The 144,179-nt window shown below is 38.0% G+C and overlaps 2 protein-coding genes and 1 long non-coding RNA gene across 4 annotated transcripts; 2 read left to right on the top strand and 1 right to left on the bottom strand.

Moving 5' to 3' along the window:
- Window positions 1–38,712: 38,712 nt before the first annotated feature.
- On the top strand, window positions 38,713–69,638 carry FANCL (FA complementation group L). The gene is made up of 14 exons (XM_055815940.1): window positions 38,713–38,864; window positions 41,969–42,027; window positions 42,953–43,013; window positions 44,053–44,109; window positions 45,789–45,886; window positions 51,742–51,838; window positions 56,597–56,665; window positions 64,398–64,548; window positions 66,318–66,401; window positions 67,014–67,059; window positions 67,142–67,223; window positions 68,019–68,135; window positions 68,441–68,512; window positions 68,931–69,638. Exons 1-14 carry the CDS (start codon window positions 38,772–38,774, stop codon window positions 68,964–68,966), a joined length of 1,122 nt encoding a protein of 373 aa, XP_055671915.1. The 5' UTR covers window positions 38,713–38,771; the 3' UTR covers window positions 68,967–69,638.
- On the bottom strand, window positions 68,576–114,954 carry VRK2 (VRK serine/threonine kinase 2). 2 transcript variants are annotated; one of them, XM_027788451.2, is made up of 14 exons: window positions 114,715–114,954; window positions 114,328–114,468; window positions 103,828–103,883; window positions 103,260–103,329; window positions 102,191–102,278; window positions 101,945–102,053; window positions 100,384–100,476; window positions 91,809–91,941; window positions 81,604–81,724; window positions 79,006–79,064; window positions 76,997–77,178; window positions 72,776–72,949; window positions 72,290–72,466; window positions 68,576–69,270 (listed from the first exon to the last, which is right to left on the bottom strand). In XM_027788451.2, exons 2-14 carry the CDS (start codon window positions 114,461–114,463, stop codon window positions 69,028–69,030), a joined length of 1,641 nt encoding a protein of 546 aa, XP_027644252.1. In that variant the 5' UTR covers window positions 114,464–114,468; window positions 114,715–114,954; the 3' UTR covers window positions 68,576–69,027. The 2 variants fall into 2 exon arrangements, with proteins under 2 accessions (XP_027644252.1, XP_055671914.1); XM_055815939.1 differs by lacking the exon at window positions 114,328–114,468 and having other exon boundaries at window positions 114,715–114,948.
- LOC114012519 (uncharacterized) lies at window positions 72,415–79,121 on the top strand. The gene is made up of 4 exons (XR_008749120.1): window positions 72,415–72,532; window positions 73,244–73,336; window positions 78,348–78,624; window positions 78,967–79,121. It is a non-coding gene; the product is annotated as an uncharacterized LOC114012519 (long non-coding RNA).
- Window positions 114,955–144,179: the final 29,225 nt, after the last annotated feature.

Raw genomic sequence — 144,179 nt, 5'->3', positions numbered from 1 at the left:
GTAATACAGGTTAGATTCTCCAACAGAGGTACACCAATTTACCTGCCTTGGAAAATCAGTGAGATATTCTAAGTTACTTTCTGGGGATGCTTTGACCATAGCAAAATCAAGTAAAATCTGCCGATTTTTCCTACTGTATAATATATTAAAAATTAGATGCCACTGAGATGCTTCTGCATCTATTTTCATTTTATGACTTCTCTGTCATCCATTTACCCTGTTTTTAATTCATTCACTGCATCTTATGATCCAGTTTTACTATTACTATCTAGTTTTACTATTTTACTATTACCATCTAGGGTTTTTTACTATTACTTTTTTTTTCTACTACTACTATCTACTATTTTACTATTACTATATAGTTTTACTATTACTGTTATTTACTATCATGTTTTACTATACCATTTTACTACAAAAAATGCTGCCACAAAGAAGTGTTGGATGAAAATATAATTTCTGCTTTAAACCAATCAGAAGAGCATGCAGATAGATAAAGCAGGACTGGCACAGTTATTCTGGAATATCCCTTTCGCCTGTTTGTGACTTACCAACCAACCTCTGTGGCTGGAACTCTCTTCTCCACACTTGTTTACCAACGGATAGGGCTGATAAGATCAAATAGAGTCAAACAGTCATCACATGCAACCTAAAGTGCCTTGTTTAGTGTATTTAATTGTCAGGACACATGACTTCATTATAAGTTCTTACAATACTGTGACCTGACAATGTCAAAAGCAAAAGGATTACAATGCTTCAAAGACAAACTGTTTGTGGGGAAAGGAGCCAACTTTGCAGAAAATAAAACAAGGTAGATTAATTTGAGGGAGTAAATTCTTAAACTCAATGGAAAAACAACTTTAAAACATGTAAATGTTTCACTATGATGCAAAAAAATCATCCTTAAACCACACAGTTATAATACTGTTTTCCATACAAGAACTATGTAAATGTATTTACATCCAGCTTATGGGAAACAGACACAATGACTACTTATAATGGTGGAATAGCTTTTATGTTTTAAAACCAATGGAATGTTTAAGAGTTTTGTAAGCTTGCTTAGAGTTTTGAAAATTTGGAATAAGGTTTTCATACCAAAAAAAAAAAAAAATTTTCTTCATATATAACTTCTTAATCTGCAGTATTTATGTGTGTGTATTTTAATGATACATTTTCCTTAAATAATAACAGCAACCAATCCCATTTTGAAACTTTTGGAGCCTTCGGCCCTTAGGAGATATATCCAGTATTTATCAATCAATAAGCAACAGATACAATTTCAGATGGGATATAATGGACAAAATGAATGATGAAGTTAAATGCATGGATCAGCACTTCCAGAAAGCCTCACAAATAATGACAACCAAGTTGGAAGGATAGTTTTTGAAAACTATATTCAAGAAGACCAGCCGGACCGTGTTAACAAGTAGTTTACAAGATTAATGCTAGAAACTTGTAAGTCTTTAGTTTGAATTCAGCCCCTTAGAAGAGACCAACAGCAGTTACTATGTAACAACTCTGTCAGCGGCCTACATGAAGGAAGTTTTCTGGTTTTGGTCCAATTCCTATCGCCCAAGTGTTCACACCACAGAAATTACCATTCTGAGTGATAATGATTAGCATCCTTGTTGGCAAGTCTCAAATAGCTATGGATTGACTGGGCATGGAGAACGAACAACGCTGTCAGCCCCATGTGGGGTTACTCTGGGTCAGGCTGGAGGCTCTGTTTATCCTTTATCAATTTACAGGTAAATGGAGGTCATCAGCCTCCAGGGATGTCAATCAGTGCCTTTTCTGAGTGTGGATTTCACATTTACAGCTGGTTTTCCTGACCTCTAAGAGCCCTAAACTTAAGGTATTCATATGAGCAAAATATTGCAGAGAGTAATACAGGTCCTTAAAGGGGTTTCTGTTGTAAAAGTCTTAAGTCTCTGGCTGTCATAGGGCGCAAATGATGCTGGTATTGAGACTGCTTTTACAACAAGGATGCCCTAAAGTGAACGTCATTTCAACTATAGTTTCAGAACAGCGTTTTTAACACTTCCACTTGGGAATTCATCCTTCAGACGAGTCCTTGTGCAAGTTCAGGCCCTTTAATGCATACTTGCCCCAGCCTAAGCTACTGATTTTGTTGGCATTGGTGTTGACCAAGATTCTTCTTGAAAGACACTCCACCCCCTGATCACCACTCATGCAGCCCTGAGAGTTCTCCAGTGACAGCTGAGAATCAGGGCTATTGTCTCATGGTGTTTTTTAAATTCTTTCCCAACAGCTTTCATATCAAATTAAAATGTACAATTAAAGCTATTATAATATATAGGCAGAGAATCGCATATAAGGGACCTGAAAAATGCACTGTACAAGACTATATTTAAAAAGTAGTTACATAAAGACTCATTGCTACAGCATATTTTCTTCATTATTTCTGCCTCATTGTATGTGAAACTATATTAGTATAATGAAGTGAGAAATAGTAGGATATTGGATATTATATTTCCTGCCTAGCAGTTTTAGAGAATTTAGCTCAAGGCAAGAGAAAATGCAGCCTTTCTGCCCTGAAGAATAAACAAGAACCTGTTACAGAAATAAAGGTGTCAGTAAGAAATCAGGTGGTCTCTCCACATGTATCGGTGCATATTACCACAGCTTTATAGAGAATGGCTTAGGGTTTAGTTTGGTTTGGTTTGGTTTGGTTTGGTTTGGTTTGGTTTAGAAACACTCATGCTTCTTATACCAGGGTATGTACTTTTGTATATCTTTCCTCTTTATAAAGAATGGAGACTTTTGGGATGTTGAATAATCAATCTGCCATTTATCAAACTTGAATGTCAGAGGAGTGGGGCACTGTAAAGCTCCCTGCTTCAAGACTTCAGGTCCCCTAGATCCCAATTGAGAAAAAAAAATGTTTTCCTCCCTTTTTATCCCTGATGCTTTATTTTTCTTATTCTATATGTAAGATATCTGAAGTTTCAAAATTTGATGTTACTCTTCCTCTTATCTATGTTCTCTTTGGAGTGCCATCAGTCAGTCTTCAAAGAAATAATTCTTACTCCATGTAAATAGTAAGTTCTTCACAGTCTTGCCTGTCAGCTATTTTGCTTGCTGAAGTATATGCTATCAGGAAGAGGAGAATCCCAAATCTATAGATACCAACATTTGCATTCAACAATAGAAAGATACAGGTATCCAACCTTAAACTGTTGACCATTTTACGGTAACAGAGCTAGATGTCAGTTATAGAGGTTTCTGGATTTCCTGATCATTAAAGTATTCTGGTTTTACAGGAACACAATAGCAAATTTATTTAAAAGGACTTCATAATTGTTAGACAACAGGCTTATTCAAGAGCTGCTGATTTGTGATTTAGGAAATAGTCAAAGCTATCTCTATGAAGTAAACGGAACTCTTCAGGAAGACAGAGCATACAAAATAACAGAATATACATATATACACTTATATAACATATATATGGCATGAGATACAGCATCACAGACACCATAGTAGACATTCACCTGTATCATAACCAATAGGAACCAAATGGCTACATTCCCGATAATTGCACAATTCTAGAAAATTGCATACTAAGAAAAATGAAAGCCACAGAATAGCAGAGAAGCCAGTGTTTCTGGGATGAATCTTGGTGGACAGAAGTCCTGCTTCTAACAAAGACATCTTGCATTCTTTTTACATAAGCAATTTTTAATGTATAGCACTGGTGTGTACAGCAGACTTACTCACTTAATAGGTTCAGGTCAGAGAGTTACTGTATTCCAGCAGCTGGTGTTCAGAGATTTTGTAATTTATGAAGCTTATTAATTTACCAGGTATTTGTTTAAAATGGCACTTTTCCCTTTACCAGGCCTTAGCAATTAAACTGTCTTCTCAAAACAGTGGACCTTCAAAGAACTTTCCACATTATTATGCAAGAGTCCATAAAAATAGACAAAATATCTAAAAATAAAGTTATCAAAAATGTAGGACTTAAAGGTAAAAGAATGTGAAAAAATAAAAAGAGAAGCATAAGTGGAAGACTGGTGAAAAAAAGAACGACAAAAAACCACAGAAATTTTAAGACTGGATGACACTGTGTAAAACAGCAAGATGTAGTAGCAATTAGGTACCCAGCCAGCACCTCATGAGAGTGAAGCACAATATAAAGTTGCATTGCAATTTGCCTACTTGAACTTTTGGAACCAGTTGCTCCTGGTCTTACGCAAAAAGAATTGTAAAGGACTGATACTGAAATAGCCTTTGAGGACATTATATCCTAGAGGAGGCAGGAAGAGGTAACAGTTTCAACAAGGATTCTGCATCTCATGCATTGGCTTTAGAGACAAGCCTGCTGCCCTCCTTAAAAAGGTGTGACTGCCATTAGCTTAGCAAGCACAATGCTTTTCATTATAAGGATACTCACCTCCCACTTCACCCCTCAAGGCAAAGCAGCTCTGGCTGTTCCGGAGGACAGGGCTGTACCTCCCCGGAAGGATCTAACACCTCTGCTGTAGCCTTGTAAAGAAGCATTATGTTGATCTGAACCTGAATGCTCTTTGTTTTAACCTTTCTTCAGGTGAGATTACTCTAATATTCTTAAATGTGCATTGCTTCCAAATCTGATTTTGGACTTTGCCAAACACACTTACTTTCTAGTAGGTCTTGGGCTTGGGTATGTCAAGGAAGTGTACCTATAGAGGTACACAGGTGTAAGTCTAGCCTTTTAATTGAAAAGTCACAGCTATAAATAAGTATACAGTACTCAGAAGTCAGTAAGGCAAGTAGCCCATGTCAGAGGTTGTAGCAAGGCAACTTCATTCCACTTCCATTGAAGGTACTGTAATCCCAGTGTGGCCTGCAAAGAGGTGTCCCTGTAGCAGCAGTGATGAAGAGCTGCTCTACAAGATCAAGTGCAATCCTTTTGCTACAACCACACATACAAAAAAACCCCACCCAAAACAGAGGAGCTACTGAGTATTGTCACAGTACTGTGACCCCCAATAGCTGGCACTGCTCAGACGGCAGAGGGCTCGATACTGTTACTCAGTGTTGCTCTGAAGTAACAGAGCCCCTCTGCTTCACCATTCCTAGCAGCCCTGCTTTCTCCAAGTGGAAAGGAACATAAAATGCTTGCAGCTTAGACAGCTTAGAGGTAGCACCATTCTTTTTTTTGTCTCTGGAAGATGATGTCCACCCAAGCTGCTTTGTGAACCTGGACTTCTTCAACATTGCCTAGTGATCTCTGGAAGTTCCTCCTTCTTTCCTCCCAGCCCTCTCTGCCCTTCAAAAAGGGAGATTCAATAGCTGCTGGAATTGGATCTCCTCTGCTTCACCTCCCTACTGCTAGGTACTTGCACCCCCCTTATTCCCATTCGGACTGCTACAGTGAGACAGGGGGGCTGACAAGAGCTCCCATTGCATGGAATTGACTACTGCTATCACTGGCATAACTTTGGGCAACTTAAGATGAAAAAGGGGCTGTTCTTGCAGCTGGAAACCACAAAGAATTAGAAGTGCTTCTGTAATGTTGCTTTCCCCCTGGCATTTCTTCTCCAGAAGCAATACCAAGATATACTCATCCAAAGACTTACCACTTATTGCTGATTGAGGACATGTTTGTGCTATTAGAGAAAAGGAAAATTACCCTAATGAAGGCCAGGTTCCAGCCCTGCATGTCTAACTTCATTAATTCACATTAAAGCAGTTGCATATCTTTCATATCAACTACCATTTGCTCTCATTTCACCCTGTTACAAACAGTTGCCTCTGTATTACACCAGAGCTAGTAGTTACTTCACTGGTTGGATCTGTCACTTGCAGTTCCTTGGTGAATTTACAACGTACCTTGTACCAAAATCACTTTATTTTACCTTAAAGCCCAAACTAAATTACTTTTAGTGAAATTTCCCAGTCTACTCCATTTTTTAATTCTGTCCAAAGGAGGATAGCACTTCAGCAGTTGTCAGCAAACTCCATGCTTTGCATACATCTCAGAAAGCAAGCTTATCCTAGGGGTCAGATGATCAGTTGCACTGGAAAAAGCGATTTAGCCTTCAGCTAAGGCTTTCTTTTCTATCGAGCTCTACTGTGAATTGTGTTTTCTTTCTGATAACTTTTCAAATTGTTTTATATGACATTTCTGTATTTTCTTCATAACACAATAATTCTATCTTTGTTTCAGGGATAAGGGCTGTAATATATTCTCATGTTTGCTACAGAGCAAGCACAGATTCATCTAAGATATGACAACCAGCATGCTTTCTTATCTACAAAGAGGGTCATCTGTTCTGCTTAAGAATATGGTGCAAATGATTGTACCAGTATATTGCTAATGCTTAAATCTACATTTCTATGTAAAATTAATTTTCTCTTTTGTCTGTAGTTGCAACTTGGAATGCTTTCCTTATATGCACTATAAAATGTTAATAGCAAAATTTACTGTGACTTTATGACTGTGGTGTCATTTTTCTCAGCTTGATCAGCTCTTTCAAATGGCATCATTATGATCAAAGTTGTTTACAGTAATAAAGCAAGAACAGTTCCAATAAAATAGTAGGTGCCTTTACAGTTAAAGAGTAGCTGGCATTTAAGAACACAGCAGCTACTCATTCTGTGGGTGCCAAATCACAGAAGTCCACAATATAATAGAGTTAATGCATGTAATTACAAGATTGCCCCCCTCAGGATTTGAGGGCATTGAAAGAGACAACAGGAAATACATTATGAATCTGAAAGGGGGGAAAGTAGCAAAATTGCATATATTGACGAGATAAGGAAAAACAACTATGCATTGAAGCTTTGAAGTCTCCAAAATTGTGGATTATTCTAATACATCACTCCTCACGAGTAATTTGTCAACAGTTATGGATTTTTGAGAATAAAATGGTGACACTTTAAATTAAAGTACATTTATAAATATTTTACTAATGTTACACGATTAATAGAAATTACTTTAAAACTAAATCATTGTAGGTATGCTTTAACATGTGGGAACACATATGGGTGATGTTTCAAAAGATGTTTAATAAATGACGTTCTAACTACCAGCTATAAACATTAATACTCTGGGACATATGAAATCATTTATAAACATGGGTCTCTATAAAATCTTTAAAGAAACTTTGTAGCAGTAAGAAAATAATCAGTGATGATGATTTACACCTACTTTACCCTGCATAAAGCTGAAGCCTGGGAAAGCAGGACTCAAGGAATGTAATGTGAACGAGATCTTACAGGATCAATCGCAAACTGGCAATATCATGGTTACAGTAATAGTTAGGTGAAATTTCAGGTCAACAGTTGCAGTGAATAAGATAATAAAGAAAATAACAAAAATTTGTTTCAATGGAGCAAAGAAAAAAGATCAATGATTCTTTACTGAAGCACTACCTGGTACTTCAGAAGACACAAGATTAACGCTCACCTCTGCCACATACAATTTCTGTGACCTCAGGTGAATTACCTGTACCTCGATTGCAGAAAATGTGTGATACCATCCCTATTCACAGCAGTTTTATGCGCTGACTTCTCACAGATTTAAGCACGGGCTTAAAAGGTGAGCTAGAGCTATTTTTCTAAATCAAGACCTTCAACTCTAGGATTCAGTGTCCAGTCTGTAAAATGAGATTAATAATACTTTCTCTTCTGCCTCTTTTGTTTACCTGTAGAGTATCTTAAGGCCCTGCGTGTACCAACAGTGTCTGCAACCTCTTTCCTCCATGTCCAAAGTCAGCTTTGATGCGGTGCAGCTGTGTAACCTTGTATTTGGCTGCTGGGAAAACAGCTAAGTTGTGAGAAAAACCTACAAGAAACCTCACAGGGGGCCCTGCCCTTTGGCTTGTAAGCTGCATTTAAGCTTTGACCATTTCACTTGGCCCTTCTCCAGTCTGAAAGCTCCATCAGGACAATAATAATAAGTGATATTTGCTTGGTTAACAGCGATAACTGGCAAAGTTTGGATCAAGGTTAAACAAGTGAAAACTCCCTTCAAATGTTCATACCCTGGTAATAATTTATTAGCAAAGCTTTTACCTGGGACAGTAACAAGTAAATCCTAGACTGATCATTGCTCTCCTACAATGAAATTTAGTAACAGTACTGATTCCATTTGAAGGCTGTACTTTCAAGATTGCAGGTCCCTGACAGAGAACTGAGTATGTGATTGATTTACATGACACTGTTTTAACTGAGAACACCACAAAATAATTCAAAACCCGTTTGACATCTTGGAAGACAACCTTATATTAAGAAACGTCAAGATTGTAGAGCACAGAAAGAGAAGCCCATGATATATTTTTTCAATGAATAGCAGAAGTGGTAGGGATGCATACCTATAAAACTCCTGAACAATGTGTTGCAGCACATTGTATCCTTGGAAAGGCCAATCAAGTAGCACATTATATGGTACTTGTGAAATGTTGCAAGTCTTGGAATGAGGAACAGAAATTTGAAACAGGCATATAAATCTGAGTCACACTGTTAGGGTTGAAGAATTTTCTTTTATCTGGATTACCCTGCTGCTCTTATTTGATGTTGAAAGGTGTTTATAACTGTTAAACTGGGAATGAAAAATATAGGCCAAGATAATGCAGTGCCACATTCACCCAGAAAGAAGGCTCGCTGAGGAAACCAAAGTTATCTTTGACTCACGGGATAAGAAAAAGAGACCTATGCCTGGATAAGGGCAGGTTCTTGTGTTTTCACAGGAAGAACAGCCTTTAAAAAATGATTGCCTCATGCTTTCTGTTGGTAAACTACATCCTTATTACATAATTGATTTTTTTTTTTTTTAATCTACAGGACCACGTTCTCCTCGTTTAATCTTACTGAAGTTGAATGACTTTCCCTGCCTTTTAAAGCAATTTTAATTACTAGAGACTCATGTCTACAGGGTACATAACACTGGTTATAGCACACTATGCCTAGACAAACACTGCGTTATTTCTGCTTCATCTTTCCTATGCAAAGAGAATGAATTCAGTTCTGATCCTTTAGATGCTCATTATCAGAGAGATTTATACAAATGGTTGTCTGTACACACATTGTCGGCAGTCCCAGTGAAATCAAGAGAGTTGCAATGCAGAAAGTTAAATATATGCGTGAAGCTTTGCAAGATTTGGGACATAATAACAAATGGGCTCAGTCTCTATGCATTCACTGCGGTGTTTTCTCATTTACCCTCATCTCAAAGTGACAGTGCATTTATATTGTGTGCTGCATTTTAGGAACTCTTTCCAGTATAATTTATTATACTTAAGACCAAAAATTATTTTAATTAGAATTATTTCTTTTCCATCTTCTGCTACTTTGTCAATTTAATCTGTCCAAAACATGAACATAGGATAATGTCCACTTTACAGATCAGATAGTAAAAGAAATTTTTTTGGCCCTAGGGTACACTAGGGTGTCTAAAATAGCACCAAATAAGTATGTTTATATAACTGGTCCCAAGGTTGAAGACAATTAGGGTCCCAACCATGCATCTGCTTGTGAAGCAGATGTCTTATTCCCATCCAAAGCCTTACTGAAGTCAGCGAGGAGACTCACGTTTAATTTCTGTTTTAAAATAAATCTCATTTAATTAGAAGAATTTTCTCCACAGAAAAGAACATCCATTTCATCCAGTTGTTGTCTGAGAACATTTGTTTACATCTCTTTTCCCTCATTCAGCATTATTTGGAATTGTGTTGGGGTACATTAGAGCTGCAGATGCATTCAATCCCTTCACCTTTGCCCCTAAAAAAAGCAGGTAAATTTTTTTTTTTTCTACACAGCGTCCTGATGCCCTTCTGCATCAGTCTGAAACATCAGCTGAAAGGTTTGGCAGCGGAATGATTTTTCCCTTGTCACAGAACATGCAGGACGAGTTGAAACATTATCCACCAGCAGACACGGTTAAGTGCACAAGAAAGTGTGCTTACAGCAACTGTTTGCCTATTTGTTGCTGTCACGCTCCATGGCTATACTCTTTTTACCTTTGGTTGGGTGGACTTCCCAGTTGGGACCTGATGGAGTTGAGAAACATACAGAACCAAGAGCCAGTTTTCCTTTCTCTTTGCCCTGCTGTGTTCTCTCTTTTTCTTCTCCCTCCTTCTTTCTCTTCTGGCTTGCACAAGGGTGGAGCAAAAGGGCATATCTGATTAATCCTTTTCAGACTGGAAGGCTTTGCAATTTTATTACAGGACAAAATTATTATGAACAGCTCAAGCTAGAAATACTCTTTGATACAGAGAAATGTATTTAAAAGTTTGCCTGCAATGCCTGGTAAGACCAGAGCTAGAATATTTGAATAAGCCCTTTGAAGCTTGCAGTTGCCTGAGTTCATTGTCGTCCAGAGCTATAGTCCAAGATGACTGGAGCTGCTCCAGGCTTTGTGAACTTATTACAAGCATAGGTGAGTTGCTGTCATCAAATTGGAGTGTCCATTAAAACTTCAAAGGAGAAGCTTGATCTAAGTTTTCCTTGTCATAATGTGTAATACTTATTACAGAGAGATTTATTAAGCTTCTCTCATTTTATAGGTTGAATCTAGTGTAGGGTCATGGAACATATTAAGGTTTTGACCAACAGTAAAGAGCTGAAATTTTCCTATTTTGCTATTCATGACCTTGGGACTACCTAAAATGGCAGCCACCTTTAATTCAATGCAATTCTGCCTAAGCACATCTGTACTTTCACTCTATTGATGTTTCAAGAGACAAAAAAACCATGAGAAGATGAATGTTGAGTGGGTTTAGGAGGCATTTTAAAAGCCAGGCACTATGCTAGGCCAGAAATGAGGGACCCTGCCATGTAAAATAGTCTTACACTCAGGTAGTAATGCTATAAATTGAGAAAAAAAGATACATAATTTAGTAAATTAAGTTTGAGTGCTGTGTCCTATCCTGAACTAAGTCTGTGTCACTGCTGCACATTAAAGACCTGTACTGTGTGCCTGAAAAATCACTGTTAAAACAGTTAGGTTTCACACATACTATAATATTGCATTCCTCTCTACTGTGAGTGAAATTATCAACTGGCACAGCACAGCTAATCTTATTTTTTCCTAACGGCACCGCGCAGAACTACAATGCAGATGAGAGAAGAGTTTATATTGCTTATGCTGGTGTAAATCTATAGTAGCTTCTGGAGACTGAGGAAATTTGGAAGGGCCACATTTTCCCACTGTTCCTTTATTTCTTTTGACACTGTATTTGCAGACTTGAGGGTGCGCTTCATCTGGCTAAGAACAGCCCTGACATCAACTAGACTCTCTTGGTATAGTTAGTTCAGATCTAGTCAAAGGAGCCTAAGGCTCAGTTTGTTTCACCTTGAAGTAAACTCTAAAATAGTTCAGTTATGATTTTTCTCTGTTGACCTAAAAGGGAGCTTTGTGTGCAATGGGTACCTCATTATAGTTATCTAATGCTTGTGCAACAAATATCTTCATTGCATTTAGTTTTCAGAATTTCCAGTGCTCGCTTTCATCATTTTTGGTCAGCATTTCAGACAAATGTGAAAGTAATAAAAAAAAATAATCTTAAATTGATAGAAACCCTGTAATACTGGATTCCAATTACATCATTTAGTGGATGGTGTTGTTTTCCATGTATTGTATTACTACAACTAAAAGTAAAGTTGTTAGATAACTTTCAAAATTAACTAAAAAACCCTACCCCAAACCAAACCAAACAACTGGATTTCTTTCCTTCTTAGGTTCTTCACGGTACCTAAGAAAAACCCAATAACAAGTTTGTTTCTGCTTTAAAAAACCCAAAACATTTGCAAGGGTGTAAATTCCATCAGGTTAACGGGACAACCACTCTACTTGTCTTGAGCCACTACACACAAAGCAGTTCTCAGCTATGATAACAGAAGATCGTACTTTCACTTCACATACTTTAAGATAATTCTTTTATAAACTAAGTGAAATTATCTTGTCTGGAGTTAGTCTGGAGTTACAATAATACAAGTACAATGTGAGCATGAATTTGTGTCTTATTCCATTGTTATATGCAGTTTTCACAGTTTTGTTTTTACGTAATTTGCCACACTGGGAGGGCCAGTGGTATGAATGTGGCAGGGAACAGGGAAGTATTCATTCCTCCTGATATTTGACAGTAAACTGGGAACACTGTCGTAGTGAGGAGGCTCGTCTCCCACAGCTTCCTGTATAACCCATGCAGAAAGAAAGGCTCCTCCAGAGCGTGTCCTCAGAGCACCTGAATGAGGCTTCTGCTCTGAACTGCTCTGTGGAGGGTCTTTTCACTCTCGTCATATATAGGGAGATTGCCTTCCCCCCAATATACATTGGATGCCTAAACATAAAGGAAGGTGAAGAACCTCCCTGGAGAGTCTGTTTTGTGCATGGATTTTTGTGCACAGACTACATGACTAGTGGGAGAATTATTTTTATTTTGAGGGGTTAATTTGGACTGCTGTACAACTGTATTTAAATCTTTTTGCAAAGAACAACCTTTTGCCTTCTGTCCTAAAGAATTTATTTGTTTTCATGAGTTTGTCTCAACCTTCAAGTTATTGTAACAGTTTTGTGTATTTAATATACAGTGTGTGTTAATATCACAGACAGTTTTATAACAGCATTATAACATACACCATTCCCTCCAGCTTTTATGGACATCTACGCTTCTGCATTAAACTATTGTAGCTTGTGGAATTTACAGTAGAAATCAAGACTGAAGCCTGATGAAAAGCCTTTTAAATTGTGTTGTATACATCCACTGCATCCATCTTGCAAAAGGACTAAAATGAAGAGAACTCTTACGTGATAATTTCTAGCATCATATCTTAGCAAGAGTACAGGATTACCATTCTGCTAGACAAACCATAAAAGAAAAAAAAGATTACAGTACGGTAGGAAGGCTAACTTCATCTTTTTATTTGAAGTCAAGTTTAATTATTTATGTTTTCTGAGGAAAATAAAAACAAAATGGTAATTATGCATTCTTAGTTTAGTAGAGGTCTCATTTTAGATTCTGCAGCATTAAAATACAACTAATATATTCTATCTAGAAAAAGAAAAGCAGAAGAGACCCAGGGGGTGGTGTGGGCGGGTGGAGATAGAGACACAGACAGACAGATAATTCGCTCCATACCTCTGCAAAACAACTGAGCTAAATAATAAGGAATTTTATAATTACAAAGTAGTATATTTACTGTACTCTGAAGATACATTAATTTGAAATTTGAGACTTTCTGTATAATTTTTAATGTAAGCTTTATGTAAGTGACGGAAGTTCTTATTACATAATGAACAAAAAAGAGAAAGACACAACAAAACTGGACTGTTCTTTTTACCTTAGAAATGCTCTGAATTTCTACTGAAAAATGTAATGGATGACACAAGTTATACTTCACATTATCAGTAAATACTACCATAACCTCACCATGAGGCAACACAGGTTGTCATATCTAGTTACTATTTTCTCTAGGAAATAAATGACTTCTGGTTATCACAGGCCGATGTGACATGACAGTGTAAAATCATATTCCAGTCTGTGGTGAGCAAGATGATAACATATGTCACCACTTTACTAAACCTGTGAAAATCCCTTGGAATTTCTATTTATTAAACCTCATGCTCACCACACTGTACAGTATATAGCTTCTTCACTGGTTACAGTAAAGACCTGCTTACTGTTAATTGCTTCTGTGGATTCAATTTCAATAGCAATCAACCTTAAACAACCTAGTGAAAACTCTCCTTAAAGAAATACTATAAGCATTTTTCAAATGTACTTGTATGCTACTAAATTAACTCAAGGACAGCTCTTTAGCAATCTGTGTCACCCATTTGCAGTCTACTAATTCAACTAAATTTAGCTCACAATTAAAGCACAGCTGACCCATACTAGAAGTACATTACCTGCCTTTAGGTTCTATTTACATAGTAGTTCTTACCCTCTTTATCACTCTATTTCTCAATTTTCCCCTTGTTTTTCTCACTACATATTTTATTATTATATGTATTATTATATATATTATATTATATTTACTTATATTATTATTACTATATCTTAATGGGGAATTATCATCCTGAAGAAATACTCTGAGGAAAATTATGATTGAACAGTCTATATATAATAGAAGCAATTCCTGCAATTAGCTGTCATTGCAAAGCAAAGAGCAAACTGAAAAAATAAACCTCAGAGTTTAAGACCTCTGTGTTCATATAAATGTCCAATCCCTCTTTGACTTCTGCCAGACTAACATCCCACAGCAAGAAGATCCACATTGTGTGAGAAGTATGTCTTCTGCTTTAAATTTCACTGAGTGTTCTTATACATGACAAGATCCTAACCATCCTTATCAAGACATTATTTCATAGCTTTTTATCACATCTACCATGTAGCCCTTCTGTGAAGCTGGTGATGCCAATTGTTTCACTCTTTTCTCGTTATCCTCTGTCATTCTTGCCAGATAGAACTGAGCTGCTCCTAATTTTGCAAAACTTCTGTTTGCAGTTGGTGACTAGGATTGTACACAATGTTTGAAATACAGAGGACAAGTGATTTAATGACATGAAAGAGTTTTTTATATTATTCTTCCTTCCTGTACCAAAACTTTCTACTACAGCTGCATGCCAAGTGGCAGACTGCATTGCACTCTTGACAATGCTATCTAGGGCCTTTTCCTTTGGTACAATTAATTTAGAACTCACTAAGGTGTAAAAATAGATGAAAAAGATTCCTTGTAAAGTACATTAATTTGCATATATCAACATTGAATTTAATCTGCCATCAGACTGATCATTCACCTAACTTGTTTATTTTCTTCTGAAGTTTCTTATTACCCTCTCTGGACTTGATTAACCTGAATAATTTTGTGTCACCTGCAAATTTTATCACCTCAGTGCTCATCCCTTTTTCCAGTTCATTAAAAAAATATATTAAACTATGCCACTCCTGCTGCAGAATTGCATACACTTGGATGTCAAATTCTACTATGGTGAAAACAGAATTCACTTCTCCCTCCTTTTGATATCTCCTAGTTGGATTGATCAATGACAAAAACTAAGTGAAATCTTTTTTGACTGATAGCTATGGAAGTTTCTTGGGCATGGAACTTCTACTTCAGTCCCCAGCTTTGTGACTACTTAATTTCTTTAAATTTTGTGAGGGTTTGAAAGGCTAGACTTAAATGATTAAGCAGTTTACCTTTATCCGCATTTTAATGACATATCCAATGAGTTCTAATAGATAAATTGGTATGTGAATGTCCTGTTGTATAAACAAAATCAGAAAAACAGGTTTTGTTAACCAGATCAGGTTCATTTAAAAGTAGTATTTTTACTATACTAATTCTAGGGTTTATTGTTCTGAGAACTTTGGACATTTCAACATGTGTCTTTATTTAGAATATTTGTCTGAAGGGGTTAACTGAATTCCTTCAGAATGTGTGGCTTCCGATATTTGTTATTTATGTTAAGAGGACACTCAGCACACTTGAAGCCTCTTTTAGCCCTGCAAGGTTTCATTTTCAGAAGCAAGCAAGCAACCTGTTTCTCCACCTGACACGTAATTGCTCCCTAGGACAGTCTGGCAAGCAAAATCATTACCAGTATTGAGAGGCTAAGTTTCTCGTTCCTGCAAAGAAGGATTTGCAGTTGTTAGTTCAAACATAAAAATTCTCTGTATTTCTAACTAGCAGATTTCCTTGGTTTTCTGTCCCTTGAGAGTGAGTTATCAGTTCAATGAAGACCAAAGAATGGGCCATGCTACTACTCTGAAAGTAACCAGACTGTAGGCAGGTATGTCAGTGCTACCTGTCTTCCCCTTGAATGATGAAACCTGTTTAGCTGGTGTCCTCTGCCTGATGATGAAAGTGTAATGAATAGCAACACTGGAGCCTTTCACTGTCTGAAACAAGAGGACTTTTCTGAAGCCCGACAATATTTTGGAAGGTGAAAAAGGGAATGAATAACAAAGGAGAGAGGGAATTAACTGCTGACCTCCCTGAGATATCTTGGGAAAAGTTTATTGAGTTTACTAAGGATTTAGTAGAGGTAGGTGACTGGAAGCTACAGAAGTTTCACTGATGCTTCCCTAAAATTGGAAAGTAATCCTCAAAATTATATGAATATTTAATTCCACAGCTTGATGCTCTGTAATTCCTTGAAAAGGAGTCTATAGTATTTTTTTCCCAGGAACATGGTTATATGGGATTAACATATCTTTCTGGTAATTACATAATCTGCATGTAACCCACGTCACAGCATTTTTTTCTATGCATTAAATTTTCCGAGCTTTTTGAACACCTGAGAGCTCAATATGCAGATTAGAAACATTTTTACACAAAGGAGTCCTTTCGCAAGAAGGAGTCCCTACTTATTTGCTGGATTATCTGTTGTATACAAGACCACTGTTAGAAAAATTCTAGTGAAAGGATGGCACACTTCAATATTTTTGGTTCTAAATTCCTTGGAAATGTATAATCCTTTATGCAAACAGTTTCAAGACACGTAAGCTGATATTTTTTGGTGGTCTGATGACTTCAGATCATCTCTTCATATGAGGAGAGACTCAAGAGAACTGGGACTGCAGCCTGGAGAAGAGAAGGCTGATGGGGATCTTATCAATGTGCACAAATACCTGACTAGGGTAAGAGCGAATACAGCATAAGACTCTTCTCGGTAGTGCCCACTGACAGGACAAAAGACAATGGACCAAACTTAAAAAGCACGAAATTCAGTCTGACACAAGAAAACTTTTTTACTGTGAAGATGGTCAAACACTAGAACAGGCTGCCCAGAGAGGTTGTGGAGTCCTTTTTGGAGATTCTCAAAACTTGACTGGAAACAGTCCTTGGCAATCAGCTCCAACTGACCCTGATTGAACCAGAGGGTTGGACTAGATGATCCCAGAGGCCCCTTCCAACCTAAACAATTCTGTGTAAATGTATAGAGAATATTCAATGATTGTTGTTTAAAATTATTTAATATTAGCTATACCTACTAACAGACAGTTTAAACACAGGAGCTAATTAACAAGTCAAACAGAATCCAAACCCAACCAAACCAAACAACAGATGAGACTAGTTCAGGTGAAGCTTGGAATTTCCAAACCACTTAACTTCTGTGATGCTTCGATACATTTACAAAATTTATTCCTACTGTCTCTTCTTTGTGCATAAAATTAGTCTAATGATACAGGTCCAGTAATGAATATAAACTGTTAGAATTTCAAAACATTATCAAATCTATGCACCTCTCTCTTGTGAAGAAGTGAGAGAAGTGAAAAATCCACCCTTTACTGATTCAGCCAGTAACAATTCAGTTTCCTGTTTCAGTGTAGTTAAATCTCCAAGACATGATTTTATGGGTGAGAATGTAAGAAATGCTTTAATAAAAACTAATGCCTCATTATTTTTTCCCCAGTAAATTCATAGAGTACTAATTAAATTATTAAACCCTTATGCTCTTTTGTAGAGACTACCCTTTTTTGATAACACAAATGATGAAAATGTTTCAACAATGGTACTTAAAATATTTTCAAAGGAATCTTTATGCCATTATTGCACATTAGACATGTTTTAGGATACGTTAGTGTTTAGAGTATGAAGAAGAGACTTCTCACTTCTTCCAAAGCAATATAAGGGACATCTTGAAAACAGAACACAACAGAGACAGGAAATGTTTACGAGTTAGAGGAGCATGTGCTACCACAGCCAACTTAAATAAGAGGTATCAGGTGTTTCTGGTGATGAAAATCTTTGTGTAAGGTGAAATGGGCTACATTCGGTTTCTTTTATTCCAAAGATGAGATGGATTTGAAATACCTACCTGGCTCCTTGATGCAAGGACTCGCCACATGAGATAATCTCCAGCACATTACTATTGGCAAGCAGATCTTTCTCCCTTTTTTCTCCATGCATTACAGAAAATATTAAATCAGTTTGGTGTCCATAAAAACTTTTGATCCTAGGAATAGCCTAGGGTACTATCATTATCTTCAGGAGAACCATTTGTAGATCTTCAGTAGGTAGCACTAATTTAATTTCTTTACTAGAGAAAAAGTGGCTGATTTTCTAGATCAATATTTGATTGAATATGTTTGAAATGTCAGCAGATAAAGGCCCCTTTTTCTGGCCCAAAGAGTTTTTGAACCACAGAGGTATACTGTTCTAGCTCCCCTGGGATCTGACTGCAAGGAGGTCTCAAAGATCTGTTAGAAACATTCCTGCTGATCCTTGTGTTCTTCCAGCAAGACTTTCTAAAGGTTGAGATGAGAAGAAAGAAGATCAAGAACCAAAATGTCTTTGTATCAATTTTTTAATCTTTCCTGGTGCTTCTCTTAACTAAAAATAATCGTTTATAACACCAGTTTACAAAAAAACTCCTGTAATAGGATCATGTGAAAGAAAGAAAAAAAAGAAAGTGAGGGCCAGTCCTTCAGATTTGCTTTAAGAAGATGCTCCAACAACTTTTGCAAGCCATTGACATTTGAAGGGCTTTTTCTCTTTCATGACACTAATTAAAGCAGAATATCAATGTATCATCATCTTGAAAGTGATCTATTAAAGAGATATGCTCAAGGCTGAAAAACCAGGGCAATGGACATATGTTTTAGAACTTCAGAAGAAAAGTTGCCCAGTTATGTTAGATAACTATAGAAAAGCATAAAAGTGAAAAGATATTCTTAAACAATGATAAGAGATGCTGTTGAAAAATGTCATGATGTGACACCGTGCGTCAATATGTTCCATATAAATTCATGCGAAATACATGCACACACAGACATCCCCCTCCCTCAGCCCCATACATAACAGTGCTCATGTTCATACTGTTCAAAGGTTTAAATCTTCAGGACCTAGACGTACATTTCTCAGAATGAGACAATGAAATATTATGGATGGAAACTTCTTGTAAAATTGATATAAGAAATGCATCTAAAGAGTAAACCACATTGCCTACTTTGACTACATATATAGCTTGATGTTACATGATTAACAGTATATACTTCTATATAATAAGATCCATTCATCTTAACATTAACAACTAACGTAAATAAGAGAAAACTGATGGTGATTTGCTTCATAATATTCTACACTTTGATTTTATTTTTAAAAGTAAGCATGTTTAACTTGCTAATAATGTCTTTGCATGCTTTTTCAATATACAAATTAGAAAGAAAACTACCAAAGCTAGCGAAAGCATGTGGTACCCTATCAGTGCTGATGACAGCAGTTGTTACTCATCCACTGCAGTGTCTAATATCAGTTTTCTGCCATCTTTATAAATATTATCTTATTTTCAGGGATCCAAAGTCCCCTGCTTTAAAAATGCCTTTTCAATTAACAAGGATTTGAGCAACAGAGTATACTACTTTGATGTATTTAATTGTGAAGTAAAACATATTCCTATAAACCAAAACCATGTAAGATACACCATTGGCTGGTTTCTATGTCATTTCAGTGACCCTGGGAAAGACTTTCAGTCTTTTTGTTTCTTTTAGAAGCATCAAAAATGCATGAATATTTTTGTTAATCTCTTGGGAAATACAAGATAAAAAAAACCCCACTACCACTCTTGCATCTACCACATAATTTAGAAAGACGCTCTAGTAACTCCAGTGCCTTGTATGCAAACAGAATGTTGGTTGCTCATTACTACGTAAAAAAAAATAATAAAAAAATCAGCAGCTTTGCCACCCACTATTTCTGCATCATACCTAAATGACTAGATTATATCAAAAACACCTCATCCAGTTGCTGTACCAGGTTCTGTTAACCGAAACCATAAGCCTCCAGCAGCGAAGTCAGATACCCAATAGTCTCTGCATGGATCAAAGTAAGCCAAACAAAATCTATGTTTTGTACCTGCTTCCAATGTTTGGGAAGCACTGTTAATGAAAAATGAGGTTGATGTACCTATTGCACACTTTTGGATTATTGTTCACTACCATCAATCTGAAACCTAATGAAACAGAGACCACCTACAGTGGAGGGATATTGTGTCCATCTGACAAACTGTATCCAATTTACTAACTGATGGGATGGCATAAGCTGCCACTGGTCATATGATTTTCAGCTTCTGATTGGTCATACATTAAGCATTAGTAATGGGGCAATGCCGTTTCCACTATCATTCTCTGGCAAGAGTAAAAGTATCACACAGTACACTATAATTCTGTGATAATGATAGCATGCAATGTGCTGTTTTCTCCCCACTGCGGACACAAAAATTGTAGGAGACTTGGCTTCTCCAGACTGTCTTTATGGAATTAACAAAGAAATACGCTTGCCATGACATATATTGAACCTTTTCAGTGCATTTCTGGGTAACTTTATGGGCACATGTGTTATGTATGTCACAACCACACTCTGCAGGAAGAGATAAAATAGTGCACATATCACACAATGGGTATAAACAATGGGCAACCTAGGCTCCAACCTGCACAGTACAAAGAGTTTTTTTCGAAGAAAAATGCTGACTCTAAATGGAAGATGCTTTTGTTTCTGCACCTGTTTTGCTCAGTATCTTGTTAGGCTGCTTCTGCTTCTACTATATGTCATACTAATAGGGAGAAGCAAAACAGGGAGAAATTATGATGGATATTAGTTGATCCTCTTGTTATTGCTAGATGTGATTATTGCTTTTTCCTGCTTGGGCTCACTCAGTGTACTTCTAACAGAGTGCAGCTTATTAAAAAGCTCTGCTGTTTAAGTTTTACTAGCATAATAACCAGTTCTCTCTTTATGGTTGTTCTGAAGTCAATTCACTGGCCACCTGTCAGTTTGTGAAATAAATGTTAGGCTTTCCTAATGACTATTAAGGTTTTTCATGAATTTTTCTCCCATCGTATCTCTCTGAACTTGTCCAGTGCTGTGTTCATGCTTGTGATTTATGCTTAGCAGGTGCTTGTTTGCTATGGGTTTCTAAATGTTGGCTTCCTACCGTAAGAAAGGCATGGGAAGGTGGGAATGGGTTTATTGTATTCTGTATATTGTTCCACAACTATGAAATGGATTTCCAGCTGACACTCTATGTGCTGCTACGTATTAAGCCACAAAACCCTATCTATATCAGCAATATACCAGCTAATGCAAGGGAATTCACAGTTAAGACTGAAGCTCCATTATTAACTCACTATGTTTTGCCTAGGTATTGCTGTACATATTGTTTTGAAATATACCATGAACACTGCAATAGGTAAACAAAAGCAGGTGAGCTCACAATACAACTTCAGTCCTCACTATGGGATTCTGTGCTGTTTTAACCAGACCTTTTATATTTCCTGAATTTTATCGTTTGCTATTTCGGGTTTTCAACTTAAAATGGCTGTGTGATCCAATAGAAAAAGATCCTTAGAGCTCTCTTGCATAAAAACATAAAATGTTTAGCTAAATTCTTTTAAAAGACATTATTCACGTAATAGTTTGGAGCTACAATGCTAAAAACAACTGCCATTAGCTAGATTAGAACAACCTGATTTTAAAATGTGTATTACTTACCTGATAAATTGTAAAAGCTCTTGTCAGTGATTACAGGGTTTGTTATCAATACTTGTTTGCCACTAATTCTCACAGACATTATTCACTTTAAAGAGGATAACTGCTGCTGTGAAGTTGTGGATTGTTAAACATTACTAACAGCATTGAGACTGTTTTCAATACTGTACCTATATAAATGGTGGAATACTGCAGAAATCATACCTTTCCTTAGTCTGCAAAAGCTTCTGAGGCTACTTCTGTCACCTGCAGGACCATTATCCAAAGCCTCCCACGTCAGCAGTAAAAAAATATTATTCCCTTCAGTGGGCTTTGGATTAGTCTACATTTTAATATACCTTTCAAAGATGGGGTTTATACATGCACAGCTTCTCTCTTTCCCCAAAGGTAGATCCTACTTAGCCTGTGAGTCATAATTTACTTATGTCCTCAATGGGCTCCACTGCATTTTGGTTAGCTTTTTCCCCCAAGTTGGGTCTTCTTTTTTCCAGTGCTGCTGGCTGAGCATGATTTGGGGCTTCCTTTTATTTTACATTCTCATCTTGTCATTCAAGTCACCCAAGTAGTCACTGACATAATCTGTACTAGATTCTTACAGTTTTATAAAGTTTTGACTTTTTTCCTGGTGACTTATGACACCGGTATGCCATCAAGGGGAAAGAAGATATAGCTCAGCTTTCTCGAAAAAAATATGAACCACCCAGTTCAAGATACTGCAAAAACCCACAACTGGTTATCAAACTCAGTACTGTAGGTAGGCTTTGATTCACCTTAAAATTATTATTATAGAGGTTAATATCAGCATTTCACTTGAAATTAGAGCCTACAATAAATAATGAAATCTTAACAACAAAACCACTATACTTCAGGGTGTTTGTAGGACTCTACAAGAAATCTACATTTCAACTAAACCTGGTATCTATCCTTTGGAGGAATTTAGTTACTGGTCTTTATTCTTCAATCATTCAGTGTGCTTGGGAAGTAGTAATGCATACAATTTTATTTATCGTATAACTTTCCTTCATATCATTGAGATATACACTAGAGCTAAGATTGGCTGTCATTTGCCAACAAAAGGTTGTTATTTTTGTTCTTAAGTGTCTGCATGCTGTTTTGACAATAACTCTTCTGCTTCCTTGTCTCCTCTGCTTAAACTTCATAGCACACACTAGATAATTTAGAAGATCTTCTGAAGACTGCTACTTATCAATACGTTAGCTCCATTTTGTAACTTTCATTTGAGGAAGGTGTCATTTGATTTATTTCTTTATTTGGATCTTTCCTACTCTATAGTAAGAGTACCCAGTCAATGCCCTGGGCTCTACTGACAACCTTTTAAAAATATGCACATAAATAAGCAGAATTTCCATTTGTCACAAGATCCATCAGAGAGTCCAGCAAGAAAATAGATATAACAAAAATAATTCGTCCCTACAAAGTGACTGATAGTTCCAATGACCTCACTGGAACAGAAGCTGTATATCATTACCACAGTACCATAATGACATCACCAATCCTTTCTGCCTGTATTCTTACGGGACAGGGAGAATGAATGGGCCAAAGATGAGAAAACGTAAGTTTTTTTTAAAATGAGGGAAGGCACCTTGTAACAGTTCTAAGAGGAACACTTCTAATACTTGTAAAACAACTTAAGAGAAAGGAATCTGGATGTAAAAGATCCTGATTATATTAATTTAATCATTAGTCTTAATCTGGTACATCAATTTCTGTGGATTTTTCCATAATTTTATTGGCTTAAAAAGAACACAGCCAAGCTTATAATAGGCCTAGTTAGCATTACAAGAATGCTAACACAAACTACCTGCCAAATGGAATCACATATACATGTGTGTTTTTGTAATACCTGAATTCCGGTATTGTACCGCAGTGGAATCCTATTTTTCTCATCAATTCTGCAACAATGCTGTATAGCTTTTGAGAGAGGAACTTTTTTATATAGTGTTTGAATCACCTTCCCTTTAAAATGCTGCTAAGTGTGAAATTAGTGTTGTCCCTCAAAGTGCATGAGAATAATTGTCAGTAATTGAACACAGTTTGGGGGCTAATTATATAAAAATTGATATTAAAAGAATACTACAGGATTGATTGAATTTTGTAGTTCGTATTTAGTTTTCAAATTACTAGAGTTGAAAGGCTGTGGTAAGAAACAATAAAAATCCATTCAAAGCTGCTAAAGCAAATTAAGGTTTACTAGTCCTTTGAAAGACAAATGATCCAAGCGAGGTAATATAGGGAGGGCAGTAAAAATATTCTTGACATTTACCATAGATTTAAAATATCAGGTGTTTGGGGATGCCATATGTTGAACACATTTAATTTTTTCACTGAATTTCTGCTTAAATGGTTGGGATTTCTGTTTTGGTTTGTGTTTAAAAAGGGGAAAACTCACAATGTTGTGGGAGAAATGCCTTCTTTAGGTGTATAAACTCCAGAATTTTGTTGAGGATCCATTAGAATCAGTACACGCTGAGATGTAAGAGGAGCATAGCCTGTCATGACCTTGATCTATACTTTTGAATGGGAGCAGTGAATCAGTTCTGGGGAGAATTTTTAACCACTACTTGTTCTAATTATGTAGTGTCAGAAATAAATGGGATCTTGACAAAAGTAGAGCAAATGAACTTACCAGTGTTCCTCGTGATGAAAGGAATTTGCAATCCCAGAAGGAGCTGAAGCACTCCCAGATTTTCCTGGAAGAACTGTAAAAAAGTAAGACAGAAGGGGGAGAAATCATGTACACTGTTGCATGTCATACACCCAGAGTGTTTCAAGACTTAGTGTATATTTCTTTGCAACCAGCAATAGCTGGAAATCACTGAACAATTAAGAAAAAAATGTCAAATAAACATTGATCTGTACCAAAAAGTTATTGGTACAGAAACATTTCCTTTTTAAACCACTGGAGATATTTTGAACATACTTGTGACAGTGTAGAATGTTTTAGATGTGAATACTACTCATGGAACATTCAAGACTGGATCAAGACGATTTAATTCAGGGGGTTTTCTAATGGAAGTTTGTAAGTATTGTGAGGAAAATGATACCCTTTTCAGATTTGTTTATTTTATTATTAAACTGTCATTCCATTCCCTCTTTATCAAAAAAATCTAGAGGTTTGTAAGAATGATCGCTGATTTTTTCTCTTAATGAAAAATGGTAACATTACAAATAAAAAGTATTACAATAACATTTTAAATAAATACATGCTAGCTAAGTATAATATAAATATATTTGTAAAATATTTTTAAAAAATTGATAAATTTCAGTTTCCATTTAATTGTTTGGATGGTGACTATCTTGCTAGAAGTAGTTATTTTACTGGATTATTTTTTCAAATAATTTGGATACTAAAAAACCCAGTGACTATTTAGATTGATAACAAAACCACCTCTAAATGAAATAGCAAGTTTTAGAAAAATAACTGAAATGTATCTGAGTAAAAAAATCTATTTCTCTCATAAAAGCACAGTTCAGGGCTGAACAATTAAAAAAAAAAAATCCAAAGAAAAGGAATCACACCAGGATGAAGAGATATGAGGAAAGACTTGCAGCCTCTTAAGATCATAAATAAGGAATCAGCCCCTGATGAATCGTAAGATTATCATTAAAGTCATTGCTTTAAGGAAAAAACTTATTTTTTACTGTTAGTCTAGAGAACACAAAATTTGTGCTTCCACAACTCTGCTTACAGCCACAATGCCATCGACTTAAGCTGCTCTAAGCCTTTTAAAAATTGTCATGGTATCTAGAGTGACATCTCAAAAATTCACGGCTTTGGCTGGATACTAGGTATACCATGAGAACATCCATTCTGCAAAACTGTTTTATGTCCAGCAAAAACTTAATATTCACAAAATCAAATTACATACCTGGGCATACACTCAGAGAGCAAATCTTAGAGGGTCATGAAGAAACTTGAATTAATTATTCTGTTTCTATACAAACATTCAGAACCAGACCCTTTCACTAATAGTTTGTCACACTAGAAATAAAGGCAACATGCTGTAGTTCTGGAGGTTGTGTGAAATGTAAAAGTGGAAAACATATGCAGAAAAACTAACAGCCATCCAATACTCAAATACTAAAGTACTAAATATGATTCATTAGCGAGCAATTAAAATGTTAAGGAGATGAAGCCAGACTGTTCCTTCTACAGAGGAGATGCCACTGGCTAAAGTTACAAGCAGTGGAAGAGGAAACATGCTTAGCTGTAACAGCCAACTGCAAATGCATATTATCAAACAAATTTGTCTACTGAAATGGATGTAGAAACTACAGGTAATAAATCTGATGAAGTTTTTAATGGATTGGGATGCATTAAATCTATAATATATCACATTGCTATAGGCCCAAATGTGTTTTCTGAAGTAGATGTGCCACATAAAACCCAATTAACTCTCAGGGACAGAATACAAACTGAACTGCACCAGATGGCTCAATCATTTGGAGTTCATTCAGACAGTACTGACTGGGTTAATAGTATGGTCACTGTACTAAAACAACCAAAAAGTTATGAGAACTTTGGAGATAAGAAAAGACTTGAATAAAGCAATCAACCTGAAGTAGTTTTCTGGAAGAGTAGGTGAAGAGGTCACAACTAGACTTCAAAATGCCAGAGAGCTTTTAGTTTGGGATGTCAGACAAGGAGCCTGGCAAGTCTAACTCTATAAAGAATTTGTTCCTTTGACTCTTTTCAGAAGACGTCTGCAAGAATGAGTATGTTTCACAATTTCTTCAGCACCTGATTTTTAAGAGTATCTTGTCACAGATTTTGAAGGGTGTGGACACCATGGAATCAAGTAATTACTACTGACCTGCTGGGAAGTGAAGATCACCTCCCAAATCAGAATGTTTAATTCTATAAAGGAGAAAGAACATTAGACTGAACAGAAATGCACTTCTTGTTCAGCCAGGAAGAATTTGGTTACGTAGAAGAAAACAGTGACAAAGAACCAGACTTGACCCTGTAAAAATGGATTTAACTGTGTGAATGGAATATCCCAGAGAAGGGGGGCTGACATACATTCATGGGCTTCTTCCTGTACCTGAACTAATTCATCCATAACTTTTTATGGTTAAGTACTTCCTTCAAACAATACATAATGACAGTAGGTTGAATGGCAGAAGTAAAGCCTTTGAAATACATAAGACATTATTCTACAAGTACTGGAACTATTTTGAGATTAAGCAAGGTCCACAATCTCAACTGTGTTATAGACCATTTTAGTATTTACTCACATGTGCTTCTAGCCCTATAAAACATAACAGGGCACTCACACTTCTTTTAGTTCAGAAAAAGTCTCATCTAATGCCTAAGAAATCAGCATCATTTAAAAATAAAAAAATCCCATATACAAAACATTGTTTTCAAAAAGCCTGCTGTCCTTGCTGAAGCCTTATTTTATGCTAACACCTCTGTTTTGAAAAATAGGTGAATTATTTTAATTTTTCTACCTATCACTATCGCTGCCATTTCAAGACATGTTTAATTGAGATTTCAATGTTACATAGCTGGCAGGAATCTTCACTGCTGTGAATATTCCCTTCTTTTTAGCTGCCTTAAAAATGCAAGTCCAAGGTCAATCTCAAAACAGATTTTCCTTAAAAATAATTCTTCCTTACAAACAGCTCACACATATTACTGAGTAATACAACATAAACAAAACATTACCCAGTTTCACCAGAAAAATCATTCAAGCTTTCAATGGCTTCAAGGCTATATAGTTTGAAAAAGGAAACTTCAAAGCTCAGCCTCAAATTCTAGTCCTTCTATATGACTGCAGTCTTAGTAAAGCCCCTCCCTGTACTCTTTGTGATCTTTCATGATTTAATTAGAAACATCTTTAAAAGGCGCTTTTTTTTTTTTTTTTACTATAGTAGTATAACATCTGCATTTTCAGCAGTATGCTATTTAATCACATTGGGTTATAAAGTGAAATTCTTAGTACTTAGTGTAATATCATGTAGAACCCATGCATTTGGTCTTTTAGTGTCCCTGACTCATCATCTTATATTCTTTCATCAACATCTTAATAGCCACTCTTAAAAATGTAATTTGATGGATAATTCTCTAAACCTGTTTCAGTTTTGTTATTTCTTTAAAAAGTTATGTCTCTGCACATGTTGGGGTTTTTTTTTTCTGTGATTACTGCACCTGAAACTAACTCCAAGCATTCAAGCACACAGGCTTAAACCCAGGGCTAGCATAAACTCAGAAGCCGAAAGAGCTGTGCTAGATTGTGTTATGCAAGACTCTGATTCCCAGGTAAGAAAATTTTGTCAGTATTAAGAATTTTACTTTTAGTGTTAATTGAGACATGTTTATCTACTATATATCTAATGTATGGTATGCAGTGTAGTTTGAGTTTAAACACCTGAATTCTGTTTTAAAGCCTGTGTTTAGTCCCCATGATGCTTTATTGGCTCTAGCACTTACTGTCTACAGTTAGTCCTCTGCTCCAGTGTAATTTAGTCAGTGACTCCAAAAGTCAACTATCTGCAGCTATTTTGCAGCAGACTAACTGGGTAGAGCGTTTATTCACTTAACTTCTTCCTTGTTAATTTGATGAAAATAAAACCCCATACAGTAAAGTGGGCTATGAATTTCAGGGAATTTTGGATCAAAGCTTCCCTGAGGATAGTATCTACTTAAAACCATACCTGATCTGCACAGCTCTGAAATAAATATTTATGTTAAATATTTACTTAAATATTTTTTAAATGACCCATCTTTCTTGAATATGGAGGGTGAATAGTCATACTTATTTCCACTGGACTATTTAACTTAAGCAAGTTACCTATGAGAGTATCTGTTCCTTTCTTCCCTAGCAATTCACAAGTAGTTATCACAGAAAACAGGGGACTATGCTGACTGTAAAAGCCCAAAAGAGAGTTCCACTGCCATATTTTTTCTTCGACAGATTTCTGCTGTTCTTTAAAGTACTGGGTAACAGCAAAATTCAAACTACTCCCTGGACTCTCTGAAAAAAGCCAATAAGGATAAAAAAAGAAAGAAAGAAAAAGACAACATAGAACTGGTATTGAATTATTGGCAAGATCTAACATAACTGAACTGCATAAAGTTAAAAAAAAAAACCCAAAAAACAAACAAAAAACCAAACCTACCAAGCAAAAACCTTTAAGGTATCTGCCGTTGTTAAGGAAATTCCAGGAAGATAAATAGCTTATAAAAAAACAGAGGAAAGAAGATGTGGATGCTAAATATCTGATGGGGTATCCTCACCTAAAACCTGAAAACGTACTTTAAGTTCTGGTTTGAAAAATGACTATGCAGTACTGATACTTGCTTATTCAATGGCTGTGTGCACTATGGAAGTCATAGGTACCTACTTAGCTTTCTTAAACCACATTCTGCAAAGTGCACAAAAATGATACAGCATTTTCCTCCTATGTGTTTATAAAAAAAACCAAGAAACCTGTATAAAAATCTCTACTACATGTTTTATAACACACCCAGAAAACTACTATGTTTCTATAGGAATAAGTGAATGCACTGGAAAAAAAAAATCTAGATTTTGTCTATGGAGGTTTGCCTCACTAAACTGCATTAGTTGTTACCCATAGACAAACTTCCCTAGGGAATAACACAGAGCAAAAGCCTAATTTTAAGTGCTTTGAATTGCTTTTGGAAGGGTTGGGTTCTTGCTATACAGCTATTGCTTGACAATGCTAAAGTCAGCATATGTGGACAGCCCCTAAAGAACAGGATGGAAGCACTGAAACTCCAGGGCAATATCTCTGCTCTCAATCTGGTTATTGAAAATAATCAAGTCTGCAGAAATGTGACCTTTGCAGATTCTGTATAGTGTACCTCCCCTCTGGAGAATTCCACCAAACCTTGTAAACTGAAACCCATAAAAATTCTTAATACTTCTACAGCATGCCCACAGAAAGAAAGTTAACCTTACCAGTTACTTGGGATAAACAAAATCTTTTTTGTATTTATGTAGGTATACGTTATACCATGTGACCAGTCCTTACTTCCAGGCAGTGTTGCTGAAGTCTTCATGTCTCGATATGCCTACCTCTCATGTTCTTAAGGAAAATCTTTAAAGCCCTTCAGTCCTTGAAGCAACACTGGATTGAATATATGCTTTTGACCCACAAGTGATAATTATGAAGCCTTGTTTCAAAGGTGGAAGTACTCTGTATTGCAACTTACATTACTAGTTAGTCCTTTAAAAAGTAATAATCGGAGCCATTGTCTGAATTCAATTTCATTACACCTGAGCAAATCTGGAATAAAGCTACTGCAGTCAGGTTAAAGTCAATGAACTATATCAGATTTATATTGGCTCAACTGAGATCATAAATTGGTCCCATAATTGGATCTTTAGTTTTAAATATAACATTTACAACTGGCTTGTCTGCTCAGGGAACGGACAACTAACTGTATTTTAACAGAGTTCTGAACCTATCAGAATGAGCTGGGAGATGGTGACTACATGATGAACATCTAATTCTATAGAAAAGAATAAGTAAAACTAGAAATATGGAGGTGCTGAATTTGAAGTAGATTGTCTTTAAAAGTTGTGTCTGCATTAGCACTCTTTATACAGCAGTAGGAGTGTTAAAAGCAAAATAGGTGGCAATTAAGGTGTGATGTCCGTGCGATTTTTTTTTTTTTTCTATTTAGTTTAAAAAAGCTGTAGTTTGGTTCAGTTGACTGAATGCTCATTTGCAGCTGGAGTGCATTAGATGCATTCCAGCACTTTCCACTTCAGTTTAAACCAAAAGGAACTCAGTTCACGTGCCTCAATACCACATCATGATGCAAATCAAAGCACAGAACATCGGAACAGTAACAGATTCACTTCAAAAGCACAGTGCTGATCTGAACTAAAATGACACTAAAAATATAAGAACTTCCAGGTACAGAAAGGTATTTGTAGGCTTCGCTGAAGATTGTTTATACACTTGGTGGAAAGAGTCTTACAAAAAGGACCTGACTGAATCCTATCCGTGTTCTTTCCTGAAGTGGGAAGACAGGGCAAGAAGGTCTGTGAATTAATTGCTTTTTAAACAATGAGATAAAATGATCTTGTCAAGATCAAACTATGTTTGCTGTTTTTTAGCCAGGTAAAACTAATCACGTCATATAAAAATAAAATATAAGAAATCTCTTAGGACTGAATTGTTCCTAAGAGCAACTGTCTGGAAAGGAGCAGGGACTTACTGAGATAACATTAACTCTTCTGCTGACCTTTAAGAGAAAACATCAGTTGCAGCATACTTTTAGCCCAAACCAGCTAACCTGGCTAAGTTAAAGGCTGAAATACAGGCGCGCTCACTTTCATGGAACATCTTTCAGTGCAGATGAAAACCCTCATGTGTTGATAGTCCCTTTATGCCCTTTCCACAGCTCACCCTCATGGGCCAAAAAGGTGTCTTGCAAGTCAACTTGCAGAAGAATCCCATGTTACTTGACAACAGGTCACGTTCAGGGGAAGGCAGAAACTGTGAGGAATCCATCATACAGATAAGGCCTGACAGCAAGGATGCTCACATGATGACTAGACCGTCTTGCTTATGCACCTGCAGCAGCCATCTCCGCTCTGGATTTCTGCTTCTAGAGCTCTTCTGGAAAAGGCAACATAATCTGCCTCAGCTGCCTTCATCAAATAGTTATATCAACCTGGAAGGCTTTTCTAGAAGCAGAAGGATACACTACATTCCCTCACTCGGACTGATCAGCTGAAGAAGCATTTTTTGGCATGGAAGGAACAGTCAGGTCAACAGTGTCTTCAGCATCCTCAACCAACAGAGTTACTCATGAAAGGAGTATCTGTTCATGGCCTGACACTGGGGTACAAATCTGCAAGTCAACTGTACACTGCAGGCACAGCCCATTTGTAATTGGTTCTTTTGTTTAAGAATAAACTGACTCTAACCACTTTTTGGGCATGTGGTTCCTTCAAGACAAAAAGGCAAATAACTCAGTTACATTTAGAAAAATGGCTTTAATGAACAGGAAAATGGCATTTAATCTTTTGGTGCATCCTGCATTTTATGAGTAAATTCCGTGGGAAACTGTGTAAATGGAACATAATTATTTTTAAAATAGAATCCTTTGTTATTAGCTACATAACTGTCATGTGTACATAAAGCACCCTGCTGTACAGACAAAAGACTGGAAAAGTTTCCTGGAGAGTTTCTGCTATTGAAAGAATAAAAATTGAAGCAGTGGGGTGAACTTTTGGTTCACAGACTCAAATACTGAATGTTAAACCTGGCTGAGAGAAAATCACTTTATTCTGATAACCGGATTACTTAGAACAAAAATAGAGAAAATTAAGAACTGAAGAGCAGAAAATTAAGGTGGAATGCAATTTAAAGAGTAAGTAGATGATGTAGGCTTTCATTTTCATCCCCCCCAGTGTCCAGCTAATTAAAATTACAATCAAAATGAAAGTCTAAACTTGTAAATATCTTTAGCTAATGATTTTGTCTTTTTAATCATCTTCACATTCAAAGACTTTATTTTATTCATTTAGAGCTTTACAATAAAATGAAATTGTTTTTCTCTAGTAAAATCCTTTTAATTTTCGTTATCTGTTTCTTTTTACATCATACATTATGTATTTTTCTTTTTTCTTTCTAATTTCTGCACAGTATTCTCTACTTTTATAGTCTGTGCTCCTCTTACACATTTACTTAAAACTATTATGAAGTTAAATGTCATAGAGTTCTAGAATGTAAACTTTTTGCTTAGCATAAAATCACTAGGGTTGCATCTACTGGCTTGAAAAGTAATCTAGAGAAACACCAGCTTTCTTCATAAGGTGCATATGCAGATACAATGAATTTTTAAGGCACTGATCACATGCAACTTTAAATGTAGACAGAACAGTAAGTGTTCATCTTCTTTGTTTCTAAGACAAAGAATGGATATGCCCCAATTTATGGCCTGCTATTCATGAATAATGGCTGGTTTTTTCTGTGAGTTTCGAGGCCACTCTTTTAAGTGGTTCAAGAGTTAGAATTAAGTAGAGGCATTTATTAATGTACTGTGCAGCAATGACCCACCTTTCTGACCTCAGTGTTCTAAAGATTAGCATTGGCTGTGAGTATACTTTGTACTTCCCAACAAGCTGGGAATACGAAGTAATTTTATCATGTAAAAATGCATACAAACTTAGATCCTTCTTGTTTTATGTGCTTATGTCCCCATGACATTTATAAAAGAACATACTTAGTTTTGCTTAAAAATTTGCTTTTATTATGTAACTTTTCTAAACTGTGGTGAGGAAAAATTGATAATGCAGGGAAAATGATGCTCAGTGATATGTCTTTGTCTAATGACTTCCCTCCTTTTGGATAATTCAGGCATTTTATTTTATTTTGCTAGACAATATTGAATTACAATGGACACTAAGGTTGGAACTTAGCTAGTCATAACAATATACTTTAACACCATACAAATACAAGATTTATTTAGTAACCTAGTTCATTTCAACCTCAGCGTTACTTGCATGATCCAGCTACACTGTGAAATCTGAAGATTCTGAACTGGATCCTGGGAGTCAGGCTGTGGATTCCAAGCTATGCTTGAGAGATGGTTTTGTATTCCTACGGTATTTAGGGAATGCCACAAAAAGGCAGTGCCAGCACTCAACTGAAATACCATAGGTTCAAAATACTTGGATTCAGTGGCTTGCTGATGGACAAAAATTCAGTGCGAACACATCTAAAGGTGCTAAGCCTTTAACTTCACAAAAAGATATTTCTCAAGTTCCACATCTGTAACGACTGGCCTGGATGCTACACATTTTGTGTATATAGGAGATCCTATTCACATGCTAGCACAGACCATGGGTGCACTTGCAACTTTTTAGGTTTTCAACCTACCTGGGAAGATTTATACTGTTAATCATCACTCATATCTGAATTATCTCCAGGCAAAACTTATTAGCAGCACAAAAGACCCTCAAAGCTATCACAGAATGGTTTTGGTTGTAAGGGACCTTAAAGCTCATCTAGTTTCAACCCCCTCTGCCATGGACAGGGACACCTTCCACCAGACCATGTTGCTCAAAGCTCTGTCCAACCTAGCCTTAAACACTTCTAGGGGTGGGGCATCCACAACTTCTCAAGCTGTGAATTGTCATCAAGTATCTGACAAATGTTTTGGGAGTTATACAACTTCTAGCTGGAACAAGACAGTATTTTTATTTGTCTGTGATATTTGCTTCAGTTTTCTTAGGAATTAACAGGAAAGAGGATGTTAGTATTACAATCTATCTTGCAAGATAATGATCAATTTTATATGGGTGTACATATACGTATCTTCACTGAAATAGTCTCACTTTGGTAAAAGCAGTGCCAGATTTTGGCCCAGCATGTTTTGGAATCTCTAGCAATATACATTTCCTGGTTCTGAAAGGCAACTTTCATCTGGCTGCTTGGAAGATCTCCAAGATTTTGTGCTCTGCAAGGTTTGAAAGGGATTAACTGCGTACTCTTGTGCCTTTAGAATCAATATAACATATGGATTGGCCTCATCTTCTTGAGTTGCCGCTGACTGCGAAGGGAGTATTTGTACAATTCTGGGAGATGTAATTGGGCTTAAAGCCTCTGTGTTTTTTATGTGCAGAAGTTAATTTATGTGAATGCATTAATGTTCATACATCAGTCATTTTACTGGGTCATCTGCCAAAAAGAGTGCCAAGATTTTGCCTATATGTACAAAGATGAACATGAGCTTCGAGAGCCCTCTAGACCCAAGACATTTTAAAATATCCAATGCTGACTTAATCATTTTATGCTGTTAATAGATCAATCAGTGTTCTTGGTTTTGGTACCAGCATATGTTTTCTAATATTAAAGTTCTTAAATACAAAAGAATGATTGCATTAAAAATCATCAGAACAGATGCATTTGCTGCTTCTGACACTTTTGTTAACAGCTGCACTGCTTGGTACTGAGGTATTATAATGGGGATGTCCAGAGTCTCCAGCTGAGTTTGTGAACTGTTAATGATGCAAAATGGCTTTCAAATAGCCAGAAATAAAAGTACAGTGTAAGACAATTTAATGGAAATCACTAGAAGTATTTTGTAGCAAAAATGTCTTGGGTAAAACAAAGGAAGGAGTATACATGAAAACTGTGCCAGTTAACAGGCTGTGGTGTGGGGGATTGCAGTAGAAGGGGAAGTGTGGTGATTCTCATCTGCGTGCTCTTCCAGTGTCTGGTCTGACATCTAGCTGTTTCCAAAAAGAGTGGTTTGGCTGGGGGGCGTGCCCTCCTGGTGCTTTCTTCTTGTCAGCTCCAGTGCTTGTGTCACAGCTTCAGCAAGACCGGCCAACCTAAAACTAATTCTTCAGAAAAGCAATTAGTTTTTGGTCAGTGAACAAACTGGCTCAGTTTACAAGGGGATAGATCGGAACCAGAGCTGGCATAAGTGAGAAGATGGGTCTGCAGAGCCAGGAGCAGGGAGAAGGGAAGAGCACAACGGTTCTTCACAACAACAGTGAGCCAATGAGTGGGAGCAGTAGTACAATAAAACCTCTTTCAGATGATAACCATAGCGTGCTGGTTTAGTCACGTAACACTATCTAGTCCCAAAAGCTGTTGGTGTGTCTGAGCTGTGCTTTCAAACAGTGGAAAACTGAACCTCAAGAGGGAAGCTCCCTAATTAGCTGAGGACAAGGTTAAAGCGTTATCTTTTGTCTGGGACCTTAGTTTAAGTTTGCCAGGTTTTCAGTATGTACACCTCTGGTGTAGCTTTGAGGCATAAGCAAACAAATTTACCTTTAGAAAATAAAGGTACAACTGCATACTGTCCAAAGTATTATTTTCCTATATTTAATTATGAGTCCTTTAACATGCTTTTACCTTTAAGAATTCATTAGGGCTGGAATTCTTAAACTGTGGTCTATGGTGTATTTTGCAGAGGCCGGTGAAGTTGTTCTGTGTTTTTACATCTGCTTAAAAGACAGCTAAAATATACCCAATATTTTTCTAGTGTTGTTTTTCCTTACAAACAACTACTGCTTTTATCACCAGATTTTGTGATCACTACGTAGATGAGAAACCACCTCAAAAGAGAGAAATAAAATGTTCTGTATTAAAAATTTTAAAAATAACAAACTATGAAAGTTTAAAAAACTTGATCAATGGCTTTGCACTCTTAGTAACATTGACCTTCAATGGCTTTAAGTACTATTGTAATTTTTCAATTTGCTATTACAAAACCCAGATTTCATAAACATATTATTATCTTTCCATTATGATTACTTACTCCCTCTAAGGTCTACAATGCTTTTCTATAACATCTAAATGGAAATGGGATTAGGATGAGATTCTGTCACTCAGGGGATTTGTAGAAAAAGGTAGGGATACACACAGAAAAGGTCACTTCTTAGGAGCGAGACAAATAAAATGACACTGAGTTATGAAGGAGGACAGCAATAACAGTATTAGCAATTTTGCATGGTTTTAAATTGATTTTCTTACGTTGGAGATATTGATGTTGGAGAACAATGCAGTTATTTTCTTGCCTTTCATTAATACCTTAAAAAAAAAAAAATCAAGCTCTTAAGAAATCTACATTATTTCAATTTTTTTTTTTTTTTTTTAGGTTACCGAGTAGTTTTATGTGATTTCTGTCTTCTGTGAAAGTATTTGCTGTCCGACTGTTTGTGGGATAATTTTACTAACAAAATCCAGCCTGGAAATTGTCACTTTCAAGTGTTTAGTTTGCATAATGGTTGTTTTGTCACCGAAGTCATGATTTTTTTTTTTTTGATTGCTTAACTGGCTAAATATATTTGGATGGACGAATAATTAATAACAAACTCCATTATGATTCTTCTGGTAAACAGTGATTTTAATTAAATTAGTAAAGGTGGCCTGTGGCTGAAAGATCAGGTCAGGACTCCTTTAACTTAAGAAGTACACCTACCAAACCTCTTTCTGGCTTTTATTTTGTTACTTTCCTGTTTTAAAGATACTGAAGTTTGTGTACCAAATCAAAATAACATGATGTTTCAAGTAATTGCATTTTTATACAAAGTTTAAAAGTGTGCAGAATATACAGTGTAAGATAATGATTAACATTCTGTGGGTCACAGTACTGAAATATTGTAGGGTTCTGATGTTACAGTATCATTATTCAGATCCATTACTCCTTCACTGCAGTTGACTAAAGTAACTTGACATTTCTTTTATTGTCAGAGACTTGAGGTAAACATGGCCAAAAGATGACGGAAAAAACCCACCTGTTTTCAGTTGTGCATTTAATGTAATTGAGAGAATCTCTGTAACTGGTGAAGTACAGAGATACTTCACAACTCAATAAGGTAATTTCTAGTGTAATTTCTATTGAGAGAAAATAGGTCAAGAAAAGAAAAGTTTTGATCAAAATGAAATTAATAGATAATATGAAGGACCCAATTTACCATGAAGCATTAGATTAATTGCTCAAGGTGAGCCATGCCGGAAATTGGAATGCACATGAACAGGTTTAGGGGAGCAAACCATGGGCATACAGGTTAAACACAGTAGTATTTAAAACCTGTTTGTGTATATATTTAGAAAATGTTTCTTGAATTGGTAACTGAGTCTTTCATTGTCCAAAGTTCTGTGGAGCAAAAAAGAGTGACGCTACGCTCCCACAAAGAATTGAAATGCCAGAACATGTCTTTCACAGGTACATTGATAATTGTCTAGAAATCATCAGTGACACTTGCAAAGTGTAAAAAAAATATGTTATTCAGCACTGAGGATATATTTTCATTCCTGAAGATCTTACTGTGATGAATTTAAATGGCAAACCTTTGGACTCTTTCACATCTCTAGTCACTCTTGGGGCATTGTACGCCTGATGCTTGGACAAACCATTGGCAGAATTTGGACAGAAGACAGAGGAACTCTGGCAGTATACAGAAAGAACACAGAATGCAACAGACTTCAACATCTAGCTCAAATGAGCGAACAAGGCTTCACATTCATTCCCTCACATAGTAGCTGTATTTCTAGTAGCCACTAGAACAATATAAAACTGCAAAGGGTTAGACCCCGTTAGACTCCTCATGCTATCCTCATGTACAGGTCTCCCAAGCTAAGGGAACAAGATCTAGCTACAGGTGTAAACATTTTTGTTGTTTTCTTTGCTTCTCTTTCAATTCTCTCTTGTCCTGCAGGTATTGAGCTGCTGCAAGCAATCAGAGGCTGTGGTTCTCTGACTGCCATAAAAACTTGCAGCCACTTCCTAGTTTCCTGGCCTGAAGCAGCTGAGGTCCCGCTAATACTGCCTTTTCTACATTTTGCTGAGCCTTCTGTACTCACTTCCATGTGAGAAGCACTGGTTTAAAGATACGAACAATTAAACATGTTGGGAGAAATAACCTCCTCTATAACACGAGGTAAGTAACTAGATAATTTGACAAGATTTAGCTACTTTAGTCATTCATACCATGTCCAACAGTGGAGGGCTTATCAGCTGGCCAGTAAATAGGGCCTTCTACAAATTTCAACAATATATTGCATGCTAATCAGGTCTAATTGTGGGATTGAACACAAATGTAGCCTCAGGGATTCTCAAGATTCAGTCCCAAGTTCTGCAACACACCTCTTAGATGTCCTTAAGTTGTCTACCCCTTTGTAAAACAATGTTTTCTTTCTCAAATGTGTCTATTTAGGCAAAAACTTCCTCTTCTGTGTTTTGCTGAATGCTCAGCCTTAGTGATATGCAAGGTCTTAAGGCCTCCCAAAACACACATAATAAACGCTAAAATTTTAAGTCTCTCTTCTCAGGCTTTCCCAAACATGGTGACTGTCAGGTCCTTGAGACAGCCCACCCAGAAAAACGAGGAAGATGTTTATCCTAACACCTGCCTGAAAGGGAAGCGCTTTTATCACCCTAAACGTGCTATGGAAAGAAACACTATGATTCCTAGAAAAGCAAAGTGTGAATATAGCCAGAAGTAACCTCTTGCCTTGGGTGGCACCGCAGTCTGCTTGGTGCAGCCGGCTGCATATGAAGAAGCTTGCTCGACGATTCTTCGTAGTCAAGAGCGCTTGTTCCTTCAGGACGTGCTAAAGGGTGAGGAAACGCCGGGGCTGGCCCGCGGTGCCGCTCCCGGGAAGCTGTACTCCTCAGAGTTCCAGGAGCGGCTCCCGGCCGCGGGACTCTCCTCACAACTTCCCGCCTCAGCGGCCAACACTTTCCCGCCCTCGCGGCCGCCCCGCGCGCCCCTCCCTTCACCTCAGGCGCGTGCGCCCGGCGCGGGTGGGGGCGGTGCCTCAGCGGATTCGAACGGCGGTGCCGGGCGGGCGGGAAAGAGTGACGCGGAATGGCGGGCTCGGCGGCCTTGCTCCGCCACTGCCCGCTGCTGCTGCCTCAGAACCGGCAGGGGACGGCCTACGAGGGCTTCGTCACCGCGCAGGTATCGGGGTCCCTGCGCCACTTGGCCGGCGGCCGTTACTCCGCGTCACCGTCACGCACGCCCCCACAGCCCGCCGCGCTTACGTGCGGCCCCGGGGCCGGGTCCGTGAGGGGCAGCGCTTCCCGCCTCGCCGCTTACGGGGCTGGCAGCTTCCCGGCCGCGCGCGAGCCGCCGGCTTTGCGAAGCGGGAGGTGGCGGGGGGCGTAGCGGGGCCCGCAGCTGGCGGTGCCGCCCCCGGCCGTGAGGGTACTGGGGGGGGCGCCCGCGGCGCGGGCCCGTGGCTTTGCGTTGCTTGTGCACGCGGAATTGCGCTTCTGTTGGCGGCGCGGGCTTGCTGGTGGCCTGAGGGCTGGATTTGTTCTGCTGGCAAATGTGGGTGGATTTTTTTGTTTTGTTTTGTTGTGGGGTTTTGTTCTTGGTGGTTTTTCTTTTTTTTTTTTTTTTTTGGGGGGGGGGGGGGGGGCGGTGTACACTCCTGTCCTAAGGTACAGGTTGAAGCAAATGACTTAATCGTGGGCGTTTTCCTTTCACGTACTGTATTTGTGAGGTTTCAGCTTAAGTAGCTGCACCGTCTGTCAGAGGATGTGGTGAACTGCTGTGCAGGGAGAAGAGCAGCACCTGACAGGCTGAGAGTGGGTGCTCTTAAGCCAGCTTTGCCATCAGAGGCACTGTGCAGTGATGCTGCAGCCATAGTTCGTTAAAACGTCACATATGCATGTGCACACAGACTACAGGAACAGCTCTCAAGAGGTGTATTTTCCTTTAGAAATAGCGGTGGGATTTTCCTCCTATAAAATTAAGTAAAAGTCAAAAGACACAGGCTGTGTCACACTTGCTTTTTCAAAAAGGTAGTTTTGCAGTCAAAATTCAGAAAGTTTTTTGGGTGACTTTCATATTAAACTTTCACAAGATATTTGCATGTGTATATTTATATTTGCATAACTCTTAATAGCTGCAACTTTTGAAATGCTGTGTGTGTTAGAGCACATCCTGGAGGTAATGGGAACGTTAAGATGTGAGTGTGAGCATCTGTTCTCAGATACGACTTTTTGATTAGAGCTAAGGCCATAATGTAGCTAAGTCTGGGGTTATGCGCTTAAATTTAAGCGTATGATAAACATCAGCTTTGGAGGCATTTGGAAGCAACTGACGTGACAATGGGCTATATTCAGCTCTGGAACAGGTATCTTATTGTCACTTGTGAGCATCACAGACATATACAGGTTGAAAGTAACCTCTGGAGGCCCTCTAGCAGGGTCAGCTGGAGCAGGTTGCTCAGGACCTTGTCCAGTCGGGTTTTGACTATTTCCAAGCACAGAGACACTGTAACCTCTTGGATAGCTTGCTACAGGTTTGACCACCCTCACTGTTACTGAGGTTTTTTCATTGCATTTAGGTGAAATTGCCTGTATTTCAACTTTGCTTCTTGTCCTGTCAGTGTGTGTCACTTTCTTTAGTTCTTTTCCATCAGGTATTTATACACACTGGCAAGATCCCTCATGAGCCTTCTTTTCTCCATGGTAACCAGTCCCAGCTCTCTCAGTCTCTCCTCGTATGAGAGGTACTTCAAGATCTTGGTCAGCTTCATAGCTCCTCACTGGACTAACTCCAGCACTTCCATACCTTTCTTATACTGTGGACCCAGCACTCCAGGTGTGCCTCACCAGTGCTGACCAAATGGGAAGGATCAGCCCCCCTGACCTGTTGGAAATGTTCTGCGGAATCCAGCACATGAGGCAGCTGGCCTCCTTTGCTGCAAGGATGCATTGCTGGCTCAGGGTGAACTTCATGTCCATGAGGACCACTGGATCCTTTTCTGCAGAGCTGCTGTCTAGCTGGTCAGGCACCAGCATGTGCTGGTGCATGGGGTAAAACCTCTCCTGGTGCAAGATTTTGCACTTCTTTAAGTTTGTCAAGTTCCTGTCAGCGCATTTCCTCAGCCTGTTGAGCCACTGAATGGTGGCACAATTGCACAGCCTGTCAACCATTCCTCCGAGTTTTGTATCCTCTGCCAACTTACTGAGTGAGGGTGCATCCTGTCCTGTCATCCAGATCGCTAATGAGGGTCAGATAGTGTTGGCCCCAGGACTGACCGTGGCATGCACCAGTAGTCGGGGACCTCCTGCTGGACTTCATCCTGCTGATCACAACCCTTTCAGCCCAGCAGTTCTGCAAGTTTCCAGCCCACCTCTCTGTCAGCTTATCTAATTCATCCTTCTTCAGTTTGGCTATGAGGATGTTAAGGGAGACAGTATTAAACACTTTTCTGAAATTGAGATAAAGCATCCACTCCTATCAGTCACCTAATCACAGGAGGAAATTGGGTTTTGTTCTGAACTTCCTGCTGAAGTAATCTCAGAATTTGTGGACAGAATTTGAGGTATGCCAAGCTGGAACACAGTCAGGAGTAAAAGTTTTGAGATTAGTTAGCTGCCCTTTTTACTTCAGGGAGGAGTTATACCTTCTTGCAAATCTTCTTTATTTCAGTTTCATTTTGATAGTCCCATAAGAAAGTAGAAGGACCACAATTTGGGACAATTACTGAAAATACAAGTAGGTGGCATTTAGGAACTACCCCATATGGATTGCACTAAAAGGAAAAAAAAAGTGCATTTGTTTTATTTGGGACCATTTCTGTTCACAGTTTCTAAAACATTGCTGAAATGTGTTCTGGATCAGTGCCCAAGTTGCTTTTTAGTGTAATAGTTTTGTGAGTCTGTTTTAACTTCTACTTGAATTAAAGACAGACTTCAATGTACTTCAGTGTGACTTGGATTAAATTCTATTTCTTGGTTTTATCTGGATTTGGATAATGTTTTTTTTCTTATAGAAGGTGTTATTTTTGCTTTATGAAATGTGATGCACTAAGGAGTTTTTACTGAATACTGTACGTTAGAGGTCAAGAATCTTTCAACTTCAGCATTATTTCTACCTGCCACTCATGCTGCTTTTTTTTCCTAAATAAAGAAGTTCTGAAAAATATTCCTGAAAGTTGTAGGACAAACTTTCTTTTTCAGTAGCTGATCTTATGGGGAATATTCCCACAAGTGTAGTATTTTTCTTTGCTGACCTTCCTATTAAATAAATGTTTATTTATTTTCAAGGGTAGAGACTTCCATATCAGGATACTGTTACCAATGGATTTTCAACTGAAAAATGCAAGGTAAGATAGGTTTATGAAAGCAATTTGTGAGTCCATGTGACAGAAGTTTGTTTTGATAAAGGCAATGATGGATATGCATGCGATTTTTTTCTGATATCAGTGTTGGTAATTAATTCTCACTGATTTAAACTTAACCTTGCAAATAAATTGTACAGCATCAGTGTTAATAAATGCTGACAATAAACATTGCCTATATCAAAATATTTTGTTGTTAATTAACTTTGAAACCAGTTTTAGTTAATTGGTTGTATTTATATATAAATCAATGTACTTGGAAAAAGATGATAATTTAAATCAGATTATTTATATGTCAACATTTGGGAAACAGAAAATTCAGTGCGAAGTTGTAAATTTAAGCAATTACGTACTTGATGGTTAGCATAGCTTTTTTTTTTAACTTCATTTTCTCTTTCCTGTTAATTCGTATTAATTTGCATTACCCAACTTTTCTTTAAAAGCTCTGTTCCTATTACTGTGATTGTTTATCATAGTAATATGTGTGGGCGTGGGTGTATTCTGTGTATTCTATACTTCTGCCTAGGCCAGCCTGCTCTGAACTGTGAGATGGTATTCGATAGCTTTATTACATTCTGGTTTGGATACTTAAAACTGCATTATAGGTAACTGACATTTTCAGGATATAATTTTTAAATACTGATATATTTTATGAAGTCGTACTGGCTTGCAAGAATTATGTTGTTGTTTTCAGCAAAGAATGGGCTTTTGTAGGTAAATGCTTCATTTTTAATGGGCTCTGGGATAGTGACATTTGGAAGTTTTAAATAACTGATGTGAAAATCAAAGAAACTTTGAAGTGTTGTTTACTTTTTTTCTGAAGAAAAACTTATATTGCTGTGTAGCAGACTGATCTTCTAAAAATCATGCACTGTGAATTTAAAATTTATACAAAATATTGTTTGTCTAGGATAGAGTGTAGCTGGCATCTTAAGAAAATACTGCATGGATATCAGCATATTTTAAAGCAGGTATACAACTTCTAAAACCATTTCCGTTAAATGTATGCTTACAGTAATTCTGAAAAGCTTATACTCATGCATCTATTCTAAAAGTGTTAAAGAACTCACCTTTCATTGTATAGCTAAGATTTACTTTGAAATGCTTGAGGATTTGAAGGTCAATATAAAGACATGGATAGAATTTTGTAAATAATTCTCTTTAGTCAGGCTTTATTTTTTTGAAGATTGAGGTGGAACAGTTTTTAATAAATGATTGCTGACACATTACTAGAATTTTCTTTTAATCTTTCAATTAGAAACAGATTTTGGTTTTCCTTTTTTAAATTTACTTTTTTGCAAGCTGTTCATAATGCAAGGAAGAGAATGCACATTAATTAGTGCTAGAAGTAGCTCATTCTGTGTTGTCAGCAGTCAAAGAATCAAAGTTAAACCTTCCGATCCAGAAGAAACTTTGGAGCAAGTGTACAACATCCCTGCAGTCATGAAGAATGTTTTGTTTCTAAGGTGGAGTCTTTGCCAGGTGTGCTAGCTGAGACACCATATCTCGGGGACTGTGCACCCCTTTGTAGAGCAAGGGTTGTGACTTGGGAGTAACCAAAAATACAGAGCTGAGGAAATGGAGATGTAAATACGTGCCACATCTGAAGGTAGTCAGGGATCCTTAGTCATGTACAGCATCTAAAAGCAGACTGGTCAGGAGAGTTTCTAAAGAAAAAGTAACCAATTAAGAAATGCTTTTGAGTGATTGATCTCATTGGCAAAGACTAAAGCCTTTGTAAATATCTTCATAAATACATAAAGTGTAAAGTCTTCTTAAACTATATAAATGTGCAGTGTGACATGATGTGACAAAGGTGATGGTTAATTTTCAGTAAAGTTTCCTGTACTCTTGGAGACTTATTCTGTAACTGAAATGTTTAAACATGTGGTATACGCTTGGGGTTCGTTTATCTTACTTGGTTTGGCAATACTAGAAAAAAAGACTGAAATTGTTTACTGCTGAAAGTTATGAGTTGAAGACAACGAACTGATACTGCGTTTCCTCCAGAGGTTGCACAGTTGTCTGGATCTTGTCAGTTTTATGGTGGAGCTGAAAACTATTTTGGTAAGTTACAGAATATATATGTGGAAGATGGAATGTTCATATAGCTTTGGTTTTCACTTTGTTTTTTACAGTTTGCTGTTTGATAGATGGATTTATTTTTTGTTTGAGAATAGGTGATTTCATCTGTGTGATGTTTGTGTAATTGTCTAAATATCCTTTAGGATTTTAAGTGACTGTACTCTTTGGAAATTGGAGTGTTACAGAAAAATTAAAATCCCAGCAAGGGATTTCAGTATAGAGCCATCCCCTTTATGACTATTTTCTTGGAATTCCTGGTATTGTCCAGATGGCTTGCAGTCATACAAAGGATTATACAGTCAGTGGACTGCTGAAAGTGCTTTCACCTGTGTGACAGCTTGATCAGTAAATGCAGAAACCTTTTTTTATAGTTTGGAAATTGCTGTTTGTTCTTTTTTAAAAAACTTTTTCTGATGTGGGATTGAAGAGGAGCAAAGTCTTTAGTTGACGTGAAACTGACAATTTCTTGTCTGTTAGTAAAACAGTTTTTCATGAGCATTCTTGGCGAGGGATACTTGTGTGTAACCTACTTAGAAATCAAACACCGTATTTATTCTTCAAAACAATTAAAAAAGTACCCTCCTGATGTTGCAGTACTGCTCGACACCAGGAATGCCTTTGCTCAGTACTGTTTTAATCCTTGCCAAGCCAGATTACACTAAACCAGTCAAAGGCACTTGGAGTAGGACTGAGTAAGAATGTCTACATGTGGCTATTTTGGAATATGACACAGTAGTTATTCCAGTCTATTTGCCTAGATACGCAAGCACTCAGAAAATGAGAATGCAATGAAAGTATAATTTATTCAAAATAGTAAAATATTGATCCTCAGTGCAGATAGTAAAAGCAACAGAAGAAGCTGCAGGAGAACTAGGCAGAGATCACCGTTATACTGATTTTATTAATTATATTTATTATTTCATTTAGTTAAAAATACTTTAAATTATTAATAATTTTATTGTAAATGTAACTTATTTAATTATTTGTCCTGTAAGCATAATTTTGACTTAAATACACTTTTAAAGAACCAGTAGCATAACACAAATGTGGGATGTATGGTTTGGTTTTGTTTCTCTCTGTATTGTGGCATCAATCTTTTTGATAAAAATTTGTTTTTGAGGCATTACAACGTACTTGATGACTGCCTGTGCCAAAACTTACTCTCTGGGATCCTATGATGTTAAAACTGAGAAACTGATTTTTATTTTTATTTTTATTTTTTTATTGCTATATAAAGTTGTATATAGCTACTTAAAAATAATATGGGCGATTTCATATATGTCTTTTGTGGCTGTGGAGCCCAGGAGACAGCTGTGGGCTTAATAGAACCTTCTTTTCAAATGTTCTTTCTATCAAGATGCTTGACTTCAAATTTATTAGCTGAAAAACATGCACATTTGATATTTGCATCTGAAGACTATGTTGTCAACATCTGTGGTTTTTTTTTTAATTGCAGATGTTTTCATTACTAGTTTCTGAAGTAATTTAGCAAACAGCTTCTTTGTCTGCTTTAACTGGAGGCTATAACAAAACAAATGCAGTGTACAGTTAATTTTACATAAGCTTAATATTTTTGAATGAATTGCAAAAATCACATGACTAAATAGATGCAAAAATATTGAAATCTTTCTTAATGATGTTTTTAATGTTCTTTTAAACAGGAAATTGCTTTAAAGAACACGCAAGACCTGCATCTACCACGGCCGCCAGAATACTACTCCTGTCTTGTCAGACATCTAGAAATGCTGGGTTGGAATAAGTATGTTTATTTTATTTCTTAACAGACATTACCTTCAGAATATCTGTTCTTTTTTATTTGTGAGTTGAACATAGCGAATGTTCTGTGAATTTACCCTGTTCAGAAACTGATTTTGGTTTAAAAACTCTACTGCTTTTTCCTTATAAAAAACCCAACAAACCTGCATCAACTGAAGGTATATTTTCAGTCTCAAATAACTGAGCTGAAGGGTGAGATGCTACTACTGAGAAATCAATTCTTTGACCTATAAACTGCTGGATAGTAAACATATTTAATACAGCTTTTTATAGTTCTCAGTTTTCTTCCTTCTTTTCCCTACTTCATACAGCTTTTTTTGACTATTCCTGTATTCTGTGGTTGATCATAGTGTACCTTTATGCTTTCATGAAAACAGTTCATACATTAGTTTTTAGAACTATAATAATTATTTTTAAAGAACAGTTCTATCTTACTCTCCATAGCACAAGGATCTCCTTAGACAAAGGAATAACACAGTCCACGAAAAGGTAGATCTTTGGATTTGGAAAGCTGTAAATCCAAAATTTCAAAACAGCCAGCTCTTTGCAACGCCTGCAGAAACTTACGTGTATTTTTTGTGACCCAAGTGGGCTCAAATAGAGATGAGGGCTGTTGAAAAGCATTCCTTAGTCTCCAAAACCTGCAAGCACAGCATGTTTGGGAGAGCAGGGGGGTATTTCCAAGTGGGAAAAATACTGGTTACTGCACAAGGAGAGTATAAGCTTGTCTCACCTGAGGATGGGGGCTGAGTGCACCCAAGAACATGGTTTCATGTATATCCTGTGCTATAAATTGAGTATCTGTGGAACAAGAAGTGACGGTTCAGGTGGTCTTCTGGGGGAAAGAGAACTAGAAGTGAATCTTTACACCCCAACTAAAATGGGTGGTTTAATAACATGGGAAAGAATGGCATGTTAGGAAAGGATACTCAACTTTGAGGAAAGAAATGTACCCATTGCTGCCTCTCGGTACCTTCTTGTTAGAGTTTTGAACGAGTGCAAACGGATTGTTATTCATAGTCCCGTACACTCTCAGATGAGCTCACAGAACAAATTTAATTTCACCCTCCTAATGAGGAAAACAAGGTTGTTCTCATACCTCCTATAGAAACCTGAAGGAACAGAGAGTTGTGATCAAGTGTGCAAGGTCCATGTAGAAATTTTTCAGGAACCTGTAAAGCTTCCTGTTTTGCAGACTTACTTGAAAGGCTTTAATTGCCATCACGTGTGCCACCACTGTCAAGTTTTCTGATACGGGGTCTTTTACTCCTCCAGCAGAGAGCCTGGAATGGGCTGATTTCTATCCTTTCTGCTAGAACCTTCAGGAGATCTCTGTGGGGTTGAAGAAGGTAGTTGTTTTTGTGTAGGGAGGAATTAAGGAAATGTGTTTGAAGGCTGTCTTTAATAATTCACAATCTCACGGTACCTTCTTTCAAGGGGTTAAGACGAAAGGTTTTATAGGATGCTGAAGAGTTCTGAATAAGAAGCTACGTTTTAGTTTAAAAAAAAAAAAAGTTAAAAAAATGTCTGTTGGTGGTTTTCAACAAGGCAAATCTGTTTTTACCTTAGTCTTGGATGGTAACTTAACTTTAGCGAGTGTTTATTTTGGTAAATGAAATAAAGAAGCCTTGGGTTTAAAACCAGTTTTGAGTTCTCACCTGATTTGTATGTCAATAAATAACGCGATTAATATTAAGTAGGAATTAGCTTTGAAGGCCCACTTTTATTTAAAGATGTAAAACATCCTTGTTAAATCAACTGAAGTTTTTTCAGTGATTTCCATTATTAAGTATGTAGTTGTGTCAGCTGATGACAGACTCTAGTCAAATTTCTCAGACTTAAGTCTGAGAATATTAGTTAAAATTTCTGAAACACATGGGAAATAAGCTTTGAATCATGGTTGCTCTCCAAAAATGGAAAAAAACCCCAACAACAAAAGCAAAAACCTTCAAAAAGCCCATACCAACAAAACTGACACAGACATACAATAAATATATTCTAAAGATATAAATCTTTAAATTGTACTATATTTATAATTTGATATATAAATATAGTATGTAGCTGAATTTAATAAAAACACACTTTAAGAATGCAATTTAGCAGCTTATCTCAGAACTGATAGTTCTTCTGACTTGATATGCATACAAAACATCCAGTGGTTTTATTAAAAAGCACATCAGTGTTTTATCAGGGAGCGTGCTTCTAGAGCAGAATTTGACCTGGTTTCTAGGCAAAGATGGTCTTCATATAGACATACGACATATGCTGTGCTCTTGCCCAGTGTAGTCATGTAGTTCAGTAAACATGCACCTCTAGAGTGACATACGTTACAGATAAGGTATATATTTGGTAGAGGTTTTTTGGTTGGCAAAGTCAATCGTTAATCAAAGGGCTAGGCTGTACATAGGGGATCATATCTGGTTTACTGTGAGTTGGACGGAGAATAACCTACAGTGGCAATTCGAAGTACATTAGTAAGTTACACCTCTAATTTTAGTGTGTTTTTAACAATATAATGAACTACTAAGAAGGCCTCTTCACATAGACTGTTTTTGAGTTGGAGGTGATGCATATTTGTATGTTAGTTATAAACATCCTGGTATAGTCTTTCAGCACTAAACTATGTATTTAGTACTAGTAGTAAGGATCAATAACTTGAAAAGCCTCCAGCTGTACTTACCAGTATTTTTTTAGAAAAGAACTGCCTGTTGTGGACCCTAGATTTACTTTTTCCTAGTGGGTTTTGGTCATGCTGGAAGCTGACTGCATCCAAATCCAACTGAAGAACTGAGGGGTATTTTGTTTGAAAGAGAATCAAAGCAATAGGCTGTGGTTCCTTTACCTCTGAAGTAAGTTAAGCAGCTCTCAGGTATGGCACAAATCTAGTGTGTTCTCATGGCTTTTATCTAAGGAATATGTGAAGTTTCTTAGAAGCAAACTGCAGACGTTATCTGCAATGATCTTGTACCTCTCCTAAAGCACTGAAAGTACAAACAGTAATGAGGATTGCAAATGGTCAGGCTGCTGCGATTAGATATAATCACTTTCTCCATGATACAGAAGACTTGATTCTTTGACCTAATTTACGTGTGGGAGAGGGTGCATATGCTTTCATATTCAAATACTTGTACACAGAAGTCGCAGTTCAACAAGTTAAAAATTGTACTGAATTTCCAACACAGTGCTGTACTAATGGCTGAGCAGTTCAAAGGAGGATACTTCCTTCATTTTAAGAACATGGAACCAGCTCAAATCTAATCAGCTGAGGTGGGAGATAGTACATGTATAGTATTAAGCTATAGGAAAGGCTCTTCTAATATTATCTCATAATCTGACGAGTTGATTCAATTGCAGTGTCTTGGGAATGTAAATTATTGACTATAAAACATTTGTAGGGCTCTTACCAGCCTCATGTGGATTCATAAAGGTTGGTAGTATCTCTGAAGTCCGTGGTGTGTCATGATCTCTCAAGTCTCAATGCGTTTCTGCTTGATACTTGCAAAGTTTTTCATAGAAAGCATCTTCTCTTGCCTTCTCCATTTCCAAGGGAATCCTGCCTTGTCATGTGCTCTCAATCATTTGTGTGTTATGCTGAATTACGGTACTTCAGAGGTTTAACTGAAGCTTTCCATCTTGATGGTCATTCCATTTTTTTCTGTGTGATAAGATGTTGGATCCTACAGAGGAATAAAGGTTTATATAACTGAAATACCACCTATGAAAACAATTCCTTATTTGATTATACAGGTTTATGAAGAAGCTCATGCAACTTTTACAGTATTGTCCAACTTTCTTCAGTCCTGTGGAACTGACTGTTCCATCTCTTCTTATCCAAAGAAAGATAAGAGTGATGTTAAGAACTGGTAGCCATGAAGCTACTGAGTTCCTTTGTTCTATCCTAAATGAAAAATTGGATCCTCCCTCATTCCTGGAGGCAGCTTACTGTTTTTACATTCTGTAGAGAAGAGGGAAGGCTAGCTGTGAATTTTCATTCTGGGCATTCTTCAGCCCTGTATGCCCCTTGTCTGAGGAATTCCTTATTCCTTGGTGTTCTGTTTGTGAAAAAGCTTGAAAGGGAAGAGAACATTTTACTAGAAAACCTCTCAAGTATGCATTTTTTAATACTTCAAAGGTATTGTGTTGCCTAGCTTGAATACTTGTTGAAGTCAAAATTAAATAAAAGTCATAAGAATCTCCAGGTTGGTCTGGATTGTAGTGGTGTTTTGTAGCAGTTGATGATCTACGGTTTTTTATAGTTTTTTTTCTGTTGTCTCCAAGCTCAGTGCAAATTGCATTTTAAACTGCTTTGGAAAGATGTTGTAAAGATTCTAAAACTAAAAATGTTTAAAATTGAGTAACAGACGGAACTTGAAAATTATTTAATCATGTATCCCTCTATGTAATTAAGCAGGTAATTATTATTAGTAGTTTTTCCAAATGCTTATTTTTTTAAAAAAAAAGTTTGTCCAATTTATGCTGTCAATAATACTGAGTGTGAAGGTTCTTTACAAATATGATGGGATATAATTGTATCGTCACTATATTTTTAATATAATGGTGTGCATATACTTACATTTTAAATATATAAATGGGCATGCGCATGTGTATATGTTTATTTTAGAGGCTATCGGGTTGTTAAATGAATTGTAAAAGGACTTGACCCTTAATGATTTCAGAAATAAATTTTAAGATATGTACATCTATTGCTATCTAAGAAATAAAAACAATATTTTAATCTTGTTCCCTACCATCCAATATAGTGTAAAGAACTGCAAAAATGTTAGCATTTAAACTGAAATAACCTGTACACCTTTCTGGCACCTCAAGACTGAAGTTGAAAGATAACCATTTTTCCTAGCGTGCTGGCTTGAGAGTGGCTGGGCTGATATGCAATGCTTTAAAAAAAATAGAATTGTTATTTTGGACAGCAAGCAGATGCCTTCTTTGAATTCTGATAGGTCTTTCCATCAGCCTAGGTGATAAGTTGTACAATGATCTTGGACTGCTTTTTATTTTTGCACAAGAATGACATTGTAAAAATGCCAAAATTTTCTCATACCCAGCTTACTGGTAAATATATGGAGAAGTCTGAACTTTTTTGGCAGTTGTTGAAGCTACTCAGCAGAACATATTTCTATAGAACAATGTATTTTACAATTGTATTCATCTTCATTGTTGTGGGAAGCACAAATCAGTGACATCTTAAGCAAAGAGTCAGTGATTATGTCAGAAGTATTAAAACTTATTTGCATTTAGTATGTACTTGTTACTTGCTTGGGTGCGTGTATGCTGTGTAAAAATGTCATGAAACAAAGGCAAATCATCATAAATAACTCATTTTGTACTAGTTTGGGTACTATTTTCTGCAGAAAATCAATTTCAGAATATGAACCAATATCCACTGAATTTTCCATGATATTAGTATTGATAATAAAAGAGAACTTCATTGAAGAGAAAAGCAAATCAAGAGCATAAAAGTCTCATACAGTAAGAAACTGCAGAAATGGATCAAAGATTTGACAGGAAGTTTAATGTGTACATAAGTAGAGGCTGACAGGAACATGCTGTGTGTGTCAAAGGTTCCAGTGATGGAAAACTGAAACACAGTGCTCACTGACCACAGCGTGAGCCTTGACACACATTGTAAATAACCCAAAGATATATGACTGCGTTAAGCAGTAGACTGGTGTATTAACAGCAGTAAATCTAGAACAGCAGAAATGGTTGGCATATAGGACTTTCTCTGATTAATATTTGTAACAGACTAATAAGAGTATTGCAGATGTTTCAAACTGTACTTCTTACAATGCTGTTAAAAGTTTTCTCTTCCTCTTCCAGAGTCGTGTATGTGGATACTGGGCTTGCCACAATCAAGCTAAAAGCTGAAGATTCTTGTGGGCGACAGCATCTCATCACTCTGAAGTTAAATGCAAAGGTGAATTAATGTGGGAGAAAATACCTTAAGGCTTCCTTGAAATAAATGGATTTTTCTTAATTCATAAAGATTTTAGAGAGTTGGTTTGTTTGTTGGTATGTCTGTTCTGCAAGATAATTGTGGGGTTGTTTTTTTGAGATACGTTTTTTAAGTTAAAGTTTGAAACCTATATATTTAAAATTAATATTGCATTATGGCTATCTGTAAGAATCTTTTCATACAATACTGCATCACATGAAAAACACTTTATGATATTGCAGTTATTTTACTAGATTACAAACAAAGCCATCTGGGAGATGTTTCATTTATTATTGCTCTCGCCAGTGACTATGCATATAACAAGAATTAGAGGATGTTGAGTTACTTCTTTAACAAGTCTTACTGTTAAAGTTATAGATAGAAAGATTTATGAAAGACTGACTACAGAAGTGAGTTCCTTATGTTAAAAAAAAATTCTTTTTAGTCTAAATAATTGGGTGGTTTTGACAGTGCTTGCAAAGCGAATCCATGGCATGTGCAGAAGGAGAAAAATTATAATTCTGCCTCATACTTAGAACTGAACTCGAATGGTGGTATTTCTTCATAGAATTTCTCATTTCAAGGCATAAATCTCTTGAGAAACTATGAAATGTCCAGGCTGTGTGGTGACAATTGTATGGTAATAGCTGTTGTTTTCAGAAAATCAGTCTAGTGGGGAAAAGTGGATCTGAAGGTGTCTAAATGTTGTTTGGGACTATCCTTGGTCCAGGCTCTGGAATAATAATCTTTAAGAGATGAGGAGTCGGCACGGTGTTGTAAGAATAAGTTTCACCTTTACAGACATCGTACATTCCTGTAAATACTGGGAGTTTTTAGTTTTACATCAGACAAACTGATTTTACCTTAGGTGCCAAAAAAGAGCTTGTGGAAAAAGTGCTGTTTGGGAATTGAGGTTGCTACAGTAGATTTTAAAAAAGAATAATGCTATCCTACATGCACAGAGTAATGAATGCATAATTAATTTGCTAGTCAGTCCATTACTAAATACATCGATGGAAAAAATTGTTTATAAGGAGGCTGCTATCCTGTACTTAGCATGACACTGAAAATTAAGTGCAGCCTCTTGCCCCTAAGTATTTTTTTCTGGATTTTCATGGTGACTGAAGTATTGTAACTATTTGGAAGTATAAAAGTGCAGAAAAAAAAATATTAAGTGCAATATCCATTTTTACCAAGCAGCTGCCATGGTCAAACCCTATTACACTTATGCATTGGCTGTTTCTGGTTAGGCCTTAACTTTTCATTGTTCTAAAAGGGGAATCGAGCTTATTGGGTTTGGTTCTTTTTAAAACTAGTGTATTTTCTTTATAAAATATCTGAAGGTGAGACTCCTAATAGCAGAAGAAAGCACTGTCTAACAAGTAAAGATATAGCGTAATAAACGGACTAGATTATCCAACTTGTCTGTTGTAACAAGTAATCATCAATTTTATTTTTTTTCCCAAGTGATTTTAATGATGAAGGATCAATTGCTTGTCCTTTTTAAACCATGTGTGCATTTATACTTGCCACAAGAAAAAAATTATATGTGAAACATTGTTTTAGTGACATGTGGATTTGATTTTTCTTCATATGTATGTATCTAATACATTTGAAAAGACTTTGCTGAAGTATTTTTTGAAGGCATTTCTTTTGATAACCTGCTTTAATAAAAGTTTACCTTTGTTATGCTGTTTCTGTGATTAAGGTTAGTATGTGAGCTAAACCTCCTCCCCAACATACTGCTGGCTCTTACCTGTATTCTAGCGGATGGCTTTGTTCAGCCTTGTCCTCATGAATGCGCTACATAAGGCTGCCAAAAATGTTTTTGGGAAGAAACTCTTCAACAATTTATTTGGGAAATTCTTTTTCATGAGATTATCATGTGTATTCAGATAATCCCCTAAATGTTCCTCTGCTATCATTCTTAAAGTTTTTTGAGTGTATTTTGAGGACTTTTCCTTAACGCTGTCAATGTTGTCGAATGTTTCTGCTTGTTATCCTTGTCTTAATGTGCTTTGTGTTAGGAACTGTCCTCTCAAAACACTGGGTGTCTCTAAACGGCATTTGTGAAGTGTCTAGGAAACTTGGGGTGATCAATTTAAACCTGGAAGAACTGAAACTAGTTAAGGCATAGTTAGGTTTGTTAGCCAAATCACGTGCTACACAGTTTTGACTTTGGTAAATGATAAAGTTTAAACTTCATAAAAGGATACATTGTTCAATGCTCACATTAAATTTTGTGAAATAGTTTTCCAGTTTATTTGGTTGAAAATGCCTGGTCCAGAGATCTTTATCCGTTCTTTGTTTAAACAAACAACTAGAGAAGTTTTCTGAAAACAAAGCATGCATCTTTGCAAGTATAACAAACACAATGGGTTTCATTTATCAGATTTCATTTTGTATTGCATGTGAAATGGGTTGGGTGCTTGTCATTTCAGATCCCAAGAATTCAAATAGGCCACTGCAAGAATTTGCATGCCATGTAGTAGTAATCAAGGTGCTATTATCTGAATGATTTGGCAAGGGTTATGAAAATATTTTTTCTAGGTAAAGATAGCTGCATGCGCAAAGATACAAATATTTCATTTAATGCTTGCTTAAATTGTTCTAAATAATAGGATAATTTATTGCATATACATTTGAATGTAACTAATAACACGTGATATCATTGATATGCTCTGGAATAGTGTTTTAAAATACTGTCTCCTGGGGAATCACTCACCTTTTATTTGTATAGGATTTCACTGCGCAAGGTCTAAAAACATTACGTACATATGTATAGAATCATTGTTGCATAGTTCTTGGCAATTATCTGGTGCACAGTACAATACTGGGGTCTAAAGAAAATTTGACTAAAAATGAAGGGGAAAAGTGCTGTAGGTTTTTTGGTTTGGGGGTGGGGATGGGGGTTAAGTAATACAAAGTTAGTAGAATCTGTTTGCAAGCACTTATTCCAAGGCATTCTACAAAAGGCTGCATAAAATGAATTTACTTACCAAGAAAGTAAACATATAATTGGCTAGTGCTGTTGGGATTTAAATGAGGTAGTCCTAAAACCAGTCCTATGGAAAAATTGTTCTGACTTAGTTTGTTCTAGGCATACTTTTATACACTGAAAACAGGTTTGCGTCTATGCAAGCATTGAAGTATTTAATGAAAAATAATACTTACAATACAAAACCAATAGCACTACAATGCCTACAGTACACGAACAGTAACACTATAATAAAAGAAATCATAACAGCTTTTGTGGATGTACATTTGTAAGTTGTAACTGCCTCCTGTCCAGATTAGTTGCTTCCCTTCTCTTGGTCTGTCACTGTTACTTGTCTTCCACCAAATTGATAAAATGGTGAAGCACAAGATACTCAAGTTGTAGGAGTTGCCTTCAGAAATTGGATACCTACAGAAACCACAAATGAAAGCAAATTAAAAGGCAAGTTGAAACAAATTTATGTGAAATCCATTAATCCACTAGATCGTTATTAAAATCAGAGCAATGAAGAATGGGTACGCTAGGGAAGCTGTATCTCTTTTTTGCTCTTTGCCATAGAGAACAATTTGAAACTAATTACTGTAGAATTACATTTTACATAAATAAAGACACATTTCAAAAATTCTTATCAATTGATTGACAGACATTTGATAGGTAGGGACAGTGTCTGTGTCTTCTGTGTCTAGAGGTTTACATTGGATGGAGAATGGTTATGGGAAGCAGCACAGCTAAACTTCTACTTTGTCTATAGCTCTTTTTAATTCTGTGAGGAAGCTGGGACTTTTTTTTGTATGTCTCCCCAAATAAGACTGTGTGTAACATTTTCTTGTGTTGGCAGTTGATACAATAATAATATAATTTCTATAACTGCTGTGTACATCACTGTTAGAATTTGAAAGGTTGCATAGGACTAAAGGAGGCAGATTCTCAGGTGAATAAAATTTTGGATAGGTGCTCTTAAAAAACATACAGTTCATTTGTAATTAGATGTTTCTTTCCGTTTCTACTTTATTTTTCAGAAAATACAGTTTTTTTCCACAGATCTCATATTGGGTGCTAAACATCAAAAGATTTACAAGTGTAATGAATAGTCAGTGGTTATCTTTTGAGTTCTCAAACTTTTATAACTTCAGTTTCCTTAATACAGCTGGTTTTTTCTTTTCCTTGTTGGTACCTTTTCATTCGGGGCAGGGAGTTGTTTTAATTTTGCGCGTGTGTTCATTCATCTCTTTCTAAATAGTTATGTACTTTGATTACTTCCTCTTTCAAAAAACAAAAAAATGTTGCCAATCAGAGCAAATAGTCTGGTTTAAATGAAAATTAGTTCTTGACTCATGAAGGGTTTATTGGAATTTTTTTGTTTTTAATAGTTTTTAAACTTTCCTATTCAGTACAGGTAACTGAGGAGAAATAGTTTTAAAATATTTGTTGGTTTTTTGTCTTAAGTTCTTTTTTAATGTGTCTTTGTTAACACTGAACACAGAAAACTGATTTTCTTGCCTTTACTAAAATTTGATATATAAGAACTCTTTACAGTAGATTTCTTCTTTAAATGATAATTAACATTCATAACTATTTATGAAAATGCTTTACATAGTGTTTCCTCTAAGAGCCAAGTTCTCAAGATGCTTGAAGTGCTCGTATTTCGTTATCAAATTTGGCAGCTGAGTATTGGTCTGATTTCAAATTATTTAAAAAAAATAAAAAGAAAAGAAAAACTGTATTTCCTTTCTTTTTCTCAGTATCCATCAGAACCACCGGATTGCCTTGTGGATTTTCCTGTTCAGTTTGCTATTTCTTGGATGCCACAGGTAAACTGCTGTACTATACATCTTTTTTTAATAACTAGAGATACCTGTGCAATACGAAGGTGGTAATGAGGGGTTGGACTTCTATTTATTAACTCCAACTTTTTTCCCCTCTGTGCATTTTACTGTTACACGTGCTTAAGTAAATGTTATGATGAAGTTTTAAATATTTTCCTTCACATATAGATAGACTTTGCGTGTTGTATGCTTTGCAGTCATACTGGCTGTTTTTTTCTTAAGCTGTTCATACAGCTGAAATATCTTTTAGAATTATATTGGGAAAATAAATGCATGAGAAATGATTATCTAACAGAAAAGAAGCACTCTCTAAAGTTGACAGACACAAAAAAAAAAAGAGGTCTCCCCTAGATGGTTATCATGTATAGTTTTCATAACAAAACTTCTGTGGTTACAATTAAAAGAACAACAGGAAAGAATGTAATTCTGATTTTCTAGTTTAACTGGTATTGTTAATAGAAAGAACTAAGAGCCGTTGTCTTTTTTTCAGTCTCTTGCATTATTTCATGTATCTTTTTTTTTTCCTTAATAGAGCATGTGTACTTGATTAAATGGATTTAAATGTGACCACTTAGATGTAAGTTAATTTGAATTGTCTCTAGAAAATAGTTGATGTTTAATTTCATTTAATTCAGGAAAATAGATTTTACATAAATGATTGCATTTCATAATTCTAACTCTCGCGAGGATTTCTACCCATCAATAAAGCCTGTCTTTGCGATACTAAATTTACATAGGGAACGTGGCTGAAAGGTTGCAGCAGAAGGATTTTAAGACAGACGCATGATTTTGACTGCAAAGCTCAGGGTTCTGTGTGTCACCCTAGATCCTATAATATGAGATCATGAGGAAATAACTGCAAGAATGGACCACTGGAAATGAAAAATATATTTAGTATCACATGAAATTTTCAGTTTTGATCCTCTGGTATGGTTTGGAACAATTTGAACAGATACTGTTTCTCCCTTAAATTAACTGGTTTCCATATACTACAGTCAGGATTTCAAGTACTGTTTCTAACCTCAAACTTTATGCATAATTTTAATAGTATTTTCTTAATTTTACAGCCTTGCAATTTCTGTTGCCTCAAATTAACAACATTTCAAATATCCTTGACAGTCATTGCTTTTCTGTGTTTACTGTTAGTAATTTTATAGCTACTAGCTGGACTTATGTTTTAATAAAACGTTCTTGAAAAACATGCTGTGAATCAGCTGCCTTTGACAAGTTAAAGATGGGAGCGAATTTATTAATATTGACACTACAACCAAGTTAAAAAATTACTATTAAAAATATGACATTCTTAAAACATTTTTACATTTAGAATTACCTATGGACTGTTTGAAAACATGAACAATAGACATTTGGTTGTAACGGAAAACCTTGTTTTGAAATCATGTGATACTAATTCTACTGTAATACTGAACCAAATACCAGCAACTTGTGTGTTGTGCTCACAGAAATGCTTTAGTTGTACAGTCTTTTTTGAAAATGGACCTTATCTGTGTGGGTGACATGAACCTAACACTTCTGGGTAAAACTGTGTGTAGTGATTCTGCAAATTGTGTTTATTATGAAAATGCATGGAAAGCACTGCAGTGAGCAGCCTTCATGCCGTGGTAAAATAGGGGTTAAGCTTCGATCATGCTGAAGCACCACTGGTAGCGGAATTTAGCAGGTCCTAAAGTGGTTGAAAATTTTGGTTCATAAAAGGGAAAAAGAACATGCTGTACCTATTTTCTAGTAAAATAACATGAAGTTTTCATATGACAGGTCTTGAATTTTAATATTTGCTGGTCATTTTTAGTGTAGAAACTGACAAGGCTTAACTAAATGTGCACAGTTGCACTATTAGAATATAAACTCCTATGCAAGAAAATATGAATAGATTTCAGGTGATTGTATTTTTTTTATTTCCCCCACCCCCATGTGTGTGCTGTTGCCTATTTCAGTGCTCATGGACTTTAAACTTGAGGGGTTGTTGGGCTGTTGTGTTGGTTCCCCCCCCTTCCCCCCCCCACCCCCCCCCGGTATAATAATAGACATGGCTTTATGGCATCCATATTAAAAATGGGTAATTTTCCTTATGGTCCCTGTCTTCCTGCTGGGTTGATAATGTTTTGATGTATTTTTCTTTTGCTCTGATGAGAGGTCTGCTGCTGCTGCTCTGACATATTCATTTGGATGAATAATTATAACTTGCACAATGTCAAGCTGAAGATGGTAGGGTTTTGTGCGTCATGACAAGCCTAGTAGCCAGTGCAGGTGTCTCACAGCATGATCAGCAACAGCCAGTGTATTCTGGCTCAGAGGAGACATTTTAGAGTAGTAAGAAATCAGCACCAAGGGCAATGCTGCTGCTGCTGCTGCTACTGTTACAAGTGCCAAATAAATGCAGAGTGCTTCTCAATGACAAGTGCAAGAACATCTACTTATTTCGGTTATATTCTTTTTCTAAATAACCAGATAAATGTGCTGTCTCCACATTTTAGCATACACTGTAAGTATAGTTCTGCCGTTTCAGTGCATCTATTCTGCTGCCCTCGCATCAGGGTATTGTTTCTGTGCTGACCACTGCCCACCTGGTTGGCTACATGAAGGTCATGAGAGTGGAAATTAATGACTAATGAGGTCATGCAGCCAGCCAACAATGAAACAGTAGTACAAGATTTAGAAGATACAGTGGTATGAATGAGATTATTCTTTAGTTATTTTGATGAAAACACAATAAAATGCATCATAATTGTGCTTTTTCTTAGAGCTTCACAGACACCAGCTTTATATGCATCTATAAATACAAAAAATGGAGGTGGTTGACAAGACACTTTATAAAGATTTCAGAGTGTTGTGTCTCAGTTTGATTTGTGCTAAGGAGGGGGAGAATTGTTAGAGTACTCTTCATGACAAATAAACAGTTTCTAAACAAATCTAAAGAATCATAAATTATTTAGGTGATACAGGTGATCCATTTTCCATCTTAACAACTATGCGCTTTATTAAATTGTGTTCTGTCTACAAATTCATAAAGGGCAAGCACATAACTGCACCTAGAATTTAGGCTGCTGTACCTTTTCCATTAGGATGCTTTTCAGTTGTGTTAAGTTGGGTTAAGCAAATTCTTTGTTATTTTTTTTAAAGGAAAAAAACCTGATCTTTCATCAGTTGTGCTGTATTTACCTTAATTAGAACTTTCTTACTACTGTTCAATTAATATTTAGTTCATCCAGGATTTAGGGCAGGTGTTTGAAATTTGGCAGAACACCAATATAGGCATGTAGCACTTCTTCAAAGTAACTGGAAGGTTTCATGGATTTTATGGCAGGCACCGACAGACTTAGGACTTCATTCTTCCCAGCCTCTATGGCTCTAGAAATAAGAACCAGGAGTAGAGTGACTTTTTTTTTCCATTCCTTCTTATATCTTTAATTGAAGGAAAGAGTGTATGGGTAATAGGGCTGAAATCGGGGAAAGTGTTTGAACTAGAATAAAGTAAAAAAAAAAAGGGGGGGGGGGGGGGGGGGGAAGAATTGGCCTGAGGAGCTACCAGTGATGAGACAGAGATGAGGGTGTGGAGGATAGAAATGGAAACACAAGTTGCAAAACTACACGAGAGTCTTTCCTGGTAGAAGAGAAGGTATGTGCCACTAGGAAATGGGTAGGTCCAGAATATCTGATTTTCACAGACCGAAGTGTGTGCTTCATCTCCTACCAGTGTTGAAATGAATGGAGGATACATAGTCTGATAGCACAAAGGTAATGTTCGGGTCAAAGTTTTCTAAAACTTCCGGAGAATCACCGAAGTTGATATGTTTACATGTCTGTCATGTCTGTTTCCTGTAAAATAACCAATTTAACCCAGTCTCTACACACACCTGTTTCGGAAGTTAAGATCACAGAATCATGCCCTGCAAATTAACATTTCCTTGCTGTTCAGTCCAAAGGAGACTGTTGGTATAGCTTGTATCAGTGTATGTCAGGTGTTTGCCACGTAGAGCCTTGAACAACTAGGACTTTGAGGCTGAATATATGCTTTGTTGAGAGAGAGAACAGTGCCAGAAGTCACTTACAGTGACTTTCACAAGTCATTCCTAAGTAGTCTGTTTTCTACACTCACAACTTGAAATTTGAAAGATCTGGAGAAGTGTTTAGTGTTTAAAGCTTTAACTATGGTCACAGGAGGTGATGCTCTGATAAAAACAGTCCTCTAGCCAGATGAAAGGATCGCAAGCTGAGTATCCCAAACTAACATTTTCTCTTGTTTTTCCATATGAAAACTCAGAGTGAGGCCATCTATTCTGAAAATATATTTTGATGATAAGCTCAATAATATTTTTGGGCTGCTCAGTTGCGGTGGTGGTCATTATAGAGAGCTGAAGGGAATGGGATCATTAAATCATGCAGCGTAGCTCTGTCAAAAACTTACCAAGCTCCCACTTGCAAGTAGTGAGGTGACCGGGCAGTGTCAGGTGTTCTCGGACCTCAGGCTGTAAGGGACAGCAAGTGAGCTCCAACTGCTGACTTTGTAGGAACTCAGATTTGATGGGTCCTTTAACGAGCCTGAGCTCTAGGTCTTATCTCCTACGGCTGCTGTAGTGTAGATAATAGTAGTTAAGAATCACATCTCCTCTTACACTGCTTTGCTAGTCTAAACCAGTAAAAGTTTTTTGGCCTTGTCTAATGGTAGACTCCCCATTCCTCATCTTAGAAGCTTCTGTCGCAGCTGTGGTTGGTCTGCTTGAGGAGGTCTGGTCAGAATCATGCGCAGTGTTTCAGGTCGGACCGCGCCCTCCCTGCTGCCTCCTGCACAAGATCAAGTTAGAAAAGACGGTGGTTCCCAGCTCAAAACCCCCGCGTTAAAGTGCTGTGACTGCTCTAGTCCTAGCATTTCCTTACCTCGTTACTACTCGTATGGGCAGCTGATGTCGCGGTCTTCAGTAGTCGGAAATAAAATGCAAGGTTCATATTATATGTTAAAAACACCTTCATTTTGTTTTAGGTTGTTGTGAAGGATTAAATGGACACAGTGGTCTTTGGTTTTATAATGTGTGTTTTTTTTCTGATGAGCATGGAAACCTAACGGATACAGAGGATGGAGTAACCGGTTTGGTTTTGCAAGTGCTGTTCAGAGTCAAGGCAGCCAGCGATAAGATCCAGGACTACGAACATCTTCTTTTCCAAAGAATCATTGGCATATTTCATGCAAATTCTAACGCATTTGTACCAAAGTGATCAAGAAACAAAGAGTTTATGCTGTTTGACATTGTTAGCAACTATCTGGGTGTAGCGTAGACAAACAAAAAAAGCATGACGGCAGTCTTTTAGAGAAGCGTTGGGCAATGACCAAAAATTAGTTGGTTATTAAAATAAAAAGGGATGTTATAGTTTCCATGGTTTGCATGACAAGCATGCGGTGTATGTAAATAGCTAGAGATGCATTTATGTATATAGCAGGAGACAGCTGGCAACATCAGTGAAGCATGCAAATAAGATCAAATGAACAGTACGTTTAAAAAAAAAAAGATTTAACTACCTTTTTAAGGAACATCATTGAAAAATTACAATTAGTATTAAAATTAATTGGATTTTAAAACTTATCTGTGGGTTATAATCCCTTGATGTTTCTTTTTTCTAGTGAAACCCTTTGAATTCCCGGAAGATAAAGATAAAAATGATTATTAGAGGATTTATCTGTATGTGATATAGAAAAATGTAAAAAATCAAAATGGAAAGCAACTGTTGCAAGTACCAGAAAATTATGCTATTAATTTAAGTGTCATCAGAGCACAAAAGATCACATTTCAGGACTGTGTGGAAATTATTAAAATACTGGAAATAATAGTACTTAAGATGAAGATATTATACTCTAAGATGTGGTTAAGTGACTGACACTATTATATCACTTCAGGTATTATGAAAGTAACAAAATGCTTTTAAAGATAATAAGCGTTACATTTTGAGATTGGCAGTATTCACACTTTTCTGCTTAAGTGCTTTCCTACTTTAATATAATCTAATAACAGCGGGGAAAAGGTAGCATTTTATTTCTGAGCTACACTGTTTCTTTCTAAAATACGTATGTGTAAAATGTAAAAACTTATTACATGTAAAAATCATGTTTCTTCATCTGAGAATGTTAATGTAATTTGCTTCTTTTTGTCCAGGTGAGGAGGAAGGAACATAATTACTAAACATTAGAGGAAACCATTCCACATGTATTTCGTGTTATTTACAGAAAAATGCCTCTTGAAGAAGTGAACCTTCTTAAGGAAGGTTTTTCTTTTCGATCCCAAGAACTTGTTCCTGGGCCAAAAGATACCTGAAACCTGGCCCGTGTTACATCTTTCTTTGTTTTTCAAAGCGTACTTCACAATCTCTTTATCCGAACTGAAGTCTGGTTAGTTCTCTCCTGTCTGTCCTGCTTTTGACTCGTGCATTTAATTATTCAGTTGTGTTCTGCGGAAATGATTTCAGAGTACCCTTTGGTGCTCCCAAATGATTCCTCTTCTTCCACTCGTGAGTTTCCTGTTGCTGAACAATTTGAGCAAGCAAGTTATGAGAAAGTCTCCAAAACTCTTCCCCCCCGGCCCCCTTTGGTCTCCCTTCACTGCCGCCTTTGTGGTTTCTTGACACCTTCACTTTTTTCCTGCCATAGATCACTCCTCCCCACGAAGCCCTGTTCTGACTGCTCCGTGTTCTCCTACTTGGCTGTTCATGACACTTCCCAGTTCCTCCACCGATTCCCTCTTGGGTCAGGCCCAAAGCCCCTGTGGGGCGCTACTCCAGACAGAACTGGCCTCTCTCCTTTTCGTGCATTCTCCATTTTCTTTTGGTTCCCTACATTTGTGTTTTGTACCCTCTGGACATCTGCATGTGGAAGGGCTTTAACTTGACTGCTGACTCTTTTCTCTACTTGAACTAGTCTTTCCCTGTAGAACTAGTAACTTATTTTGTGCTCACAGATGATTTTAAAAAAGACTTCTTTTGCGTTGCTGTTCTGTATGTTGTCCTGTATAATGAAAGATTTTTTCTGATTCCATCTAATCCACTCTCAAATACTGAAATCCCTTGAGTGTAATCCTCTGATTATTAGATGGCTTCTCCTTCTCTTGCGGTATTTGCATGGTTTGAAATCTAATGTTAAGTACCTGTTTTTATACTGCTCAATTTTGAGATAATTATGGCATGTGGTAGGCTATCTTTCTTTAGAGTTGTTAAAAAATAAATAAGCTACTTTAGTTATGTGGATATTTCTGTGTATTTGTATTTGGTGCCACTGCCGTGGGGCTCAGCCAAAGTAGAGACAAAATCTTAAAATGTTAGAAGTTTGATAGTAGATAAATGATTTTTCCTTTCATTTTACAGTAGTTGTTACAAGTTACAATGCAGGTTAATAATTGTTACCAGTTTTCAGGGAAGTTTTCTGAAAAGGAGTATATAAAACACCATCAAACGCAGGTATGATGTACGTATATCACAACATGTTAGAACTATCAGGATTAAGAGTACTTATTTGTACTCTGCGTGTAGCTATTCTCTCGTTGGGTTGCTTCAGTGGAAAACCCCTGAGGTTCAATGTTTTAAGCTACTGTGATGCAATCGGATACTAGATTTTAACGCTGCCTATATCACATTGTATCACCTAGTTTGTTTTTTAAATATTCTGTGTGTCTGTAGGTGGAAACTATATGAAATTTGTTTAAACTTCTTCTTTTCTAAGAACTCCTTAGTAGACATTTATAATCAATTCCTGGTGGCATTAGAATCGCTGAAAGAATTCTGGGATGCCATGGATGAAATTGATGAGAAGACATGGGTGCTTGAGCCAGAAAATCCCACCCGGAGCGCTACAAAAAGAAGAATCGCAATAGGTATGAAGAGATTTGAAGGAACACCATGGATTTGAGAAGCAGAACCAAGGGTGCTGTTTTGCTTTGCTTATCTAATCAGATGGTGCTTGTTGCAGTTAGGAAAACGAAAGGTAGCACTGAAAACCAACAAGACGCAACTCTCTTACTTCGTGTATTTATTTTATTTTTTTTTGCGTATATTTTGTGTATCCTCAGAATACTCAGCCTGTTTAGAAAATCAGTTACAACTTTGTGGTGTTCCAGAAAATTGAAGTTGCTGCAGGCAGTTTTTGTGTATTTCTGAACATGTGACTGTCATGAGGACTTGCATAGTAACTCTAGAGAGATCAGTATTTGTAAGAACTCAGCTTAGATGAAGCACTTATCTCCTTCACAAATTCCGGATTTTTTAACAGAGTATTGCTTTAGATTGATCCGGTCCTGGAAGAGTGAAAGGAATGTTAGAGTACAGTCAAAAGTGAGAAGAAAAGGGGGTTAAAAGAGGCAGGTGGAAAGGACAGAGAAATTAAGAGAAGAGAGGAAATTAGAGGCTTACAGTGTTAACCATCTGAAAAAGTACCTAATTCATACGCTGACGTCTGGCATTTTAAGGTCTTAATATATGTAGGGTGAGGAGTCTTGTAATGGTAAAGGAGCAGCTTGCCCCTGTCAGAGGTCAGAAATGCGGGGAACTGTTATCTTTGAGAGAGGAGTTCTGATTTGTAGCTTAAATCCTAAATACCAACAGCGTAATTGCAGAAGTGGGCAAATGTGCAGGGGACCAAAGCAGAGCAGTTGTCCCCAAAACCTGCGGAAGGGCTGATCACCTGCAGAGGGAGGCAGGAAAGGAGCTGGTGGTGCTGAGGCTGCTCCCTCTGCCCCCTTGGCTGGGGTGGAGGGAGGGACAGGACAGAAAAGGTTCAGCAACTGGCTAAAATGCCGTGGGTTGGACAACGCTGCTTTTGTGTGTGTCTGCAGTCAGGATGGCTTTGTCTTGGTCCTGCTGTACTTTGACACAGGCCAATGAAAAGGAAAGAAAAGCCTCAAAAAGCGCCTCACATTAGTTCAGGGGAGGGCAGCCCTGGGCTTTGAGCCCTTTGTTGTCGGTCACAGACAATCTTCGGTTATGACAAAACTTTGATTTCATTCATTCCAGTTTCTTCGAGGAGGGAAAGCCTAACGTACCTCTTAATTACAAAAAGTGTTGGGTATCGCCTGGTTTTGCTGCCAGGTTTTTAACGTACATCCAGAGCAGTTTTGAGCTGTTTACCCCTGATGAAGAGCAGACTTTAGGGGGATGATGGGATGCTTTGCAGAAGGAAATTATTTGCTATTTCAAGAATAATGCCACTGCTCGCTCAGTCCGGGAGCATGCTGTGGAGGGGACTTTGACTTCTTAATATTGTCTTTATGCTTCTCTCAATTGATCTCTACTACCTTTAAAATTTTGCTAGGATTTCAAATGGATTACATCATCTAGCTTGAGTTTGATTGTTCAGAAATAAGTGTTAAGGTTAAGACTAGTCTAAAAGGAAACTCAAGACTGGCAGGTTTTTTAAATCAGTTGCTATTTGTAATTACAGTCCATTGAAATTTGAGTATTTAATCTATACTGATACTTTGTACAATTTATTTGGGTACCTACCAACTTTTTATTATTTATCATAATGAAAACCAGCCTCGATTAACCAATTTAAAAGTGCTTGTAAAAAAAGGTTGATGCTTCCGTTCTCAAATAACTGAGTGCGACAAAAAGCTTCCCCTGTGGCTTAGTTGCTTTCTTGTTGTAGGGAACAATGTCTCGGTGAACGTAGAGGTAGATCCTCGGCATCCAAACATGTTCCCTGAGTGTTATTTTCTTGGAGCAGATCACGGTAAGGCAGCAGACATGCACCGTTTGTTTCTCTTCTAGAATCTGAGCTGTGGTGAGCGTGTGCTGGTGTCAGCGCTGTCAGCTCCTGGGGTACACTTCACTTAGGCAGAGCCAGGAATTCGGCTGAATACATGTGTAGGAGAGTTTTACACAGTAGATGCTGGGGGTTTAACAACCTAAATCCATAGCATGCTGTTTCCCTGTCTGAGTGATGCTATTTTCCAGTGCTTTCCTAGCATAGTTTAGAGGGAACCCTGTGTCCTACAGATGGTAACCCAATCGTGTTTATATTTTTATGTAATTTTCTTTTGAAAAAATAAGAATTTACTACATATGTCCTAATAGCAGGTGGAAATATTTTTTACTCCATGTTCTACAGCTTCTTACCAGTTTTTTAAGGTAACTACGATCACTCTTCAACAGAATAATATTTTAAATATTAGCGTAATGAACTCCTCACAGCTAAAAACCAAGAGCAGTCACTGACTTAAGTACTGTAAATAATTAAAAACTCCCAGCCCATGCCTCCTCCTTGAGTGCTGAAATCTGAGAGGTTGAATTGGGTGGGGAGGATCCTAAGGATGATGTAATTATTGATGTACTTTGTTTGCAGTGGTTAACCCTTTGAGAGTTAAGCTGAACGGCAATATACACTTATGGTAAGCATCCTACAGGCCTGAAACTGAAATGGTATTTGCCGTTCCCAGTGTTGACTTTTTTCTCCCTCTCTCCCATCTGCAGGGATCCAGAAATCAGTTTATTACAGAATTTGAAAGACCTCTTGGAAATTGATTTTCCACCTCGTGCTGCGTTAGAAAAAAGTGTAAGTTGCTTTTTGTTAATGATCAGTCCTTATTTCTGAATACGTAAAACTTAAATGGTCGCTTTATAACTGCCAGCAGAAATAAGAGACTTGGAAGAGAGGTAATTGGATTAATATATTGTCATAGGGACTTCTGAACTTCAAGCAACAATTGTCAGAGCTTGTTAACCTTTGATTAGAGGTGCACACTTTCCTGTGGCCTTCATAGCAGTAAGGCGATTAATAACAGGCTTCACTATTAAAAGGGAAGGAGGAAGTTCCAGAGTAGCTAATGAGATGTGGAAAATCCAAACATTCTGTTATGGATGTTGATGACTTAAGTTCTAATTAGGTAGAGCTGCTTAGAGGGGACAAGAGGCCATCCAAATACTGATGCATTTCAAACAAACTCGGAATTAATTTTTGACAATGCTGTAACACTGGATTACTAGCTTCGCTTTCACTTGTGAAATTTTTAAATTAATATCTGACGGAGGTCTTGCGTCTAATGTCCAACTGTAATGACAAATCATTGTGTTTAATAAAAAGGAAACAATGGGGCCCAAGAGCATGAAAATGCTTGTCAAACCAGATGCAATTTGGTGAGAGGATAAAATATAACAGAGTGTAAAGCCTGGAACATCTGGCAACTAATCTCACTCTTTATGCCATAATGGCATAAACATATATATTGAAGGCAAAAATATTTAGTAACTCCAAGTAACAAAAAATGCAAAAGCAAAGACAAATAGTTGAACGTGGTTTCTGTGCTACCAGCCCTGCCGCGCTGTAAGCTAAACCGTGTTGTGTTTTAAGGATTTTGCTAAGGACTGTGGAATCTGCTACGCCTATCGCCTCAACGGCAGCGCTCCCGATCAAGTGTGTGATGATCCCCGATGTGGACAACCCTTTCACCAGGCTTGCCTGTTTGAGGTAAAGTCATTAGCAGGGCCAACTTTGGTTTTTCCAGAAAATCAGCGTTGCCCGCTTAAATTGCAGATGAAGCAAAATCCTTTAAGGGTGCTGCAGCAGTCACCGTGCTTCCTCTTGTCTTCTGACCCCAATTCACACAGAAGCTCGCAGTGGAAGGGAACCCACCTCCCTCTGCGTGTACACAGACTGATGTGACCCACGCCACTGCCAGATGTTGATCTTTTGAAAACCACCTGGGAGAACAGATTGTTCTTAAATTCAGTACGAAATGAATGTGAATTTTAATCCACTTCCTTCTATTCCAGTGGCTACAAGGTCTTCCTTCAAGCAGGCAGAGTTTTAACGTCATCTTTGGTGAATGCCCGTATTGTAACAAGGTAAGGAAAGCCAGCGACAATGATTGTAACAGTTTTTAAAAAAAAAAAAACAGAATTTGAGGCTACTATCTTCCCTTTAAATGTTGGAATTAAAAAGAGGAAGACTTTAAATTCCCATGCATTTAATGCATCAGTATTTAACTAAAGTTTTCTGAAACAGTGTAAAGATGGCTGCATGCCAGTTATCCACGTACTGGTGTCCATGTAACTAAATTATACTTTTTTAATATTGTAGCAAAGGTCCAGTTAAAAAAAAATAAAAATGAATCCAAACATTTGTAATACAAAACTGCCTTGTACAAATAGCTTACTCAATGCTTATGTATGCACTACACATCTGGGAAATTTAAGAGAACTTGCCTGTAAGAGATAGGTATTGACAGTCTTGTTTACAAAAAAAATAATAATCTTTTTCAAGCCCCTGACACTGAAATCTTCAACGAAGAAACTCTGAGAAAAAACCTGCGTGCTGGGAACACCGCTGCACTTACACTGAAGGCGTGGACACAGTGACATCAAAGCAAATACAAGGAAAGTAGTATTAGTGGCAGAAGTACAAGTATAGCTATACTGTAGTGGTATGTTTCATCAGTAAATGCAAGCCTAAATAGGAGAGCGAGAGAAGGACGGATGATGTCAGAACTGGTTTCTTCTAATGATCCTGGATGATCTGTAGCTAAGGGTTGATCTTGTTTCTTTTGGGGTTCTAAGAATGTTCCTGGGGGGTTGAATGGTGGTGGTTCTCTTGCAGCGTCTTTCTGCAGGGGAAAAAAAATAGTAATAATGAACTTAATATTGAATAACTAAGATGTGAATTGGAAAAACAGAGATATCAGAGATGACATCTAGGTATTTAAGTTATCCTAGAGAGAAAGCCATACAAAACTTACCAAGTCTTAGCTCTGGCACGTGTGTGTGTACATACCTCTCCCTCTCTGGGATAAGCAGGTATAAGTATATTGTATACAGTAAGTGTATAACATTAGGTATGATTAAACACCTAAAGAGACATACTCTTCATTGCTGAAGTCAACAGCTGAAATTCTTCTATAACTTGTTTCAAAAAATGTTAATTTTAGAAGTCTTTATGTGTTCTTGCCAGTAAAGTTTCAGCCTGGAAACCCTAGACATTACTCTGGAGTTTGATTTGCCATTTTAGTTTGTACAAGTTTTTGCATTTCACCGTGATTGATCACAGACAGCAGCAATGTGCTAGTAGCCGGGGTTTGTTGTGGCTGGACGGGGCGGGTGTAGGGCTCCAGCAGCACTGTCATCCTCACCTTACCTTGCTGGTCTCCATCTCTGAAAGGAATCCCCAAACACTACCAATCTGTTTCTCATATATTCAGGGCTTGACCGTATTTTCCACTGTCTCTTAGAAAAAAATGTCACTTTTGGCTTCCTTTCTGTGCCCCCATTCACAGGCTGTTACGCTTTACAGTATGTCCCACTCAATTTCAACCCTAGTAGTATCGTTTTCTTGGAGAAAACTAATAACCTAAATTGTAGTTCCTTGTCTGTCTTCCTGTTTTATTCCTCTTTCAAATTAGTGACAGGCATGCCTGTTTCTTTGCTCTTGATTACATATGGGCCCCATCTGATAGAAAGGTGCTGTTCTGTCCGCCACAAAGGCAGCTCAGAGGGTTTTCTTCTCTGCTTTTTGTTGTTTCGATAGTATTTTCTAGATGTTACTTCTTTCTCTCTTCCCAGTTTATTAGCAGTCCTGTCTCTCACACACATCCTGCTCCCATCAGCCAGGTGTTCCCCTTCCAGCATAAAAATGTTTCTCCTTTTAATTTATACCTGAAGTGTAACTGCTTTCCAGGAGCATCTCACTGCGCCAGCCCGCTCGTTCGTTCATTGTCCCAGCCAATTGATGTTTTTTCTGAATTTACTTCCCCAAAAGACAAACCAAGGAGCAAGAACCTTCCCTCCTAGTTCTGTATTCGGACCCTTAACGGCCTCTTCTGTTAACAACAACAGGGTGGCCATCCCGGCCAGGTGACGGGGAGGTGACCACAGTTAACTGCTCCAGGCAGCTGCCTAACCAAAGTGCTTGGAACCGCGCTCGGGAGAACGCGTGGCAGTCTCACACCACTCCAGTTCCCCCCCAAACCGCTGGGGTTTTTCCCCGCTTTTGTGCCTGAAGAATCCTCCCGAATTTTCATAACCTTAGTACTCTAAAATTTCCAAGTTATAGTTTGTGTGTGTATATATATAAATACATATAATAATAATTTCTAAAATATACAGCTTTCCTTTACCAGTCTCCTAAATTATGTGAAAGGGAGTGAGAGGAAGTCTGCAAAATGGAACGAATACAATCCTGCCTTTTTTCCTTCTCTGGTTTCTCGTTTGAATATCTTAAATGTTATCTGACACCTGTTTTAGCTCTCCCCTGTTAACACAGGATACTCCACCAAACTAACAGTGCTGCAGCTATGCAGAATAATCATATTGGAATAGCAGCTCTTTCTTTAAAGAGACCAAATGAAAACACAAATATAATCTAAATACCAGACCGGTAATTGGTCCCTGTTTTATAAAAATGTAATTTTCCTTTCCTCCTCCAAAAAGGAAGTAAACACAGATCCCCAAGTTACTCTCTGGTGTCAAGATCTATACTCCACCCTGTGCACTTGCTGTTCACGTGAACAGGGGAAGTTACTCCAGCATGATTCCTCCCCTCCCCCCCCCCCCCCCCATCATGTTGGAAACCTAAATGTGGCTCTCTTTCCATAGCTACTTCTTTCTTACGACTGCAGTTGCTTTTACACAAAATACACAGGAAGGAGGTGATTTACTGTTCAGTGGTTTGTGGGGGGTTTTTTTGCTAATATATTTTAAATTTTACATTTGAGGACTAGGAAGTGGTGCTGGAATATCTTCATGTTGCAAAGCTGTATTTGCTACTTAGAGTCACTGAGGACTCCCGAGACGCATCAGAGGCTGTCTACCTTGCCGTCAGCCAAACATCACCAAAAATTGTTCTGCTCACCACTTTACTGCCTGATGCTCTCAGGTACAGCTGTGCTTTTTCTGCTTTACTCTCCTAGCTTGTACCGGAGTCTCCAGGCAGTGATCAGCAGACTGCTTGAATCAAAGAATTTTGGATTAATTATAAAGCTGTCTTTAAAGCTGCGTTTTTGTGTTTATTAGAAATTGTCCTCATTTACAGAGTTATTTTTTTATATGAAAGAAAAACGGTAGAATCTCTTTGTTGAAACACACTTAAAACTCCACAGAAAAGGAGCACAGAGTGATTACTAAGATGTATTTTACTCTGCATTATTTTTACTAAAACCTTGATTAATTTTTTCATCAATTTTTTAATGTACAGTTGAAGAGTAAGACTGAATACATTCATTCAACCCTTTTATGCAGTAAATTACCAATAATATTTGACATGATTTAACTATTGAAATCCTCAGATTAAAAGGTGAGAATTTAAGAACTTTATAATTAAAGAGTGCTATTTCCCACTATGTAGAAAAGGAAACTACTGAAGTTAAGTTTCTACCAGGAAAACAGTGGGGTCCACAAAGGGAGTTGTCATTTCCCAACACTGATCTGCCCACCAGTGCCGTACTCAAAACGCAGGGCTTTACTGCTAAACCGTAAAGAACCTGAAGTGCTGGTTTGCTAAGACCATGAGCAGGCAAGCATCTAGTCTGCATACACTTAGTTCAGGCTTTGTTTTATTTTAAAAACTTCTTTTTGGGAAAGCTGATGCTTTCAGAGGGTGCCAGGACTCTTCTCATGTAAAACCAGCCTCACCTTTTGTGGGCGGTCGGGCTCCTGAACCGCAGTGTAAAAGTCAACGGGCTTCTCTTGTGGCTGGAGCTGCCGGCGGGTTACCCGAGTGTGGGGCCTGCTGAGGCAGGTGTGTCCTTCCTCTTCCACCTTGCTTGGCTTCTGTTGCAGCGGTTTCGGTGAAGGCTTCGGGAAGTGAACCTGTTAATGGAGAGACAGTAAGCTGGGATGCTGCAGAGAAACCAGTAACGTTCAAGATAATCACAGGTACCGTCGCGATAGGTGGGCCTGTCAGGTCTGAGGCAGGAAAGGGCAGTGCCCTCTTTGCACTTGCTCCCTGCCCTTACAAGAAACTCGTTGAGTTTTATGTTTGGAGTAATAGGAGCCTGTAAGCACATGCCAGCTTTGGAGTTTGTGAGGTAGTGTTTGCTTTTTTCAAAAGGCAGACGGTGAGCTAAGAGAGCAAACTCCCAGGAGGTGCCATGCGTTCCTGCAGTGCCCGGCCCTCACCTGCTGAGGCTCTGTGTGGGGAAGCATCCTGTTTAATTTACTTGGCTTTTCTTCATCTTGGAGTTGTTTGCCTGTGGCCCTGGTACAGGCGTTGTTGTGACAGATGTATTCTTCACCTTCTGCCGCCTTTTGCTTCTGCTGAACTGGTTTTGGCATAGGCTTTGGTATGCAAACCTGTTGATGTACAATGAGCAATTTTGTTAGTTAAAAAAAAGTATTTCAAAAAGAAAAATGTTCCATCTCCAGTACAGAGAGCAGAGAATGAGAGTAAGCTTTTATGTTTCTCAAAAGAATTGTTTTCAGCATTTTAATTATTAATAAATGTCATCTTCAAACAGTACAAAGTTAGAGCTGTGCTGTATTTGGGAAGTATCCTATAAAATTAACTTCAGTTATACATTTCAAAACGTTCACTAATAACCTGTAGCGGGAACGATGCCAGTAAGTCACTGTTCGTTTCATTACAAGTAGAGCCGAGTGCATTTTGTATCACTGGACCGAGTCAAATGCCAAACTCTCAAGGAAGATAATCACCGAGTCTTGTGACTCTGGTAGTCTAATGTAAGTGTTAAGGCTTATATTCTTTTACAGTCTTCTAAAAGGTAAACAGGCAATACACGGGGAGTAGTTGCATGAGTTAATGCAAGTTTTTTTCAGCGCTGCTCCAAGCACTACGTATCAAATGATGTCTGGGTTTGGCTTTTGTAACTTGGAAGACAAACGTAGCCCAAACACAGGCTGTATGCCACATGCCTTTGGTACTTCTGGCACACTAATAACTCTGTAACTGTAATGTTTGCATATGGTCCTCTACGCAGCAGCTGCATCTGAATATAGCAGCTAAAAAAGAAATAATGGGCTGCTTTTTTATACTGCAAATTAAATACAGGAGATAGAAACTGCACAAACTAAATACCGCTGAAATTGCCAGGAGGCACTTCGTACATTGTTTAAACCAAAACACCTTTTAAGAATGTAATCCATAGTTAAGTTCTGTGAAAATTACTAATGCTTAGAAAGGTAAAGGTGTATCTGTTCTGAACAGCAACGCCAAGTAGTTTCAGTCAGTCTGCCTCAGGACGTAACACTCTCGAGAGCCCTGAGAAGTGGAGCTGCACAGGGGAGGCTCAGTGCTTACCCCAGTGCGGGGGCCCGAGCTGTTTTCTCTGCACCACAGCACCGCACAGCGCCACACAGCGAACTCTGCCATCTGCACAACATACGCGTGCCTTAACTGACTGCATCGCTTTCAAAACCGGACTTAGCAGCACTTGTGAAAATACTTACTTTTATGCCTAACAATTACCATACTCCATACGATGAAAAAACTACAGTGATGTAATTATCTAATATAAAATCTACAAAGCCTAGCAAGTCATCAGCTAGCCTCGCCATACTTCACTTGGCCCTACCACTAGCACTTTGGCTGTAGTGTAGGTGAAAAAGCTGAAAATAGTTATCCAGTGCTAAAAACTGGGGTGAGCAAATTTGAGAATCAACACAATATTTTATCACCTCTGTTAGTTGTGGAATTGAAACAAAGAACCAGGATGTTCAATTCAAAGCCACTGTTACGCTTTTTATGTCATTGCAAGATTAGTACTATGCAGGGACCCACATCTTCAAATTCACATTCCGTAGCAATTCCTCTTCACATCACGAAGCTTCAAGGAGCTAGCGTTACAGGAGCCCCTGGCTGGTACTTACGGGTGTCCACTGGTCTTCAGTAGTAGTTCAGAAGTAGTTAATTCAGAAAGGAATTAACCCAAACCCCCCTCTTTCCTGTGTACCAAACTGGTACAGGTGGAATCAAACAGGTCACGTGGAGTCAGATTCTGCTTATAAGCAAGAAGTGAGGAGACAGTGGCTTGTGTGTAGTGGCTCCCACTATTCTCAGGTTGCCTCTTTAATGGGAGGAGTGTTTGGTGAATAAAAGGAGAGGTGGAAAGGGAATACAGAGATGAAAAGATCCAGACCTAGGATAACTACTGACAGTGCCGTGAAGAGATGCAGTGGGAAGTGCCTGTCTGTCATCGAACACTTTGTCAGGACTGTAACACCAAAGTGCACCAGGCCTTGAATGTCCTCCACAGCTGCTAACCACGGGCTGAAAAATCAGATTTTCTGAAAATAGCAGTACATTTACAGAAAGTTCCATTACCTGCTCTCTCTACTTCTATTTAAGTACTCCTTAACTCCTTTGAATAACCCTAGAAATTTCCTTTCTGCAGCTGTTTTGCAGCGATTATTACAGGGAACGTGTGCGCATAAGCAGCAGAACTGGCTGAAGAAACATAAGTAAAAAATAGGTGATCATGGGAGCAGTGCTCGTATTCTTACTGTTCAAGAAGCAAGACACTCAACGCTAAAAATTTCTCTGAAAAAGTGATGACAGGTGCCAAGATTTAGTAATATGCAGACATGCTCTCTCTCTCTCTGATCTTGTTCTTGGCCATCAAAACCAATTCTGCTTAGTCCTACGGCACGAGAGTGGCGATAACTGACACTCCTCATTCATGGATTTTTCAGTGGGGTTGTGCACTTGCAAATAGCAAGTGCTACAGCAGCTTTTACAGCTTGGAAGGTCAGGATCATCTTTTATGCCAGTATACTGTCAAGTCTTAGGCCAGGCAAGAAGAAGAAGAAAATAGATTTACTATTCAGTATCTGAGTCTAAGAAATCAAAGACTCTTGTCAACCAGAGATCCAACAAGATCAGCTGGAGATCAGTTAACAGCTAACTCGTATTTCAATTCAGTTCAGAAAACAGTACAAAGTTAAAAAAAGCTGTTCAAATCAGTGAGGAAAAAGCGGTCACCATCATAGCAAAATAAGTACTGTCACTGAAATAGCTTTTGGGCTGGTTAGAAGAAAAAAGTGTGATAAAAACAGTAAAGTCAATAAAATTGCTAAAATAAGTATCTGTAATTACCAAGATCAAAACCCAGCGCCTTTTTATTAAACATGAACTTTTGTTCTGCCTTCCATAATACGTAAATAGTGCTGACAATTGGTTTGTGAGGCACTTGCTACAATAAAATGTAATTGTATCATGAGAGAAAGGTGACAATCAGGAGATCATGAAAAAATTACATATTCTCACTGGTGGTTAATTAGCCATGCAAAACCCCCTCAAACAGATATTCTCTTCTATTAGGAATGATTACTATGCAGGCCTACAGATGTCAATACCACAGTCATTCAAATACTTCTTTCCCTACTAATTGAAGGTTGTAAAGCTCTGGTGCCAAGGTTTTGCTTCCAAAGAGCTAATTTATGACTAGAAGGATATTTTATGTCTTCAGTTGCAGCAGCTACAAAACTCAGCAAATCAGAACCATCTGTGCACTGATACTTGAATCACCATTCATCTAGCAGCCTATCAGTCACATTAGTTTGCATCCTGCATTCTTGGCTCACGTACACTTACGATGGTCCAAAGTTCACCAGAAATATTAAAAATGAATGGTACCCTGACCCTGCCTTATTGCACAGGCACCAGGGACAGAAACGGGGCTTTTGCATACGGGGAGTTTCGAGGCAGAGCTGTGGGAGGACTGACATTTCACAGCGAGTCCAGTAAGACTGCTAACTGCCTCAATCTCCACTTATCAAAACATGGGTTTATTAGCTGTATAGTTTCAGACTTAAAAGTGAAATAGGAAAATACAACACGATCGCTGTCACTTTTAAAAAATTCTGTGTTAGCGCATCACATAGCACCGTGTGCCAGTAACACTGATAAATCCCAGAATAACAACTCCTCCACATTAGTGGCTGCAGGAGTATAAAGGCAAATGACAAAGAACAGTTTGAAAGCGAGAAAATGAATTAAATGCTTTCACTAATAAAGGTAACTTTGCTTTTAATCTGGAACGAAGGAAAAACCTGGCATTCAGGCTCGTCTTCAAGATGTTAGTGAACAAAGTCCTTGACTTCCCCATTATTCCTGAAAGTAAATCATTCTCCTCAGACCTACCACTTTGAAGTGAGAGGCTGTAGGTCAAAAGGACTCATGACAGTTCTTCCTCCTTAAGGGTTGACATCCCACTTTTTTGCAAAGGCAGGGGAAACAGGAATTAACAAACATGGTGTATTTAAGGCAAAAGAACTGCTGTGTCAGTCTCATTTTGAGATCTAAAACTATTTCCTCTTCTACAAAAGAAAAGGCAACAACCAAGCAGAAGATGTCAGAAATAAAATCAGAACTGTCTGTCTTACTTTTGACGTTTTGGCAGCACGGTGGTTTCGTGTGCACGCTGCAGCGGAAAATTCCAGAGGGCCATCGTAGCGAGTTCCACTTGACTCCAGTCCATCCAGCAGGATTTTCTTGAGCACTTGATACTTTGGCTTCTCATCATAAGCTAAGCCACACACACATGCCAAAAACTTGGATACTTCACCTGCAGAGCATATTTTAATGCAAATTTCACTTGGTGTAGACCTAGAACTTCAGAAAGAATTTAATTCCAAAATGGATGCCAATACAACATTGCCAGACGAGATGACACAATTTCAGCTGAAGACACACTCAAAACACAGAACTGACAATATCTTGTCCTTTTGAGATGAGAAAAGGAAAAGATTGACTTGGATAAACAAGCAAACCCTTAAGTGCTGTCTCTCATTACAGACATGCACTAATTCGTGCAGTACCAAAAGCTAGCGAAGTATAAAAATTAATCAAAATACTTTATCAACAAATACTGATAGCTCTGTGCAAGACAGAAGTATTTTCTATTTGACAGATCATAATACCCCTTTAAATACTAACTACTCTCAACAACACTATTTTAATCTGCACAGATGTTATATTTTCAATGCTTTGGGAAAAAGCATCTTTTTTTTTTTTCTTTTTCACCTGTAATACTTGGGCAAATACTGGTTTTGAGATTGCATCCTAAACCAGTCTTAAGAGCAGTATTATTTTGCTATCATTATTCATTGGTTCTAGAAGCAGGGAAACCACTGAATGGGCAGAAATAATGCTGTTAGGAAAAACATATGAGGGGGATAAAACTTTTCAGTTGAAGACCCAAGTGCATCCTAAAACTGGAGTACTACACCAGATTAGCATCTGGTAAAATCCCAGGAGTAAATATTTATTAAATATGTATACACATCACGAATATATTCTATGTAATACATAATGCATTCCAATAATTCCAATACCTAAATGCTATGAAAATAAGTGAATAAATCAGAAATAGATACTGACCTTTGAAGGAAGTTTGGTGTTTTCCCTGGCTTACTTTTGTATTTCGGTGAAGAAACATACATATGACAAGACAAACCGTCCATTCATTTGCTTTTTTAAAGTCCGAATACTAAGCACTAAACCTCTTGTAGGCAGTTGCCTACTGTTGCCATACTAACAGCCACTTCTGTTGCTAAGATAGGCACTGCTTCCTAACACCTTGGATTACATACGGCTAAGATCCCTTATGTCACTATGTGGCATACATCACAGATGAGACCGATCAAGATTTTTATGCTACCACACACCAGGGTTGAAAATTTAGCCCTCAATGTCTGTTTCATCTACTTAGTGCTTGTTTACGGGATAATGCAGGAAAGCAGCAGAAAAAGAGTTCCTGCAATAAAAGCATGAAGTATCCCGAGTATCCTGTATCGGTGAGCATCAAGAATCATTTATTACAGAGTGACCAGCATCCGACAGCATCCAGAAGTTTACTTTCTGCCCTTGCAGCAAACAAGCCTTTGAGCTAAAAGTGATGAAAATATAATAAACTTGTACATGAAGGGCCTGATCCAGTTCCACTGAAGTCAGAAACATTAGTTCAATTAAATCGCACCCTGAATTAACGAGCGTGACGTATCACCTAATGGTGAGTATTACAGAACTACTGCATTATCAGCTAAATGCAGATATTGCAGATTGAATTATTCTGTGGGATAGGTATGCATAAGGGTATTATCCACTGTATTTTCACACAGGCTTGACTTCAAGGGGTTAATTCAAAGATGACTTCTGTTTGCACACTATAGTTTGCCCTTAGACCTGAGCCCCATCACACTGCATGGACTCAGGCCCGGTGAAGGCATCTGCCTTAAGGTGCAAAACTTAGCAGTTGCATTTAATTCTTAACGACTTTGTTAAATTTGTGTTACTTTTACTTATCTTCTGCTTCCCCAAACAGAGTGAGACATTAAGTATTTTTTGTTAACAGGCTGAACAGCTATGCGTTACATAGTGCAAGTACACTTACTACAGCTGCTTCCAGAAGAATCCCATTCCATCACTGAATCTGGGAGCTCATCCATAAGTCTGAAAAAACATGAGAGTGCAACAATTTAATGTGGTTTTGGAGCAGGTGATTCTTCAACTGGGATTTAGGAAGACAGCAAGTCTCAATTCCAAAGGGAGTGGACCTCCGGGATAGCTAATGATTCACAGGACTGCTTTTAAAACAAAATCTTTTCTTACCAGCTACATTTTTAACTCTTTGGAGACTGCCAATTGCACCAAGACCAGGCTTTCAGCTAAGACTGCACTTTAAGTTTTTCTTTGCAAAAAAAAAGAAAAATCCTTTGAAATGAAATGGCTTGTTCTGATTTCAGCTTAATGATTAATATTTGTATTTCGGAATTTATGAAGCAGTTCTGGCCTGCCTACTGGTAGCTTAGCATCAGGTTCTTTTTGCCATGTAGCTCACGGGCAGCTGGGTGATGGCTGTCAAAATTACAAGCAGGCACAGCAGGATCAAAAGGGGAGGGAGGTTAAATGACCTAAAGTCCCATGCACTTCATAAACTGAAAGGCAGGGGCCACAGGTGTACTTTCTGTCTATCCAGACACATAAATACCAAAGGACGCTGGAGCTCAGAACTGATGACACCCTAAAATCAGATGAAGTAAGGCCGGCTCTGATCTTCATGCAGGCATGAACCAGGATGATTTCCTAGCACCTGTAGGAACCTGCAGCTGCACAAGCCCCCTTGCCCTGAGTAAGTGAAATCCATTAGTTCGGTCTAGCTGTTAATATTGTTAAAGAATCAATTTTTTGGTTTTTTTGTTTAAAGGACCCATAAAGCTCCACCAGTAATAGGATATGTTCTCAAATGCATAAAGTTAGGGTACGCAAACGAATAACCTTCAATTCAGTGATTTGTTGTTTAGTATCAGAAATAAGGGAAATGAAACATATACACATAAACATTCCTGTAATCTATCTTCAATTCCAATTCTGATGGAGTCTCTCCTCCAGTTATGGCATGGCACAAACATTTCAAAATTAAAACATACCAGCAGTCCTTCAGCATCCCCTTACCAGTGGCCAGAGCTTTGGCAGAGTTGCCTCATTGCCCCAGCATTACTGGGCATGAAAGACTATAAGCTGGTAGTGAAGAGATGAGAGGATGAGGGTTGGAGTTTCTGCTCCAGCTGCTGCCTTCCAGCTGCACCCCACCTTCCGGGGCCAGCTCCTTCTTCCTCACCATCACAGGCTGCAGCCAAGGACTGGCACACTCACAAGCGATTCAGCTCTGCTGCTTAACATACTTATTAACTTACAAGCAACTGGATACACACATATACGCAGATGTCTATTTCTGGCCTTTGAAAACAGTATAGGCACTGAAAATTAAGATAAATAAAAGGGGGTGACCTGAGCGAGTTACCCAATATCAAGAACGTAATTCCTTAGACTAATAGGATATTTCTGATAAATGGAATCTGTATCATTTTCTGTGCATTTCCTTGAAGCATCTGTTTGCTCGGCATCCTGAAAATGCTAGCAATCTAAGGGTTAACCACAAGAGAAGAATTAGTGAAGCAGCTTGATTGATTAAATTGATTTAACATTGAATTGTATAAGTGTTACCTTGCAGGGGGTTGTGTAATGATCAGAACTTCTAAAGGAGAAATATTAAACATAACATACGATGTCAACATTTACAGATGCAATCTGTATTATCCACAGTCTGCAGGCTAACCTTTTTCTCTGTTGAGAGCCGATGCCACACTGCATTTGCAGATTGATTTCTGCGGATCAGGTATCCCTATTGTGTACCTCTGTTGTGACTTGCCCTACTTAAAAGTTTGCTGCCTTCTCCAATTGTGATGTTACATTTATGGGTAACTACTCTTCTGTATAGGCTTCTACAGGCTACACTGTACCACATGCAATTAACTCTCTCAAGTCCCAACTGTGAAAGCAGAGAAAGAAAACACTAATACACTCTGTTGCTTTAGTAAGCTCTTAATGAGTCATGCTGGGAAAAAGGAAAGATTTTAATCAAGTTCCTTAATATTTTGGTATTTAATTGTTTGTAATGGCAGTAGGCTTATATAACATTAAAAACCTACAGAAAAACATCTGAAAAATAGGATCATACAGAAAGTTAAATAAATTGAATGCACGTGTGGAAAAACTTTCAAGAGATATTTGCACTATAGTCTCTACAAAGCCCCCATGAAGTTTAATGGACACACAGAGCAACCTTATGTATGTGCAGTAAGGCCTGCACTTATTCACAAATGTTTTCTTTAAGAAAAAAGAAAGTTTAAAAAATACACAGCACAAAAAATGTGTGTACTGTGCGTTTGAATTTATCATCTCTGTACAGCAGTACATACATAAACATGTGGAAGAAGGTATACATGCACATAAGAGGTCACATTTTAAACCGCTTCTAACATCCCTGTTAATTAAGGAAAATTGTTTTAGTTTTCTCAAAAGATGCTATTCTACAGCATGTGAAGCTGTCATTTTCAGACCTGTTTTGTAAAGTGATGAGGACGTTGCAGGGTTCTAGGGTGGTATACATGTGCAGAGGTGTACATGTGTGTGGTGTCATATTTTTTACTTTGTTTTCGCAGCCTGGACAGCCTCAGGGTCCTTCAGGTTCTGTTCCCAGGGCAGCTTCCCACATAACCATTGCAGCATGCAGTAGCCAAGGATTTCAAGGTCACCTCGTCTGGATGGGGCTAAAATGGGGGGAGGGAGTGGGGAAGAGAAAAAAAAGAAAAAGATGAAGAATAAGAACCTCTTCTTAGGAAATAGAAAAGACTTTGATTGAACTAGTGTTGATGAAATATGAAAAAGCCAAATGGGCAAAGTGTTTTGTTTATTCAGCTGTATTAGACCTAAAACGCCCCGGCATTTGGCCACAGTCCACAGACAGGCAGTGACTTGTTACTGTTGAAGTAAGGGTCAGTTTCCTCACCTCCTCCAACTTCATCCTTCCTCAGTCTGGCCTGTCACATGGACTTGATCCCCATGGCCTCTGACATGATCCAGACAGCCCATAACTGAGTACCAACACTTTCTCAAAGAGCCAAGCAGTAAAACAAAGAAATAAATGTCTGCTGCTAAATTGCTAACACATGTTCCAGGAAGTCCATGGGGTCCACATTGGTCATGCAGGGACCCTGTGAGTGCAGACTAAACACTGATGGCCTTTCCTGTTCTCCTACAGAGCTATTTGAACTTGGAAGATATGACAAAACTGCCATCTAGTGTACATTTATACACCAAAACCATCTGCTTAGCGGTACCACAAACTGTTTGTTTAGAGAGTCGTAGCACAAGCTAAAATACACTTGCCGTTTAGCAAGTCCTGTGTAAACTTACCACTACTGCTTCCAGAAAGGAAGTTATTTCACAGATTTACTCTCACTCTGTGTACCTCAAACAGATATACCAGCAACAGAATACAAATACAATAGATATAACTCCATCAAAAATTAACCCCATCTCCAAACATCATATATGGAGAAAACCAGGAAACTGAAGTTCATCTATAGATTGACTGTTCCAAAAGAAAGACGGGAAAAAAGCGCAATACTAAGAGAGCTGCTATGGCTTGCTGCTCTTCAGAGGAAACCAAACTTGAAAAAACTGAACAAGCAGGACTGCTGCAATACTTCTTCATATGCTTTTGACTTGCAGCCTATAGTTTGCAAGTCAAGATCACATGGAATCTGCAGAAACAGAAATTGTCAATCATGATTAAAGATGGGCAGATGTAGAAGTTGAATTTATGCTTTTCCAAAATGATTTTGCACTTTCCAGAAAGGAAAGAAGATTGCAGGTTTTGTACTTTTTGTCTAGCATAAAGAGTAGTAGTTGAGCGTAGTGCTGTTAATTCAGCTGTAAACAGATATCATATTTTATGGGCCTTCATTAAATAAATTCCAGGAAGTCACTCAGCAAACTTATCTTTTAATTTAAAAAGTCATCTGCTAAAAGCTACGGTGCCAACACATCATAACTGTTTCTTGTTACCGTACACACATTATTGTAAAAGCAGAAGATTAGTTCTTATACATTCTTTATCTTAACTGCTATTAGACTACGGGATTATTGAAGGCCCTCCAATCTAACAGAATGCTACACTATCCCTTGGGTGTCATTTATTTTCTGCACTAGATTCAGCAACGTCCTAATGCAAGACTTGGCTCTCATGTTAAAATAAAAACACAATCTCTACCACTTGCTGTTCTGTAGTGATTTCTTCAGCCATAAATCTCCTGTTAACTGTGGAACAACTCCATTCATACACATGTGTTCTCAACTCCTTTTTTCCATTCTGGCAATTCCAGATTATAACCATATAATTCAGCACTTTTGATGGCAGATCCTCCAGTTTTCACACAATGCTTTTCTGGCACCTGCTTGTGTAAGATGGGCTACAGAAAGTGGCATTCTGAGAAAAATTGTCAAAATAACAATGGACCACTTTTTTCCACTGAGGGACTAATTGATATGAATCTGTAAACTATGCTAAGTCAAACAGATTTCAGAAGCTCACCTAGGACAACTCATTTTCTGACAAAACTGTCCCCCCAGAGAGTAGAGTTTACTTTGCAGTTAACAGTTTGACCATCACTAATTACCCTCTCACACACATGCAGATATCTTCCAGCCATTTCCTGACTAATACTAGAGCAATGCCTTCAAAAATAGGGAGATAGGTGCAAGTAAGACTTTACTGTAACAAGTAGTCAGCTAGGGAATAAAAAAAAAAAAAAAAAAAAAAAAAAAAAAGTACATGTAACGAAGCCATACATCACTAAAAAATAAAAGGGGAAATGTTTTACAGAGAGATGGTAAACTCCCATATCACTTTATCTCCCAGGTCACTGCAAGCGTTACTACATAAAGACATTTACATGTGTTTTTCATAGAACCACATGAAAATGTCAGCGTTTGATTATTTGACTGTACTAGCCTATACTTTCTGTCTGCTCTTTTGCCAGCTTTGTATTAGAGATGCTAACCTAAATCATTTACATTCTTATTAAAAAAGTATTCAACTAACTAATCTTTAATGAATTAATACTATCTATGAACAATGGAATAATTAATTTTCACCCCAAAGAAAGCACCAATACATAAGTTTCTGCTATATGTTTACTTGTAAAAATAAATCTGCTAATACAATTGACGTTTACAAGAATTCTTGATAAACATCAACTGAGAGAAGTCAATCTGGCTTCATTTTAAATGTGATAGCCATGAAAAAATAAAACAATTCTGCTTGATAACTTGTCACTGCTACAAGAGCATACATTCAGAATAGTACTTATTTAAATCAAATTCTCTTTACTTCTCTGCAGACTAAAAACTTTTTTTTTTTTTCTATAATAGATATTTGGGTTCTGCGTTTCTATTCACCAGAATTTTTTTTATTATTATCTTAGTCTCAGATGAAATACTATTTAATGAGAACATGTTGGTGACATTTTATTTCACAGTATTTTTATAGTTTCATTTTTTAATTTGAAGATTTAAGGCCTGATTCTGTCCTCAGTCCTGCCAAGATAAATCAGGAACGACTCCACTGAAGTTAATGAATTAACAACCTGTCAATGAAATCAGTCAGGCCACAACAAGTTTTATATACACCACAACCATATACTCAACACGCAGGCACAGGATTCAACGATAACTCAGAACAACATAACTGAAGCAATTCACTCCGAGAAGAAAATACATTATGTATCACTGTATACTGGATTTGGCAGCTATCTGAGCCCTAATTTATATTCAGATTACTATTTCAAAATAGATCATAAATGACATCACACTGGCCACAATATGCTCTCAAAACTACACCGCTCCCAGGAACTCATCTGAAACTCATGTAAAAATGGGAGTTTTCCTTTATGGCCCTTGTTAAGCTAACTTTCTCAAGCCTTTGCAAAGATCTAGGAGACTAACGAGTGACATATGAAATGTTCTTCTATTATTTTTAATTAGCACTGTTACATTATAATTTCACCATTAGTGTTTCTTTAGATTGGAAGCTTTTCATTAAAAGGATCATTTTAGTTGCTCATATTGCATCTACATGCAGTAGAACCTCCAATTCTCACTGGCATTACAGCATACAAATTAATGTTAATTCACAAACAAATATAACTCATACCACAGTCATTAATCCAAAAGCCCATAAAGGAAAGGAGTGTTAACATGACCATGGAGAAATATAATTATGTTAAAAATATATCATCACAATGTTTTAATAGATGAACTAAAAGTGATATAACTTCTTAGTTCAAGATTGAGATGATAAAAAAAACAGGCAAATACAAGACTTGTCAAAAATCAGTGCCTCTATTAAAGGCAGGGGAAAGGAAAAGACAAAAAAAAAGGCTGCTAATGAAGCATTGCTTCCCCAAGATACTGGTCAGTCTGAGAGTTCACCGCAGCAGGATAGCGACTAACTGAATAGAGCGGGTGGCTACGGGGAAAAGGTTAGACAAATAGAGTTACATTTACAATGAATGTTAATGCTTGGAGGCCATTCTGTACAGAGTTATCCAGTCTCGGGCAGGGCAACTGTCAGCAGGGGCCAGGAACAACCTCCCCTCCCCTCACACACAGTTCTGCACCATTAGCTTGGCATGTTGCTGACGTACTCACTGACAATAACCACCACCACAGAACGCTGGAAGGAAAAACCCAGTGCAAACACGGTCTCACCACAACTGTACTACAGCTCTTCCAGAGAACTCACTCTGGGACATGGCGACAAGCCACTTGTCCGGTGCCAGCTATGGGCTCTCTTCTAAACTTGGACCTTACAGCTATACTCAACTGCTCATACAGCTGCTCGGCACGAAACATACTGCAGCACTGCCAGAAGTTCCCGCAGTTGTTCCCGGGGGGGATACAACTGTCACTCTCCAGCACTGACCTCGCCTTGGGCAGTCACAGAGGTGCCGTGCTGACAATACTGGCCTCACAGTCCTGAGGACTCGCACCCTCTCAAAGGCAGCATCAAAGCTGGCAACTAGCCCAAACATCAGCACGGCTCTTGTCAGTCATGGGATGCAGTCCCAGCACAGCAGCTGGATAACTCGTTTCAAAGCCCACAAAAACAGCAACACTACTGCTGCTGTCCTGATGCAGCCAAACTCACGAGCACACAGTGAGCCAGCAGGTCTTAAAGGCCAGAAGTTCCCAAACTGTGATCCTCAAACCTCTTCACAACAGCAGAGCTTTCCTGGACAATCACAACCGCCTAATGTGCGGGTGCAGGCACGTGCACAGCAGCCTGCAAACAAGCAGTTACATGCACCCACGGACCAGCAGGGTGTAACTGCAGAGCCTCCCTGTTTCCCCACTTGCTCTGCTGCAGCCATAATCGAAGAGTACAGCCAGCTGCAGGATTCTCCTCTAAACATGAAGAGAGAATGAATAATCATCAGGATGGTGGAATGGGATGTGCTGAAAGGAAGAGGGCTGGGGTCCTGATTTGGTGGGGAGACGTTTATGCAGTGGGAAGTTTAGAAGATGCAAGGGAACTTCACCACAAGATCTGAGTGGGAGATAAAATAGTGGTGGCAAGAGGTGCAGATACCTGGTTGGAAGTAAAATGTTCCAAGCTTGCAGCGAGGAGAACGTGTGGCAGGAGAGTGGGGACAGGAAGTTTTACTCTTCTTTCACATCTGTGTGGCAGAAAAAAAATCACAGAGGTAAGGGGCTGACAGGTAGGGGCTGACAAGCAGCTGTGAGATTCACTAACTTTTTGAACTCATGGCGTAGAGAACAACAACAGCCAAAATTAAACAGCCAATTCCCAGCCACACTCATCAGTTCTGCTAGAAAGTTGTGAGGCTCATCATCTTATTTTGCCACTTCTGGACATTCTTGGCAGGACCCAATAAGCTTACAGAGGTGGTTATAGGAACCTGTTCAATCTTATCTTCACAAAAGCCCCTCTTCTTTCACTTACAATGACCTCCTGCTCCATCTTCTGCTGGGCGCATATTTCTAATCGAACACTCAGAAACGAAAATATCTTTTTATTTATTTTACACTGCAAAGTTCCACCCATTTTTTGCCAGACCAGTTATATTTTCCTTTTATTTTTAGGATTTACAGTTTGTCCTGCACACAGTCTTTGGGAAAGACATACCAAACTACAGCAAATCAATAATTCATTTGACCAACAAAAAAATCCAGCAGGCTCCCTCTGAATCCTAACTATACATGGACAGATGCCAAATAAACCTCTTGATCCAGAGCCATTTAGAGCTCTGTTCTCTGGAAGCCATGCAGGCTTAGAAAGGGCGTGTTTCCAGGCATTGGTGTTTGTATTCTTGCACATCCTTCCTCACAAAAGGAACTCCGTGTATATTCTAGTCAACTCCCGCATATAAAAGAAAAAGAAAAATGGACAAGCATCGAGCTATGTTCTTAATATCAAACTGCAACAGTTTTGTCAGACCAGTGGGGAAAATAAGAACAAGAACTGCAGAGCCTTCCCTACAATCAGCCCAATGCCTGCATTGCCCTGTACAAACAGTGTACAAGCATTTGGCTGGACCTCCAGGAGCACATGTTGCAATGACCCAGTGTGAGGGGCACAAAGAACTGGCTGAAAAAAGACATCAAACATAGCTGGAACTGCCTTCCCCTAATACTGAAAATGAAAACAGGCACACACTCTTTTGCTTGATGAAACCAGCTCAGACAAAACATATTCACCAGCTACCAAAAAGTGACAACCAGTAGGAGGCAAGCATCATCAGATATTCTACTTCTCTTTAAGGCTGTCAGAAGTCCCACCGCTGTCTTAAGCAGCCTTTACTATTCCAGATGTAAATAGAAGACCTGCAAGGATTTTGGTAGGCCCTCTATCCAATGCGAGAGATGGCAAAACTGCTAATAGTTACTGTGAACCATTGTTAAAAGGAAGAGGAGAGTCATCTTGAAATCGATGGCAAACACAAATATATGCTGGAGGGAATTCAACATAGACAGTTCATATTCTTATGTTCATCAATGATAGCAAATTAAAACTGGTCTTATGCACTCAATGCACAAGACTGGAGTATTTAAAAAAAACTCAATATGTTAAGCGCAGTATATCTCCAGAGAAATTAGGTATTGACTGCATGCCTCAGTGAGTAGAAAATCTACAAAAATCCATAGGAGACATTGATCCAAATATTACTTTTTAACACTAACTATGTAACAATTTTTTAAATGTACACTGGGTGCAGATATAATTCTCTTTAATTATCAATCAACAAACAAAAATGTAATACTGTTTATACAGTATGGTCTTTAAAAATGAATACAATGAATACACACAAATACTACACTAAAACTAACAGTGCAGCTGTGCTACATGAAATTTGCTGCAAGATAGAAAGGTTTTAAATTTAAAAACCCCACATGCTGGTTGCAGTGAGATCCAGCCACCACATACAGAAAAGCTGATGGTGTGGGTCAGATCACGTGGCAAAGGCCAACTCGGGTATCAACCTGGTTCAAAGTGAACCCAAGACACAGACAGGGGATGTAACTGTCTGGTTGTGATGAATACTTGCAGACACCCGACAAGTCTGGAAGCCTCCAGGCAGCACTACAGCACAGAAGAGCCAGCCTGTGGGGCCCACATGCGCTGGGCAGAGCACAGGTGAGCCACACAAAACTAAAGCCAGAACCAACACAAAATGCTGAGGCATGAGGCAAAGGAGCTGCTCCCATCATTTTCCAGCACAGGGATAATTCCTTTTCAGTTCCAGCACAAGGTCAAAGCCACCAGCACCACCAGCATACACTGGCACATGCTAAAGTACGTTGTTTGAAGGCAGTGATTCGTCATCAGCTGCCACAGAAACGGCACACTCAACTCAGCCCTTATCAGCTGTCAGAAGAATATGGACTAATTCAACCACCCAGAAGTGTCACCACACAGTGGCCGCTAGTAGGAAACTTTCTGGATCTCTGTGGACTGCATAATCTCTACACCTGATGAACTCCATAGATAGCTTGGGGAATAAATAGGCATGCAGCTGGGTTAAACTCTCGATTCAACTAGGGAAACACCAGTGTTGATTTAAATTAATGGGAAGCGGTTGCATTTGATTGGCTTTATGCAAGGGGGTTATCAGCTTCAAGTATTGCCAAGAGCCACTTTTGAAAGCAACAAATTTGTAATTTTGTTGTAAGTTTCAGCATGTACCTCCAATAGGTGTATATATTGAGGCAGCTCCTTTATGAGCAAGTCAAAATGTTCTCATTTGTCTAGCTCAATACAGTGACTGGTATAGTCAAGGTTTCTGAGATTGGAGATATTTATGTTGCCATGTATATTCAGGAAATGACCTCTGGAAAGGACCTCATTTATATAAAATAACATTTAACAATTAGAACTATATTCCAAGAGTATTTAAATAAAAAAATACTCTACCGGAATGAATGCTGTCTATGCAGCTTTTATTTGCCAACAGTGAAGCTAGTCTTCAAACACTTTTCGTAAGCACACCCCACCTCACTTGGTACATGGGATTGTGCCGAGACTCAATCACGAGTTGGGAGCACAGAGATTGTTGAGCAAAGCAGCCCTTTGCTCCAGCTGTTGGAAGTCTTTCAGTATCCCGAAACATCTCCACAAATCTAAATCTCACAAGAGATGAGATGAGGGAAACCAGTCACTGTGTTCTGCCATCCAGACCTGTGCAATCTCCAACAGAAGTCGCTGCAGATGCATATTTTCCCTGGGATGCTGAGAGACCTGCTGCAAATGGGAAACACTGGTGACTTGACCTTAGTGGATTCAGGCTGTTACAAAGTCAGAGCTGAGGCATTCAATGTGAATAGCTTGGATTGTCTGCAACATACCAGATACCACATCGTGTTCTGCAGGCTTTTCCAGCAGAAGCATCAGAAAAATCCATGGATTTTCTGTTTGCAGCTACTAACAAGCAAAAAATTTTCTAGTGTAAGATGGGGGTAAGCTCACCCAAGCTATCCTTCTGAATATTTTGTTTTCTGGAGTCCTCTGCTTTTCGCCCATTCTGTCATGGCTTTAGCTACTTGACCGGGTGATCTATCCCACAGATTGCAGAAGACAACAACTTAATTAACACTTGCATTGTGCACACCTTTTGCACAATGTTGAAAGTTGAAATATTTCCCTAGACTTTCAAATAAAAGGAATTATCTGTCCTGTAATCACATGCCCATCAACAGATACCTGCCCACGAGAAACAAGCTGCTGTAACTATCCAACTGTCAAATCGCAAATACTCCAGCTTCTACCTGTTCTTCAAACACCATCCACATCAAACACTAGTACACAGCCACATTGCTCACGCTACCAGGGAAAGCAGCCAGCCAGATCTCCAGAAAACACACTGTATGCTTGGGAGGGCTAGAAGAGTCTGAAACAGATGCCCTCTTCACCACTGAATATTTTTTAGCAGGTGAAATTGTGCAATTGTCTTAGTAGCAAATACTTGACAGTCTTATTTCATTTTTCCTAATGACCAAAGTTAAACGACTGCAGGTTTTAACAGCGCCAGCAAATTATCAAGACCCTCTACATTACATGGTCAATGGTCCTTTTAATAGAAAAAGCAATAATATACAGTTGTTTGTGCCAACTAAAACTCATTAGAAAGTATTAGTTTAAGGTAACAGTTCAGCAGCTATTAACAAGCACGGATTTCCACAGTTATCGCTTGTGACACTATGATACTATCAAAGCTGGCAGCAGAAAACCATTCCTTTTGTTTTAGAAGATCTTGGTGGGGGGGAGAGAGGGGGGAATACGGGAAAGAAAAGTTAACAAAAACACTGTTTCATAGCAAGAGTCGAAGTTTTTCAATAATCACCATTTTTTTCACTAGCATAACATTAGAATTGACTTTTAGTCTTGCTGACATAGCAACTAAGAAAGTTGTGTTGCATTGACCATATTGATTGTGAACAATGCAGCCATCAGTGGGACTTTGCACCATATATTTTCAATATTGACCTCCCATTCCCTTTTCCATGGCTCTATGGGTCTGCTATTGGATTTGAACTGCAGTGTAATAAACAGCTAAGGTTTAATTAATGGTAAATGAATACAAGACATAGGTTATGACTTTAACTAATTAGGGAATTGTTGAATTAAGTCTGCCTTGGAATGCAAGGCAGTACAATCAATATCCAATAAAAGGACTATGTATGTAATTTACCTGCAAATGTGTTTCCAATACCATCAAAGTGAGTTTAAATAAGTAAGATATATGAAAGGTTACTGGAAAAAAGATTTCAAAAAGTTAACACTTTATGGCTTCCAAAAAGGTTTTTCTCCTTGCAGAAGGAATGTCATCTTGAAATATCCTCTCATAACACAGATGGTGACACTCAGGCACAGCTCTCCCTAAAGGACAGTGCAGACTCAAAACATTTTTCCTTGACAATGCAACATTAGTAAATATTGCCTCTGCCTCTACAGAGTATAGCAAACACAAACCACTACTCCCAACACGAACCAATTAAGTTTAATGGCAAGCTCTTCTTAGGGTCCACCTTCCAGCACCATACATGCAGCAGCCTTTCAGTTTTAATCAAGCTGGCCCCCTTCCCCCACCAACCCCGGAGAAGCATTCCCAGGTACAAGAAGAGGTCATCACACAAGGGTCTGATCAACCCTGAGCAATACCCAAGACTACTACTATTGTATACATCAGCTCACACAGCCTGATTACTCATTCTGTAATCACTCCTCTGAAATAAAAAAAAAAAAACCACAAAAAAACCAAAAAAGAAACCTACCTACTCCCTTGTGGGCATCTACGCTGGTAAACTCTATTGTCCCATTATGGCCCTTCCTAGGATTTTCCTGATACTGTTTGTGGTTCCCATTGGGACAATATCTGTAGGAAAGTCCATAATCTGCAAGATAAACCTGGAAGACATGAACAGACAAATGAATAATGCTTTTGTCCTTTGAAAGTATAACCTTTATAATTAAGTCTTAAGAAACTGATGGGTTAAGGACAGCCTTAGATCTAAATTTTATTAAACCAAATGGTGCCTCAGGATAAAATATGTACAACTGGGGGCTATAACAGCTGCCCTCCCCATTTAAATCCTTCCACTACTATACTCTTACCTTATTTCAGAGTTGAGGAGAATTTCAGTCTTTTTATTTTGTTCCTAAGCTCTCTCCTCTCCAGGTGGGCACCCTAGACATCATAAACTGCAATATGCCTTTTATGTATCCTCACGTTGCTTTTGGGACCCCTTCCCCTACTTACTTAAACAGGCACATACACACCTCTGTTCAAATTTTCCATCGGCTGAGACTGTGCAATTTCATAACAGCAGTGCAACTCAAAAGCCAACCAGAGGAAGTGAGAGGCAGCAGCTTGCAGCAAGACTGGACACAGAGCTCTAGCGCTAACAGGGACCATGCCCACAGGGCTGCTGGGCATTAGCCTAACTATAGTCTCATTGTTTTGAATGTCAGTCAGTAACTTCACACTGGCAATGACTATTTAAACATAAAGTGTAAGATAAAGCAAAGCAAAATAAATTACCTCCTCCCCACCCAGAAAGCAATCTTAGGAAATCACTCCTGAATTTACAATACATTTTGAAAAGGCACAGAGCCAGATTTCACTCTCAGTTACTCTGAAGCATGGAGCTAAATCAGTGTAAGAGAAAAAAATTGGGTCCCTACTTGAGCAGCAAGCTCATGCATTCTGCCACATTTACCCTTCCATCCTGGCACAGGTGATTTTTTTTTTCTTTCCCCAAGATGCTTCAGTATAGCTACCTAAAGAACCACAGTTCTGAATGACATATCTGGAATACGCACTTGCATAATCTTGGGACTTAACTGCAAAAGTATTAAGTGACTTTAAAACTTAGTCTTGCAAACTTTTATGGTATTTTGAAACTGAAAACAGAACAGCTCAGGACAGCTGAATTTTACTTTCTGTTCTTCTGCTTCCTGTCAAGACAAACCTGAATATGCAATCTGGCTCCTACCCCTCTACTTCTCTATAGACAGTGCATGCAGTACTGCATCCGTGTCAGTTCTGCCACCCACATAATTTAGATTAAGGGCACAAGTCCACTCCATGAAGTTCAGATTAACACGTTCTACCCTCCAACAGGGGTAGACTTACTACATTCACATGGTCAATTACTGCATTGCAGCTGACGAGCAGTAACTTGTTGAAAGCAGTGGAATCTAATCACTCTGTCCATTCCACAATATCCCACAGGTTATTTTCTCACTTCAGCCTGGCCTTTGCCCCTTACATTGACCAGTTCTCACATCAGGTAATTGGCCTTTTTTTTTATAAATATCCAAGTATGGTACTTCCACTTTAAAAAGAAAACAAAGAAAAAGCTACAGATTGCTCCTATATTGCCAAAGGAATTGATCTCTGGGACAAAAGCTACATCATACTATATTAAAAAGAAAAACTTCTTCTTATTCAAACCTTAGTTTTGTCTCCTGTCACTAAAAAACAGCTTATCTTATAAAAGTCTAACATAAACTCTGCTGGCACTTACTTGTAATTTAATTATGTCACTCCTGGTAGAGGAAACAAACAAAAAATCCTCAAGAAAATTTAACGCATTATTTTGTAGCACATTCTGTTGAACTACTGATTCCTGTTTGTGCTCCAGGCAGCTTCAAATCCTGGGATGGCTGGTCTCTTGGTTTTACTGTTTCTGCTGCAGGATCTGTGCTTATTTGGAGCGTGTAAGCTGGGATGCAGCCCTCACTTCCTGCAGGGTGATGGCTTTTAAGATTACCGATGAGGTTTTTCACCTGACAGACTATACAAACTGTGAGACAAGATTAAAGACTGTAGGCACATTTAGAAAATCTGGAACGAGGCAAAAACTTTGTTGGGTTGACTGATTTGATTTTCTCCTGCATCTGTTCTCCAATGTATTCCTGATGCTCTGGTACCTGTCCTAATTGAGCCCACAGTCAGTGTGATAGAACTAAGTTGAACTACCCTAATATCAAGTTTTCAAGTCTTCTGCATCCTTTGTGGGCTGGGAAGGACAGAGCAGGCTAGAAGGTGTATTCTTCCCATGCTAAGTGGTGCATTTTGGATTTTGTTTGACTATAGATTTCTGACGTACAGTTGACCAGAGTAAGACGAAAATCAGAGCGGATTTCAACCTTTAAAAATTGAGGCTATGCCTTATATTAAAATGAGGTTTTTAACTGTTAGAAAAAACAATACAACAAAAGCTTCTCTGCCAGCTTTCTGGTTCTGCCTGGGCTGGGAACGCTAGCTAATGTGATAGACACTCCCATATGGCAGCCCAGCCTTGGGGGTCTTTCAAACTATATTAACAACAGGATATCTAGAAAGTAGCTACAAATATTTGCTAGTCAAACTTGAACTATGTAAAAAAGTTACCAGTTATCCTGCAGATGAATCATAGTAACTAGGTACTCTTAATCCATTGTTAAGCAACAGATTTGCTTAAAATACTTTCTGTAGTAGTATCAGCAGAGCAGTTTTAAATTTATACTGAAAAAAAACTTTTAAAAGCAAGAGGTAGCTTTAGGTTATCCTGCCTTGACTGATGGTGGCAAGACCTGTAAACCAAGAATCAACCACTTCTTAAAGCCACTTACATGCAATTGTAATAACATCTATGACTGCACCACAGTTTGCTCCCAAAGTTGGTCATGAGTGTCACTGTTCAGCTTACTTCTGGCTGTGCCATTTATCATTTCCACAACTTTTGCATCAAATTTTTTCCACAAACATGCAACTGATGGTAGCCTCCCAAAGAAAAGCCTCTTGGCTACCAACAAAAGTCAGTCCCCTTCAGCTTGTACAAAAGCAGCAATGCACTATTACAACCTTGTCACAATCATTATCAGAATGACTACATTATTTTAAATTACCATTAATTTCATTTCATCAATTCTCATTATAACCCTTTCATCATTAAAAAGATATATAGTTCTTTATAGCTAATTGTCACTTTTTGATAATGTAACATAGTATGCCCTTCCAAATTTGCTCAGAACCAGTGGGTAGGGGTAGTTAATGAATTTGTAGGTAGGTGGTTGCACGTTTTTTAAGGGTATAGGGAGGGGAAAGAAGATGAATATTAAAGAATATTGAAAAAAATTAAGTCAGCATTAGTCTGTTTTTCCATACCATAAATATTTTTCATCTGCATGCTTTTTTTTGGAACAACAAAACAAATAAGAACAAAAAGAGAACAAAACACACCCGGAGCAACATAAACAAAGACACTTGAAAAAATAAATGGTAACATGGATGATGAAGGTGCAAGGGCAAGGCAAGCCTAAAACAGCTGGGTTTAGCTGTGTTACATTGTACATCCCTTTCCACACACCTACTTAACACTTGTTTTTGCTCGTTTTCTCTTTTTTTACACACCCCTGTCCGACTAAGCAGTTCTTAGCACAGTGAGTTATTAATAGATTTTGTTATAGATTAGGAGCCAGATTTCTTGCCTTCACACTTAATTTCATGCAAACATGAATGTGCCCATCTTATTCAACCCAACAGCCACACAGGCGCAAATAATTATGTGCACAATCAACCAGCTGTAGATTCAGCAGTCCTTGTCCTTTCTGTGCAAGCCTCCCTCGCTGTGCTTTGTATCTGAAATGCTAAATATCTGCTAAACATATAAAATTCTTACAACCTGTAATACATTATAATATATAAGTGCACTGATCTGGGAGGTTGTAAGCCTGGCACTTTGGATTCTCACAGTATTTTCTTTATCTCGAAGTACACATAGCAGGAGTTATCGCTGAAAGGGTAACAATACAGTGATTTTCTTTGTACATTTTCTTTCCAGTGGTTCTGTTACTAGGCTTATGTAATGCACGATAAATAAGTAGACACCTTCTAATAAGAGGCAGATTGGTTGCTAATGGCCATAGTGCTGTCAGCTTCAGCTGGACACTACACTTCGAAAAGGCTAAAGGTAAACTGAAGTCCATCTTGGGATACGAAGTCCAAAATGTAGTGTTTGGGACAAAAATAGCATCTTTCACAAAATAGAAGCCAAGGTAGAAGGAAAGCAGGTTAAAACAAAGGACAGAGAGGAAGAAATCTTGTGTGACTTTGGTGGCAAGTCCCAATGCTGGAACCAATTGAACCCCAAGGTATTTGGGCCATTACTACAGGAAGAAATTAAACCAGTGTAAACAGTTCTATCCACACAGAGCAGAAGGACTGATGAAAGAAAACTAAGGCCATCTGATTGAGAAGTTACATCTCACATCAAGGGGCTAGGCAGCATCCGTAAGTTAAAACTCAACTGTTTCTGTATAGTATCTCTGCATGCTGCATCCTTCCTAAAAACATGCAAAGGAGAACAGAAAAGATTTTCACTTCTCTAGATTCATCTGCTCTTTAGCTAATCTGTCATACAGGACTAATGAGCAGGAATCACAATGATTCACCTCGCAATTAAAAATGGCTTAAAGTTGGAATTTTTTTCATGCATGTTTTTCCCACATGATCAGTGTGTGAGCTTTGTATCTTCTATACTGGTCCACTGAAAGCTGGTCTTAAAAATGTAACAATTTGAAACATTTTTGTATTCTTATTTTTTCCTTTTCACAGTCAGGGCTATCTATGATAATCAAGTCTGAGTTTTATTCTATGACTACCTTTTCTAAGGAACACTTAAAATCTAAATCAGAACTGAAGTGCAAATGCAATGAAAATCTACAGCTTAAAAACCCAAATCGTCCACTTCTGGTGCAGACTTGAGTCTGCAATATTGCAGCATGTCTGCCCATATATTCCATGGGGGAAAAAGAAAATACTACAAAGTAATTGTTTTGAAGAGGCATTCTTCCAAGCCTCATTTCATTTATTAAAAACTCTGATTTTAAGCTTTTGTCTGATGACCGCTTGCCTCTTTTAATAGTAACACAATTTAAAAGGGTTTAATGGATTTGAATTTCTTTTTTAGAGTCTGTATCAATAATGTTTCTTCTGCTTTATCATACAGTTGCTACTATGCACCAAATTATCTTTAACTTGCTGCAATACAGTGCTTCACTTGTTCTGTAATTTATAGGTATGATCACTTCAAGTTTTCTTTCAGGCCTCTCCGAGATTCATGGGCTATGTACTTCCCTCAGTACATCACTCCTATTCTGTCAGTCATTGTGCTGGGCCCATGTTCAGAAACATATTGACTAGAGAATTGATCTTTTGACCTGTAACTCACTGAATGGCCTCGCTCCCTTCTATTGAATAGATCTGCAGCAAGCTGTTCTTTGAGGTCAGTTGATTCTGATCTTCTAACCATTTCTAAACATCATTTGAAGGTCACAGAGTGACAGGACCTTTACTTTATTTGTTTCTCTGCCTTGCCACAGAAGGTAGGGGATAGCAGTATGGATTTCACATGTTCTTTCAAAAAGGGGACTACGATATTTATTGGCTGTTGTGTGAATTTACCAGGTTAATTTACAGAAGGCAGAGAGTAGCAGCAGAAAGTCTAAGATAGAAAAATGATCTTTTTTGAAACTGCAGGAAGTCAGCCACAAATTTACACATAAGAGTATACATGAACAGCCATTAAATGACAAAAAAAGAAGTAAAGTTGAGTATAAAGGTACAAACGCTTATGTCTCTTCACCAAAACATAATATGGAAATATATTTTGAACATATACCTATATATAGTTTTTAAGAGATTCGCAATGGGTTTCTTTAAAAAGAACATTTCTTATTTATTTTCTCTTAAAATCATAGATCCTAAAGAACAAGAACCCACTAGCATCAAATTCTTAAAAAAACCTCACCACAGAAATCGTTAGGTCAGACAGCTTTATTATGCCAACTCCCAGTGGAGCTACAGGTCTCTCAGCTTGCATTCCTGAGCCTGAGTTTGCCACTGGCTAGATGCTCTCACTCCCTATTTATGAGATTAGTTGGATCACTTTACCTCCTTGTCCGTTGATTTAACAAAAAACAAGAGCAAGGCAATCTAGCCATCCACCATTTCAGCAGAGAGAGAACGCTGGACAAAACACCTCACAGGCATTTGGTAGCAATAACAGTGTCTGAGGTTTTATCTAAAGTGTTTAAGCTTACTAGAAGATTGTCAAATTAAAATACAGCATCTCCAACAACAGTTTAGAGGATACAGGACAGAATATTCCATATTATGGTCTAAATATTTAGTCAGTGGTAATGCTCCACAGCTTCCCAAAATACCGTTCTGGTAAATACATAATACTTTCAGCTCACCAGCATGTTATAAAGACAGCCTGATTTGTAGAAAAGGCTGTTGCAGCATCACCAAGCCTTACATAGGAACTGGACACATTTGGAATAGGAAGAAGCAACTTTCACGGCAAAATTACATGCAAATTGATGGCACATGCAAATAGCTAAGACATGATAAATGCAAAATTGTCTGTGCAAGTACACATTTACAGTTCTGAATACCTGAATCTAAGCACGAATATTGTCTAGTACTGCTCCTAAGCCAGGTAAAGAACATTTATTGAAGTATAAGGGCAGATGGCACATCAGAGGCAACAATTCCAGGGGAATTAGTGGCATATGTAGATCCGCCAATTTAGAAGTTTTAGCTGTGGTGTTGGTAAGATTATCCTTTCTTTTCATGCCCCAAAAGACACAAAGCATACATGTTTCAAGATATTGTGCAACCTGTGTCCAGAAAATATTTTTTTATTGATCCAGAAACAGTCCCACTAAGCCATCTACCCTGCTGCGTAACCTAAATATAGTACACATTACCTTTAAAATATATTTAGAAATAATCACCACTGTCTACGTGATTGTAGACTGGTATGGTATAGTTATCACAGCTTCAGTGAAATCAGCAGACCTGTGGCCACTTGCAGAATTTCTGAGGTCCGTGACCAGGAAGTTTATCTGATCAGCTCTAAATATTCTTAAGCATAATAGAGAAATGAAAGTTTAATTCATACCTTACAAATATTAGACATTCTCTTCTGTTAGCTCTTCAGAATTAGAATGTGAACTTTTAAAAAAGTTTTATAGAATACTTTCAGTGGAGAAGGAATTTTGCTGAAAGAAAATTCTACACAAAACCTCTCAACAGTAACATACACTTCGTACATATTTGTTTGTACTTCCTTTGTAAGTAGCTCCTAGCTACTGGATACAATGGAATATCTATTGATTTCTTTTATTTAATAAATATAATTTAAATTATATTTCCACCTAAAGCCTCTGTCCAGTAACTCACCTTATTTTTAATCTGGCAATGAATTTACTACTCACGAAAACCAAATACTAGTATAGCATGATCTTCATGCAGACAACATGAAAAACAAAACAGAAAACCACCCTACAGTCTGGCTAGTTCAAAAGCAGCTGATCAAAGTCAGCTACATGTCTTAAAATTTTATGATTACTGTAAATGGACACTTCCAAAATGATTTCAATGTGAAAAACAGCAGCATATCTTGCTGTCATAAAAATACACAATAGCCAAGACAAAAACAGTCATTTGAGTTATGTTAAGGGGTTTGGGTAGCATATCATTTTGCCTGTAAACAGCTTCCCTCTTTGGATTCAGCAGGCTGGTAAACACCATAAACTGAGATTACGTACTGGCTGCTACCACTGTCTAAAACCGTGGTTGTTTTAAACAGCCATAATAGTTTTTAAACTATGTGTTCTAGTTCATATTCGACTCAACCATTTAACTTGAAACTTGTAAAAAAGCAAATATAGTTCAACAGTTCAACTTCCAATGGCAGTGAGCTGTTTTGCAAGACCTGTTTCTTCATCACTGCAGCAGAAAAACAAAAACTGAAGAAAAGAAGTACTGCTTAGAGCTAATTATAGTTAAGTGAAGTTAAAGATGTCCTTTTTTTCTAATTTTTTTTTTTCAAGAAAAAAGCATACTTAGATTTTATCAACTGAAGAAAAAAGACATCATTAGAGTATGTGAAGCGTGACAGAATCAAAAGGTTTATTTCAAAATGTTTCACCAAAACACCTCCATTTCAAGGCTAGTTTTAGGCTTTAGAGTGTTAGAGAGCAGCAACCTTAATCCTACTTACCTGTTATATCCCCTACAACGAGCAGGACGTAAGAGTTAGTGGCATGGAAACACAATTCATTACTACCTTTGAAAGCCAGAACTCCCCAAGAATAAAAATACAACAGGCCACATCCTTAAACTCTACTGATACACTTAAACTGGCATAACCTAGAACAGCAATTATGTCCTCCAACTTAGCCTCTTGATTAGTTTACCCTTTATTAATGCAGAATATAAATAACTTAAAACAATTAAACAGTTATAAACACATTAGAGTAACAGTGTAGAAAAGTTGTAAACATGCTTACCTCGTGTGGATTGGTGTAGCCCAAAAGTAGATTTGCTGCTTTAATGTCACCATGAACATACTCATTTTCATGTATATATTCCAAAGTATCCAACTAGGAAAGGATTTAGAACAGTAAAGAAAACATCATCATCTCCTCCACTCTGCTCCTAACCCTACCACCAAATATTTCTCACTTATACAGTGAAATCAAGGGCTACACAGACTGAGCTGACAAATTTGTTTGGAGTTAGAGCACTAGGATTACTCATTCTGTCCACAGGGTCTGTTCCCACCAGGCACATAGCTGATGGGAAATCATAAACAAGCCATACATTGCCATGAGTTATCTCTGTGTAACTGCCTGCGAGTATCAGCTTCTAAGGTCACAAAGCAAGAACGAAACTAGTACTTTATGCTAGAGGAAATGCTGAGAACACCAAGCTCTTACAAAGAACATACTCAATCAGCCCTGATTTATAATACATTTGATCCTGCCAGTTATTATATGACCTGCATTTCATATCACCAACCCCTTGCATCATCCTCCTTCTTCAGCTCCTTACTGAGTTACTAGAGCTCTAACTTACTAAAAAACACGGTTGCACTCAGCAACTCATAAAAAGGACAATCTAATCCTGGCTTTTGGAGTGTATGAACACGCTTACAAGTCTGTCAATTATGTGAATACAAAAGACCTTCACTTTTTTTTAATTATTAATATTTACATTAAAAGGAAACTTTGGAGGTGTCCAGTCTAAACCCCCTGCTTCAAGCAGGACTAATGTAAGTTAGATCACGTTGTACAATATATTGAATGGTCAGGTTTTAGAACTCCCCAAGGATGCATGTTTCACAGCCTCTGAGAAGCATGTTCGAGTGCTAAGGTACTCTGCAAAAATTTTTCCTTTATACTCAGAGTTCCTCTTCCTGCAACTTATGACCATTGTCTCTACTCCATTTGCTGTGCACCTCTGCTCAGTAACAGCAGTTTTTCACAACACAAATGATACTACAAAGGAGCACATATACAGTCTTCTGTTATGTGCCAGTCTACACACACTTGAAAACAAACCAGATAGTTTCAGAGTAGCCTAATCCTGGTCTGTACAACCAGTGCACTCAGCAAACACACTGAAAATTTTGCATTCAGGCATGCAATTGTGAACTTTGACAAATATGGATGTCTAATACAATACCCTTCAGACAGTGGGGAAAGAAGTAAAAATCAATACAAGTTGAAGTATATGAGAATAGGCTTACACATCTCAGTCTAGACACATTTTTAAGTGTATGGTTTATGTTTTTACCTATTAGAAAAAAAATTGGCTTGAGCCCACCATCTTCCAGTCTGCAGGGGTGGTCTTGGTTTTCTACTTAATACTCATCTGATGTAACAAAAAAAAAAAAAAAAAACAAACACCAAAAACCCACAAACAAAAAAAACCCCATAGCATTCATATGTTTAATTCTAAACTCAAGAACTCAAGAGCTATCTAAAGGAACTATATTAGAAAGGTAAATTTTTTGTTTAACTCAGCAAGTTTGAGACATAGCAATCTCCTCTCTCTCTCTGTACATACCATTCGTGCCCCAAGTTGCAGAACAGTCTCCTTCTTAAATCTGCTTCCACAATCTTCAAAGATTCTTTGAAGGTCTTCTCCTAGTCTCTCCATGACCATGAATCTATAGCTACCAGGAAATATATGAGGGATGAATCCTTTAAGACAAGACTGAAAGTTTGTGTCAAATTGAAAGGACTTATCTCCATTTTGTTGAAAAATGGATCTTCAATCAATTTGAGGCTTAATTACAATTAATCTTAGTACCTTTTCCCCTTGTACTCAGCCAAGCCTGATCCCCAAAACACTGGAATTCCTAAACATCTTATTTTCTTGAGATTCATCCATTTTCTTACTGTTAACGATAAGAAAAAGATAACATTGGGTTAAAGGTAGCTAAAGAATTTCAGGTTTGGTGTGGAGGTTTTTTGTTGGCTTTGTTTCAGATATCAAGCCAAGACTTTGAATGAAACAATGAAACAAATAAGACCTGTTTGGCAGTTTGTCTAGCAAACAATTCAGATTGTAACTTTAGAATAGAGTTCTTGGCATTCTGCAAATCAAGCAGCAGTGTTTTGTTCTAGCGATGTAGCACTTTGTTCCCTTAGAAGGCAGGTAAGAAATTATCAATAGCTGAAGAAATAATTCCTTTAGAACAGGGGTCCTCAAACTTTTTAAACAGGGGGCCGCGCGCGTGGATGAAGTGGCAGGCAGCCATCTGTGGCTGCTTGGTTTCCCCTCTCAACCACTGGGGGGGCGGGGGGTTCTGTAAATACCGGGGGCCGGATTGAGGCCCCCAGACCGTAGTTTGAGGACCCCTGTTTTAGAAGCTCTACTTTATTTGAGACAGAATGCTTCAAGCCATCAAAAGCGCTCAAGTCTACCAGCAATATAAGCCATCTGAAATTACCATGAATAAATCACACCCATGCTTAAGTGTCTACAGAATCAAGTGCCTTGATTACTATTAAGTCCTGTGTTGATTACACACTTTTGGCTCTGCACATGGAAATAGTTACTAGCAGAAATACTGTCACCAATTAGTCCATGCAGTACCTCTGTTCTAAGGCTGGCCTCTCTCTGGAGCCCTTTCATTGTTGTGCACTCTGAAGTGTGCATGTAACAAATCTGGCATGCTTCTGTTCTCCCTTCTGATCAGAAAGGACAAGCAAAGAAACCTATAGCAATCTAAATATACTACAGCACCAACCAGGACTCGTTCAGTGTACATGAAATGAGTCAGCTATCAAGCTCTAAAGCAACAGTTTTTATTAGCAGTAGTTAAACCCAAACTTGTTCTTAAATCTCCCTGAATCAGAACTGGTATATTACTTACTATGCTCTTGTTTTGCAGCCCTCTGGTAAAATTTCAGTTCGGAAAATAAGGGGCCGTTTTCAAGATACTCCTATTGAGAAATAAATAAACTTAGTATCATTAAATGCATTAGAAACACAACAGTTTCTAAGGAAAATTGTATGAGACATTTTTTCCCCACCCCCCATATATCATGACATCTGAAATGTAATTTTAATAAGTAGGTAAAAATGAAAATGTGTTGCCAAACAACTTTTCTAAACGATACAGATTCTTTCAGGAATTATTTAAGATACTATTTTCAGAAAAATTGTAGATCATGTATGTTTAAGTTCACAGTCTGATTTTCCTTACCAAACTGCTGAGGGCAGTAATCAAGGAAAGGAAAGAATCAAGTCAAGAAAATACTGCGTGTCATGGAAATGCCAAATGTACTCCCTAGAGGGAAACTGTATCAAGATATCAAAAATAGGGAAAAAACCAAAAGCCACAAGCCTGCAATACAGACCCAAGGCTCAAAATAAGGATAGATAATTAAGAGAAAGAACTGCATACAAGTTAACAATTTAGAAATGAGATTACACATTACCACTTTAACTACATGCGCTGCATCATCTTCTACAGGAACATGAGTTTGAGGGGAAGCTGCAAAAAGAGAAAGAGATGGGGATCAAGCCATATGCAACAAAATGTAATTGCAAAGACCAAAATAACACTGCATAAAGTGACCAAAAAAAAATACATGACAGGGATACACAACATTTTGTCTGAATTCTTGTTTTTTAAAGGTCAGAGTTTTGCCAAGTTCACAGGAAAACAAAATGAAAACACTACACACAAACAGAAGTTTCAATCAACAAGTACAGAAGCAGTTTTAACCCACATTTTCAGAACTCTGTCAATGCTAATTAAGGAGTAAGCAGGATGTCCCCATTGCACGTTTGCACCACAATGAGGTATTCCATTATAGCAGACTATGTTAAAGTCTTTCCAGTCAATTGGATAACCTCTGTATTTGGTTGCTGTCAATCCACTGTCGTGACAAAGACACCACTTAAAAGTTATGACCTACATTATGCCTCTAGACAGGACTGTCTGCTTTCCTCTATTACAAACTAATTTGGCCCCAGAACCTTGATCTCTATTCTGACATTATTTAGACACTGGCCTAAGTTAGGGGATAGCACAGCCACCACGTGCCTAAAGCGGAGATGAGGGATTGTGCTTAGTGCAAGTAGAGATTTCAAAACAATAATTGACCACATGTGCCAATTACAGCCCAGGAGACAGAACCTCTCTGCACAGACAATGCAATCCTATTTTCTTCTGACCCTGAGAGAACTATCAGTTCTCTCTGATACTACTGAAGCTACATGGAGCTACGCTTGGATTAAAATTTAATGAGACTAAATCATCTTTTAGAATCATCACTGAAAAAAGCTAAAAAGAATACAGTTCCTAGGAAATAAGTGTCCCTTTCAAACTTCTTATAATGATCAAATACCAACAACAGTCCAGGTGTGAAACACTTCAACTATCAGCACAGACAAAAATAGACTACTTTTATCCACATAATAAAAATCAAGGAAACTTGGATCTAATCAAACCATCCAAGCCTACATTTTTTGATGGTAAAGGCATAAAAATATTTTTACAACGAAGAGACTCCTTCAGCTGCCATCGTCCTTCAATTCTATTTGGGATCTGGGTTGAATCTGGCAGCATACACACCCCAAAGACTTGCAGGGTCCCCACTGCCTTCTGCCTGACATTTCCCTATGTGAATGTTTCTGTGCTAATAACACATTAAGATAAAATTAATGTATCCTAAAACAATAGCTCTGGAAGGTGTGAACTATCCATAGACTCTAATGAGCAGCAGCCACATTCAGAATACAATTTAAAACTACAGTACAACCAGTAAGGAAAGTTTGGTAAACTTTGCTCTTACCATATTATTGTACCAAACTGGGAATTAAGACACAGGTGCTTAAGTCTTTTTCTTTCTCTGCCACATGTAGACTATGTGTTAATAGTTGAAGACACTAGTTTAAAGGAACATATCCCATGTGTTTTCATCATATTCAACAACGTCACATTACCCTAACAGAATTAGACGTGCTCCCTTACTGACACAGATCAGAAAAGAACCTGTGTATCAGAAAATGTATTTCAATACCAAGTTATTTTAAAAAGGTTTGATCAGTATGGAGAAGTATCATATTTAAATGTATTTGAAAGAGTCTGATCTAACTTCCCTGTAGACATCTTGACATTTTATAAAGAGAGGCCTCATACACGGTAATCTGGAACAGACAGTAACAGCTGTCAGGGTAATGAAGAAGAGCAATTAATGGGAGGTAACCCAGCAAAAGGGCCTAACCCCCATGGTTCTTACACTATGCCGGTGTGGATGCGTTTTGGAGTCACACTGAAAACACATCCTGAAGAAAAATAAAACCAAAACTATCAGGCAACTGTTACAATGTGAAAAGGGAGAAAAGTCAGATAAAGCTTAACAAGATACAGAAACAGACTCTCCACAAAACGAGTAACCTGACATTCAAATCTCCAAGAGGAGAAATGGTATTACTGTTTTTACCACACATACATGAAACAAGGGATAATATTCACAATAAATAACACTAAACTTCTTACACAGACAACGCCTAGAAAATTATTCTCATACCGATAAGCAGAAGTTGCATGTGTACCTACTGTTACATCATTTTAATTAACCATTCATATATCAGGCAGCAATACTTCAGCTGCAGCTCAGAAATAAGACAGACTATTTTTTGTCCATAAATAAACATAAATGGTTTTTTAAAAATTGTCTCATTACTATGTATAGTTACTTAACAGACTGGAAAGGCTCCCAAGGTTTAACAAACAGTCTGATTACATACCTCATAGACCACCACCACATACTCTCCTGCGAGTTTAGCTCATAGTTAATTACTGTATACTTGTAATTAGCCATGTGCTAGCCTCGTTCTGTGTGGTAGCACATGGCTATTTATAATATTACAATCAGTTAAATGCTAGACTGTAGGACAGTAAGCAGAGACTCTGCAGGAGAGCAATGCTGATAGGCAGGAGGTCTCTGATGGCATATAAGTACACACATAGTGCTCCTGGTACTCTATATGGCCAGATTATGTTTGCAAAGGGTATCTTAAAATAGCATAACAAGCGTGAGAGTTCCCAGTTTACAGTTTATGTTGCTTTTCTCAACTAGAGATGCACAATCTCCTTACATTTGGGGGGAGGGGTGTTGATGTATGCACACAATCAAAACCATTGTCTGCATAATTGTTAACTGGGAACACTGGCACAAGATGAAGCTGTGTAAGGGGCTGTGACTGTTTCTATCTCATGCCAAGATGAGTCTCACAAAACATTTGCAAAGGCCACAGCTCTATCTTCCCTTCCTCCCCTTCATCCCACAATTGCAGCTACCATGCTAGTGAAAAGCATACACATTTAAAACACACTCTGAAATAAAGCAGTGCAGTAAGATTCACATTCTTTGCCAGAATTTCCAACTGTTGTGCCTATCCAACAGAGCAAATAACTTACCTCAAATTATCCCATGTCCAGAATTCCCTAGTTTCACCCAGGCACAGTAGTTATGGTCTTATCATCCACTTTAATCGTGAATTTCATCTGTTTTGTTGCTGAGTGCCACAACCTTAATTAATGTAGCTTTCTAAATGTTAATAAGACACAGTAACAAAAGGGTGTTTCTAGATGAACTGCGATTTCCTACAACCACACAGCACAATTGCATGCAGTCTGACAAAGAAACGTGCCAATTCTATTTGCCAGTTCAAACGTGCTTGTTGTAGTTTTAGCAGTTAATTTGTGGCAGTCACATTTGGAATATGGTGAAATATTTTCAATGGCTCTCACAGAACCAGTTTTGTTGACAAAGTTTACACAGTGGAAAAGAAAACAACATTGATTTGGCAGTTTGGAAAAAACATCCCTGCTCCTGTCCACAGCTGGTGTCTTTGCTACTGCTGGATATTTTCAGGATATATTTGTTTGGGAAACATGAATAAAATTATTTTCAGAAGTTCTTGGGTTGCTGGTATTTTAGTTTTGCTTTTTTTCATTGGTTAACTAATCCTGAAGAGTAACACTGTCAGCTTAGGGTTTTTTTCAGAAATAAAAACTAACCTCAAAAATACCACACTTCCAAGTTACCAGTACCTATAAAAAAAGCTGGAAAAGTTCTGAACCCATTTAAGTCAAGCCAGGAGCTGTTAAATTCAATGGCTAAAAAACAGAGGCGAGTGTTGCTCAGAGCATCTAACAATAAAAAAAGATCCAAATTACAGGAATATAGTTACTCAAAGCAAAATGCGCACAAATAAATAAAAAAAAAGTAGCATCTGCTATTTAACACACAGCTTCAATTTTTTTCTACATACAGAGGGTACTAAGGCAAATATTTAAAGGTGAACAAAGCACATTGCTTCGCAATATCCAATATTTCCCAAGAACCCAAACATTCAGCACTTGGAGGGTGTTTACAGTTCAATTCTAAAATAGCCTAAGGACGACCTGCTTCTCCGCTCATGTTGTTACTATCAGGGCACATCAGCATTTCCTGGACAGACTTTTCTGCGCAGTCTTTATGAATAGTTTTCTTCTTCTAGGTTCTTCTTCCAGGTAGCTTCATGAACGTATGGTGTTATTATACAAATTACAAACACATAGCCCTCTGTACCATGCTTGTGAAACCATCTTCCACAATACCTAACTAAACTGGTTTTGGTTGAAAATTGTGCTTAACTGCTAAACTGTTTTGTAGATAACTGCAAATGCCTCCAAGTTAATGACATTAAGTACTGGTAGGAAGTTTCATTACGTTTCTTACTCATCTTTCTATGAAACCTTGATCTTGATTCACTAGAGCCAAAGTTTTGTATTCCACAGCAATGGAAGCCACTGTTTGACTTTCAAAGTTAATTACTCTAAGCTGGAATAGGTACTACACATCCTTTAACCCCAGGCAGAAAAGCTATGCATGGTCTGCTCTTACAGCACTCTCAGATGGAAGTCCAGGCCTCTAATATTTAAAACTTCATGCACAAACTGTTTTCTGGCAAGATTCTGCTCCAAGCCATCTGCTAGTCTGATGTGGTGCCCACTCAGAAGATACTATGCCAGTTTCAGTAGGGTACAGGTGCCAAAGACGGCTGAAGGGGGTGCCCTCTATAAGGCAACAGGTACCCTATCTTTTGTCCAAAGCTCTTCCTTATTACCGTATAACACTGCTCAGAAATACATCCCCTCACTGCAAAACAAAAAAATAAAAATCAAGCCTGCTCTTTTGACTTTCTAGTTTTATTTAGCATGGCACGGTCTCAGTCCCTGATCAGAACTCTCACAAGTTAGATGAATCAAAAGCACAACAATGGCTCCCAAATCACAAGTCCGTAAGCATGGGAAAAAAACCCCAACCACCCAACACATTATGTGGCAGAACACTACAGTGTAATAGTAATGATCTCTGCAGACTTTGTAACAGGCTTTAGTCTACTGTGTAAAAATGAGTTATGCTTTCAAAGTTAAGACTTCTAGCCTAGAGGGGACCACAAAAAGAAGAAATAGGGAAGATTTCAAGAGGAAGCAGTAATCAGCAAGAACTAGATAAAGATAAAGAATATCTCCTCTTTAACAGATGGTGCAGGCTGATCTTGTACCATGCAGCCAGCCCTTAATAACCACCAAGTAGCAAAATCAAGCTAATTTTTTATTTAGTTTGCCTATAGACAGGGTGAAAAATTAGGTAATCTGCTTGCTATGTCTATATTTATACAGTTTAATATTTGTAACTACTTAAAAATACTCTTTCCTGAAGTAGTGTTTCTCTGCCAACAAATTTATTTTCACACTGAGGTTCACACCTGCAGGTACAATGAGACCTTTGCTGAAAAGCATTTTAACATCTGAAGGTTAAGAAAAAATCCAGCCTTAATCAGACAGCTACTTGCTAGTGCTATTATTTACAGGGGTTTGCTATTAATATTCTTCTTTCCTTTGAGTTTCTAAAAATCATGCTGAACATGTATCTTTTGGTATAATTTTTACTGCATTTTTAATTAGGTTGCTACACTACAGTAAATATTTTCAGTGAAGTTAATTTAACCAACTGTTACGAGTACTTCGTTTCTCTAGAACCAATTGCTAAAGCCAGCTTCCTAACACAAACCAAGGAATGAACAGTATGACCACTGAACGTGCTTTCATCAACAGTTGTCTTCCTTTACAGGTGTATACCTTTGTTGACAGCTATACAAATTATCCACAGATATTACTCTTTCTGAAAACAGAAAGATACTTTGTTTCACACCTCAGCCTGGTTCACAGAACACCAGGACTCAGAATATCAACGGCAGAGTATACTATGGTCCAAGCTCAGAATCAGTAAGAGCCACAACCAGAACTTTTCCCTACCTCCACCAGCAGCAGACCTCCCTGAGCTGCTAGTATTAACAGACAATATTCAACCATTTAATAACAGTTTACTACACAAGCAGATATTCTTTGCATTTGATTATGACTTTATCAATACGTGCTTCCCATATTGTAATAATGCATGCAAAAATAGCAAATGGCAACATATAAACACATGCTGCAAAGCCAGCTATGAAAAAGTTTCACAATTCTTAGTTTTCACCTATCACTTCCAAAGTTCCAATACAATACCCATGCATAACACAATTAAAATACATTTAGCGTAATAAGTTCTACTTTAAAAGACGCCATCTAACAAATATGTGTGTATATAAATACAAAACCTCAAATATTTTGCAGAAACACCAGTTTCCACAAGGAAGAAGCCTGCAAGTAGATAGTGCTGTGTACAGCAGACTTGACTGTGACAGTGGAATCTTAGCAAAACATTGCATGACCTTTCTACATTTAAATTTCAAGTCCAAATTGTGGATTAATAGAGTGCTTGCAGCAGGACTAGAGAATGATTTATAAAAAAACTGGTGTTAATTACTGACTGTGATCAGGAAGATAAATGAGAGATTGTAAGGCTCTCAGTAGCTACCTCTTCAACTCACTTAATTTTCCAACGTACTGCCATTGTTCTCCACAGGGCTACAAACTAGTCACGAGACCACCAATATGCCATGTTCTTCCTCAGTTGCTGTCCATTCTGCTCCCCCTTACCAAAGGGATAACAGTTCCATCTGAAGTGCCTGACAGCAAATCAGCACCAGTAACAAAAATAAAATAAAACAAAACTTCTAACATACAATGGCATGGTTAATTCTCACTTATGATCCATCTTGCCCTCACTATGACAAAGACAACACTTGAGAGAACATCTCTAGATAGTTTCTATTGCTTCTGGCAGCAGAGGAAGCTCTCCTCTTCAGGACCATTGACAGGAATCAGTATTTGTAAGCTGCCTGCTGCTGGATTTGCTCTGGTCAAGATTAAAATGCAAAGGGAATCTAAGGGAAGGAACAAATCAACAAAGAAATAGACAAGATGTCACAGATGGGAAGAAGACAGACTAATCACAAAACCACGGAAAATGTTTGTGAGGCAGAACAGAACTTATAGGTAGTGGTAACTTTCATGTACATAATGAGAAGTTTAGAGGCCCTGCACCTTTAGAGACTATTTGCATCCCAGGACTCAGGATCAGTAAATGGCTCTCAGCAGTTTGATTTAGTGAACAGAACTTTCCACAGAATGCATCCCTTGTAAATATATTTTGCAGAGATACTGTAAAATTTCTCAAGAACGTTGTTACAGATTAATGGAGTATGGAGTACCCTTAATGGGAAATTAAGCTATAACAACGCACATCAAAATCTTTACACTGCTACTGTAAAAATACTTATTAAAAGATATAGCCGGTAAAGTTAACCTTTACTTTTATAAAAGGGCTGTGCTGTTCATATCTGGCGGGCAGTCAAACCTGTCTCCACTCTCTTTCTGGGTTAGTTTCTCACTGAAAGTTTAGTGATCCTCTCACATCTTGCTGTATATGCACTAAAAACTAGCCTAAACAGCACAAAGAAAGAAGGTTCCTCTCAGCACCACGGATCCATATCTTACTCTCAAGGTTTCTCATTTAATTTACTCCCCTTGACTTTCAAAGACAGCTGAACTCTTGTAGGACCAAACCCCAAAAAAGCTACTAAATGGTATACTTTACATAATATAAACACATATCAGAGATAAAGAGGTAGATAAAACAAGGAAACTTCAGTCAGTGTCAATACTTAAGAGTTAAATCTTGCCTGTTTCCTCTTTTACTTGTAGGATGAGCTACAAGGGCAACTAAGCCTTCAGTTCAGTGCTATGTGTAACATTCACCACCCCTCTTGAAAAAGATTAAACACAAATACAATTATGAAAGTGGCAGGTGTATTTCTTCAGCCATGCTGTCACTTACAAAAAACCACAGAATAGTAATACCAAGGGTCCAAGACTGTATTCTTAATCTCAACTAATACGCTGACTGCTTTCCACCTCAGTTCGATGGGAGCTAAACTGCAACAAACACAATATATGAAATCACCTCAGTGGTCTGCGTGATCAGGCAGAAAACTAATCAAATCTGCATGAAACTGACTCAATCCCAGGTGCTATACCACCCGCAAGGTCCGGTGTATCCGAGTAAAACAGAAAATGATAAAGCTGTATTCTGAGTGATTCAGCAACACTACACAAGGTCATAATAAGCAATCAGATATATCAAAATTAAAAAGAATGTAAATATACTGAAAGTACGCTAGCATTTGACTCCTCTATAAACCGCAGTTGAAGCGCCTATCATCCCCACTGGTTCAGTCTGCAGAGCAGTTCGTCATGTGTGAACTGTGTGAATTCCAGAAGAAACCAAACCAGAAACTCCACTACAGGAACCTATCAGATGCACTCCAAACTACTAACAGCAACATAAGGATTGAAATTAGTTCCTTCACCAAGCCTCAAACCACATACTTGGTGAGGAAATTCAGCGCAGCAGACCACACCAAATCTAGCTCAAAGTAAAACAAACCCTCAATTTAAATAAAGGGTAGATGTAGGGCCATATCTACCAACTGTTGCCATTTACTAATTACACCAAACTACTTGTAAACATACACAGCCTTAGTTTTCTCCAGGTTTTTCAGTGACTTGTGTTTACTTTTCGGAAAAGCAGAAGCAGTGGCATTTAGGTTGTCACTGAAATCTTTTTGCTTCATTTACCCAGGCATTCAGTGGAACAAAGTGCCAGTTTACACCATCCCCCACCCCGCAAATTTCTCCACTGAAACCTGAAGTTTACATACAAATTAAGACCAGGTGCACAAGCAAGACTGTCCACCCTCCTGTAGTTTACAGCCACACATTAACTGCTGGAAGAACAGTACAACTGGGCAACCACTTCAGAGAAGCAACATCTGACCACATATGGGACTATCACACCATGAAATAAAATATGAGTCTTTAGTTGCCATTCAGTTCTTTGTGATTAACCATAATGGACATGAGGAGGAAAAGAAGAGGGAGAGGAAGAACACTTCAGTGCAATAGAAAATGTTCCTGAACAGCTGAAAGCAGACAAGCACCATGAGATAGCCAGACAGATGTAACAAAAATCACAGTATATCTGTCACCAAGAGACCAGTAGCACACAAGTGCTACATTTATGTCTGCAAATACGAAAAGAGCAAACATACTAACCCTTCAATAGAAAAAGCACCTTTTCTTTATACAGTAGGTGCCTGATGCTACAGTTTGACACTGATGGACAACTCCTTCAGTCACATGAAACCACACTGAATCTAGCACAGCTCTGTGTATTTGAAAGGAGTTATTAAAGACAGGACTAAGAAGGTGCATGACATATGATATCTGTTCTAATAAAAACTTGTCTCATAAAAATCTGGAAATCACACTAAGTGGAAAGCTCATGCTGTATAAGAGTATATTAACAGATTATTTTCCAACAATTCACTCAATATGAATGAAACATCATTAAGAGATCAACTGAAAAAAATCAAGAGTGGGAAATAATCACAAAAACTGTTTTCCATGGCAGAAACACAAACAAATAGTAAAAGCTTAAAAAAAGAAGGTACAGCTGATTTATGCATAAAAGGAAGTAAATTTATGTATAGGAGTCACTTGCTTATCAAGTTTTAAACATTAATTCTCCAAACAGAGAGTTAACATACCTCTAACTTAAAAAGATCATGTCTGGTTCCTGGGAGGATATACTAAACTGCTTCTGGATAATTCTTTACTGCTGTCTTAATACAAGCTCAATTTAGTCCCTAACAGTCACTGTGGACTAGTTGCCTGTATATGTTTGCCATGCAAAAAAACCCAAACCCTAAACTCAATAGTATTGCCTTGAAAACAGGATTGCTCTTTCACAAAGACCAGCAACAGTAACATACATTATATCCTCTCCAGTGACCTAGAATGCTTTACAAGTCTTTCAGAACTATTCAGTCCTTATAAGTGAACTGCAGCAGCTTTTTTCAGAAGAAAGCACAGAAACACATCTAGGCTAGAGCAAACAATGAAAAGCATTTCCAGCACTGGTGAAAGTTTTTAATTCAGAGGCAACACCCAGCTAACTATTGTTACTGTTAACATTTCTTGGATGAAAACTGATTTAGTATTGTCCAAAAGATAACATTTCCAATAAATGGAAATCCAAAGAGCACTCCAGAGCACATGACTGGCATAAGTCCAAAGCAGCGGCTAACGAAAGCATCACCATTACTTTTAAGAGCATTGCCTGGCAGTGCTCTTTGGTGGTCTTTGACAGCAGCAGCACCTTGCCTACACCATCCAAGCTCCATAGAAAAGTGTACTCGGAGCCAGCAAACCGGTCTGGACACCCTCTAGAGAACACGCTGCACCACCAGCAACGCTTTCAACAACAAGGCCATCTACCAGGGTGCTGCAAACATCAGAAAACCACACTTTACAGATGACCACCAGCATGTAAACAACAGTAACTTCTCAAACCTATTCTGTCTTATTAATGTCAAAACGGTACAAAGACAATTACAAGTCACCCTCTTCATTACCACCAGTATTTTACCTAAATAGATCAAGCCAAATCCTCCCTGGCCGATCTGACTGCCCAGCCTCCAGACTTTTCCTTCGGTGTCTTTCAGGATCATGTCTCTTGGGAGAGGAACTGGCAGCTTGCCTCTGCCGCGACCCCTAGGCGGCATCGCGGCTTGAGAAGGGAAAAAAAAAAATTAAAGACAAAAGTTGACTTTCGTCAGAAAAAAGCAATATCCCTCGATGTCCTTTGCCTAACAGGCACCGAGCAGGGCCCAAGCTCTCCGCGGCCTCCCTCAGGACAGCGGCCGGGTGGAAGGCCGGGGCGGCTCGTCCGCAGCGGCCTCCTTTTCCAGCGGCCGACGGGACCGGACAGCAATGGGCCGCGGTCGGGCCCGCCGCCCGCTCCCCCGACACCCACCTCCGCAGGGCCACGGCCGCCTCCCCTCGCCGCCGGCCGCAAACTTCCCTGCCGGGAACTTCCCGTAGGCCAGGCCCAGGCGGCGAGCGCCCGGCCGCAACAGGCACAGCCGGCAGGCTGCCGTGCTCCCGCAGGAAACCCCGGGGAGGGGAACGGCCGGGCCGGCCCCGCTGGGGACGCGGGCTCTGCCGGCCCCGCCTGGCCGCCGGCGGGGCGGGACTCCCTCGGCGGGCCGGCTCCCCTCAGCCAGGCGGCGCGCGGCGGTGGCGCGCGCGGTTTCCCGCCTCCCCGAGCCCGCCGGCCGCTCGCGCAGCGCTCCCTCATGGCTCCCTCGTGAGGCGCCGGCGCTCGGCTTCAGGGGGAGCGGAGAGATTCGGTGAGAGCCTGAGCCGTCGCGCCTCGCACTCTTTCAAAGTGGCACTTCGCAAGCGAGGAATTACTCCCCCCTCTTCAAGCGCTTTGGTGCATATAGAAGTAGTTGATCAGACTGTTTGCCGGCTGGGATAAAAAAAAAAAAATACCTCACAGAACTTTTGGGGTGCAGGGAGAACACAGAAGCTGTAATGAAGTCACAGAACTGTCATGGTGCAACCACTCAGAAGCCTTTTTTTACCTCAGAATCTTCCTGGCATAGGTTGAGGATCACTTCTATGGATAGCTACTCATCCAGAACAGCAAGAGACACCTCATGTGTTCACCGCAGGTGAGGCAACAGAAGCTCATGCTACCAGGAATGCTGCGAGCCATCAGGAGCCCCACAGGAGAGTGAAAAGAGGTAACAGCCACCTCACAGGCTGGTCAGCCATTGCAGGTAGAGGGCAGATGAAGCTGACCGAAGGGTAGATCAGCCCCATCACCACCATGAGCTTGTCAGTGGGTAATGAAGGACACAATGAGATTTTTTTTTTAATTCCCCGAATTCACAGGGCATACCCCTGATCACAAGCCACCATCTTCTACAAGATCTGCTTTATTAGGGACCTCACTGGGGACTACCATGTCTTCCAAGCAATGACTATAAATCCTTTACAAAAAAAAAAGAGGTTTGAGAATAACCAAAATCCAGACCATCTTCTGCAACTAAATAATTTGCAAGTGACCTTAGAAATAGTAACACAAATTATAACTGCAAAATGTATATTGCTATCAGTAGAGTAGGCCTTAACAACCCTTTCTGTTTCATCAGTCTTGGAGGCTTTATGGTTTCATCCTTACTGAAAGGGCCAGCTAAAGAATTGCCAATAGAAAGATCAGCCTTAAAGCAAGTAAATTCAAGATTGCCATAAAGCATTTCATAGGGCTTCCCTCCTTTGCAACAACTGTTAAAATAGGCAGTGGAAGCATGGTGTTGAGAATGGGGGATTTTGTTCAAAAACAGCCGATGCCCAGCACTGCTTCAACTGGAAAGAGCTAGCACCTCTATTCACAGAGACCATTTGTACAATGCTCTTGAGATTATTTGTTACTTGGGATGAGAGCCACTATTCTGACATGGTGAAAGATCATTTCAGAAGAAAGTTATCTTCAAATAGTTGCCTGGGAATCAGAGAACCAGCCTCTGTTTAAGGAGAAGGCTTTTTTGCTCGGCTGTTGCAAAGAGGTATTCACATAACTAAACTGAAACAAAAGCATGTATTAGAGGGCTTACTGCTTCTGAACTACCTTTCCCTGCTCACAAAAGTATATTAGGATAAGAGAGTGAAGCAAATCAGAGGAATTTGCATCTGTCTTCTAAACATTTAGCAAATATTACTGATAGCATTATATTGCTAGACTGCTAAACATAACCTACATTGTTACATAGTTTAAGGCTTGCTTATTTTTTTTTATTTTTTTTTTTACAACCAGGAGGAACCCCCATAAATTAAGACTCAAAATTTGTAGAAATCATGTGGAGAAAAGAACACATTAAATATGAGTTAGTAGAAATATACATGTTCCTAAAAAACCTAAAACTGATTAGATATTCCTATTTTTATTTTAAGTACATAAGAAATGGAGTTGATTTCCCTTTTGTTCCCACAAAACCATTGAGAACTCTGTAACATCAGGCAATTAGCAGAATACACTGATTTATGAAAGGTCAGGGTACAATGCAAAACTTTACAGTTTAGAAATATAAGTTGTTTTGAACTTAGTGGTTTTTATTCATCAGCTAGTATAAGATCACAAAAAGAACATAAGTTCATGCAGTTCTGAGGGACAATGAAGTCATCAGAAAAGGCTATTTCAAAAAAAAAGTCATTATAAGCTAATAGTAAAACTAAAAGTAGAAAGATATACACAGAGGTCTATATAATTGTTTATTAATACAGTAGCATAATACAAATCTGTTACTGGTTTTGAAAACTTATGTCAGGATACAAAACATCCCTTTGAGCTCATACAACACATTTACCTACATAAGTAACCGAGGTTTAAGGTCTTCAGCTTTCAAATTAAAATTCATATTTCAAAATAAACAAAAAAATTCCTTATACTACTCAAGGAAAAAAAGTTGCAAGTTTATAGAATCCATCCAAATAGAAAAGTACCTGAAGTCTTAGCCATCTTTAATATCATGCAGTTCTTTCAACATCACCATACAATGTAAAAAAGTTCATTACATATATATACCCTACAAGTCACCGGAAACAGTTGTGGGTTTGTTCGTGACAAAGTTAAAAATTTTAAAGTTTTTATTATTTGTTACATGAATTAAAAAAAAAAACTCAAACCCAAATGCACAGGAACAATGTAATAGAGATTAATAATATAAATTATATAATATAATTATATATAATATAAATTATAAATATAATAAACTCAAACAAAAAGTTTACTAAGAAAAGAATTTCCCTGTACATACTAAGCTACTCCTGAAAAATGAGTTCATTTGTCATTTAAATCCAGAACTTTATTAATAAACGACCAAAAAACTTATGCAAATGTCACTAGCAATTTTTTCATACAATTCTGTTTTAGACAGTACAAAAAAATACTAGCACATAAATGTCTTTAAAAATCAAGCAGAACCAAAGACTTTACATGAGAAAAACTCTCGTCAGATTAAGACTTCATACTAAGGCCTTTGGCCCTATAAATAGCACAGGCCTGTGTTGTGTGGGTGGGAAACTTCTTTTCCTGGTGGGCTGAACTAGAGACAAAGGTGCTTTTTGGTTTTTTCCCTCTTCCCCGCGCCCCCCCCCCCCCCGCTTATCCTCAGCCAGTTTTCAACCCTCCCAGGAAACATGAGCTTCATTTAGTCAGGATAAAACCTCCATTGCCTCTTCACATTTGCTTCAAATTGACATTTTGGGGATAAGATGCAAGGGGGATGAATGGACAAAATAATTATAGATATAAGGTGGGGTTTTTTGTTTGTTGTCTGATGGGTTGTTTCATTTTTTTCAGGAAATCCTAGTTATGATGGAAGCAATTTTCCTTTGTGGTGATATAGCCACAATTCCTGCCAAATTCAAGAATTCTTATAGGAGAAAGGTGTGTATATATATAAATATACAAATCCTGCCAGGATACAACTGAAAATGCTACCAAATCACTGATTTTAATTCCTAATGGCACAGTGCTGCAAGCAACTGAAGGCCATGCCACAGGGCCTTCTCATGAAGAATCTATCCCTCATGCAGTTCAGGTGGGCATTTTCTCATTAGTCAGAATTATATATTGGAAGTGATGGAAGAAACTCTGTTTGGATGTTTGTTTTAGTGCTCCTGGTTATCTTCAGGGGTTTATTCATTTGTTTTGCTTCATATATACTTATTGACACACAGCATGTGAGGAAATCAGAGTTTCTCTGCAGAGTTGGTACAGGTATGTTTGCTATTGTATTACTGAAAAATAGAATGGCGGTGCTATACTTTTTTAGGGTTTCCTTGGTTCTGGTTATCCTGGGCAGGTTCTTCTGGAAGGTAAATATAGTGATCTGGTTTGGGGGTGAAGATATGAGTGGGTTTTATATATAAATATATATATATATATATACACACCACTATTTTACATAGTGGTATAAACTTACATATCCAAGTAACTTTTGAATGTATGGTTCTGTTATTTAGCTATGTGTTAAGGTGTCTAGTGCTATTTAATACCTGTCTTTTGGGACATGTAGGTGCCCAAGAGGAACTCCAAAAGTTGGAAGTGAACCTGTAAAGTACAAGCTTTGGAAGTTTTATCCTGATTTGTGGATCAGAAGCAGTACCTTACTCCTAATCCTCTTTCTAGAACAAATTTTAGATGATACAAAAAAGCTATGCTGTGTTGTCATGGATTGCATTTTAAAAGTGTAATGAGATTCTCAGGGAGTGAGCATTTTCTTTAAGTGTTTAATAATAAAGCAAACCATTTTTATTTCTGTCTTGAGGTAGTATTTTTTTCTGTCTTTGTTTTAAAGCACTGTACATTAAACACTTGGTCTGTTTTCTATTTATTTCAATCCTTCTTGCTCAAACATAAGCTTGAGTATTAAAGATTTTAGTCAATTATATGAATCTTGCAGTATCACATACATAAAGCCTCTTAAATTTGCTATAGTAGGTGAGCAACTTGTAGCTTTTCTTACGGTTGCATTGTGATGCCTTTGTGGTATTTAACACTGACATTTTAGCGCTTCCACATTTAACTCCCCCCTCCTACTCCAGATCTCCTTTTTGCTTAAAATATCATGGCTAAATTTACCCTAGAGATGTAACATCTCTGTATTTAAGACCATTGACAACAAAGCATCAAGTTTCAGACTGCTTCCTGGTTTCTGCTGAGAAATCTATTCGTGTTCATGCATCTTTGCAGAGCCCCATGCGCTTGCTGTGCTTACTCAGTTGTCACCGTGCTTGCTGTCAGTTTCTTGGAACTTTTCAAGTAATTACTTTTTGCAGTATCAAGGGATCCCCAACATCCAGAGGGCATGTTGCTCAACTCAGTCATTGTCTAGGTGCACTGACACCCATTTTAAAGACTCTTGACTCTATTTTGTGTGACTGGCCCCATGATTGAGATCACATAATTACAATAATTAGGAAGCTCACCTCAGGATATTATCAGAGCAACCCACCCAAACCTAAGTCCATATGGTTTGAAATAGCTAATGAGTCAGTTAATGTGCTATGTCCAGGAGTAATGGACACTCAATATGGATGGCACAAAGACATCATTTACAAACTTCCTGACTGATTAAGGTTTTCCATGTAGACAGTTCTTGTATTTTGCATCTCACAATAAGTTCAAAGTATTAAAGGCTTTTGTGTTAAACAGAGCAGAAGAAAACAGCTGAGACTTTTAAAAGGCAGGCAAGACATTAGCTCTCTTTTTAAAGAAAATACAAAAAAATCTGAGATCTTGGAACTTTCATCTTAAATATAGTACTGCAAACAAATTATTTGGAAAGCTCTTTTAAAGTACAGGAGATGACAATGGTGATAGGTGACATTTGCTATAATGCCAAGTAGCCTGAATGAATGAATGACTCCCATACTTCTACAAGGGGCTACTTCAGCCTCTGTAACTTGTCTACACAGTCTCCCTTTAATATTCACTTTGATACCAAGGCCATGGAAATCCATAACCAGTTCTACATCCTGAATTAACCAGAATAGGGTATTAATACAATGAGGTCAAACTGTCTGGCAACAAAAGCCCTGAAACCAGGAAGAAGTGATGTCTGGTTTTTGAATGAGCTACAGAAACTGTCTGTCCAGTAAGGGTTAGGAATCCTCTCACCAAATCTGTTCCCACTCTCACATCGTTTTAATGGCTGTTGGGATGAGATCTTACTCCCAGTTCCTATCGCTACAACTGAAAAGACAGTCAGATCCCACATGTGTTCCTTACGTATTGTATGTCGTTTTATTTCTCACATCTTTAGAAAGCAATTGTTTGTGAGCACTGAAGAAAAAAGTGTTTTCTTATCCATGTTTATTCACTTTCAGAAATGTGCAAAGATATAACGTAAGCTTATTGTTGTTGTAGGAATGGATTGTATTTACAGGGAGAGCAGTATATGTAGTGGTTAGAGCAGAGAAGGGGATCAGGAATGTTTTTCTTTATGGGAGTAATTCCTGAAATCCTAGTCCTGGCTCTGCTACTAACTGACCTTATACAAATAATTTCATATTTCTTCCATTTTATCCATGTGAAGCAGTTTGGGTGGCTTGTTTTAAGGCACTGAGATTCTCAGGTGAGAGTTGCTGTGTATGTATTATTGCCATGGCTATTATCTGATGGTGAACATTAGCACTACCTTATCATAGGACATGTGACATATTAGAACTGTTTTCCCATATAGTATAGACAGCTCAAATGTATGTTCTTTGTTCTGTCATTGTTTCAAGCTTTTTCTTCAAGCTTCTCTCCTCTAAAACCAAACACACATGGATCACACAAATTTTGCATGAAGTTAAAGATATTGTGGCCTTGCAAAGAAAATAAGTAGTTTGCCTCCACTGGTACTCTTGTACATGTTACCTTAGGCATAAAAGTAAAGAAATGTTAGTCCAAAAAGCAGGAGGAAGGCTGCTAAGCTTTTGTGGTGGTTATTACTTAGACATGAGGTCTCTACAAAGGGTATCTAGGAATGGAAATGAAGAAATTGCAGGAGCACACCAGGGTTCTTGGTTTGCATGCAGCAGTGACTTTTTTCCCTAAAGAGCGGTATATGTGATAAGGTTTAGAGAAACAAAGAGGAATTTGGCAAAAGCATTCAGGGAGAAGATACATATAATCATTTAAGTCTTTCCATTTTTGAGATTATCCATAAAGGTGTTTGAGAAGGGAAACTCACCTGTCACAGCATTCATTATTCACATATCAATGCTACTTTTTATGTATAAACTTAATTATGATGATAGAATCTATTAAATGTGACTCATTTTAGTGCAAGATTGATTTTTTCCCCCCCCAACCTCAGAATAAATATTGATCTTCATGATTTTTAAATATAGTGCACAGGTCATTATATTAATGGCATATTAATAGAAAGTAGCCCTGACCATGCAATATTAATATATTTGCATTGTTATTTCTTAGACCCCATTGAGAAGGAAAGAGGCAGGGTGCCAATGCCTTCTTTTCCTGGAGAAATTGGGAAGCTGTTGATTTTTATGACTCTTCAGGCTGCTTTCAATTTGTTGTGCTTTGGCTTTTTGTTATAATTTTTTTTTTTTTTTGGGGGGGGGGGAGTAATTCAAAACAGTGGTGAAGTGGCAAAGAGATTGTGTAACACATCTAATAAGATAGTGATGTGTTGGTTTTCCAGCATGTCCAGGAAACCAAGGCACTGCCCTTGCCTGATAGTGCTCTGCTACCCATTGCCGTGCAGTCAATTCCGTGAGCAGAATCACAGCTGTGAAAGGAGACTGATGGGATAATTTGATGGTGTTGGATTCAGTATCTGGGGCTCTGATTTCTCCAGTAATCATGCTAGTGATTTTCCTAACAGCTGATTTCTAAAAGCATAACAAGCTAATGCTTGTTCAAGCGAGGCTTTGCCCTGCTTGTGTAACTTCCCCCCCACATCTCTACTTTTTTTTATTTATAGTGACTCTTGAAAATCCAGGCTTAGAACTGCTGTTCTAATAGTTGGTTGAACCAAGGCAGATCCGTAGTTTTAAAAATATTCCTCATAGAGTAATTGTTCATGACTTTTCTATAAAGAGCAGGGATAAGAGATCATGCATTGAAATAACCTTTAAATAATACTGTATAGTTTCTGGAGCTCCTGAGAAAACAATGCCCATTTAGATAGAAGAGCAATACTTTCATGCCTTTTATAAACAGTGTTTTATGAGCAGTATTTCTGTTTAATACAGGTTTTGAGTGTTTTGTCAGGTGATACAAGTCAAGAGGGAAGGTGACAACTTCCACAGTTTACAGACAGCTAGGAAAATAAATGTCTAGTATGACATATTGCTGTATAGAAAATACTTACAATTAAGAAAGTGATTTAGGCAACTAAAAATCTGGTAGCCTGACTTCAACTGTTTGCAGCTTTAGAACTAATTTTGAAAGAGAAAATAGTAACGGTCCATGACAATAAATGGAAAATGGAATAAAACGCAGTATTGCTTTGCATCATGCCACACTAACTTAACTATCTTTGCAAAGATGACTGATTAGCTAGTTAGGTGTGATGGAAGCAATTCACTTGGACTTTAAGGCATATGATGCAGAATCACCTGCAAAATTATTAATTGAGCTGGAGAATGTGAAGCGCAAAAAGTGTGAGACAGTGTAGAAATGGTCAAGGAGCAATAAACTGAAAGGGGAAATAGTAAATGATGAAGTTGTTACTGGTTTCCTAAGGCTTTACCTCAGAACATGTTTAATTCAGTATTACTAATTTAATGAGCAACAAAAACAAAGTAGGAATTTCATAATACCATTTGCTGATGAATACACAGTTTTGAGGTAACTGGAGTATTGGTGTAAGAGAAACAGAAGAGACTTTCATAATACAAAATTTTAGGCTACGCTGTTTGAGACTGCTGTTTTGGAGGAGAAAGAGGGGAATCACAGAATGGTCGTGGGCTGGTTATGTGATTTAATCAGGCCTGACTTTTATTCAGACTTCTTCTAGATTGTGTCAGATCAAGTACTTTTATTATGAAATTCAGAATACATATTTGGTAGTCTTTCACTGAGAATTCATCTTTACTGTCATGTATGTTCCTTAAGTGTTGTCATGGAAGTTAACTCAAACACCAACAATTATATTCAGTTCTGCTGTGGAAAGCAGAGCCAGGTTATGACTGTGAATTGAGTTGTAAGAGGACCTCTACCGCTGGAAAGCATTTCCTTTAAGAAACAGATTTGAAAAGAAGTTGAAATTTGAAATTTCTTTCCAGAGATAGAGTAAGCAAAATTATACAGTTTTTCAGATGTTAGGTGTGTTAAGGGGTAGGAACACACAAACTCTTTTTCATAAACAGTAAGTGGTAGGGAATTAATTAACTTGATAGATGGATTAGGAGCTGGGCAGAAGGCAGAAAGGGGATATTTGTTTTGTAACTTGAGAAATAACATCAGAAATACCATGAAAGCTAATAGGGAGGCTGAGGGTAATACAATGTGAATTATTTTAGGATATGCAGGGCTAGATTTTTGAATCAACCTATCCTTTTCTTTCTCTACTTCATGATTTGAAGACCTATTACTTCGGTATACTTTCACCCCTTGCACAGGAAAAAAGAACTGCTGATTTTTGAGATAATTTTTTTCTTCCCCATGGGGTTTTCTAGAAAGAGGAGAGATTTCAGCCCATGTAAGCACCATTATTAGTTTGGCACTTCTAAAGTATAGAGATACAATAATGGTTGAGCACTAGTCAAGTAAATTAAAACAGTAACTAGGTAGTCCTGGGCTTACTTTGTCCCAGAAGTTTTCTAGACAAAACCAGACCCGTTTACTGGTTGACTTAATATTGTGATGAAAATGTATTTTTTTTCATTTTTCTGTGATTTTAAAGATCAGTGACTACAGTTATACATTAGGGATCTCAACAGAAACAGTTAATGTATATTACTGAATACACAGTGTAGTGCATATGGTACTGTTAATTTGCTTATTCGTATGTCTGTCGGCTCTTTGCTTATCTGCTTCTGTGTGTGATATTTTATTGGAGCACACATGATTTGAAGTAGCTGATTGCCTGGTGTTGTATTTATCCTATATAAATTCTACATTAAGTGACAAATTTTAGACCCATCAGAGACAGAAGAGTAAGTCCATCCATTGAATTCCTATTTGTATTATTACTTTCTAATGAATTCTGTACTACAGCAGGTGTCAAATCGTATCTGTTGTTTTGCAATCGAGTATGAATAGAAGATGTATTGCTATTGCAAATGAATCTAATATGAATCTAATGAGCAGTAATGAGCAACTGTTTTGTCATTATTGAGGCAACCACTGTGATGCTAATAAACTCTTATTTCTGCTTTTTAGAAAAAAGCACTGACCAGGATTTATAACATGGCCTTAATGTCCCAAAAGCCTGAGGCAAAAGAGCAAAGTGGAACCCCTAAACTAAGCATAATTCAGTCATTTTCTTTGTGGCAGGCTTCTTATTTTCTCTTATTAAACTAAAACTGGTTTAAGTTTTTCAAGCTTTCTTACATTTGAAAGGAAAAAGATGAAGAATGAGTGTCTATTAAAGGAACATAAAGTTAAGAAGATGGGCATTCTGCCTTAATTTTCTTTAATGTAACTACACTAATTCCATACTTCTGCACTTGACAGTGCTTTTGTAATAATAGAGGCAACTATGTGCAACTGTTTTAAAAGCAGTCACTTTAAAAGTAACAGGCCATTAAATCAATATAGAACGATAATATATTTTGGAGGAAATACCACAACTTTCTTTTAATTGGAACTTCATTTTTAATTTTTTTTAATTTATTTTTGTTGGCTGTGGATCATAAGACTGCTGAATAAACAAAAATACCTTTGACACAATAGCATCAATAGCTTAGTACATAACTGATACGTAAATGAGTTCTGACTCCTGTGTGGCTCTGCCTTTTCCAAGTATAAATAATACATAGAATGATACATAAAGCTGTGTAAAAGGGACAGCTGGGTACATGGTACTTACAAGTGGAGCACAGGAAAACCAGTCAGCAATGCTTTTCTAAAAGCTAAGTACTATACTTCCATCAAAAAATAATGCTTCTGTGTATATAGTCTTCATGGACTCATCTCTCTGTGCAATAAAGCTAGATGCACTGTAGAGATTCATTTCAGTATTTCATTTGGAGGTCTGAACTGTTCTGTGTAGGGTACAGCTGTTTGTTTTACTACAGTACACTCCATACTTGCTTTAACTGCTGAATGGAGACTATATTGCCAATATTTAAGGTATTATATGGAGACAGCACTGAAACTGTGAATTTGTGAGCAAGCCAGGGGATGGTCATTAGGACAAATTACAGCAGTCATCTCTCAAAGTTGCAAATAGGGCGTCAAAGGTTGTATAAAAGCTATAAACTCTTCCTTCCATGCTTGGGCATTAAAAGGACTTTTGGCCCGCTGAGCAGTAGCTTGCGATAGTTGTCATTTACTGACATTTCAATTCCATCTCTATGCCTAAGAAAGGAGGAGAGCAGGAAGTCGGGATGCTGCTGGCTCTCTATCAGTTGCTCTGCCAATACTGTGTTGTTAGCTGGCTAGGCTATTACATTCAGCTTCCCTTCCCACCATCAGTAATATATGGATCATATTTACTCACCCTTTAGGTATATCACAGGATTAGTTTTTAGTAATTTTTGATGTGCAGAGTTGAAAAAGGCAACTGAGTTTAACAGCATCAGGATCTTCGAACTCACTAGGCAATACCTTTCTAGGTATATTCACATAGCTTCGTTCACTCCAAATGAGTCAGTTCTCATACTCCACAGCTGTTCTGTAACACGAACCAAAGCATGACAAGGGAAGACAATCAGGAGCTTTGCCTCAGAAGTATAACCCTAAAACACAGGTGGAAATGTATCCTTAGTTTAGAAGAAAAGGTGAAGCAAAACCATGTCCAGGTCTCAAGCATTACTATTAAAGCACCATGTTTAGACAGGAGAGTCTGCAAGTTGTTCATGATGATAAAAAGACTGTGGTTATAGAAAGATTTTGTATGAAATATCTGATTTATCTTTGTGTATTATGGTGTAATGTACAGTATTAATTTATCGGGGATTTGATTCCTTAGATGATACATAAATTCTTGTGATGCATCGCATCTAATGAAGGCTTTTAGGTTACTCATGGAATTAATTGTACCATACATACAAGTTACAGTTTGAAGGTATAAATTAATATTGTGTAAAAGTTCAAGACTATTCATATTTTGCTTTGGTAACTATAATTTCACAAAATCATGGAATTTAGGCCAAAAAGGACCTTTTGATGTCATCTGGTCCAATGCCAGCACACAAGGCAGGACCAATTCTGAAATTTGATCAAATTGCTCAGGGCCAGAACTTTCCTGTCATTTGAAAGCTGTAATAGTTTGTTATTGAATATATGACAGTTTTATTACAATTTACATTTTTTTCTGATTGTTTTCATTTGCACTAATAACAGCTGTATACTACAGTGGCATCCACAGGCCTTTGTTAGGACTGCATCTTTCCCATAGAAAACATGGTAGAAATAGAGGTGGAAGTGGTTACTCTCTGTAATGTAGCTTATGATCACAAGGTAAAAATGTGTTGTAGTAGTATAAGCCATCTTTCTGTTGCTTTGTTTGTACAGAATCTTATAGAAAATGTCTGGATTCATGACTCAGGCTCATCTGTGCATGCTATGTGAACAGTAAGAACATGTGGGGTAAATTTTCCTGTTCCCAAACAAATCTATCACAGTGGAACACGTTCAGGATTTTATCCAACCAAAACCAACAAGCTTTTACTGGCTACCTTTAAGAAAAATATGCGTAAGTACTCCTTCAAGTCTATATATGGTAACCTAGCAATGCATGTATTATACATCTTGTATACATCAGTTTGAAGTATTGTATGATTTAATTAATGAATATCATGTGTGTTTCAGTAGTGGTCCATAGCTCTTTATATTGAGATACCTATAGCCTCTAAAAATACCATTTAACTTATTTCTGTAATGTCTGCACTTCAGCATCATTGGGGAAAATGGACTCAAGTTATTAAAAGTTATAAATTTGTTGGAGAAACAACAACCTGGAGGTAGCTAATGAAGGGATTACAGAATTTTATGCCAGAGGCAGTTAAATGTTGAGAGTCTGTTCATCTGGCTGTCTGGGATTTTTTTTTGTACTTATAAATTTTGCTCTCATAGAAAGGCAAAGTAGTTATTAACTCTGAAACCACCTTGTCATGGAATTGCTGAGTAGCAGAAAGCTGAGCTGAATGTTTCCTTAGACACTGTTGCATGTTTGCAGGGTCAGTTTCATTTTGCAGTAAGTAGTTGTGCAGCGGCCATTCTTGTGCTTTCTGGCCACAATTCTGGAAGCTCTGGACAATTCTTTGAGATCCTCTGTACCTTCTGTAGTACTGAAACAGAGCAGAGCTGTTCCGTGTGTGAGGCTACAGTGGTCCAAGGGAACTTGAGCAACTGAGTACTCAAAAGAAAGGGTTTTGCTCGGTTAGAGTCCAAGTGGCAGGAGCATTCCCAAAGATTAGATAAGAATGTAGAAGTTGGCAGAAAGGGAGAAAAGGAGAGCTCATTTTTGCAGCATTATGCATAAATCACAAGAGACTCACATGGCATCCTCACTGGTATGTAAATTACAAGAATCTCCCTTTGTTGGGGGCATAAGGTAGAGAGCAGATGTTCAAGGTTTTGTCTCATCGATCTTGCAGCCAGTATTCTGGAATGGCCTGGGGGTGTAGTGGCTTGGGTAGGAAGGAGATTGCTACTGAAATCTGGGGCAGACAGGTTTGCGAAGCAGTTGTTGTTTAGACCATCTTTTAATTCTTTAGTTGTGCAGGGAACTTTCCAGCAGTACACAGACTTTGTTGTGCTGAGTGTACCATTTGCAAGCTGTGTCAAGCCCCACTTGGAAATTGTACCAAGAGGATAAAAGCAACTCCAAAACAAACCATCATAACTGAAGTCACTAGAAATTCAGCTGAGATGACTACAATTTTTCTGCTTGTATAAGATAAAAATGCCTTACTGCCTTGTATAGGTGTCTGTCCCTGACATTGTCATTATATCACTACGGTGACCTACCATAGTTGAGTGGCTCATCAGATTGAGGATTTATGGAAAGTAGATTGTCACGGGAAGGCATGTGGTGAAATCCCTTAAGGATATAAATATCGCTTGCAGGAATCCAGAGGCACGTCTTTAGGAAAAGAAAAAAGATTTCCTTCCAAGAATCCTAGTCTTCATATGCTACTACTTTTTACATAAATAATAAAATGACTGTTTAGCATAACCATTGAAAGCATGTACTAACTTTGTTTACACACATATCAAATGCTAGACAATCTCCAGAGACATCTTTCCATTTGCTTATGGCTCTCTCCTCTGTTCTGCTGCCCCTTCTGACTAAATGTCAACAACAAATTAATCAAGGGGTCATTAAGCTCTAATAATCTATCCTATTCCATCCCCTTGTTCACGTAGAATAGGATAGTAGAACAGAATTATAGACTCATTTAGGTTGGAAAAGACCCTTGAGGTAGAGTCCAACCGTAAACTTAGCACTGCCAAGTCCAGCACTAAACCATATCCCTAACCACCACATCTACACTCCATTTAAATACCTCCAGGGATGGTGACTCAACCACTTCCCTGGGCAGCCTCTTCCAGTGCTTGACAGCCCTTTTGGTGAAGAAATTTCTTCCTAACATCCAATCTAAAACTCCCCTGGTGCAACTTGAGGCTGTTTCCTTTTGTCCTATCACTTCTTACCTGGGAAAAAAGATCCACATACACATGGCACTCTTCTTGTCTTGGTGAAGCTGGAGCAGAGAAAAAACTCCACACCACCTGTTCTCCCCATATTACCCCACTGCCTGTGTACACACACAGTAAGTGTGTAAATCTTTTCTGTTGTATCCTTTAAGTCAATGGGGATCAGTTCAGCACCTGATGGAGTTAATTCTTGGGGAAAGGGTGACAGAAACTAGCTGACATCCTAGCAGGTTTGGTGAGAGTTTTTGGTGTGAGTGTGACTACATTTCTGGAAGAGGTGGTATGAAACACTGTAAGGAGGAAGTAGTAGCTTTAGCTATACAACAATTGTATTCAGCGTAGCTTTATGAAGTTGAATTGTATTTGCATTCTTATGAAACAGTTATAAACACTACCAGAGCCATGTGTAAACCAGCAGCAGTATCACTATATAGATAGCATCCTGTTCAGATAGAGGAATACAATCTTGCACTTTTATTTCTGTTAAAGAGCTGACCCTACTCTGAAGGAGTGAAGGGCACTTGAATCCAAATGAGAGAAACAATATGCATGAAGAAAATGGAATTACATTCCCTATTCTAATAGGTGGCAGAAAAATCTATAAAGAAGCTCTTTATAAATTTGTTCACAAGGCATGTAAAAAAGCAATAATGTGTCCAAGGTAAATGTAACCCATACAGAAAATGAACCTACTGTGTACTAACATTATAAAAGGGCTGTACATACTGTACAGTATGGTATGAACATATACATAATGAGCACCACAACCAAAAGGTGATTGCCTCCAGGGAATCCTTGCTATCAGCTTTAGTCCAACATCAATCCAAGCCTCAAAACCTCTGCTCTGCTGCTAAGCCTTCTTCACGAACTCTGTAGCTGCAGATTTTAAAACATAGTCTGTGGAGAATATTTTCCCATTGCATCAACTGTATATGCATACCTTGCCATGGGCCCTCCTTCCTTTTCCAGGGAGGGAAAGATGGCCAGTCACCAAGTATGAATGTTCTCAAACGTATGGCTACACACAATGCATGCTGACAATTACATTATTTTTCTCTGCAGTATGCAGCCAGATTATTTTAAAGAGGTTTGATGACATAAAGCCAAAAGCTCCCAGCCAACACTGGTAAGATGAAGTTAATGGTCAAGTCACAGGACTGGGAGAGAGGAAGCAAATCCATACCTCAGCTTTCCAAAACTGGGGTTACTTTAAAATGTATAGAAAGCATTTTGGTTTACCTTTTGTACTGACTGCAAAATATGAAGTACGGAAGAGAGGAAAGATTTGCAGGTGTCTCGTGAGATTAATTTCTTGCTTACAGGCCATAAAAGTAATCTTTCAGGGTAAATCTCTATCAGCTCTTCCAACCTATGAAGTTATGACAAGCCACAGATTTGGCCCCATTAACTAGGTTGGGTGTGGAAATTACAGGGTGATGTTTTATATTTTTTGATATTTGAACATGTGATCGCAGTGGCTGTCACAGCCTTTGTATCTGAAATTTCTAGACCTTTCAACTGTATATGCACTGTCAGGTGGATTTGTAACCACTGGATATTTGTAACCCTGGTTGCCACTCCCATTTCATTAAAAGGAAGCTCTGTTCCCTACCTCTGTATAGTGGCTCCTAACTTGAAAATAGATGCCATCATCCAGTGACTTGAACAATGTAGCCATAGCACATGGTTAATCAGATATATGCATTATTTCTGGTTGCATAGCAATTGTGCTCAGTACTTGAACATAATTTTGTAATCCAAATAGAAATCTGTTCAGTCTGTTTTACTGCCCTGCAGAAGGTATTTGTTCCCTACAATTAGATGAATTGGGATTGCTTAATTTTCACAACACTTTCTTTCTGTTTCTAAATTCTCAAAGTTTTCCCTCAAGCTATCAGTGATCTTGTCATTCTCTAGGTCTTATGTGCTTTGTTCCTTGACTCTATAGCAGAGTTTCACTGTGACTTTTAAATCTGTTTTTTAATAGCTAAATGCGCAAGGGAGTGAGGTTCATTTTTAGTTCTTGGGAGATATTTCTTGTCCCCAGTTCTTCTGTACTATTACAGGCTTATTTTTTGCAAAAAGAAGAGTAAGATAATTCCAAACACACTCTCTGGGCACTACCCTGTATTTCTTGACTCCTTGATACTGTGATGTTTTTGTATTTGTCTAATGCAAGGTTTTATTTTCTTCAGAGTTCTTATGCAGGCATCCTGATTAAATAAGAGTGTATGTTTGGTAACTGCCAAGAACACCTTTGATCTGTTTTGAGAATGGCCTCTCTAGAGGGTCTTAGTAACACTGAGCAAAAATTTGGTGTCAGTCCTTGGCAGAAAAGGCACCTTGCCCTATGGAAACCCTCCTGCTCTTGTGATTTTGTTCATCTTTAGAAAGCAGTTGCTGTCATGAGCAGCCTACTGCTTAGTGCAAAGAGCCTTAATGCAGCTGTGCCTGTGATTCCTGATGAGCTTCACATGGGACTACACTGCAGCCCTCGGAGGAATTCACTTCTCCAGTTGTGCTCAATCCTTCTGAGCCATGCTGCCCTACATGACACCATGTTGCTGATGCCGAATGTTGCTGTAATGCCACTGTGAGGCAGGTTCTGCCTTTTCTAACTGAAAATTAAGCAAGTGTTCAAGTGTTAAAAGATTTATATTATTTTCATCAACTAGTCTGGGATGTTTTGCATAAGGCCATTTGGTAAAGTTCAAAGATAATTTGATTTTTAAAGTTTTGTTGTTATAGCAAGGAGAGATTTTTTTTTTTTCTGATAAAAGAAAAATTGCTGACATAATATAGCTCTTCTAAAAAATATTTAAGGAAAGAAGTAGGAGGTTTATGGATTAGATAGAGGTAATTTCTAAACAGAGGAAGCATAAAAACCATCTCCCTATTGAGCTCTGTAGTTGGGGACAAAACAGTTTTATAAGACTGTTGCAAACAACGATTTTGACAGACATGGGCTCAGCCTCAGCAGAATGGTTCTAGTAATAGTCATTCAGCTTCTGATTCATGTGGTGAAATCCAGAGAAAAGAAGGCAAAGAGTGTCCAAGTGTAGTAAGTGGAAAAATGGTAATAGATATTTTACATTCCAGGTTTAAAGAGATTATAAAAAGAGAACTGAAGAATAGGGAAATAAACTAGGGGACCGAGGATTTTTACAGGGCTGGAATGTTGGAGGCTTCTGTAACTTCAAGGAGTTTTGTTTTCAACGTCTGAAATGATTTTTCATTGATTTTTCCTGAAGGTTCCCAAAGATGTATTTCTAAGGTGCAGTGGATAAACAAAATATTATTTGCACCTTCTCTTTCCAGCTTTACAGTGAAAACATTGTAATAAATGCAGCATGCATGCAAAACTTCTGCCAGAACCTGACATGATTTCCTCTTTATAGCTCAGAGTGATTTTTCATTAATTGGTCATAAAATGAAAATATCAAAAAGCTTTTTCAAAATGCACCGTAAAAACCATAAATGCTTACGGGGCTGTGTTTATAAGTGTGATTTTCATGCTGACATTTGAATGAGTCAAGAAACACAAGTAAATGAAACAGAAACATAGACAAAGTTTTGAAAAGTCCAAGAATTCAGTGTGTTATTCCTCTATTTTACTAGTTACTGTTAAGGCATTCAACATGCTTTCAAGGTTTTTTATTGAAAAAAAACCCTCATTATCTTATAATGTGCTATGAGCTAGTATGTGTGATGGACTGTCCCAAGAGACATATGATGTTCATATGCGAGGTCATTTGAGGATTTTGCAGTTTTGCAAAGAAAGCAAAAGCTTTGTAGTTTATGCATCAAACTCCTAACTTACAAGTGCGAGTCTTTTGTCTGCACCAAGCTTGAGACTATGGACTGTCATAAAATGGAGGGGGGAAAAGTCTGTTTAAGAACTTCAGCTGCTTTGAAAGGGGAAGCAATTGAAAGTATAAGCACATGCTTTTACTGGTGTGATCACAGTATTGAAGTTGCTCCTAGGATTTAAATGGAATCCAAACAAATCTCAGGTCTCTGCTTCAGTGAGGTACAACAATGAGTCTGATGACATAATTCAAGGATATTTGGCAGAAGTGCGAGGTATCAAAGGGAACAAAACTCACCTTTATCAGTGTTTAGATTTCCATGAAACTTGCATCTGTTTTGCAGATGCCCATCCGAGGTGTATAACAAGCATTCATAAGAATTTGGATATTTTTTTTTTCCCAGAAAACATCTGTATCTGTGTCTAGTTTTGTTGCTTTGTGGTGGTTGAGGTTTTTTAACACATGGACTTCTAAGGAAAGTAGCAACTAGCAAGCTTGTTAAAGTGCATTGCTTAGTATTTTTGAAGTCAGCTGGACTTCAATATAGTATTGTTTGGAGGTCAGCACAGGAAAAAAAGGGTAAATTAATTATGTGGTGACTCATCAATAGAGTGAATAAGATACCTTTCCCAAAAATACCATTTTTTTCTTGCTGATAATTGGACGAAAATCTTTGTGAACCTACTTAAGTCAAGGTGATAAGAAGCCACTCAATGTATTTCATATCTTTTTTTTTTTTTTTTTCTGCAAATGTTTAGAATTCTTCAGATATAAATGTGAATGTTTGAAAAGTTTTGGTAAGCATTTATGCAAAACCCATAATAAACAGAACTTCAGAAGTCTTCTTGGAAGCCATGTTGCTTAAAGTATATTTGGCAGTCTTTAGCATTGTGGCACGTTATGGGGAACATTTGCTCCTTATGCTCTCTCACGTTTTCCTAATAGATTGCATTGCCAGACTCAACCGACTGCTTTGTACTTACCAGTTGCTACTCTATTCTCCAGTTATCTCCTGTAAATATGGCCCCCAAAATTATTTTTGTTGATTTGACATTTATCCCAGTCTTTCAGGAGATTCTTCCAAGCAAATCTGTCAGTAAGACCTCTGTCATTATATATAAACATCATAAAATATGTGTTTTCACCTTGTAGTGTTTGGCTCTTCAGATGCGTTCAGAACAAACCTCATTGAGTCTTGGACACAATTTTCTTTAACAGGATTATCTTCCCTGGAATAGGTATATTTTCAGTCTGCTTCAGTTTTCCTTTGAGGCTCTGCAGGATTGCAGAATTTTCATTCCTGGAAACTGCTGTGGTGATGGTAGATCTATTTAGCTGTCTAATGGCAGCTAAAATTGAATCCAAATTTCTGTATTTTTCACCTGGCTTTAGCAGGTGTTTGCAGGCCAGTTTCCTGCTATCCTTCCCTACATGGTGGTGTAGACACTGGGCATGCAGTATGTCATGCATCTGTAGAGCAATCCATTGACTGATTTCACTGAAGGTACATGGCAGAACCTTGCACTTAGTGATTAGATACAAGAGCCTTTTTTTAACCATTTAACTTTTTGACCTAGAAAGTTAACAAGATATCTGTGATCTAATAAAAAGATATTCTCCTATTTGGAAATATACAGAATTTCTAAGTTCCTGTAAGTACTTACAGCAACCTCTTCATTTTTATTTTAAGGGCTATGTCTGTGGCAATTTTTGGTGGTGATTTTGGTGTTGGTGGTTTGGTTGTTGTTTTTAGGTTGTTTTTTTTTTTTTTTTTTGGGGGGGGGGATTGTTTTGTTTTGTTTTGTTTTTCTTTAAAGAGAAGTTAATTTCTGAAAGCAATTTACCCTTTAGTACTTTTTAATATTTCACATGATAGGCAGTCACCCACAATTGAAGGTTTGAAAATTAGGATTTTTGAATTTTAATCCTGACAGAATATAGGCTGAAGGTATCTGCATCTTCTTGCTATATTAAATTATCTTATTATATTTTCTAGTTTAAATAAGATCTTCTATAAAGAACCATGTTGTAAGACTTATTACCTATATTGTAGACTTATGGTAAAGTGGTGAAATTTACATTTCAGCTAGGTAGAGTTTAAAATTATTGTAGCTTTCTGACAGTCATGGACAGAGCTTCTACATGTGTGGAATTGTTTTTGCTGGGAAGTAGCTGTAAGTCTCTAATACATTATATAAATTCTATGTAACTTAAAAATTTGGTTTTTAAACCTGTGGAATTGTCAGTTTTAAGTGTTCAAAATCACATATCCACCTCTGCAAAGTTTTAGCTTTGACTTGAAGTAATTAAGTAAAATTTTTGTCAGTTTTTTTCATCTCCTGTGCTTTTCTATGATTTCATGTTTTCCAACTTGTCTTTTTAATGACAGGGTTTACAATCTGTTAGAATAATAGCTGAAATGTGTATTTACTCACGAGACCTCAAGAAACCTAGACCTTTATGAGATACAGCAATGAAAGAATAAAAAAGATCCTTGATGCGATACAACTTTGATATTACAGAATTTGCTCATTTTTGAGGGAGGCTAATATCATGAACAACTACAGGTGGTGAGTCTAGGAATTGTCCCACCATCTAAGGCTTCAGAAGGGGCAAAAGTTTAAGTTTTGATCTAAATCTGACACACCAAATATCAGTCTGTTAAAAGTAAACAGAAGTGAGGACAAATAGTACTACGATGTATTTCCAGGGACTGATACGCCTACTACATTAACAAGCAGAACTAACAGAATGTGTGTATCTGCATTTCTGAACATAGGAGAGAGAAGAAAAAGAAGGCCAAGTGTTTGGGTCAGAATAATCTCTGGGAGGAAGACTCACAGACTTAGGCACTGACTGAGAAGGGGTCTTGGAATTTGAGCAAAAAAGTGCTTCTTGTTGAGTCCTGCCATCTTCAGGGAAATAGAGCTTCGTATGCTCTTGACAGATAAACAGAATTGTTTGGAGGGGGATACTCAGCTCCATTGCCAGTTCTGCCTTCTAACTAGAATAAGCTCTTCAGACTTTGGAGTTTTTGGATAACTACTTGTAGAAGAAAAGATAGGATTTTGTGTATTTTTCCTCAGCTTGGCTTTCCACAATAAACTATTTTAAGATTTTGCATTGATTACTTTCACTGCCTGGCTTTAACACAAAAACTTTAGTAGTTGTTCTGGTATAGAACTATAGGTATAGCCTATAGAAGCAGCAGTCTTTCCTTTCAAGTAGGTGAAAGAGCTGCCACTTTCATTTGGGGTGGAAATGTCTCTATCTTCACTTTACATATCCACATGAAAAAGTCATGCCTTTTCTCAGGCCCCACAGGGAATAGTATCAAAGACTGAAATAGATAATAGATGTGTACGTATACACATAAATGTGGAGCTGAAAGTCATTTCCCTCCTTGTCTGTCATTCTGCTAGCATGTTCACCCTGTTCTTCCTATTGATTCCTCTGCTTTTTACCTTGTTTTTCCCTTCCCATTGCACTCCCCTCTTCTTGGAAAAGCCCCACATTACCCCTCAGTTCTTCCTTTCTAGATGACTCCATGCTCCTTTCTTTCACTTCATCACAGAAAATCCTTCTCATGCTGAGCATTAGTTCTTCTGTACAGTTGTAATGCCGCTTTATTGCAATGTGAGATCCAGCTGGGGTGCGGAGGATAAGGGACAGCTACGTTGCTTCTCTTCTGTTCAGAAACGCAGATCTAGATGTAAATGCAACTCCTGTTGCTGGAGTAGAGCTGTGGGGGAAACACAATCAGTGCACACAGCTCAGGCTTAGGAGCCTTGCATCAGCAGCAGAAATGGAAGTGACAGCAGTGGCAAGTGTCAGCTCTTGCCAGGTATGACAATGCAGAGTGAAGGTTTTAAATGTGAAAACAGCAATGAGTATGCCTGAGTTTGGGGCTTCTCTTTTGTTAATTAAAAAGCAAGACACAAATGAAAACTGAGCTGAATAAAAACTGAGCATGTAAGAGAAGTGTTAGTTTCAGGTTCTGTAAAAAGAAGCTGCTTTGGAATAAATCTGACCTGACAGTGACCTTCAGAAAAGGCTGATCTTCCCAAAGGAGCTTCCTAATTTGTACGTATAATGAACATATCGTCTATATAACCAATTCCTGTGTTTGAACTACACCATGTTTGTTCCATTATATGATGAAATACAGATGTATTTCCAGACACACCAGGAAGCTATGTCTAAATCATCTTTTGCCCCACTGCTTACTAAATAAAGTGATTCCAGGCTTTCAGGATTTAAAACAGGTTCCTATCTAAACAGTTGTTGAGGGTTGCTTTATAGTCCTTGTAACCGTGGAAAGAGTCCTGCTATTTCACCAGATACTTGCTCAGCACATGTAGAAAATTACAGACTTAATAGCTTACACTAACCATTTTCTCCCACAGTTTTCAGAAGCTTTATTCTGTACTGTAGTGTGCACAGTCCTCATGCTGACAAAGAAACTGAAGCATGTCCCTTTCTGACCATATAGTCCTTATGTTCTTTCTCACAAGGCAAGAAACCTCTTATATATGCTTGCTTCCCAGGATGGCCCTTAAAAATCTCAGAGAATGGAGCCACAACACCTCTAAAGAGAAAACTGGGACTAACTTTACCTGTTGGTAGTTACCTAAAGCAATGGATTTCAATGGTTAGTACACTTCTGTCTTTGTGAGCTGTTGTGTCTATACAGTAATGTGTCGGTATCCTGACTTCCTTAGCCATCACATTAGGGGCTGACCATTGATTATCCCATTATTATTCTTCCTTCCTTCACCCTTCTGGCAGAGACTGCCCAGAGCCACCCAGTTGCACTGAAGTTGTGCCTGATGAGAACTACGTTATGGTAAAATAAGAGATACAATAGTCTTCAGTATTTCTACTATTTAAGTAATATTTATGTATCATATCAATGCTGATAGAAATGCGCAGAGTATCACCTGTGTGGCTACACAGTAGCTTGCCTCATCTGCGTTCCCACCATTTAGATCTTGCTTTTATGAGCAGTGTTGCTAGGATAATTGGAAAGATCTGTTTCACCATGTTGAGCTTCTGCATTTAAATGGTATGTATTTTTGAAGTCCCTGAATCCATCAGTCTTCTAATACATTATTTCTTTTGGGAAAATCTTTTTGCTATCTGTAAAATCAGTAACGCTTACGCTTCTTGGGAATGTGGCTGGACATTGGTATACCTTGGCTAGATTTGAAAAGCAAATTAGTACTCCTGGAGTGTTTAGGCCAGGTGTCTTAAACTGCTGCAAAAGGCAGTTGTTTCTGTCAAAAATAGCAAGATTCTCTTCTCTATCTTTCTGGCAGCAATAGGGAGCAGTAGGATGATTTTTCTTGACCTGATTCTGTCCTGATTCTGTACCAGTCCTGTATGGCTCCCGGTGCTGGGGTAGAGCAATGGCTGTCAGTTTTCATGGCTCTGATGATCTTTTCTGATGAAGAAACTGAACCTCATGTTCCAGTTCTTGGGCCACCTTGCTCAATCTAATTCTATCATGATCTCTTTGGTCTTGGAGTAAATACAGCTATTGGTTTACATAGTGAATTCAACTCTGTATTAAGAGTGTGTAATTATGAGAAGCTAAGACTTTCTTCATGATAGGCAGCATGCTGCTCACCCAGGAGTGTCAGGTACACTTCTGGCTGTCACTTGGGTTTGCATTGACTGTCTTTATGCCACCTGCTTCCCCTTCTCACTCCCTTTGCACCAGCCTGGAGCAGCAGTTCTGACCTCTGGCATATTCGGCAATATGCTCTGGACATCTACAGTTTTAGCTGTCTGCTGTTACAGGGGCATGATTTGTGCTTGTGTTAGCAAGACAGGCTTCTGCAGTGCTGTTTCTCCAGCTTCTATAAGCATTCTTCTTGTGTATATTGAATTAGATGTACCTGCAGACTCACATGCCTGAATGCTGTAGCAGGTGTATGTATGTCAAACAACAAAGAGGACTCTAAAAAACCAGCAACCAACTTCCTTGTAATGTGATCAGAAGGGGACAATGCATGTTTCAGAGCACACTGGGCACATTCTGAAGGGTGGCAATAGCTTGGGGTCTTTTTAGGCAACTTTGATATGTTGTAACTGCATTTCCTCTTTTTACTTCTCAAGGCTTAGGTCTTGGCTAAAAAGGTTCCTGGCTCAGCACCCCCAGGAAACCCTAATCCAGCACCTTTGTGAATCTGACACTGTTAGATACGGTGCCAGGAAGTGTATGTGTTTCAGCAACAGATGGGCAAGCAGCTCTGCTGTAGCATTCTTACAGGAGACTGAGCAAAAATTTCTTATATTGCAGCCTTACAAAAGGCTCTTCCTACCTCTTGTTGATGTAGTTTTATCCATCCTTCATGGAGCACTTTTTATAAGATTTATATAATGCCTTTTGGATTTTCGAAATCATCTGGCCTTATGTGGGTGATAGTGATGAAAGAAAGGTTAAAAAAGTTAAGTCACTGAATTTAAAAAAGACAAAATGTAAAAAGAATGTATTTATGGCTTGATAAGCTTGAATTTTGCATGATTGTTATGTGTTATGTCAGGGGAAATATGAATGAAATATTAAAAATCTAATTAGAACAAATCCAAAAGGTTATATACTAATTTAAAAAATTTGTTCTCTAAAACAATGACAGGAAAAGTCATACTTACAGTAAATAATACCACTGTCAAGAGTTTTTTAGACTAATTTTTTTTCAAACGCAACCCCAAATGACCCATTTTTTTATGCTTTCTTGGAAATTTCCTATCCAGGTACTTTTTCTTCACATACTCTTTTCACCTGGAGCTTCACTTAATTCAGCCTGACTACAATAACAGTTTGGGGATATTTTAAACCACATTGATTAGTGAGAGAACTACTATTCAGAACATTTATTGATTAATTTAAAACAGCAGCACATACATAGATGTCCTGTTCCACATATATAAGGTTGTACAAACTGCATTTGTTTGTTGGTGGTAGCATTATTCCCCCTCAAAAAATGTATAGGCTTCTTAAAGTAGAAAAGGAAGAGCTGGTGGTACAGAACTGTGTATGACTCTTTCAAACTGCCAATATCAAAGCTCTCAGTAAAAACAAATGGATCAGATTGCATGGACTGTGAATGACACATGCATTTTTATATACATGGGGCCATGCATGAGTTAAAGACTTTTTGAGCTTAAACAGCATTAGAGCTCAACTTTAGTTTCTCCTGATAAGGCTGACACCACATGCCCTTAGCTGAGACAGCCCCCTTAACAAATTTTTGCAGGGAAGTAACTAAGCGTATGGTCATCAGCTCATGCCATATTTTCCTTACAACACCATCAGCAAGCAGATGTTTTATGTAATCAGATATTCCTGCTTACTAACAGAGAAATCACAAATATGACACATTGCCCAACATTTGGGCTTTTTTTTTTTTATTATGGGATGACTACAGGAATTTTAAATATGTGGTATAAAAGTAGTGAGTAAGTCTGTCTTATATAATTTCCCTGGAAATTTAGAGCCTCCCTAGTCACCATTTCCGGGCTCTTTCTTCTGTCTCATTAAGCCAATGTCCCTTAGAAATAAGGTCATAAGATTATTTTTTTTTCAACCTGATGATTTCTTATTAGCTCACCTCTGTGTCCTTTTTCCTGTGCCTTTGTCCAAGTCATCTGTGAGGGCTGGCCTGTTCCATTGTTCCACCTCTACAGAGATGTGGCAGGTATCTTCTTTTGAATGTCGCAGTTTTTACAGATTTAAGATGCCGTTCCCTGCATGTGGACAGGGCATGCATTTGGACACCCATCCTTTCTTCCAAGAGGAACAGGGTTTCCCCAGGACCTGACACAAATGTGGAGGAGCCTCTGAAATACACATGAAAGGGGAGAAAAGGAGCATGAGTTGCTCATCCTCTTCCTTCTTGGTTTCCTCAAGTTCTTTGCATAGTCTTGTAACCTTCCTGTCTGGCTCTCCACTGCTCTTAAAATGCTCTTCCTTCCTTGCTCTCTTCACTGTTCGTTACTTACCCTGTCCTCCAAAGCAAGAATTCATATGCCTAACTTACTTTCTTTGTCAAAAATATTTTAACTGTATTTACCCCCAATAATAAAATGTGTTTGTCAAATGTTTTTGCATTACTAATAGCATCTCCTTAGTTGGTTTTCAGAATTCCTTTTGAGGATCCAATGCAAACTGCCACTAGGTATGGAGTAAGTTAATATTGCACATCCTCTGGTACCACCCAGCTCATTTTAAAGTTAGTCAGTAAGGTGGAAGCTGTTCTTGATTTCAGAATTCTAATATGTTCTGTAGTCTCTTAGGATCAGGAATTTAGACACCTATTCAGGGTGCCAAATGTTGAATGTTAAGGACATTTGGAGCGTTGTGGAAAGCTGTGATTTGATCCACTAAGGATATGAAAGAACAGAAAAAACAGTTTATCAGAGTTTTATCACTTAGGAAAAGCTGTTTTTTCAGGCCATATCTTGAAAAGCACAGGCAAACGTGACCCTAAGTTTATGACTCTAACCTTGCTTTGGATCCCCATGAGGCACACCAAATTTCAAGGCAATTTGAGCAAGTATGTGGATTTTAGAGTACTTAAAGTGTCGACCTTTAAACAGAAATAGGTACTCAACCTTGGAGTGCCTGCACTCTGTAATAATTACAGGAGGATTTAGTTTTTAAACTGTATTGTGGGGAATGTAAAAGCTCTTTGTTGATATTATTAAAATGGAGGTTTTGAACTATGACAGATTTAGATTTTTCTCTTACAGATTTTAATGAATAACACTGCTTAGAATATGTCCGAGCAGAGTGCTCCTTAAGGATCTTTACCTGCTATATTCTAGAACTGTCATAAAATGCTAAAATGCACTTCACTGTGCATCTTCAGAAACCATTTGTTTTTCTTGAAGAAAATGCTTGCAAAACATTTGGCTTTTTTTTTTTTTTTTTTTTTTTTTTTTCTGAAGTAAATTGCAAGCAGTGGCAAACGAAATCAAGCTGTCTAACCAGCATGGACACAATAGCATGCTTCTCCACAGTTCTGGAACATGACATGTCGCAATACTTAATTTGCACTAGAGCATATTGTGACATTAACTAGAAATTTTGTGATTGTTCTCACCCACACACCAGCTGGTCAGATGTTGCTGTGTTTTATGGTAGCACCAAACAGTTCTAGTAGATGTCAGGTCCTTATGGTGGTAAATATTGCAAAAACCCACCACCACCCCCCATCCCCAAAACAGTAAAAACAAAACTAAAGGTGCGGATAAAGACAAAAAAGATACAGTGGCAGGACAAACGGAAACAGCAAGGGGATCAGTGGCAGAGGTAGAAAGAGAATTCAGCTCTCTTTTTTTCCATACCTGTTTTACCTCATTGTCTTTCCATGGACATGAATGTGTACTCCAGAGTCAAAAAGGTTCACTTATTTAATTGATATACTAGCAATCATCATAAATCTTTCCCTTAGTACCGTCTTATTAGATGTGTATTCTTCAGTCCCGCATCAAGCTTTCCTAAGAAGTGGAACAACATGTTTAGCAATGCTTCTTTTATCCTTCTTGATATCACAAATCTCAGCTAACCATTTGGATTCTGTGGTCTTTTCAAGCATGTTCTGGTTGTAGTTTAAACTGTAAGTAAAGGCTTCAAAACAGTAAGATGTTTTCTCAAATTCTGGAGACAGACTTACAGTTGGTATAAGCGGCCATAAAACTTTTCTGTTGCCTACTCATCTGTAAAACCCTCTCATGGAGAGTACCATGTGCTTGTATTCAAGATGGTTTTGCTCATGTGAAACTGAGTAAATCAAAGTTCTCCATCCAAAATGTATCTTCTGTATTTACATGCCTATGCTGGGCACAGCCCAGCCCTTTCTCACCTCTGCATTTGTCATTTAACTGCTGGGGTTTTTTTTCTTGCCTGTCATTAATACAAATGTCAAATGAGCGTGAGCCTACCTCAGAACCTTCTGGCTCACCAGTAGGTAGCAATATACCAGGTTGAAATGTGTCAAGTATCTATCATTACCCTTTGCTTGCAGACCTTCAAGCAACATCTTTCACTGCCTCTGGCAGACTATCTCCTACAAGCTATCCTGAAAAATTAATATCTAGTTGCTTGGATAGAGGGACTGTGACATAGATGTATTAAATAGTTCTATCAAGTGCTTTTTGTGTGCTGTTTTTGTGAGTGTGTCAAGACAAGAATCATGGATATAGTGTCTGGCCTGCTTTGGCTTTTTTTTTTTTTTTTTAAATTCCTCATTGCTTATTCTTCAGTATTTCTGTATTTCATCAGAATTTCCCATGCCTTTAATGGTTATTGAAGATGAAAATGTGGATTCAAAGTTGCATAGTTAATGCCACAAGTCTGCAGTATATGTGTGAGTCTATATGGTGATATGTGCGCACACATGTAAAAAAAATCTTTCTAATTTAACTGTATCTACTTCATCCTCTTCATTCACATAGTCTTACCATCAGAAATCATGACAAGCCAGTGGAACGAAAGGGTTATCTACCTTGCTTATTCAAGTTAGTTCACTGTTCTGTAACAAAAGCAGCATGTTTGAATTCACTAAAGGAAATAAATATAAACTGAACAAAATACTTTTACATTATTTAATTGAAATTATACAAATTAAAATATAACTAATAGAAGTGTAAATAGTTAGTATTTTAAATAATTTAACCAAATTCACAGGCAGATTTATATGTTAAAATTACTAAGCCTTGGTAACCTGGCTATTTTTTTCTTTCTTAGTTGATCTATGCATGTCTTAGAAGATTTCCTTAGCTTGAAAAGAGCTGTGGAAGGAAAAACCTTTTGGCCTGTTGGCCTGATGTTGGAGACACAAATTTGAATATCACATCAGACAAGCTAACTTCTTACTGGTCTGTCACCCCTGGCAAATTCTTTGTCTTCTAAAATGTAGGTGTTTTGGGATGTGGAAAATTACCTTGTCTGTACTTTTCATGGCCGTGTGGTATTAAAAGACAGTAAAAATAGACAACTAACAAGGGAACATCTTTACAAGAGGGCAAAGAAGCATTTAGACCTGTGGGAGATGACTCTTTCCCCCTCTCTCTTTTTCTCTCTCACACACATGCACATACTCGGATGCACACACACACACAACCCAAGATGTGAGTGATCAATGCACCTGCTGGGCCAGCCTCCTGCTGAAATCACAAGTGAGTTCTAGCAAAACATCTGCCTTCCTGGCCTTCTGTAGCATGCTCTTCAGGACAAGGCAAACACATCCACCTAAAATCATGTTT

This window comes from Falco peregrinus, chromosome 11 (assembly GCF_023634155.1).
Source record: "Falco peregrinus isolate bFalPer1 chromosome 11, bFalPer1.pri, whole genome shotgun sequence".
Lineage (NCBI taxonomy): Eukaryota > Metazoa > Chordata > Aves > Falconiformes > Falconidae > Falco > Falco peregrinus.
Note: the sequence above shows the minus strand (reverse complement) of the source record. Positions and strands in the feature narration are given on the sequence as shown.

Coding starts and splice junctions, on each gene's coding strand:
- FANCL (XM_055815940.1), top strand. CDS start 38,772: ATGGCGGGCTCGGCGGCCTTGCTCCGCCACTGCCCGCTGCTGCTGCCT. Junction 38,865..41,968: donor AGGGCTTCGTCACCGCGCAG/GTATCGGGGTCC, acceptor TTTATTTTCAAG/GGTAGAGACTTCCATATCAG. Junction 67,060..67,141: donor AACGGCAATATACACTTATG/GTAAGCATCCTA, acceptor TCCCATCTGCAG/GGATCCAGAAATCAGTTTAT.
- VRK2 (XM_027788451.2), bottom strand. CDS start 114,463: ATGCCGCCTAGGGGTCGCGGCAGAGGCAAGCTGCCAGTTCCTCTCCCA. Junction 102,279..103,259: donor GGCTGCAAAACAAGAGCATA/GTAAGTAATATA, acceptor TATCGTTAACAG/TAAGAAAATGGATGAATCTC. Junction 69,271..72,289: donor AGCCCGACCGCCCACAAAAG/GTGAGGCTGGTT, acceptor TTTCCCCTGCAG/AAAGACGCTGCAAGAGAACC.